Source organism: Anastrepha ludens, chromosome 2 (assembly GCF_028408465.1).
Source record: "Anastrepha ludens isolate Willacy chromosome 2, idAnaLude1.1, whole genome shotgun sequence".
NCBI lineage: Eukaryota > Metazoa > Arthropoda > Insecta > Diptera > Tephritidae > Anastrepha > Anastrepha ludens.
The window spans coordinates 45407295-45526816 of NC_071498.1; the positions used below are offsets into that span (position 1 = coordinate 45407295).

A 119522-nucleotide genomic window follows, 5' to 3' on the forward strand; every position below is an offset into this window, starting at 1 on the left:
CTTCTATTTCCTGGCGAGGTGAATTTTTACCATGTTTTCCGATAAGTCAATGCATCTGTAAAGAGTAACACTTTGGTGCGGATTTTCAAATATGTACTGTCAATAATAACCCTTAAAAAGCCATATTGCCAATTTTTGTAGTCGTAATTGGATGATTTGAACTTGGACGATTTTTCGTCTTAGCGAGATGACGCACTACGCCACATATTCCATCACACAATCGATCTTTTAGGGGTGATAAACTAGTGATAAACTGTTCACTAGACAGAGCTAGTTAACTGGGGTGGCAGCCCTTGGTCGGAAAAAACCCGGGAGATTCGGGTAACGTAGAACCGGCTGCCATGGGATTGCGATCTTTTAGGCGCTAAGTTCTGTAATTTGCCACCACAGAACTTCGAATTGACTCCATCACACTTTTTTTGTAAGTTATCTTTAAAAATCGATGACTTTAAACGATATTCATCTAGAGTCAATAACCTCGTACATGAGCTCTCGTCCCTTAAATGCTATTATCGGAAACCAATAACCACACATAACAGACGCAGAGCTGGCGTGAAATCCGCGTTACGCTGGCATAATTACGTCCTGCTTAAACTCCTTCTTATCCAGAATTAACCCCGACATACTCAACATATGTCCGGCGAAGGAGTCCGTATAGCACCAACCACCTCTTCACATGCCCGTTTAATACATATCATCTATGGTGGGCCTACCGTTAAGATGAGATTGACGACGATGACGATTGATGGTTTCACCGCTCTAAGTAAGGATATGTAAGCTGCTACAGCAACAATAATTATACGATAAAAACACCGAATCTTGGATACTTAAATGCATAGTTAGATTTATTATTTGAATAAAAATAAATTTTACAAATATTAAATATATATATATATTAATATAGTAATATATATATGGAAATGTTTAAAATTAAATAAAGCATTTTACGACGCGAAGTACTCGTGCAAGTTTGCATATGGAGTGTACATATGCGTACATATAATAATAATACAACTTCAAGCGTACACCTTAAATAACACCCCTCGATTAAAAAATTAAAAGAAAGAAGGAGTATAAAAGCGCAATAATTACATACATTTGTAGGAGGTTTATCAAAATATAAACTGCTGCTGTAAATATGTGTACATTTTCGAACATTCATGCTAATTAATATGATGTTATGTTGTAGGTATATAATTAATGCTTATATAAATATTTTTAATTGATCATTGTGGCTGATCATAACATTTATACGAGTACAGTAAATACAATTTTGGAATATGCACTTGAACACACAATTTATAGGTTAGATAATTCTATATATACGATTTTAGATTAATATAATACTTTGTGTTACTCTACGAGCGAGCTCCAATAATGCAGCGGCATTACATATAGTCGGCAAAAGCCGATAGCCGTTTTTTTTTACTTTCGTTCTAGCGCAAAAACCATATTGAAGTCACATAACACTTAAATTCGTCACACTTTACTCATTCAAACATGTGTATATTCTTACTTGTATATAGTATGTATGTAAATATTTTTCTTCATTTATATAACTGGTTTTATGAGATTCTTTCGTAGTACTTTTTTAAATAGGACATTTTTATAAATGTGCGGCCGCAACAATTCTATGCATATTTTAATTTTAATTAATTGGTATAATCTCAATAGGCCATTTCTGAAAACGAGTTAAGTCATTTACAATGCAGCGCATACTACAAAAATGTCAATCACCTACCAAACTCGCTGCTAATTTTTATACATCCCATATATATGTACATAGTGCGTGGTAGAAAGAACTACGTACTATTTACCAATAATTATTTTCGCTTTTGTATTTCGCGACTTTAGCCTTTCAACATGCAACGCGTGTAAAATTCGCGATCGATAGCATCGTTTGCTATGAAGTTAGACCACTTGAAAATCATTGCGAAAATTTCCTGTGCCTGCATATATTCTAATGCTATACTTAGAAAACAGTTCCATGTATAGAAAAAATGCTGATTGACATTGTCCACTGTTGTCACACATTCACAATTTACACAACATAAACGCCCCTGTTGCAAGTCCACAAATTGTTCGAAACAACGCGCCCATGCCGCTAAGCTTAGACTCTTGCCAATCTCTATTAACAACTCTGGTTGCCGATAGCTTAGGATGATCGGCACGACTTTTTCAACATTATTCTCAGCCATGTAAAATTTTGCTAATACATCCAATAATGCTGGCACCTGCATTAAAACATCAAAGCATTTAACCTGCTCATTACGCGACCAATAATAACGTAACAACACTGCACCCAATTCGTGAAAGGCACAAGTATTGTCAAATCGCAGTGGGAAGGCACAATTATCACACCGTACAATATCCACTGAGGTGTTGAGTAGAACAAAACCCTCCGCTATAAAGTCACGCGTATAATCGTCCATTTCCCAAATAAGCTCTGTGTTCAGGTAATTAAAGTACATCTCGTAGCAGTTTTTGCGTGATTGTTCAACACTGTCACCATGCTCTTGCATTACCTTTTCCAATTTACCTAGCAGATCAATCAGTTCACGTGCCGAGTATTCATCGAATAGTGTACGATAACGTTCTACAAAATTAATATTACTTATCTTTGCACTTTTGCAAATTAAATATAAATTATATATAGTCTTCTCTTCTGCACTTATGTGCTGTACGGTAGAATGAGCATTGTGCTTAGCTTCTACGATGTGGGTCTTTTTTGTACGGCACACAATCTCCTCATCCTTCTCATACATCGCTTTAATATCATTAAATGGTATGGAACGTTCATTAGATGGTATAAGTTCTCGTACTAATTTCTTTTGCTCCTCAGCGAATATGTTAAACTTGTATTTAATAATATTTTTACCAAATTTGCCGGTAACAGTTAAGAGCGCATCCTTAAAATGTTTTTCGCTGCCTTTAGTGGATTTGATATTTTCGCAAAAGGCATTTTCCAGAACGTACACCTCTTTGGATGGTTGCGTATGATTATTATTGGGCACAAACTGAAAACCAATGGCGCCAACACTTCCACTGCGCTCTGTTGTACCTGAACTACTGCCCGAGCTGTTGTTGTCACCCACGGCTGAGGAAAGAAATAAGCTTATTACAAAGTTGCTGTATATTATTGTCACGAGTAGAATATAATTATAATAATTTAATTATATTTAATTCAATTAAAAAACTGATATCTTTTCTTATAAGTAGATAGACAAAATTGTCTGCCTTAACCAAAATATTACACTTGCAAGCTTTTTCAATCAAGCGTTTGCTAAATGAAAAATGCACGAATACACGAAAGTCTCCGATGCTAGCGCTGCACTACTTTCAGTTTGTATAATAATTTTATTGTTATATAAACCTTTATAAAATATAAAATAAATAAATAATATCGTTTACCTAAGTTTTTCCCAGAATATTATTTTTGTCTAAACTGTAAAAGTTGTATAAATGTTACTGTTCTTGTAATATAATTTAAAGTTTAAATAAGTCTTTAATGCAAAAAACATCGTTTTACTACTCTAGGGGTAATATTTATTTGTCCGACTTAGATTGAAAAGTCCACACATTTTAGAAAACAATTTAATTTTATTTTCTACACGCAGGTATGAAAAATACCTTACCGAAACGACCCGGATTTATATTCAGTCAAGAAATGTCACTACAGTCACAATTCCTATACATTTGAAACCAAATCGGAAAGCATTCGGGTTTGTATTTCACATTAATCATATATACATATCATTACAAACACCAACCATACCTTCATTTGTACTTTTTAACTCACCTTCACATTGCATAATAGCATCAAAAATTACGGAGAGATCATTCAACAATTCAAATTCCTGACGTTTAATCAAAAATTTCTTGATTTGATTAAGTATATTCAAGTCATAGTCTTCGCGTGCCTTATCAGCAAAATATTTAACATTTTTGCGCATCAGACACGCACATTCTAACAGCTTTTCCTGCCTCACCAGTGTGCATGCATGTGCCTACAATAACACAAAAATACATATCGTATACCATTGGAAACACATATCTAATATGAATATGGGTTACTTACTTTCAATGGATTCAATTGCACACTATACAACGAACCAGTTTGAGTAAAGACCACAATTTCCTTTCCAACTACACGACAATCGACTATTCGCTCGAACTGATTGCACCACAAAACGACGGTGGAACTGCGTATATCAAATATATACAAGCCAAACTCGGTAAATGCCAGCAGAAAGTCCTTGTTTAGCATTTGAACTTTAGCGAATTGCAAATTTTGAGGCTGATAATCGAGCATTTCATCATTTTCCTCATATTTAGCAATTGTCTCTTCTTCGATGCCATGAAATTTATGTATTTTTACTGGTGGAATTGCTAGTGCAGTCTTGAATTGATGTGTCTGTAACACTTCGCCTTCGAAGTCGACCTCCCAAATTCGTGAGCCTGGGCGAGCGCAGTAAATGCGCGAAGGCTGGATGGCTTCGTTAGTGGAAATGGCAAAGCAAGCACCAAAAGCTCCATCTCTCGGACGATTGCCAATCTAAGAAAAGATTTGTAATAGCTTTTGTTAATGTCTCCTTATAAAAAGCCACATAAAATACCTGTTTGTACTCCTCGTAGTCAGTGTTACACAAAATGCATTTACTGCAGTTGGATACAAGCAAAAGTGACTCAAAGTCATCAATTTGCACAATTGGGGATTCAAGGAACAAAATAGGATGTACACCCATATTAAGTAGGCTTTTCCCCTAATTATGGTATTCGAAAAGTAATACAAAATTATTATACAACCCTCATAATAAACAACTTACAATAAATGATGAAAGCAACACCAAGTTCACTTGACCTCGTGTATCACCATAGTAAAACTGTTTTTCATCCTGCGTCCAATGTATGCATGTCACTTGCAACAACTGGTCACTGCTTAGGTTCGTATAGATGACTTGAGGAGATGTGTGTGCAGAAAGATTTACTGCATACACACATATCATGGATCGTATCGTAGAAAATGCGACATATTTTTCATTTGCGGATATTTCCAAGTGTGTCACCGGCCCATGTTTATTGGGTACAAGATGCAAAAACTTGCCGGAACAACGATTGAAGAGATACAACGAGCCCGAAGAAGCTCCGAAAATTACATAGTTTGTAGAAATATCGAAGCAGGTGTACTAAAATTCATAAGCAAAAGAACCATGTTGCTTTCTTATGATCAATCTAATTGTCCTCACCTTTATTCGATTGCTGTGCTTCAGCGGTTCATGGAGCGCTTGAGAAAAATCAATAAAGTTGGAAAGGCAATATAGCTCCGTCATTTTGTCCTCATACCACAGAAGACTCAAATAGGCAGAGATTTATTAAATGTCAAGTTATTTATACAATTTAAGAAATATTTTCTTAATTACAAACACAACATTCACCCACAATTATTTTATTCACCTTCACAAGCAGAAGAAAGTGATTACTCCAACAATGAAGAAAGGCGAAAGGTGGCGTGATGATGCCAGCTGACTATAAAACCTATTCAGATTTGGATAATTAATCTACTCGTTTACAAAATCAGTTCATTAAATGATCTGTCAAGCATGTGTACTAGAGCTGGGCGGAATATCGATGTTATATCGATGTATCGATGTTTCAATTTGAAAATGAAACATCGATGTTCGTAAACCGATGTTCGATGTTTTCGCAAATTTTGTACCATCACTTAGTAATTGCACGTGGAACGAAAGTGGTAAGTAAGAAACTTTTATGCATTAAAAAACTTTTCTACATTAAAAAAACTGATTAAGTATACCATTTTAATATGAAAATTATTAAATTTTAGGCTTTTGGTGTTGGCAGGCAGTGATTGAAATGGAGCGGTTTGTAGAAAGTTCTAGTGGCAAAGGTAAGATTATCGTTTTATGTATGTAGCTGAGTGCGTATTGTTAATACAAAATATCTACACCTAGACTCGCTTTGAGTCGTACTTTTTGGGAACGTATACCCAACGCAAAGTGATGACTAGGTGTATAAGAGTACTTGTACATACATACATATATATAATACTACAAATTATTTTTTGTTTTTTTTTTTTGCAGTTTCAAAGACGAGCTCAAAGGAGGTGGAAGAAGAAAACCCAGCAAAAAGAACAAGGTACGGTCAGTCAGCTGTATGGCAATTTTTTAACAAATCAAAGGATGGCAGTTCAGCTAAATGCATTCAGTGTGGAAAAACATATATAACATGTGGCAATACCACTAATTTGGCTGGACACCTGAAACGGATGCATGCAGGATTAACTGTTAGCGAGCTTCCGAAATCTTCAGGGTCTATTTTGTCCTTCATTGAAAAAAAATACGAAGCATCTTCCGCTAGGAAAAAGAGTCTTGATAGCTCACTAATGCACTATATATGCTCCGACATGCGACCGTTCTCAGTTGTTGAAAACAAAGGATTTCGTAATTTTGTCAGTACATTGGATCCTCGCTACGAGCTGCCTTCTCGTAACAAATTGAGAAACACATGCATGCAAGACTTTTACACAAATATGAAAGACAAATTACACTGTATTCTGGACCGAGTGGACTATTGCGCTATAACAACAGATTGCTGGACGTCACGGGCTAACGAAAGTTATATGACAGTCACTTGCCATTTCATCAATGACAACTTTGAGCTAAAAGCAGCTGTTTTGTCAACCAAAAATCTCATTGACGAAACCAACCACACGTCGCAAAATATTGCAAATTCTTTGCGCGAAGTCCTTGTGGAATGGCAAGTTATTGACAAAGTCAGCGCAATTGTTACAGACAACGCGAGGAACGTTGTAAAAGCATGTGAGATTCTACAAAAGCGAAACGTGCCTTGCTTTGCTCATTGCATTAATTTAATTGTCCAAAGCTGTTTTTCCCTTGAAAATATTAAGACAATTATGGGAAAGTGCAAAAGCATAGTTTCGTTTTTCAAGAGCAGCTCAATAGCGTATGCAAAATTTAAGCAAGCCCAGGAACCAATGAAGCCATATAGTCTAAAACAGGAGTGCCCTACAAGGTGGAATAGTGCTTTCTACATGATTGAGCGCATTTTGGCCACAAAGTCAGCTATTGCTAAAGTCCTGTTAGATACTCCGAAAGCAATACTACCTCTATCAGTTGATGAGCTATCTGTTCTGGAAGATTTAAAGCAGGTTCTTTCACTATTCGAGGATGCGACGGTACAAACATCATCCAGCTCTAATGTAACAGTTTCGCTAATTATACCATTGGTTAGCGGACTTTTGCATAATTTGAGTGAAATCAAAGATCGACTAGAAACTGATGATGGCCGTAACGTATGCAACTTGCTAATGGAAGGCATACGGCAAAGACTACTGCCATATGAAAAAAGAACTGTGACTCGTTTGTCGACATTACTGGATCCGCGTTTTAAAAAGGAGGGTTTTTTTTCAAATACAAACTCTATAGAAGCCGAAAATTTTTTAGAAAATGAACTTTCGCCACTTTACAAAGAAAATCACCCTCCAAATATATCTAGCCTGCCAACACCACTATGCGATAAAACTCCACTTCTTAATTTTTTGGAAAAAAACAAAACTCAAAAAATTCGTAATTCCCGAGTTGATTCGATTTTGACCCTTCGTCAATACTTCAACATGGAAAATATAAACTCTAGTTTAAACCCTTTAGACTACTGGAAGGTAATTCATGCTATATAAAATCTAGCATTATAATTAATACTAAACTTTTTTCAGATCTCGACTGATGAGCCATTGAAGATGAGCTCAAAAAAATATCTCTGCGTACCGGCTACGTCAACTGAAAGTGAGCGTATGTTCAGCAAAGCAGGTTTAATAGTGAGTGAAAAACGAAGTTCACTAAAGCCAAAAAATGTGGATATGCTGGTTTTCCTAAATAAAAATGAATGGATCTCTAACAACTGATAAGTTGAGTCATTATATTTTCATAATTTAATTTGTTTGAAAAACTCACAAAACTGTTATGTTAAGTTATATTATATTTTGGATATTTCATTTGTTTTTAAAAGCTTTAAATAGTGTTAAGTTAAGTAATAATATTTTCGTAATCTAATTTGTTTTGAAAAAATCAAAATACTGTTAATTTAAGTTTGTTTGAAAAACATTATTTTGTTATTTTTTTATAATATATAATATATATGTTGAATAATGAAGTCAATATTAAATAAATGAAAAAAAAAAAAATTCTTTTACTAACTTCGATGTTTAATCGATTAATCGATGTTTTCAAATAAAAAACATCGAAACATCGATGTGGACAAACATCGATCTTTTGCCAGCTCTAATGTGTACGTTTATTTGGAGTTGGCTAATATTGGTTAATTCGTATTGGACGTATGTAAACGGTATTATAATTAATAATATGAAAGAGAGGTAAGAAAATTCTGCAACTTTTTTACGAACAGTTTTTTATTGCTAATTTAACTGTGGTGAATCTTTAAACTGAGGACATGATGCCAGTATATAAACAAAACAAACGAATAGAGAAGAGAGAGTAAGCGAAATCACGAAAAAAACTGCATTTGGAAGCTTTATTGTGATTAATTTAAAAGACTAGGGAATTAATTTTTACTATTTCGTTTAGTTTAAAACTCAAAAATGACTCAATGATTCGTAAACAAGTAACTTTTTACACGAAGGTTAGCTTTTTTTCTATACTGACGTCACTAAAAATAGCCAATTCTGGCAAATCCAGCAAGAATAAAGTAGTGATGCGGTTTTTTTATATTCTACATTGTGAGTAGTTCGAAAAACTAGAAAATTTAAACTTGAACAAAATAACACTGCACTTGCATATGTAACTATCTACTTACTTCACTAATTATTCTATAAAGTTGCGCGGTGATCACAATTTCGTAATAATCATTTATGGGTTTGTAACATGGCGTTAACTTTTCTTCCTTTCTTCTACTTTTATCGCCAATTTTTTGTTTTGCTTTTATCTTCTTTTCTTTGTATGCATTTTCATTCAATGCTTTGTTACTTAGTTTCCGTGCTTCTTGTGTGCAATTTAGTTCATGTTTGAAAATTTTTGCAATTTTTATACAGCAAACCAATTTCAAGAGGAAAGCCCGCTTTGATATCATTAAAACAAGCATTAAGTGCAAATGTTTAACAGCTGCAGTTACATATCTGTAATTCGCCGATCCTTTGGCCACTAGCTACTCGTGTACTTTACAAAAACTTAAATTAATTAACAAAGTAACTCTGTTTGGAGACCATGTCCTTCCATTTGAGCACGAAGGAGCGTTTACTGCTGTTGTTAGATGACATCGAGTTGGTGGCAAAGTAAGTTTCATAATATTTTAAAGTTTGGAATTGAGTTTTTAATTTTACTTTTTACTACCAGAGAACTTATTGAAAACACCGTCGCCCCTAAACATCAAAAAATTTCTACAGCTGAACATACCGCGCTTGTGGACTTATTGGTGTCCAAAGATGAGGAATTCCGAAAAATGTTGGAGCTAGCCGATGAGCAGGCTAAAATCGAACAAAAAATGGATGAATTACGTGCAAAAGTCGAAGTTCATGTGAGTAGTTTTCGCTTAGTCAGCGAACAAATTGTAATTATAACAATACCCCGCAGGATAGAGAAATACAAAAGCTGCAAAAGTCACTAAAAGAGGCCGAACTTTTACTTTCCACTGCAATTTTTCAAGCACGTCAAAAGTTGTCTAGTATTCATCAGGCAAAAAAGCGTCCTGTATCCTCAGAAGAACTGATTAAATATGCTCATCGCATTAGTGCCGCAAACGCAGTGAGTGCACCACTAACTTGGTGCATCGGCGATGTGCGTCGCCCATATCCCACCGATATAGAAATGCGTAATGGGTTTCTGGGAAAATCTGATTTAAACATTAATGGTGGCGGGGTGTCACATCAAAATAATGTACCCGATGCACAGCGTAGCATGGCTGAAGTGCCAAATGCGTTTCAAAATCAATTCAATTGGAATAATCTCGGCGAACTGCATATGTCCATGGGATCTACTGGCAATTCCGTGGCCCTGGAAACACGCGCACATAAAGAGGCATCTCAGGATGATGTTGAAGTCATGTCAACGGACAGTTCTAGCTCTAGCTCGAGTGATTCACAGTAAAGGCTAATTAAGACAAACAAAGCACTTATTAACTTAAAATGTAACACGGGAAAAATCATGATTTTTTTTTTATTAAAAAATACTTTTTTATTGAAACTAAAAAATACCATGTTTGTGTATATATTCTATCGCATAGAAGTTTTGTACGTAGGCAGTATCAACTTATCTAATTTGATTTTGGCATTGGCATTAACTCGAAGGCACCACTCGAACTGGATTTTTTGCACAACCAGGCATTGTTTTTGCCTTTGCTGTCACCTCCTCTGCCTCTGCCTCTGCTACTGGAGTTAGCGACAGCTTTGCGCCGTGGGACCCTTGGTGAGCTAGTGCTGCCTCCTCTCGCTTTTGACGATGCGCGTTTAACTGGGCTTTTACCGCTCGATGCCCAACCTGTTGCCTTTTTTGCACGCTTTGAACCACCACCGCGAAAGGTGCGTTTACGTTTACGACCACCGCCACTTTGCGAAGTACCTTGAGAAGCTGCCGCCGCTGCCCAACTGCTCCCGTCATCCTCTTCCGAATCGTAAGAAATTAACGAATTTGTAGGTTGCGCACGCTCTGTTCCTTTAACTGTACTGATAGATATTTGTTGTTGTTGGTGCGCATCTTCAAGGTCCATCAGTAAGCAGAGCTTTTCAGCAGCATAATTTCGAGTAATTTCCAACATTTTATTACCATATTTGTCAAAATTCGCTTTAGTCACATGGGGTATGCTCAGCATATCGCTCTCGGACTCTGGCAGTGCTTCCGACATTGCCTTTAATGCTTGCATATTCATTATACTAGCCATGGTGACGCTACGCGCTGCAGCTATTGTTCGACAAATATCTAAAAGATCTGCATAACAACGTTCATATATTGAACGTAGTTTTGTTGCGCCAGTTGCAGCAGCTGTACTCTGGTTTGAGACACCACCACTGTTAAATCCAGGTAAGGCTCCTTTCGCACTACCCTTACGCGAAACCGCAAAAGTCAACGAGATACTTTCTTGCATTAACGACTGTACTTTCGGACCCAAATAAATATATGCTTGAGGAATATCATTGGAGAATATCAAGTCTTCACGTAGGAATCCCTCCAAAACCATTTTTCGCAATAAACGCTGAATGTCCGACTTGTCCCAGTCTTTAAAAATGCCATGATGCGCCGTTTTGTCATGACCGAATTCTACGATGCGTTTAATTAGGGAACCTTTAAGCACATCAGCTAATCAAGAGAACGAAAATAAAAATTATTCGGATATTACCATTGCAGAATTCAAAACCACACCGATGAAAGCATACCAATGTATAGCAGTGTGAAGCGTGAACGGCCACCGCAAATTTCTTTAACAGCACGCGCCACCTTACGACACTGTTCCAAAACATCTATTTTCTGCAGAAACGATTGGAAACAAATAATGGATCATTGTTACGTAAAGGTAAAATAGGCTGTGGCGAATAATTAGCCACCAATTATGTATGTTTGTAAAAAAGGATTAAAGTTATTTACATGTGTTAAAGTTAGTAAAAGTAATAAATCAAATTTCAGACAGTAAAGTTAAAACAAGTTACACTCGGAAAAGAACTGCTGATCGCTCATTTTGTTCATTAACAATGTTTATGGTTTCATAACTTCGAAATTTTACCTGAAAGCTTCGTTTTTTAAGGCAGTTATCACAGGCTGTATCGCGTCGCTCAAGACATTGTTCACTGGTGAAATGCTCTCCAAAGTAGTCAAGCTGTTGAGAACGCCGACAGTCTGTAACGTTTTCACAGTATCCCACAATGCGATTCAAATTATCTAAATGTATCTTCTTAACTTCCATGCCCACCGTGTTATCCACTGAAAATATTAAAATAAATGCGTAGTCATATTGTAATTCAATTTGCGTTCTATATCTAATTACAGTCCAACAGCTTTTTCATTCTCATCATATCCGAGTAATTGTAATAGAGAATACAGTGCGCTACATCACCATCACGTCCTGCACGTCCCGCCTCCTGGTAATATCCTTCAATAGATTTCGGCAGGGAGAAATGCAGCACAAAACGCACGTCTGGTTTATCAATACCCATACCAAAGGCGATTGTTGCGCATATCACTCGAACTTTACCGGTCAGCCAATCTTTTTGACGCGTCTCACGCATCGGATCCGTCAAACCAGCATGATAGGCGAGTGATTTTATAGCAACAGAGTTCAATTTATTAGCCAAATCCTCACATTCCTTTCGTGACAGACAATAAATTATGCCACACCAATTAGATGGATGTGAATGTATAAATGCTTTAATATCATCCAAAGTGCTAGCGCCGCGCTTGGGCAGTACCGAATACTTTAGATTAGAACGGTTAAAACTAGATAAAAACCATTTAGTGTGTGTTAACTGTAATTGGCGAAGTATATCTATTCGCACACGTGGCGTAGCTGTGGCGGTTAACGCCATGGTAGGCACATTGGCGAAGCGTTTGCGTAATATGCCAAGTCTCTTGTAATCTGGTCGAAAATCATGGCCCCACTGCGAAACACAATGCGCCTCGTCAATTATAAATCGGCTGATGTAATTTTTTGCGTACAACTCATCAAGCATGTCCTGGAATTGAGGTGAGCTGGAAATTTTCTCGGGCGTCACGTAAAGTATTTTTATGCGTGGCGGGCTGGTTTTTAAATCACAAAATATGGCACGCACCTCCTGCAGGGTCTGTGTACCAGACAAACTTTTCGCGTATATCTAATTAAAATCATTAAGTTTGAATTGATTATCAATTTTATAATAGTTCACAATCACTCACATCCAGAGATTCCAATTTATTAACTTGATCTAGAATTAGGGATTTTAATGGACTAATGACAAGTGTCACACCTTCAGTAAGCAACGCTGGTAGCTGATAACAAAGAGACTTTCCGCCACCGGTGGGCATCAGCACAAAACAATCATGTCCTAGCAAGGCAGCGTTGATCACCTGCAATTGATTGGGTCGAAAACTTTTCAAACCGAAATTACTACTCAATGCATCTTTGACTCTTTGCGAGTGTGGGTAATTAGAACCATCGAATTCGCCAGTTATACCATCATTATGTGTATCCGCATGGAAATTCCCAGGGACCTTTTGTGCAACTTTTACAGGTGATGGACTTAATGATATAACTGACTTTCGTGTTTGTATACTACCGGCACTCGTCGAAGGTTTGTTGTCATCTTCGTCCTCGCTAAGCGTAATATTAATTGTCGGTACGATAGCATTTGTATTTGGAACGGATGATTTGGAGACTGGTGAATCCAACAATATAGCCTGCGAAGCAGCTATTTCAAATTTGTCTGGGTCGTAAACTTGCCAGCCGTCGTCATCCGTTTGAGTTGACCATTGGTGCAGATCATCTGGTGTCACCGTTGCTGCAACAGAAACTGCATTTTTAGAGTTTGACTGTTGCTTAGATGTACTTTGGTCTTCAAAATCTTTGTATGAGTAATTATTATATTCTGATTTACGACCACGAAGTAAGTCAGCTTGATCATGTATATCTGCTAGTAAAGCCTCCAAATCATCTTCATCTTCTTCCGTGGGTTTAGCAGAGTTTGATCTCGATTTTTCCGTTTGACCAGCACTCAGGTCTTCATTATCTAAAATGATAGCCTGTGTTAAATAGGCTTGTTGCTCTTCTTCGTCAGCTGTGTCATCCGCAGCCTCATTATTGCCGAAAATCTCGTGCAAGTCAGGTGTCTGAGGTATAGTCTGTTCCCGTTCGCTCGAGGAAACTGGTGTTCTTTGCGTATTACTAAAAATACTTGCTGGCGTACTTGTAGTCGACTTAGCCTCAGCTGACCATTTACATTCTTCACGCATTTGCATTTCTTCCTCCTCCAATGCATCGTAGTCCAAATCACATGCAGCTTCTTGCTGAATTCGAGTCTTTATTTCTCGCTTTTCCAACTCCGTATCAACAAGTTTCGTACGTGCTTTTATCTTATTCCGAATAGTTTTTAAGCGCAGAAAAATATTAATATCGAAACCATCAATCTCAGTGAAATAGTTTGCAGGGATCTGGTCAATAATCTGGGCATATTTTTCCAATATATCGAAGTAGGTTGATTTGAAGAACGCTCTGTTTGAGTTAAGCTCCCAATCCGTGGCCTATAATAAGATATAGAAAACAATTTTAACACACACACATGTAATTGATCAGCATCGCTTGTTTTAACTTACATCCTTTGTATTTCTTTTGAATGCCGAATCCTGTTCGACCTTGTTTAAGTAGTTAGGCAGCTGGGCATCAATTACAATTTTTAGTTTTTTCCCAGCATTTTCATTTTCCCTAGCTTGGCCAAAGCTACCATTTATTTCTTGTTCATATTTTAGAGGTGATGTCTTAAAGTCCCTTCCGCAGGAGTTTCTGTTATTCGTTTTTCCATCGTCGCCTTTTTCTATAGGAGTCTTCTGACTCAACTCTTTTGATTTTACTTTCGACAAAGATTTGATTTCATCAAATTTTGGAATACAATCGTCAAATTCTTCGTCCATATGTTCATTAATAAACTTCTCCTGAGCATCTGTTTTAAAATTTTTTACATGCTTATATTCATTTCTATCATTTTGCACATCCATATTTGTTGAACGTTTACACATGTCCTTTGAACTAGTGCCGGTTACATTGAAGCTTGGGCATACTGTAATTTTTGATTTCAAAGGAGCTAGAGGCGATTGGCTGCAGTCATCAAATGTGTAACGTTGGATAATTGCGTTTGTTGTTCTATTGGTATTGCTTTTGTGATACGTCGGTTGTTTCTCTTCATCTGTCTCATCATCAGTTGACGAGTCCAAAAATATGGGATTCATCATTTTTCTCGATTGTTGCTTCTGTACAGGAGCGTAAGCAATGCTTTTGCCACTTCTTTGGATTCTATCAGCCGTGTGGTCTTTTCCGACATTTGAAACTTTATATATGGATGCCTTCTCTCCATCATTGATTTTCAATAAATCATTGCACGATGATTTCCCCTCAAGGAAGGAACTCAGCGATAATTGTTTTTTAAAAGTCCCACTTTTATTGGCTTTTAATTGGCTCATCTTGCGGATTTTTCCAAACAAGCAACATGATAAACAAACGTTTCGTGCTATCTTCAAAGCGGGGTAATTTTTTGTTTCTATTTTGATTCCTTTTTCTTCGACTTGTCAGCCAGAAAACGTTGCCAGTCGTATTGCCAGATTTATTTTTTGTTTAAATATTCGACAAGAGGTTATTATTTAATTATTTAATACACAAACGCCAATCGGCAATATACAACTTGGTAACAATTAATGAAAAGAGAAAAAATGAATTTTGAGGGGAAAAGTTTAAACAAAATTGTAGTATTTTTAACAATTAATTGATTAAAAAAAATGTTCGTAATGTTGTTTATCTGGTACGGAGGTATTGAGTGATCCGCTGTAAAAGTCCACTTCGTTGTGCAGAGAGTTGACGATCCCAGCTATTCGGTTACGTGGACCGTTAAAAACATAGCTTTTAGTTGTACTTGTGGTTTTTAGAAGGCGATTGCGTTTCAGTGGAAGTCCAACAGGTGCGAATTCAAAGCAACTATTATGGACGAGGTTTTCAAAAGCTGGCTGCATCCGCTACCCCTTTTCGAGGCTTACTTCAGGCCGGGTATTCTACTCGTGGTCTGTAAAGACGAGAAGTCCGCGGAGTGGCTCTAATTGATTGCTGAGATTGCTGCACTTAACACAGGAGAAACCCGTTTGGTAGTTAATGATTTTAATGCGCAACGATAACTCTACTTCCACGATTGTGAAGACACTTATGGCTCTGTTACTGCAGTTCTTTAGCAAACATCTGATGGCAGCTACACATCAGGATGGTTTCCAAAAAGTGCGGAGCACCTCCACAGCAGTCACCGCCATAAACAGAAATCGCGGGCTTAACAAAAACGCCCCTGCGGGTGGACTATCTTAGAAGCGCTTTGGAACTATCGAAGGCATTCGATGCAATTAGTCACTCCACACTACTAGATCATATTCCGCCGGGACTGAAGATGTGGTTCGCGAACTACCTGTGTGGTTAGCACTCATCAGCCGTATTTCGAGACCACAGCTCAAAATAGGGGAGGATAAAGCAAGGAGTGCCGTAGGGTGAATAAGACATTTCACCCCTGTTTTTCAACTTCAATATCTCGATAGTTTTTGGCTTCCATAAGGTATTCAAGTTACCGGCGGCTTTTTTCAATGAAAATATAGCTTTTCTGGTTTGTATACAAGTTTTGAACTTAAAATAAATAAAAGAAAAATTACAAAAAACTTGGATACTCCTTATATTTATCTTATAGCACGAAAGTACATATTCTTACATTATATATTTGGAGCGTGCGTATTGATGTTGTTCCACAAATGGAGGAACTGACAGTTTTAATCCGACTCCGAACGACGGATATTTTCTATGAAGAGCTTTTTCATGGCAGAAATACACTCGGAGGTTCGCTAATATTTACGAAGGCCACCGTATTCTTATATTAACGTAGATATATTTGATTAGTAACGAAATCTATGCATAAAATCTGTCAGGCAAACGCATAAAATCAAGCACGCTGTGGAATATGGGGTTTTCAATGTGTTTGGGCTATATTTATATGAGATTTGACAAGTGTTTTTGACCAGTATTTGTCACTAGGAACAGACTGGAAGTTCTTGAAGTGACCCTCCCCACCGATCTGGTCTGTCCCAATCTGCATAGGTACAGTTTTCTATGGTGATCTAGAATATTGGGGATGTTGGGTCTCCTCCTCGGTACCAAGGGAGCAAGGGAGCATTATATCCTGAGTTAGAGCAAAGAAGCATGCAAAGACCTATAATCAAATGAAAAGATAGGCTAGGCAATAGTGGCCAACCTATTATAATTAGAAACTGAAAAAGAGTACAAGGAAAAGCGTTGACCATTTACTTTGCCTGCTGACTGACAATAGCATTCGCTTACAATGATAAAATTGCGATGTTGTTATACCAAGAGGTACATTTGAGAATACCCCTTCCTATTTAGTACAAAGAGGTTTGAAACGTGTCAAAATTATTATTTGCGTGGTTGCAATTGAAACGGTCAACGAACCTAAATACCTAGGCCGTATATTGTATGACAAACGCTATTAGAAAAAACACTATGGCTAAACTTCAGCGCTAAGCAAGTGGGGACATTATTTATTTAGAATTTGTGTATGAACTGACAATAATAAGTTCACATAATATATAAGTAGATGATCTACTTTTTCGTGCTTAACTCCCAATCCATAATTAAAAAGTGAGATTTCCCATACAAAATTTCTCTCCCAAAATCTGAGATTATAAAATAATCCTAGATAATAACCACACTTTATGACATACAACTCTCGTTCCCATGGCAGCCGGTTCTACGTTACCGGAATGACTCGGGTTTTCTTTCCCGACCAAGGGCTGCCGCCCCAGTATACTAGCCCTGTCTAGTGTACCGTACTTTACCTTAAATCTCACGTCACAGGAGCAACTCTTAGCAGCCAGTTTGCTCCAAATACTTCTCTTCCGGGCTGGCGTCGAACCCAACCCCGGACCTGAAGTATTCTACTGCTGCATTTGCCACAAACGGCTCCACCCGAACTCCACCTCGGTTAGGTGTAACCAGTGCAACGGGTGGTGCCATCTTAAGACCTGCTCAGGCCTTAAGACACACAGGGAGTGGTCCACAAGGTATGTGGCCACGTGTTGCTCCCTCTCACAGGCGGCCCCCGCCTCTACGGCTACACTGCCCTCAGTGCCGGCACTTCACACCGCCGCCACTAATAACACCTCCACGGTAAGGAGCCCCCAAGAGCAACACAACTCCCCTTCAAACCCACAACCCTCCTGCTCCTACCCCAGTGCGGGGACAAACCAGCAGCTCTTGGTCCCCCGCACAGTCTGCTCCGTGTGTCAGACCGTAGTGCCTCGGAACTTGTCAACAGTTCAATGCAATTCTTGCAGTGGCTGGTGCCATTTTCGGAGGTGCTCCGGCCTGCACACCACCCGTGAGTGGACACGTGACTACGTTGCCCCCTGCTGCAGAGCTCTGCACCCGCAACCGCCCCCAGAGGCGCGGCCACCAGACAACATCAGGCCATCACCTATTTTGCGGAATGCACAGCAGGACCAACGCAGACAACATCACGCATCCCTCACCCCCCGAATTACGACGACGCTCCCGCGAAGCTTCAAGCTTTTGCAACTGAACTGTAACGGACTAACGAGTAAGATTGACGAGATAGTCGACTTCATGAGTCGGTTCGGAATTAAGATAGCTGCGGTCCAGGAGACAAAACTGCACGCTAGCTCTCCCCTGATTACCAGGGACGGCTATAACGTGCACCGAAAGGACCGCGAGCGAGACAACGGTGGTGGCCTAGCGTTCATAGTACACCATTCAGTGCAGTATCGTCTTATTGATGAAGGCATCGACCGCAGGGACAGCACCTTAGAACGTCAAGGTATAGCTGTCCGGTCAGGCGATGCTGAGCTCGAAATATATAATATTTACATACCCCCTGTCACCTGCTGCCCGGCAGGATATCTCCCCGATATTGGTGCGCTCATCAGGGGAGAAAACCGATTGGTAGTAGGTGACTTTAACGCGCATCACGATCTTTGGCATTCAAGCCTGCCAAATGATCGAAGGGGACAGCTATTGGCAGAGCAGATAGACGATTCGACGTTCAGCACTGTAAACGACGACGCCCCCACTAGGGTAGTGGGCAATTGCAGCAGCTCGCCGGACATAACAATTGCTAGCGCAGGTCTGATAAATAGCATAACCTGGCGATCGAGAGACCTGCCGACTTTGTTTCCGCGGATCACCGGTCATACATCAACTTTAACAAAGCTGATTGGACCAGATTCGCGGAATTTACCGAGAACATCTTCGCAGCCCTACCCACTCCCACCGATGTGCGCGCAGGCGAACGCGCACTCCGCAAGGCGATCACAGCCGCCGTGGCTCGCTTCATACCCGCTGGACGGCTCCGGGAGTTACGTCCCAATTTCCCAGCCGAAGCAGCCGTCATGGCAAACGAGCGTGACCGTCTACGCCAGGCCGATCCCGGGGATCCTCGAATAAAGGATCTCAATTCGGAGATCCGGCAACTGGTCACCCAACATAAGCGGACCAAATGGGTAGAGCATCTGAAGTCCTGTAACTTCACCTCTGGTGTGAGCAAGCTCTGGTCCACCGTAAGGTCCCTGTCGAACCCGACGAAGCACAATGACAAGGTGGATATCACTTTCAACGGTCGTACTTCGTCGGACCCGAAGAGATGCGCGAGTTATTTTAGCCGGCAATTTATACTGCATCCTCCGGTCGACAGATCCAAACGTTGTGCCACCAGACGGTTGCACAAACTACCCTACAACAGTGCACCGCTTGCTTTCACCAGCGACGAGATTCAGGGGGCCATCATACGAATGAAACCATCAAAAGCCATTGGCCCCGACGGACTAAACATGCTGATGCTGAAAAAACTGGGTCCATTGGGAGTAGAATACCTCACAAAGGTCTTCAATCTGTCCATGGCCACTCTCATTATTCCTGATAAGTGGAAATTGGGGAGAGTGGTCCCACTACTGAAGCCTGGGAAACCCGCCAACCAAGGGGAGTCTTATCGTCCGATAACTCTCCTTTCCCCAGTAGTGAAGACACTTGAAGCCCTTCTACTCCCACTCCTCACACAACACCTGACTCCAGCCCCACACCAGCATGGTTTCCGTAGAGTGCACAGCACCACCACGGCACTCACCGTCATAAACACCCAGGTAAACCGCGGACTTAACCAAAACCGCTCCTGCGAGAGGACTGTCCTAGTAGCGTTGGACTTACAAAAGGCTTTCGATACAGTCAGCCACGCCACGCTACTAGATGACATTTTACAGTCGACACTCCCGCCAGGGCTGAAGAGGTGGACCGCGAACTATCTGAGTGGTCGTCACTCGTCGGTGATATTTCGAGACCAAACCTCTAAACAGAGAAAAATAAAGCAAGGAGTACCGCAGGGTGGTGTCCTTTCACCCTTGCTTTTTAATTTCTACATTTCGAAACTCCCCCAGCCACCAGAGGGAGTCTCACTGGTCTCATACGCCGACGACTGCTCGATAATGGCGTTGGGCAATGACATTGATGGCCTATGCTCTAAGATAAACGACTACCTCGCCCGCCTTTCTCGCTTCTTCACTGCGAGAAACTTAAAACTTTCTCCCACTAAATCCACGGCGACCCTTTTTACAACCTGGACAAAGGAGGTCAAGCTGCCACTTCAGGTGCACGTCGACGACACACCAATACCGACGGTTAATAACCCCAGAATTCTGGGAGTCACCTTCGACAGCTTGCTCTCCTTCTCTGCGCACACAACCGCTATTGCAACGAAAGTACAGAATCGCAACAAGGTCCTCAAGTCGCTTGCCGGCAGCACTTGGGGCAAAGACAAATAAATGTTGCTGTCGACTTTCAAAGCAATAGGCCGACCGGTTCTCAACTATGCCGCGCCTGTCTGGTCGCCTGGAACGAGTGATACGCAGTGGACGAAGCTACAGACCTGCCAGAATACTGCCATTAGGACCGCGACAGGATGTCTCCTGATGTCCCCAATACAACACCTACACGATGAGGCTAACATGCTCCCGGTTAAGGAGCACATCAAAATGCTCGGCAAGCAGTTTCTGCTAGGGTGTCACCGCCGGCCTCACCCATGCAGACACCTGCTCGAGCCCGAGCCTCCTCCTAGGCACATCAGGAGACACTTCCTCAACTACGTGGACGAGATCCTGGACAAAACAGATAGACCACTCCAGGATCAGACAGTATACAGACAGACCATTAACGCCATCCATCGGGAGACCCTTACCACCTTCCTAAACTCCCGACCCCCGAATGCCGTTATCGGAGTCCAACCGCCACCTATCGCAGATGAAGAGCTCCAGCTTCCCCGAGAGTCCCGCGTAATCCTGGCACAATTACGTTCTGGATACTGTAGCAGGTTAAACTCCTACCTATCCAGAATCGACCCCGACATACTAAACATATGTCCAGCATGTGAAGGCACCCCGAACGACACTAACCACCTTTTCACATGCCCCAACAAACCCACTCATCTAACACCCCTCTCCCTCTGGACCCAACCCGTCGAAACAGCCAGTTTCCTGGGCCTACCGTTAGATGAGCTAGACGAAGACGACCGGTAATTTACATAACACTGACAGGGCAAAGATACTGCTACAACAACAACAACATACAACCCTATGTAATAGATTTTTACGCGTGTAAAGAAAAACGTCAAAGTAAAAACTAAATAAAATGGATTCTTTCAAAGAAATCAGGTTTGTGGGCATAATTGTAATAGAATTTTTGCTAAATATTATTAATTAGGGTTTCGTTTTACAGAAAAAAGCGTGTTTCCATAAACGATTTGTTCTCTTATTACTTATTTTAAAATGTAATATAGAATATCACATGCGCACTGCTGCCATACTTTTTTGAAACCTCAGCAAACGTCATTTATAGATTTCTTCCAACTGTTTATTATTAGCAACCAATTGCGAATTTAAATCAGCTATTCCTTTCCTTGTATTATCTTCATATCATTAATATTAATTGAAGAAACCAAAAACACTGAAATATTCCACCAAAATAATTTCTATGAGGAAAAATCTCTCAAAGCAGTATTGACATCTGATTATAATCTGCCATATTCGAACGGGTAGATTAATTTGGTGGATTCATAGGTGATTAATGCATATGTGAACGTATTATTACCCTTATATAATTGGAGACAAAACTCCATACATAAATTAGGGCAAATACCACCTTGTAAAACTTTCTTATCGACACCTCATGCTATGAAAATCTTTTACTTTGTGTAGTTGGTCTTTATACATGGTTTATTAAATATTTTGTTTGGAATACTCAACTAGTTATCTGGAATTGAGGTACGATAATCTCATTCTTTAAAGACTCGAGTCCTATTCCTCGTTTAAGCATTCAAGTTACATTCTTACGTAAACAAAGCTATAAAAATGAAGATGTAAGTATAGCTTTCACCAGTCCTTTAGAGTTAACTTGATTGATTTGTGTTCTCTATAGGCGGGAAATTTTCAAAACTCCTGGGGAAGTATCTGAATCTGATGAGCTAGAAGAACTAGCTGATGCGGAGGAAGATGAAGATGTGTTGGTATTTGTAGGACTTGAGGAACCCTTTGAATCGGAAGATTCTGAAGTAGAATACGGTGTACCGTATGGAAGTGTCAGGGAACCCCAACATGAGTCTGATGGGGAAGACTCAGACTTTGATCCAGATGGGGATGAGAGCGAAGATAGTTCAGACTTCCAACCTGATGACTCAGACGATTCCATGTCTGACACGAATAATAAAGCAGTAATCACAAAAAATGGCAAAGCGCCAAATATATTAAAACAAGATAAGTTTAACGTAAATACGGATGCAAACGGTGATCCAGGTCCAAGTTCAAGCGGTGGTGGAAAAAGTAGTCACGAAGATTATAGTAATGTGTTAGAGCTTAATGAAGATGATGAGGATGATGAGACGGTGCGTGCTATTATTGCAGCAATTAAGAAACCACGCACCGCGCCACCAGAAATTAAATTGGACGATTTTATTACCGACATTTGTTTTCATCCCGAACGTGATATCATAGCACTAGCGACAATAACCGGAGATGTATGCCTTTATGAGTATGCAAATGACGGCAATACATTACTACGTAATATTGAAATACATGCTAAATCGTGTCGCGACGTTGAATTCACTGAAGATGGTCGTGATTTACTTACCTGTTCAAAAGACAAATCGATTATGATTACTGATATGGAGACCGAGAAACTAAAGAAATTTTACGAAAGCGCACACGATGAAGCCATAAATAAGTTGCACGTTATTGACGAACACCTCTTCGCCACTGGAGACGATGGAGGTACAGTCAAACTTTGGGATTTGCGTACCAAAGATTCTATATTTGCCCTAAAAGAAGTAGAAGACTTTATTTCGGGAATGCTAACAAACGAATCTAAAAAATTATTGTTGACTACTAGTGGTGATGGCTACCTGACAACGATAAACATAGCTGCGCGCAAACTTTACGTACAATCAGAACCGTATGAAGAGGAGCTGCATTGTATGGGTACATTTCGTGGTAATTCAAAACTAGTAATAGGCACGTCCAAAGGTCGTCTTTATACATTTAACTGGGGCCAATTTGGTTATCACTGTGACATGTATCCTGGTATTAAAACGCCTATCAGTGAAATGATACCCATCACGGATCGTATTTGCTGTGTGGCAGGCGAAGAGGGTATCATACGTGCATGCCATATTGCGCCGTACCGTAATTTGGGTATTGTAGGACAGCATAACATGCCAATTGAAAATCTGGATGTGAGTAATTCTGGTGAATTGATTGCTTCTTCTTCACACAACAACGATGTACGCTTTTGGAATGTAAAATATTTTGAAGACTTCGGTGACATTAAGTACAATGAAAAACATAACACATTTAAAGACAAGCGCCACAATTTGCCGTCATCCAAATTCACAAATGCCGGAGACTTTTTTGCCGACCTGGCAAAATCACCCAGTGATAACGAATGAAAATGCGGTTTTAAAAGAGTGTAGATGTAAAAAACTTGTGTGTATGTATTGTAATTTTTTTAAGAAAACCATGTTGAAATAATAATTAAAACAAATGAATTTTTGTTCTTTGTGTATTGGGGACCGTTGTAAGTGATCAATCGGAGAATTTTATTTCAACGTTACAACTTAGCCTGAGTGGATGACTTCGAATCGCCTCTTGTATTAGGTATTAATGGGTTGTTGAATTTGTAAAAGCTTAAACATTTTAAATAAATGTTGGTCGGACAGTCCTTGGCCGAATATTAATCCGGCTCGGCCCGGTAATGTAGCAGCGCCTGGGTGTGAAGGGTTTGGATACGTATTAAGATATACTTATTATCGGTTCATATTCGTATAAAGTTTGCCTTCTTGTTATATAGCCCTTCAGTTCAATTCAATTAATGCCTGGGGTGTTTGCCATTCGAATGTCACTTTAGTTAGCTTTATAACCTAGAGTATTAACGTAGCGTTACACTATTGGGCAAAAATCGTTACAACTAGATGTTTGTATAGGTTAATAATGTGTTTGAGGAGCAGCAATTTATTGGAAAGTGATAGCAGCGACATTTTGCATTTTCCTGTTACAACACCACTGCCGATTTTACAAACTTTACTTGTCTTAACCGTGCCATGTGTTGCCAGCTTGAGTTTCGTTCTGTGAAATTGTCCTTCATAAAGTTTATTATTATTATTATTTATAGGGGATATATACAATACATATATGTATGTATATATAATTGGTGGGAGCGTGCCATTATTCTGTATTACAAAATTCTGTAAATTGCAAAAAAATTCTGCTTTTTAAAATTCTGCTTTTTTAAAATTCTGCTTTCTAAAATTCTGCTTTTACAAAATTCTGCATGTTTAATGCGAAAAATTCTGCTTTATTCAAGTTTTGTGATTTTCGTCATACAAGAAGTAACAAAATAAACATTTATTCCATAAATATACATATGTATATGTTTAAGCGATAACAATATTTTAGTTTAGCCAATTACAATATTTTTTGGAATTCTTTTTTAATATGTAGTGTGACTTAATTCATTTCTTTTCTTAATAATTCTTCGCAGCTGTTCGTTTTTTTTAGAAGAGTTCTACGAAAAAATACTGTGGATTGCGTAGCCGAAGTTGGACTGATGAGGGTTATTTTTTTGAAGCGCGGCCGAAGGCCGCCAACGCGAAAAGGAGTTCTACGCAAAAATACTGTGGATTCTATCGAAACTGAAGAAAAAATTATTATTATTATTATTATTATTTTTTATTTAATATCTCGAATAATAATAAATTAAATAATTACATTCCCTCTTTAACATTGTTAACATTATATTTTAATACAGAATTTTGAAAGCAGAATTTTAGAAAGCAAAATTTTAAAAAAGCAGAATTTTAAAAAAGCAGAGTTTTAAAAAGCAGAATTTTGTTTTTAGAATTTTGTACATACAGAATTTCGACACCAACCCATAATTGGCGCGTACACCCTTTTTGGGTGTTTGGCCGAGCTCCTCCTCCTATTTGTGGTGTGCCTCTTGATGTTGTTCCACAAATGGAGGGGCCTACAGTTTCAAGCCGACTCCGAACGGCAGATATTTTTATGAGAAGCTTTTTCATGGCAGAGATACACTCGGAGGTTTGCCATTGCCTGTCGAGGGGCGACCACTATTAGAAAAATGTTTTTATTAATTTTGGGTACTAAGGCCTTCGGTGAGTATAAAATTTATATTATCAAATTTTCCTTGGAACTTTTAATTTTTCAATAAATTAGCAAACAAATTTTTTTGTGCATATGTATAGTATGTACATATGTTAAAAAACGTTTACTCTTTTATTTATAACTTCATGTTAATGTGCAATATCATATTTCATTCAAAATACTCGGTTACATGCGTTTCAATTTTATTTCACCAACATTTCCTAAATAAAAAATACGAAATGAGAAATTATACACGTTTCAATAAAAAGTATTGTATGCTTGTACACATTTGTAAATCAATTCAATTAATCTTTGTCTCAGTTTTTCGTTTTTATTTATTTCTAAACCCCCAGCTCATATAGTTTTAAAGTTAATGTGTATATTTTATAGTGGATGTGTTTAGAGGAGTGAACAACGGCGATCCAAACTACAATGGGTGAACGTTGTGTTCACTGTTGTGTTGTATGTGTTACATATCTATGCACATATATGCATACATAGGAGAAAAAAGAAAGCAAAAAGTGCATACAATTCACAATTTTCATAAAATTCTTGTTTTTGTAAAAACTAACATTCTACAGAATTAGTTATAACTTGTAAGTATGTAGATTGTATTGTAAGTTTTTATTTTTCCGTTTGCCACCACAAATGAATATTAACAAGTTATATTTTTATTATTTACTTGATTTTTCCTTTGTGTCTGTTGTAAGGAGATTTGGAAGCACTTGAAATAAATATATACCATATTTAAAATAAATAAAGTTTTAGCACTGCCTTATTAAATTATATTTTTATAAGTTTATAATCTATTTAAACGATGTGTTCTTAAATTTGCTTTTTTCAGCTAAATTAAATATGCAAACATATAAATTTGAGTATATGTATGTAGTACACCTGTTTGCTTTGATTATTTATTTATTTACAATATGTATTTTATTTTTTTATAAAAAATATAGTTGATATCGCAAAACAAAATCATATTGCACAAAGTTTCAAACTTTGCACAAATTAAAAATAAAATCAACAAATGTTCATCAAAATTTAATAACATCATATCAGAACGACGCGGATTTATAACCGGCCAATGTGTCACTCCAGCAGCATCCCCCGTAATTATATGGGGAATGTTTATGCTGCTAAAACAAGAGTTTTTAGTCAGACTTTTTAAAAAAAATTTGGTTGTTGTTGTTGGTCATGCAAAATTTGTAATTCAAAATGAATGCTAGAAGTTTTTTCAATGGGCTATAAAACTGCATACTCGAAATATATTTAAAAATTCTGATTATGGTGGAGTTTGAAATTTCAACGAAAATTTGTTAAATTTTTCAAAATGTTATACAGAGATGAAAATTTATAAGTTTAAGTTTTATAGCTCTTGCTGCGGCAGGTTAAACTATATTTATATAAAACAATAAAAGATATTAAATAGAGATAAATAAATAAATAGTTAAAACATTGTAATATGTCACGCTACTATTATTGTGAACACAGGTGTAGGTATGATACATATGTATGCATTAGGTCGGGTCGATTTGTGGGGAGGCAAAAAAATCGCCCATTGCTCTGTGAAAATCATATTCTAGGGATCAAAATAAGAAACTTTGCCGAAGGAACCATACCTCTAGAACGAATTCTGATATCCCCCAATTTGGGTCGAACTTTTAGTTTCTTTTGTGGGGAGGCAAAAAAATCGCCCATTGCTCTGTGAAAATCATATTCTAGGGATCAAAATAAGAAACTTTGCCGGAGGAACCATACCTCTAAAACGAATTCTAATGTCCCCCAATTTGGGTCGAACTTTTGCCCAGACTTGAAAGTAAAAAAGACTTCAAACAATAATTTTTTTTAGTTTCTTCTCTATAACTCACTTAAACTAATTTTTTCATTTACATACGTTCTGACTAAATAAATTTCTTAACAGAAAAAATAGATATTATTATAAATAAATAATAAAGTTAGTGGGGGTTGGTCATACATTTGGATTCGATTGAAGCACTCTAAATGGATCAAAGTGGGATCAAAAGTTCGACCCAAATTGGGGGACATCAGAATTCGTTTTAGAGGCATGGTTCCTTCGGCAAAGTTTCTTATTTTGATCCCTAGAATACGATTTTCACAGAGCAATGAGCGATTTTTACATCGACCCGCCCTAGTATGCATATATTTGTGTGCATATTTATTTTTAAAATACGTTGTGAAACTAGACAATTTTTAATGATACGTTTCAATTCTCACTAGGTTTTTAAACATTATAGTTCCATTAAGCTACGGCTATGAACTTGTCCGCACATTTTTTATATTTTTCCATTTATTTTGTTAGCAAAAAATCATAAATTAAATCGCATCGTCTTTTTACATAATATATTTTACATTAACTTTGTTAGCAAAAAATCATAAATTAGCTCGCATTGCCTAAATGTATGGAGCGGCTAAAAAAAAAAAACAGAAGTTCAAAATAAAATTATGTGCAAGTCGAAGTTCTAAATTTATAAAAATAATAATTAGTGTTAAAACAAAAATATGTATACATTTGATACTAAGAATTTTCGAAAAAATTTAACAAGTCTCATGGCAAACCTACATGTGTATACAACCGCATAAAAATGTCGAGTTTTCAAAGTGCTTTGCATACATTTAGGCATTAAGTGAGAATGGCGAGAATTTAGCAATTGTAAAAACCAATTATATTTTTGTTCCCATGGTAGTTGGGTATAAACAGATTTGACTGCAACTATAACAACAAAGCCAGAACAACCGGGATCTACATCCCGCCAAGACCTACTACTCCCGCAACATTTTCCAAAAGATGAGGAATAATTTAAAACACTGCTATCTTAACAACAACGGCAAATTTTGTTTGAATTTAATGATTTTCCAAATACTTGAAAGTGTTTTTCTAATACACATTTTGAGACCAAAACAATTGCAACTTTAACTTTAATTCATTTATTATTGAATTATGTATGTGAGTATATGTATTTTTTTTTTATGAATGTCTTTCACTAGCAGGTTTTTATTAAAGTTTTTATATTTGCTTTAATCACATTAAGAAATTGATTAGTCACACAACGGTCATAGAAATAACATAAATTAAATTGTTATAAATACTCAATATATAATAATTAATTGGTAGCCCTTTGGAAGGTAAAAAAACAAATTGCACGAATTTCATATTTTTAAATTATATGTATAAGTAGCTGCATACTGAAATAATTAAATATTTATAGAAATACTTTTACAATTTACATAAACGTTAATAGTATGCAAATATGCGTATTTAAATACATACATATACATTAACGGTTAAAAAATATTCATAAGCTTAATATTCTCTCGGAATGAACAAAGTCGTTATTTTCAATTCAGGGTACATTCGATTTGCACCTACAAATTTAGCAAAATATGAAAATAAAAGATAAAGATTAGTAAACACAGCATGTATTTATATGTATATATTGAAATAATACTAATTGCGAGTGTACAAAAAGAAAAGTAATTATGGCATTATTATTGTAAAATGTTATAAAGTTTAGCGTATATAGCTTTTAGCGTATTTATAATTGTTAGCATTGTTACTGTCCAACGAGCATCACTGAAATCAAGTGTCAGCTCATATTCATCCATTGATATGTACTCTTTGATTTCACCATTTTTTGCGTTTTGCACCGCCGTGTACCATAAGTGTCGATGTTGATTGAATTTTCCTAATTGACTATCATTTACTACAAAATAAAATATTATACATTACATACATACATACATATACTTTGTGCATTTTGTGTAAAAATATTTGATTTTTCAAAAATGGAAAAAGAAAATGATATATGTTATAGAAATTTAGTTGTAGATGAAAGGTTTATGTATATATTTATCAGTGGATGTCTACATGCCTGTTAGTCTTCTTCTGCAACTCGCAATTCCTCTATACTGTGCGTTTACTTTAAAACTTATTGATTAGTCGTTTGATTGCTTTTACATATCATATATTATTTCCTATTTCTATATCTGTTTGATTTGTATTCATGTTTACTGTTACATACTATTACCAATAAAAAAAACAACTTTGAGTGAATGCTTAGCACCCTAGAAAAATTGCTATCAAAAAGTGATAAAACATGCCCACAACCGAGTAAAGGACGGAAAACTTAAGTAAACCTACACCTTCGTAAAGTTTAACCCAAAAATTAGCCCCCACTACACTCGGCAACGGGCTTTTCTCTCTCCTTTTTCGACAATTAATTTTGCACTTTCACCGCCGGCTGTAGGCGCTTTGTGCTAACATTACAGCCTATAGCCATTGCTACCACCTCCGCCACCTAAAGTGCTATTGCTGCTCACGGCGCTGCCATGTGATGTTGATGCCGTCGCTATCCCCGCTGCTGCTGCCTCTTGCATGGCTTTCTGTTTGGCCCGTCGCGCTTTTTGTCGCGTATGCTCGATTTGAAAGTCTTCGACACGTAAATTTAACCTTTGTATGTTGTTGATAATGAACTCCTCTTCGATAACATGTTCGGGTGGTGAGCGTAGCACCTCTAAGGTTTCACAAAGTCCATTACATTGTTTACGAACCTTATGTGAATTCAGCGAAGCACCAATTATTACCAGCGCTACCTTGAAGACGACACGTATACCTTCAGCGAGAAAGCAATCCCAGACGCGTAACAATGTCTCCCATGGTAATGTTCGTGTCATAGCGCATAGAAACCAGTCGGTCATATAGAGTAACGGTTCGACTTTATGTTTTTGCAGGTGACGGTATGCGGGCGGACAGGTTTTTTTGAGGAGCCCTTCCAGTATGCCAGCATCATTTTGGAGCACCTCAAGACCACTAATAAAATAATCCTCTAAGTAGCTGTAAGGAAAAATTTAAACGGAAATTTATGAATCAATTTAAAATTTGATTGCAATTGTGGCAGCAATAAGATTTTTTAGCAAAAGACTATTGACATGCTAGTTCCAAAATACGAGTTAGATGACTTTTACTTTGCAATTACCAAGTATTGTTGATGTTGTTTTAAAATAAAAAAATATAAAAATTTAAATTCTTTCTTTTTATTCAAAATACGGTTAGGCTAGTAAGATAGCTGTATTTAATAAAGGAATTTGAAATGGATTGAAGGGTTTAATTCCTGCTGGAGGTCAGGAAGCTCCTTATTCAATTGTTGGAGATAATCTTCTGTGAAAAAAAGCTCAAAGAATGATACGAAAAAGCTTTAAACAATTTAAATCACCAGGTCTTGACAACATCATTCCAGCAGAACTTCAAGAAGGACTGGAAATTCTACTGCCTTGGTTAACAAGGATCTTTAACAAGTGTTTAAATTTCTCTTACCTTCGGACAATTTGGAAGAAATCGAAGGTAGTATTCATTCCGAAAACGGGGAAACCTTCACACTGCAAACCAAACGACTTCAGGCCCATTAGCCTAACCTCTTTTTGCTTAAAGGCTTTTGAAAAAGTCTTAGATGAGAAAATCAAAACCCATCTTGATACTAAGTTGATCTCTGAGGCACAACATGCCTACACTAAAGGGAAATCGACTGAAACGGCACTTCATTCACTGGTGCAAACAGTGGAAACTTCCCTTCACAATAAGGAGTACTCTCTTGTCGCATTTATGGACATAGAAGGTGCTTTTAATAATATTGAACCCAACGCTATTTTGTCTGAAATTGCCAAATTGGGTATTAATTACTACTCCGTCAAAGGCACTCCTCAAGGCGGAGTACTTTCACCCCTTCTCTGGAATCTCGCTGTAAACAGTTTGCTTCGAAATCTCAAAAAAGCAGGCTGCAAGGTTGTAGCCTATGCAGATGATATTGCTCTCTGCGTGTCAGGCAAACACCTGAATACCCTCACTGAGCTCGTGCAACGCTCAATCAATATTCTGTCAAAATGGTGCACCGAATGCGGACTAAATGCGAATCCAGCAAAGACAGATCTTGTTCTCTTCAATAGGAAACAACAATCTCCTCCACTGCAAACAATAACCTTAAAAGGGGAATCATTACTCCTATCTGATTCAGCTAAATATCTAGGAGTTATTCTAGATAGGAAGTTGAGTTGGAAATTGAACATCGAAAACAGATGTAAAAAAGCTTTCATAGCTCTTTATACTTGTAAGAAAGCTATAGGCAAAACCTGGGGTTTTTCACCTCGGATCATTTATTGGATATATACCTCGATCATCAAACCGATACTCTTCTACGGTGTGGTTGTATGGTGGGCAGCACTCGAAAAACGGTGTAGAGTAGCCACAATTGATCGAGTTCAAAGAACAGCCTGCCTCCTGATAACAGGATGCTTAAGTACAACACCTACTAAGGCTCTAAATACGTTGCTTCACTTGTTCCCTATCGATCTGGCTGGCAAAGCGACTGCAGCGAAAGCAGCGACACGCATGAATGCTATATCGAAATGGAATAAGTATCTTGGCCATTCGGCCATACTGAACAGGAACACTGTTATCTCTTCCGACATAGACTATCATGTAAGTCTTCCATCACCACCCTTGCTATTCTCCTGTTCACTCCCAACTAGGGAAGAATGGAAGACAAATCTAACCGAAATCAATGGTCCTCTGAATATATATACAGATGGTTCAAAACAAGACGGCAAAGTGGGATTTGGAATATTTTCCAATTCCCCTCACATCAATCTATCATTTAGATTACCCGACTACTGTAGCGTATTCCAAGCGGAAGTATGCGCTATCTGGTATGCTGCGAAAACTCTCTTAGAAAATAGAATATCACTAGAGGATATCCGCTTTTTCACCGACAGTCAAGCGGCCGTTCGAGCACTCAGCTCCTCTTATACCCACTCAGATGTGGTTCGATCCTGTCTCTTATCTCTTAACGAGATAAGTGTTCAGAATTCTGTCCAAGTTATCTGGATACCGGGTCACAGTGGATTCGAAGGTAACTGCAAAGCTGATGAGCTCGCAAGAGCTGGAGCTGCGCAATCAAATGTTAGTAACTTACCCACAATCCACATTCCGCTCTCAACATGTAAATTACTCATTGATCGAGAATTTCACAGCATTGCTGATCAGAGGTGGCGAGTGGAAACTACTTGCGTTACGACCAGACAAATCTGGCCATCCTACAATCTGAAACAGACAAAAACCCTTATAAGTCTTTCGAAACACGAACTAAGGCATATAATATCTCTTATCACCGGCCACTGCCTGTTGGGCACTCACGCACGTCGGCTCGGGGTTCCTCAAAACGACCTGTGCAGATACTGCGAGGACGAAGATGAGGAAGTATCGAGCAGACATTTGCTGTGCAGTTGTCCCGGTCTAGCCAGAAGTCGACTCGCTCTTCTTGGCTCTCCAACAATTGACAATCTTTCAGTACTCTCGAACCTGAAAATCGAATCTCTCATCAAATTCTCGAAACGAATTAATATCTTTGACCAAAATCCACAATAAAAATCTCGGTTAGGTCGGGAAATCATATAACATAATGAGCTCTAGGGCAACACAACGGACCCAACTTGCGGTCTATGTGGCACTCCGATACGGGGTCACCCTTAAACCAACCAACCAACCATGATACGAAAAATAAAACTTCTGATAAAATAAATAAATTTTTAAAACATTTCATCCACCATGAGCATGTCTATAGATATAGTCGATGCATGAATGCCTAATTGTTGGGAACGTCGAGAAGCCGATTTTGAAGGTTTGTTCAGCAAGACTTTCCAATATTCGCAACAGAACGTCATGTTTTTGTCCTACCAGTCCATTTTCTATGTTCGACGAAGTCAGTTTCTGAAAATCTTTACACCAATCTTTGAATTGTCGACTCAGACGGACGATTATTTCCACCAAAAAATAACGATTTTTGTGGCATTTTTATAATAAGTTTCAATAATTTTAATGCGTTGTTCTATAATGTAAAATTTTACATCTGTCTATTTGACAAATGTCAAAGATGACATAAAAAAATTTATGAATTATTCATTACTGACATCTAGGGGGCACATTTGAAATACCCTTTATATGACCGATAGGCATATCAATCTAAACGCGTCGCATTTCCTCACTAATTGGAGCTACATCAGCGGAAATACACCGATTTAAACTTGGCTATCGACTAACATGCAGGAGCATTCCACAGATGTAACAATTTGTGCTGAAAAGCATTTTGCTGCTACAAATAATTCAATAGCTCAAAAAAGCTTAACTTACACATCACAAACACTAACAAACACCCAAAACGCATCTTCGGCTGGTAGGTGCATAAGTAGAAACGCAGCAATCGGCGCTTGCGCCTGACAGAACCCCACTTTCGGATTATATATGGAATACGCTTTTAGCACATTAAACAGTTCGATTTGACCTACTTTATCCTCATCTAGAAACATTTCATGAAACGGAAATTGACGATGCTTATCCTTTTTGATTTCTTCGATTACATGCGGATTGCCAGGTTGTTCGAGTAATTCTTTGTAGACCGTTGGATTTTTCTTTTTTAGCAAATAAGCGCCAGATAGATAGAACCATGCACGTGGACGTACCGATTTTGGTATGCCTTTGCGACATCGATCACGAATCTGTAAGAAGCATATATGTACATATATTGAATTTGGAGTAAAAGTGATTTTACAAAAATAAACAAGGTGGCACAAAATTAATCAGAAGAGCTATAGTTTACAATACATAATAACACTTATGTACTAGGCAGCTGCAGTACACAAGCAGGCAAGCAAAGGAGCGCGTAAAGGTCAAAATAAAGATTTCCTTTACTAAAAAAAATATTTTTTATAATTTTTTTTTTATAAAATAGTTACTCAAAAACAAAATTGGAGCATTATTTTTGCGTCATCGTGTATGTGCATATGGATGTAAATATTTGTATTCTGTATAAGTTACCTTTTTGTAGTTTTTGGACATATATAGCGACCAATTATCGATCATGTATAACCATTTCTTCTCTCGCGCTATAATTTGCGCCTTAGAGAGCGGTTCTTTGGGTTTTTCTGTGCGTTGAAATCCACCGTAAAAGCCATTGCGGTCCGGGCAACTGGAAACGGTGGAGCAAAGTGATATCGTGTCGAAGGATCGGGGTGATGTGGCCATTACAAACTGAAAGTAGACAAAATGTTTAAAATTTACGATTTTATGAGTATATATATGAAAAGCATTGATTTTACGGGATATCTAGGTAAAAAAACCTTCAAAAGATAAATACATATACATATACATATATACTTCATGAAATTAACACATAATTTTTTCAGTAAAGATGCATATGAGAAATGCTTCTAGAAATTTCCATGTCCCACCGTCAAGAGCCGTTTTTAATTATAGCAATTGCTACATGCAACATAGTCGCAAATTCATATGTATCTACATACATATGTACATAAGTTCAAGTGCTTATAGAAATAAATCAAAACAGTCCACCAAAATTGGAATAAATTGTGTATAAGTATGTAGGTATATATATACATACATACTCGTATATGTATATGAATGCATATCCAAATGTATATGTAACATAGTTACCTCCCACTGCTAATGTTGCACTTCGATTGCAGCAATAGATTCATTTAATTGCGACGCAAAATATTCACAGAGAGCGACAGAGCCAGAGAAAAGGAATTTCTGAATTTTTAATTATTAATTTTCGAATTTATTTTGTAACCCTTTACGAGAATGTTGAGTTTCTATATTTTCTTCAAAGCTTATTGCAGTAATTTTTTTGTATTTTTTATTTCCACATTAAATAAATATTTTACAAATACAGTTAAAAAAATATTCCAAAATTATTCCAATTTTTTTGTTTATCGTAAGCTCGTTAGTTTTAAAAGAAGGTACAATATGGCAAGACCAATGCGAACTCTTATCAAGCTTTATGGTCGTATTGCAACAGACACCACACATTGAGTATTCCAATATGCAATATATGTACTACAATATCTGCAATAGCATGTGCAGTAGTTCGGTGAGACGGGTGCCTCCTCCTTATTTGATCGTCAATTTGGAGACATAAAAGGAAACTTGTTACTTTAATTGTTTATACCGCATGGGCGTGTTGAATTTTAATAACTTATTATTATTTTGGCTTTGATTTTATATTGCTGTTAGCGCAATTTTGCGAAAGCCGGAAGCCTGGGAGAATAAGTAACGTAATATAATAATAACACGAGCAATTGTACAAGATTTGGAGAGTTTCACTTTCTTAGCAAATGATTTTTTAAATTAATCAAGTAGGGTTGATTTTTATAGGCAAGTTATGTTGTTGTTGTTGCAGCGGATATAAATCCGGGTCGTTCCGGTAACGTTGAACCGACTGCCGGGGAACGACACGTGATGCTTAAGTTTACTTCTACTTCAAGCCGCCTTTAAAGCGCAGAACTACGCTATTTATGCGTTACCGATTAATTTGGTTCCTCGAAAGTAGGTCAGTCAAGATTTCGGTTGCGAAAGTTAGTATAAACGATATAACAGGAAGGTCAACTCTAACGAAGGTGTTTACCTATATATGAAACTGTGGCATATTCAAGCTCATGGTTGAAATCTACTTTTTTGTTGTACCAAAAAATACTAAAATACTAATGCAAAACAATGCTAACTATGGGCTAATAAGTCTTATGAGCCATATACTCAAAAATTTCATAAAAATCATCCATAAGAGAATATAAAAAAAATAGAAGTCACCATGAGAACAACACAATTTGATTTTAGACACCGGAGAAGATATATATATCCTTCAAATGCTTACATAAAAATTACCGGGTGCCAATCAAGATATGTGTATGTGATTGCAGCAATTAGAGTCGCGGACATTATCACAAGAGATACAAATATTCACAGAGGAGTGAGACATAGCTGCATACTATTACATATACATATTATTATTAACGTGTACGCAGAAAAAATCTTTGAAGAATGATGTACGAAAAAAAGGTAATTGTCTTATATATAACTAAATATTGTAACATTAACTACACAGACGACAACAAAAAGTAAAGACTTCGCCTTTGAAATGTGGTGCTTCAATTGAGAAAGTTTCAATTAGCATTGCTAAATAGCATGCAAACTTCATGGAACATGCTAGCGGACATAAAACGAAGAAATATCACTTATTCCACGAGCCAAATTTAATACCATCATTAATAATATGACCTGACAACTGTATTAGTAAGAGCAAAATAACATTTATATATAAAAGCAAACATCCTGCGTGGTTACGCCCACCTAGGTAAACGTTATTTTTTACTGGAGAGTTAGCGTGTAAATTAAACTAAATTTTGGATAGATTTTGCATTACCATTTTAAATTAATTATCAAATCTTTTGTGCAAACACCGTTAAAAGCACGTGAATTGCATGTTTTACATAGATTGTAACAGTGAATTTACTTCAAGGTCTCCGTTGACACTACTACGATCATACAAGTGTCTTTTTTTTTTTGCTATAGAAAATACTATTCAGCATAATTAGGTGTTGCTTATCTTATTTTACAGAGCATAAACAATGAGTAAGTGACATATTAATAATGTTATCTACATATATTAGTAATGCTTCTTCCATTGCCGCCTACAATCATTGGCAAACGCACCACATAAATTAAAAGCTAAAAACATTTAAACCGTTGGTATACTTTTCCGAATAGATACTTTATTATGATTTCTTTCATTTGCACTAGTTAGCACTAAACCCTGCCGTTGTTGCAGCGTCGTTATTGGTACAATAATCGAATGTTGCTAATATTTATTTACATTTTCATTAGCCAAAAGCATCACTACTATTTCTTCTGGCGCCCCCACCAACAACATCAAATAAACACCAACAAAAATATGGGTACCAACATATACATATATAATCACCTACATACCTGCGCTGTGACACGGCTGCTTGAAGCACTCTTCACTTTTTATATTTCCCAAAACGTTGTTTTTATATTCGTTACAAATTTTTATTTTATTCTAAAACCGTCACTTGTGTATATTTGATGCAAATCTATGTGAATGTTACACCGCACCACTTTACCATTGTGATTATTGGAATTTCTTTTCAGACCTACCAAAAGACGAAGACAAAAATTTATGAAAGCTACAAGCACAGTACTTATTTTACTAATTTACACAGACAATTCAATTTTCCCAGTATACTATTTGCGTGAAAACAATATGCCGGATTCCTTTGTATGAAACATTCACTTGATATCCTATTTTCACGTATTTTGCATTAATTGAAGTTTTGAATAATTGCACAAATTCAACAATTTTTCACTCCCGATTTTTCTTTCATTTTATTTTGTGGCAATGACAAAATTGACAATTGACACAGGGTTGCTAGGCGGTTCAAAATTAATTACTCGGTATCTACGGCTTGCTGCCTTGGTGGTAGATTTAAAATTATTTTTATAATTATCGATTAGTTTGTGTCATTTTACCATCAGTACAGTGTTCACAAATAGCTTTTCACCTTAGTACTTATAAAAGTTGCGAACCTTTTTTTCGAGAAAGATATATATATTTTATTGTGTATTGATTAATTCTTCAAAAGAGTATAGTTGGGTTATTTAATAAAATTAGCCATCAAGCAAAGGAAATGCAAAAAAGTTGCCATCATTTCCAAAAACCGGTAGAAGACATTTCAGATGAATTTGTGAAAAAAAAAATACCGTAAATGTACTTTATATATTCATATTTTTTGTTGTTAAATTTTCCATTTTATCGTTTCTGACTATAAACACCAAATTAGAAACCAGCTTCAGTAACATGGCACGACTCAAGGTACAAGGCACAAAAACCGATTCCACAACAAATAAATAATTTTGTTTATAAAACGATCAATCACATGCTTTCAAATTATATGTCTTTGGGATAGATAATTTTTGCTGATGACATTTTTCCAGCGGAAAGTAAAAAAGCAGTCCCAATTATTGAATGATAGATAGTTTTATATCGATGTACATACATTTTTTTTATCGATATTTTTAGGTTTGGTTTTAGTGTTTATCAATTGATTGGCAACGTTGATTGTGTCAATTTGATATTTGACATCTTAGGTAGCGTTTAATTGAGACGCTTTATAATTTCGTGGTTTTCTGATAAATCACTTGAAAACTATTAAACTCCTTCATCCACTACTTGTAAAATTTTTATATTTACTTTTTCGTGTTGCGGAAATGGCAATGGACATTGAGAAGATCTGCCGCACTTGCCTGGGTCTTAGTGGTCCATTACTCTCTATATATGATGGTGGTGGTAGTGGAGGAGGATGTATTGCAGATATGCTACGCGACTTCACAAAATCCAAGGTGAGTTGGAACTCAATATAGGTGTCTTAATCTCTAAATTTTATTCTTTGGTTTGTGTAGCCAAGACGAGAAGATAAACTCCCGGAAAAGGTTTGCTTATCCTGCATAAGCGAAATTAATCGTTGCTACTCATTTAAACTGAAATGCGAGAACTCGAACCGAACACTACGTCAGGTGGTGCCTGATGCTCCTCCTGAAGAAATAACTGTGCCGGAATCAAAAGTAAAATTGGTTCAGATTGATAAAAGTGTGCAAACTAAGCCGGAAGCCGTGAAGAGTTTTGTCACGGTGTATACTCAAACGAAAGAAAATGTTGAGGTGGAAAAAACTCACCAACATGTGCAAACAACGCCAATGTGTGACATAATGCACGAAAAGTCAACATCGCCAATATTGATAGAACACAATAAAACGTACAGATATGATGAAGGAATGCTCGAAAAAGTTTTCAACGCAGAAATAGGAGGGGAAATTGAAATTGTTGAAAACAGCAACGTTCAGCGTAAAAAAAATCTGCGACAGTTTGAAAAAGTTTTCAACGCAGAAATAGGTGGGGAAATTGAAATTGTTGAAAACAGCAACGTTCAGCGTAAAAATAATCTTCGACAGGCATTATCTCTAAAACGAAGACGAATAGAAGATTTTGAACAAACCGACATAGATGGAACCGAAATCATTATGGAAGTGCACACAGAACAACCAGAAGAAAATGTTGAAGGAGTGACTTTGTTTTCAACTTTACATGAAGATCCAGAAGAAGCAAACGAAAACACTACTACCTACTATCAGCTTTGCAATTCTCAATCAGAAAATGAAAATGAAAACATTGCCACAAATAATGGCAACAATTTGGAGGAATTAAATCGAGCAAAGAATAACGACGATGAATTAGAAGAAGGAGTTTATGCTCAATTTGTATTGGACGATGAAACCGAGATATACAATGCACAAACAGAAGATTACAATTTCATGATTTACAAAAATGATAGCGGTGATCCGGAAATCATAGCTAAAAGACAACTAATGGAAACACGATCAGTAGCAACAAGAGGAGAAAAACAGCGTACGACCAAAGAAGAGATGAAATGTGCTTACTGTTCGATGACATTTGTAAGTGCGAAGCGTTTAGCTCGCCACGAGTTGAAGCGACATGCAGAAGACACTCGAAAAGAAAGTGAAGAGGTCAAGCTACCGATACCAACTATGACAAAGGTAAGATAACAAAATGTTATTGTTACTCTTAAATTTGTGATTTGCATTTACATTTGTAAAGGAAAACTCCAAGGAAAAGAACTCAGAAAAAGGTAATTTGAAAGACGACAACTCTACAAATGTCGTAACTGCCGAACCTACCGCAACCACTGTCACTTCTTCCATCACACCTCAGCCGATTGTACAGAAAACAGAACCATCAAAATTGACCTATTTTTGCGATACTTGTGGTGCAGGATTTGCTCTGCGAAGGTCTCTGATCCATCATAGAAAACAAAATTTTTGCAATAAAGTTACTTATAATTGTGATATATGCGATCGAGTCTTCATCTCTGTCGAAACTTTGAAAGAACACAAGGCTACGCATTTGCAAGATCATGAATGCACCGAATGTGACAATTTTTTTGCAACGAATGACGAGCTTAGCGAGCATATGGTAGTTGTGCATAAGCGAAATTTACGCAACCAATGCCCTCTTTGTAAGAAAGGTAAGTGCAATAAGTGGGACTGTAGTTTAAAAAGCTTTTAAATCATGCACGGTAAAAATTGCCTATTGAATCAGTACTACATAGCTTCTTTCTTCTGTTTCAAGGATCGTTTGTTGTTTTATTATTCTATGATATATTTTATTCCCCAGTGTTCACCATACTGTCAGCGCTAAAAGACCATTTACGTGTTCACAGCGGTGAAAAGCCATTTGTGTGTGATATATGCAGCAAAGGTTTTAGTCAGAAGGCGAATTTAAAACAGCATATAATGCGTCATTCAAAAGAAAAAAAATTCAAATGCGATGAATGTTCAATGAGTTTTGTCACCAAAGGCGAACTTAGTTCTCATAAGCGCACACACACCGGTGAGCATCCATACCGCTGTGATGAATGTCAGGCAACATTTACAATATCAAGTTCCTTAGTAAAGCATAAACGTATACACACTGGCGAACGACCGTACGCGTGCGAACTTTGTCCAAAGCGTTTTACATCGTCCTTCGCGCTGAAAAATCATCGGCGCATGCATACTGGTGAAAAGCCGTATAAATGCCGCTGGTGCAACAAAACTTTTACTCAAAAACAGGACTGTGTTATACATCATCGTACTCACACGGGTGAGCGAAATCATGCCTGCTTTTGCGGTGAAAAGTTCACGCATCTGGGTACATTACGAACACACATGAAAACACACGACGCGAACGATGCAGAGAAAGGTAAAGGACTTTCCGTTCAAACGAGAAACTGTCGTGCTAAGAGTAGTAGGGGAAGTGTGGACACACGTGCATATAATATCACCATACTAGATGTGGACGAAGACGACGATGATGCCGACGCCAATGATGAAAAGGCCACAGTTGTTACTGTTGCACGTGAGGATATGGAGCGGGTACTGGCTAGCGATAAGTTGCGTAACAGTGAAGAAGTTGACACAGTTACTGTCAGTGAGGAAAAGCTAATGCAGATGACGATTGAAGTAGTTTAACATACAATCTGAGTGATATACACAAACGGCAAACGAAAACAAAAAAATAATAACACACAGAACCAGGATGAATAGGTCAAAACTTATTAAAATTTAATACATTTATTTTACGTAAACAAAATAAAATAATGTATATGTAATTAAGAATTTAATTTGAAAGTGTGCATAACGCTTGTTGTTGCTGCTTTTAATCTTGTATCAATTATTACAGCTTTATTAGTATTGCAGGTGAATGGAATTCATTTGCTGGCCACATCAATATATCGTGTTCTTTGTGTATGAGTGCTCGTCTAGCTAATTGAATGTGATGTAAATTTTACGTAATATGTCTCATTAGCGACATTTGTCCACCACCGCCAGCATCGTCGGAGCTGCTCGCACTGGTTGTGGGTGGCTCAGAGTTGAACCAATTTATTAACGAATGGTGCACACTCTGGACACATTTTCGCTGATCAGCTATCAAATTTTCAGAGTATTTTACATGATTGGCAAAGGCCTCCTTTTCGTGCAGCACATCCTTAGACATGCGATGAAGATCTTTGAGTATAGCCGAACCCCACAATTGTACATGAATATCGGGTATTTTGGAAGCCAACTGCATGGCCGGTGTTACCATATTCATGCTCTCCTTTGAATTACCAATGCTAAGGAAGACATGTGACAGTAACACTAATGAGCAAGAGGTTAGACGATTTAGATCCTCAGCATTTGCCATTTTCAATGTTTCGCGCAGAAATCGTCTTAAAAGAATGCAAATAAAAAAAATTGTATTAGTATAAATTATAAATAGTTTTAAGTACTATTAGAAATTACCAACACAAATTGTTCTAGGAATAGATCATATATACACAAATTATCTTATGAGACTTAAGAAAATTAAAAAATTAAAATATAAACATTTAATTATTTCCTACTTTAAAGTTATCACACATTTTTTATTTGTCAAAAATACAATCTTTACTCAACTTTTTCTATAGAACTTACTTGGCTTCGTGAAAGCTGCTTTTATGGAACGCATGAAGTCCCTGCACGTAATAGAAACCTCCCATTAGCGCTTGACTGCTATGTGTGTGCGTATTTTCCGTAGACACGGTGTCCAATATTTGTTTTAGATCCTGTTCCCGCTTTGTGCGTAGAAATATAATTGCCAAATTTAAATTGGCAAACAATTTCAAGTCGCGTTCCGATGTTTCCATGACACAGGCAATGAATTGCCGTTCTGCGTGCTCATAAAAACTAGTTGACATTGAGTACAAGCCAAGCAAGCAATGTAATTGTGCAGAATGTCGTCGGAGCAGACCGCGATTGGGCGTTGCGAGGCAAACATCCCGTGCAGCAGCGATTTCGGTGATAGCCAGAATACGATTCCCCATCACCATACGGCACATGACGATGTGCTCTATTAATATCACTTTAAACACCGACAATATAGGTTTGTCGTCTTGCGCTTTTAATTTTTCAATTTGTGTGAGCGCTTTTTCGGTGTACTTTTGTGCTTTGTCCATATATCCGGCCATCATTGAGTGTGATACGGTCACTAGATATACCAAAACATAAAGCTGTTCTTTAGGTAACCACACAAACATTTCCAATGCGTTTTGTCCAAATATCGCTAAAATAATAGAAAGATTTGTAAGTATTTCAGTCTTAAAAGTAAATAAAATAACGATATGACAATAAAGTGTACCTTCATCCGACGGCCAGTTGGGCGCCATTATGGTTTGTATGGAAGTTTGTAGCTGCTTTAAACTCGGTTTTACGGTCTTCACTTGACCCAGGGCAAGGTAATAGCATACCTGAAGTACAAGGAAAAAAACTTTGAGGTATTCCTTTTGATGGCAATTAGTTATGTTGTTGTCGATGATAGCTCCCGCCGTGTTTAACAATGCTAACACATCGTTTGTTTTGCGTTCAATCATCAGGATCATTGCGCGTGACAACAAAAACAACACTTTGAGATACGTAGCTCCCGTCTCCTCTGCAGACTCCACACCCACGGCTAGCAATTCTGAGGCCAACGAATACTCCCGATCCGAAGCATGTATTTGCGCAAGTTGTAAGAGTAGTTTGCAATGCCAAAACACATTGTGCTGCGATAATTCGACTGCCCGACGGAGCATTGCCTTTGCCTGTGAATTTTGTTCCAACTGAACGTGTAGCTGTGCCAACAACGAGGCGGTGTCAAACTTCACATCATCAAAATGTACCAATGTTTCGGAAAGTTTCCAAGCAGTTTCTAAATGATTGCGAGCCAAGTCGGTGTTTAATGTATATGCCATCAATATTTGGCCCATTTGTAGATGTGTGCGTGCCTCCACCTTGGTTGGTGGCTGGAAAGTGAACAACGCTTGTAAGCACTGTATACATTTCTTAATGTTCGGCGGCTTGGATGTGCGGAAGTACTCGGCCAAGCCAAGCAAGGAAATATAGCACGCATCCTGGGACGGCGCTGTTGCAGTGCTAGTTGATGCCATTTCAATGAATCTACCACACCAACACCAAAAACAATAAAAGTTATTATTTCAGCTCGTTGGCGCAGGATTCATAAATCGAGGTCGCGGCGTAGTACTGGTGGTAATTTTATTCTTATTACTTTTGTCAAATACGAATGTCACTAATACTATAAAAAAGAGCAATAAAAACCGTCTCTTCTTTTACCAAAATATTGCAAACTACAATGGCAGTCTTCAAGTGGTGGATATAATTTTTGACAGCTATATGCATGGTGAAATAAAATTTAGAAGGTATGGCCAATATCAGACTATAAAACGATTTATGACGTAACCGGGGTCATGATAGAATTCAAGAAGGAAGGAGAGTTACATGGATGCGAAAAGGAATAGGAACTACCAAACTCAAGAAATTATACACACTGACACACACATTCTTGCCACGACATCATTCATATAAAAACGCAAAAACCGCATTTTGAGACTTTATATTCATTTATGCTTTCACAATTTAACACGCGTAACTGTTTAGGGAAGATGCATCCTATAATACTCAATACGCCTTGGTTCAGACGGCAAAGAGTAGCATGAACGGGGATTGGTTAATTTTTTTCGTATCGCACCAACATAATCTCAATTTTTTCGCAAACGAACCGTTGACAAGATCTCGGTTAAGACAGCCAATCAGCGGATTCTTTAAAATTCGCTGAGAGCTGGTTCACGGTCTAATCTTTTTTCATAGTGGATAGCTACATGCGAAACTCTTTCTCGTGAGGGTACTGTCAAGATGTGCATCTTTTTTATAACTTTGATCAGTGATGCCACACCGGGGGAAAACATTAATTGGTTCTTTTTTAAACAAGAATTGGAAGTTTCTAATGTAGCTGTGAAAAATCTAGAAATTTTTTAAAATAACTTAAGAAGTTGACAGCAACTCAGAATAAGTTGAAAATAAAATAAAAATACCAGTCTAACGGATAGACGCGATAGAAGTGAAACCTTCCGTAAAACAAACTGAGAGAGAATGAGACGAAAGCAGCATTAGGAGCGGGATAATTATAGGTACATTATAATATTGCTATAAAGTTCATATTTTATTTTCTTCATTTTATTATTATTCATCCTCAGTGTTTTCAATTTCAACAAATGATACGAGTGGCTTATGATAGCTAAAATATGATACAAATGCTTTGGTTTCGATGTTGTCAACATATCTTTGAAATACCGCGTCAATTGTTGTTTTTGATCGTGTTGTCGATTCAGTGCGATTGTTACACATTTTTAAATAGAATGTTGTATTGAGAAAGTCAATTAAAGGAACCGCTGTGTCCAATGCAAAATTTACGTTAAAATCGCCACTTAAAATCATTGGAACTTTATCGTAATCTTTTCTAAGTATCCGCGATACTTCTGGTGTATACTTTATTAAATTTTCGTGAATGAATTCCGTGATGCTATTTATTGATTGATTCGGTGAAATATAAATTGCCACAATTAAAACTGTTTTTCCATTGCTCAATCTGGTTTTGCATGCACATATTTCTCCCACAGTTTAAAGAGCTGAACATACAGTGATTCTAGTTGCTGTGCATTCAGATCTATCTGTGGAGTTACAATACGAGCACCGTCATTTTGATTGTGGTATATTGCAACACCGCCTACAATTGTGGTAAATATTTAAAAATGAAAATATTTACGAATATAAAAATACGAACGCAATACAGCACACGCGGTTGCTATTATGAGCGTCGTAACGCGTATATTACACAGACGTACTAACATACACACAAACATTCGTAGGACGCTTGGTCTAAGCAAGTATTAGGTAGTGTAGTATAGGTATACATAATGCCTTCTCGCTCACCGTGGCTCCGTAATACGCAGGCGCGCACACATACGTACTAGCATACATACAAACATACATACGTATGACGCTCGAACTAAACACCAAAGCAAGTAATAGGCAGTGTAGTATACATACTACAATACTCACTATACTAGCGTGGCTCAGCAGTACGCAGCCACACACATATACGTATATCAACATATAACGCTTCGTAGTGTAGCTTTTTCGTTTCATCGATTCTCAAATCACTCCCAACGATTCTAAAGAAGTTTTCACTTCAATAAGAACAACTTTTAACAAAGAAAACATCGCATATTTTATAACTTAAAAAATAGTTAACATAAAATAGTTTTGTAATTTTTACTACTGCAATGGGTGTAATTAATAAATCATTTAAAAAAATAGTAAATAAAGTGTACAGGGAGTTGTATAATTTATTGAGATTTCAATAATTTTTTTTTTTTTCAGTAAATAAATTTATATTACAGATGATTTGGATTTAAAATATTGCAAACTAAAGAGGCCACAAATAACGCCTAAAGTCAATTATGCGGCACCGAAATCACCCGAAGTTATATTCCTTCCACGACTGTCGACCTACCAGCGTTCCCAAAAATTTATATTTCCTCCTCTGGATATGCTTTACTAAAGTTAATGCATGTAAAATTTCTATTGAAGTTCCTTTAGTTTTTGCAACGTCGCAATTTCAACTGTTTGAATCATTGCCGTTACGGGTGAGTCGGGCATATTTGTGTACAGAAATTTGGTCATGTCCATAGCTTCGTTTATCTTCATCTAAGATTCAATTTTCAGGCATCTAGCTATTGGTTAACATTTATAATCAACTTTATACAAAGTATTCTTATTTGAAAACTGTTATACATAAATAAATACACAATAAATATTATTTAAACAAAACACTTTTTATTAAATAAATAATTTAATTCAATTCAAATAAATAGGTTTGCATGTACAAGAAAAAAGGCGCATAAAAATATAAGTATGTATACATATATATATGTATATGAACGCATGCATTTTATATATTTTCATTTATATTTGAATATGCAGGAAGAAGCTATGTAGGATGCAAAAATTCTTCAACATTCTATTGTGTTTCACATGTTTGCTGTCGCTCGATGTTTAGCATTGTTTTTACAGTTACTTCTTGGCTAAGAATTTCAATAAAATCGTGAGCAATACAAATTTTTTATTAGTTCAACTGCATGCAGCGTTTATTTTTTCTCATAGAAATAAATATATATATGTTGCAAGTGTGTAAGTAGGTAGTTGCATCAAACATTTTACTGATACAATTAGGAATATCAGTATAGCATTTCGTTTTAATTATATTTTCTTTTAGCAGTATATTTGCAATATATGTACAGTATTGGCCAAAACTTAAGCATTCGATTAGTACACTTTTTCGAACAGGTATTTTTCTATGAAAAGTAGTAGGTACTTAGTTGTACAATCATATTTCGTATGTACATACGCTTTTTTTTTTGTATACCTTTAGAGGGAATCTTCAAACGAAAATTTAAAAGTTTAAATATATTTACAAATATCATAAATATTTTAAGCAAGAAAATTTAAGATGCAAATCTTATGCGCCTATTTTAATAAAAAAAAAATACTTCGGATTCAGTGCTTAATAGCGTACTTTGCTAGTACTAAATTGTGAACGATATCCTGCGATAAATTTCTCATGGTATTTTCATGAGTTTAAACAAATCTTTCTTGGTCCTGCCATTTACTCAATTGCATTTTTTGCTAATGATTTCTCACAAGTTCTCAATACGATTAAGACCGAAGAATTGAGTAGGTAAATCAAGAATTCCTATCCTATGCGAAGCTAGTTTTAACACTCTTGAGAAATGTGTGCTCAGGTCGTTGTTTGGTTAGTACCTCCAATTATGTAATAAGCATCCGCCTTCGGTGTGTGGCTGGATCACTACTCTAAATATACCAATATGTAGGAAACAATCGGAAATTCTTTGAACCCAATGAGTTAACGCAGTCCTTTGCCCAGTTGAATCAATTCCAGGCCATTACAATACTTGTTTTGCAATACGTAGGCTTCGGAACTCAAGCTAACAATAAACTGTGGAGCTACGCCAAGCAAAGGGTGCAATCTTAAATTAACCAAACATCGCCTCAGTAGTTCTAAGAATATACTGAGAATGTTTACAGGCATAATGCGGCCTGCTTTCAAAAATTTAACAAAAATAACTGTTTTTGGAATATTTTGCTCTCAATTGATGATCTTTCATTCCCTGGTAATTTTTTTTTTATTATCTTGAAAATTTTAAAATAGACAATAGCATTTGCACATAAAACTCAGTATCATATCACTGAAAAAATGGGACGCTTAACGCTCGAGCGTTTCGTAAAAAAAATGATCCATCCAAGACATGTATTTTTTTTTGTTGGTTTTTTGTGTTTTGCGATTTGACGGTTTGAATGTGAAAATCAAATAAATTTATATTAATACTTAGTTCTATATGTTTTTTTCGACAATGCATATAATTCAATAACTTCGATTTCCTTAGAAAAATGTACAACGTACTGCCTAAATTTTGGACAGTACTGTATGTGACTATGATTATACAGCACATTTACAACGCGTTACATATGTACTCGTGTAGGTCAGATAATTTTTTTTTACCAATGTGTACACAAGATTGCAAGCACAAATTTACGTACATATATAAAACATGTATTAATAAAGTTTCTAATTTCTTTCATATACATACATATTTTTTGTATATTTTTTAAATGTACGTTCAAACTTACAAATATGTATAATAATTACGTTTATTTAATCATTATCCGGTATACATAGAAGTCAATTCCACAAGACGTTGCCGTCAGTCATTATTTCTATAACTTTAGTTATTTCACCCAGTCTCACTTTTGATTTCTTCACTTAAAGTTCAAAGTTAAATTTTCGTATTACAACCGATCTTTATATGCATATATATACTCTATATATAGCTACATAAATTATTTTACTTAATTAATGAGTGTGAATAAAAAAATTCAATACACGTAACATATAAATTTTATACCAGTAGAATAGTTTAGGCGTGTTTTTCGAATGCTGAATCTCTCACAAACTGTAATTCCAAAGAAATACGGGTATTGGCATTGGCCTGAGCAAATTCAAAAGAAACTAAAGCTTACACGATAGCGTGAAAGTATATTCATTCGTTACTTCGTACCAGAATGTGGTGAATTTATATCCGGCCAAGCGCTGTCACCTCAACAGCATGCCCCCAACCCTTATTGAATTTTTCATGTTGTTGCAACAACAACGATAGACAAATTAAGGTGACAGATACCTGTAAAATTTCGAAAAAAAATATGCCAACAAATTTTTAGAACGTAAATCTAAGTATTTCTTATATTATAGATCGTCAACCATGACGACTCTATTCTTTGCGTTCGAGCGCTGGGAGAGGTAAAATTCAGTTGTATTCAAACTTAAGACGCGTTTTTCTCAAAACTATATTTTCCGAATTGGCGTACAGGATAACTCGAAAAGTTATTGACCGATCTCCCTGAAATTTTGCACACATCTTTTTTATGATATTACTTTCTATGTGTTTTAAGTTTTCGAAAATTGTTCGAAAAAATTATTTTTTCGAAGCGAAAATAGTAGGAAAATTCCCCCCAAAACTCATTTTTTTAAGCATTTTATGCCGCGAATTTTTTTTCTCCATTTATTGTGAATTCATATAGAAATTATGACATTAATAAACAAAAAAATGTTTGGGTTTTTGTACTCAAGTCACTGACGCCGATGCCACAATGCCCGCCGATTGAGAAGCCCCGCTGCGACCTTCCTGGAAGAATTGAGTGTACATCCGCCATTTTAAATGATTATAATAAATTGTATATTACTTTAATGTATAAATAAACTATATGCCGATTTTGAAAAAAATATATTCACTTCTTCATGTTAAATAAATTAAATGAAAATCATGGAAATTATGGCCGTTTACAGGTATCTATCCCCTTAACGCAGTCGTCACTAAAGAACTTATAACCGACGAAAACAGCCACCCCAAAGGAGTTTTTAAAGATATCTTAGAAAGTGTTTTATGTTGCAAGTGAACTAAAGTTCCAATTACGTTATTGACACTATTCTACATTTTTTAGAAAATTATTTGTTATTGTTATTTGTTATATGACTAAATTGACACTGTCCGACTGTCGTCCATCTTTTCAAAATTTTAAAGAGGAAACAATGTAATACGACGCATCATTTTTTTATTCGAACGAAAAGAAATATTTTCTTCGAACGAAAAGTAATCTTACTGCACTGGAGCTTTAATTCAATAATTTTCACGTTATTTATTTCTTTTTCTTTCATAACCAATTTGTGTATCTGTATAAAATTCCATTATCCATGGAAATTACAGTTAATTTAAGAGTGGAGTACCGTACAATATCATAAGTACGGTATATACAATTTATGCAAAGATACATGCCAAGTTTCAGTTTCCTACCTTAATGGGTTAGCATATTTTGGCCTCTGTGTCAGATGCCTCGCGCCCTATACATTTCTACACTAAAGGAGTTTATTTCCTACAAATTCGTGGTTATTTCATTTTAATCGGGCGAACGGTTCATAAAAAAAAGGGTTGTAAATATTTTAGTGTCAAATTTATAAAATGATAATAATTGACTAAAACCTACGCCACTCATAAATAAATGATACAGAAAGCAAGAATACTAAAATATCCGCAAATGATACTGAATAAATTTCGAAATTTTTTAAACTCGCATAGTAAGGTAGAATTGGTGTTGCTGTAGTATCACTTTGCCATCAAACTGTTTATTCATAATTCCCATCTAACAGCTCTAGCCCTTTTCCAAGAAAATCTCGGTCTCCTTTGGTTGATTCCGACGCGCTTTTCTCGGTGGTGCATTTAAGAGTTCTGTTTAGAAGACTACACCATCAGGATCTAGAACGTTCTGCAGGAATTTAATTGAGTTAGCTTTTAGTGTCATGTCCTGAATCAGTTTTTCTTAACCTAATTTTAAACTGGCGTCAAGTACCTTCAATAGTTTTTAAATACCATCAGAAATTATTTCCACTAGCTAATTTTTTCTCTGCTTAATAGTTCGTTGCATACACAAGTGATTTTTTCTATAACTGTTGTTTTTCATGTTGCAAAAATGATTGGGTTCAGTTAGGACTGGTTCGATGGCATATTGTGGACATAAAATTTCAAATGGTGAAACAAATGTTTTCTACCAGCAGTCGCCAATTCGGCTGACAATTGCAACTCTTGTCCAAAAAAAAAAAAGGATCTTATAAAGATTTTCCGCAGTTCGGAGGCAGCTGTTTGTGGAATAACACCAAGATGTACATACGTCATAAATTGCATGTGAAGTTCAACCAAAAACCTAATAAGGGATATATGAGCCTATAATCAATATAAAACATGGTTTAAGTACAAAGTTTTGATGTAGGCAAATTTAATTAGAAAGTGATTAGAAATTTTTGTAAAATTTTCTCCAAGCCCATCATATACAATAAATGAAATGCATAAGGAAAATCGTTTGATGTTCGCACCGGAGAGGCGTACCTAAATTCACCATTAATTTCTGTCTTCTGTTGAAAATCTATATTAAAACAAAGAAAAATATAGAAAAAAAACCCTAATTTTATGTGATCTCTGTAAAAGATATAAACTGACGGTTTTATCTACTGGTTTAGCGGCTTAATTTCACATATAACTTTTTTTCAGAAGCATTTGTTCCAAATTTTTCGTTAGTTCCTTATAACACTATTAAATTCAAATTATCAAAAGTAACGGACTTTTAATAAAACTCAAATTTCACAAAAATAATGTTTGAAGTTTGTTTATTGGACATACCAATAATTTTGCGTTTTTGTATAATTACAGTTATATATCTTTTTAGTTTTTTTACGCAATTTAGGTAATGCCGCTTTAAGCCAGTTTATTACTTCTTTTAACAAATAAAAGTAACGTTACTTCGCAAAATCAGCATCTTTATATAATCTTAATCTATGTCTGAAAGGAAATTATAAAAAACTACAAACATTTGTTTTAATATTGTGTGAACTTTTCAAAGTAATTTGTTTTTTAATCCATTAATCGCACAGTCATACTTATTTTAACTAAATAGCTTACAATATAATTTACTTTTCTGTCTTAAAGTATAGAAAAACATTTCTATACTTTAAGGCTCACATGCATAATAAAGAAAAAATGTGTTCACATATATTTGTATGTTTGTACAAATAGTAAATTATTATACATGCATTTTTCACTAAGATATTGAACACATCGTAACATTACAAATAAAATATCATTATTATTGAAAAGAAAAGCATGACACAAAATGCCAAATCAAGAAACACTTGTGCGAAAAGCAATGGCAAACATATATGTATGTAAGTATGCTTATGTGTGTACCTATGTATATGTATATTTAAGAACAATTATGTATTAGCTGCTTTAAGCTTACAGCCACTTATGTATGCGTATATACATATGTATGTACTTATATGTAAATCTAGTTTTCAGTAGTTCTCGGCTTGGCCCAGTAAAACCTAATTCGTAGCGCAATTGAGTTACACAAAACTGTATTGGTTGTCAACGGCGCGTGCGCCCATTTCGTTAGCGTTGAGGTCGCTAAGGCTTGCAACGCCGGTACCGCTGTAGTGTAGGTTCTGAAAAATAAATACATTTTTTTTTTTTTTTTTTAGATATTTTATAAGAAAATTTTATTAATATTCTGGTGCTTCCAGCACGATTTTTATGTGCTCTGGCATTAAATTACAAAAATGTTAAAGCCTTCCTTCTGTAATTTCATTATACCACACTTCTACGGGCTTAGAGCCAACGATATTAGTTCTCACTACGCAATCGGAACGAGGCAGATCCTATTCCATTTATTCCAACGTGGTATCATTTATCATTAGCTACCCAAGTCCGTAAGAAGATGGCGAAAATTTTCTGAATACTTAAAAATATGGATAGGGAGGGACATGTGGAGGCGGACTATATTTCTTCTCTGCATGCTTTGATATTTAAGCATCTTAGCAATATCGATGGAGAGAAAAGTGGAGCGGAAATTCATTATTTTCTGCAAACTTTGCAATATCGAGGATCTTAGCAATATCGAGGGAAAGAGAATCTAGCTCGTCCCTTCTCAACACATCCAACCCAAAAATTTTTGAACTAACAACGGCAGGGAAAATGCTCTGTACGACTCGGATTTATATCCGGCCAATGACTGTCACTCCAGCAACATTCCCCATCCATGCATGGGGAATGTTTATGCTGCTACAACAACAACAACAATTTAGAAGTGAAGTGTCTAGGTATTAAATTTTATTATTACAAGTAATATAAAATATTATTCTCTTAAATGGGAGCAGACAGCAATATCGTACGATAAATGACCGCGGCGAAATGCAAATATAAATAGTCGTTGTGATCACAGTGACCGCTGTCAGGTGGTTAAGGGTCAAATGAAGCTTAGTAACTGTTCGGATTTAATGTCCGGATTTCTTGGTGAAAATCTGAGTTATGTACTATTATGGTCAAAATATTCATGTACAAAGTTCGAAATTTTAAGTAGTCAAAACTGGTCAAAATATCGCAATCCCATTATTGTATCTACGAGGATCGTTTGGAAAGTTCGTGCAGAAATAAAAACTACTTAATTATTTGGATAAGCTTTTTTTCCTCCTCCCCCTTTTAGGCTTATATGTTTTGTGAAATGCTGTTCTAGTTTATTGATTCCTCCCGAATAATATTATTTGTTCAAATCTGAAATATAGCCATTCGTTTCTGCAATCACCTCCTCGTTTGAATAAAATCTTTTTCCCACCCGCCATTTCTTCAAATTGGCGCCTTAAATCCAAACGAATGCCAAACACAAAGAAATATACCGATTTGGCTGAAACTTGGTTTGTGTTCTTCAAAGAGATGCTACTAACTAAAAATGGCCTCGATACGCGCCAGTAGTGCCATCTTGCTGACTATGTACGGCCATTTTCAAACGACCCTCGTATTAGTCAGGCAATTTAATTTAAAATTCAAATTAAGTAAAAAACTTCACTTTCAGCGAAATGCTGGCGAGATAGAATCACGAACAATAATTATTAAATACATATGCATATTTATTAAATTCTTTCTTAAGGCTTAAATTTTTTTTCCTTTTTTATATGACAATACTAACTTGTTATAATTAAAGAAATTCCATATAAATGTTTGGGAAATACTACCGTAATGGGCTGGATATAAAAAACTTTGTCTAAAATTAATTTCAAGATACCCACACTCATTTCCTACATTTTTAAATAATCGTTTTTATTTTATTTATTTTTTTCTTTTTTTGAGGTGATCTTTTACTTAAGATTTTAACTATTCATTCCATTTTCGAATGTTATCGCTAAATGGAGATGGAGTTAGTAACCGATTTTGCTAGTTTAAATAGCAAAAAAAACATTATGTGAACAAAGTTTATCACAATGGGGCATCATTTATAAAAACTTTTAGTTTTTAGTCGAAAAATTACGTTCACCAGCACATTTAAGTACATGTTAATGAGTTAAAAATTATTGTTCTCGATTGAAAAACGTTTTCGATTTCGTATCCGCATAAAATTGAATTGAATTTAATACGTACCTGTGATTGTAGTGAAATTGTTGACGCACGCAGTTGTTGGGTGCTTTGTTGTGGTTGTGGTTGTTGCAGCTGCTGCTGTTGATAATGATGTTGATGTGTCTGTGGCTGATGATGTGATAGTTGTTGTAGGAACGGTAACTCAATTTCGCACGTTTTTAGACGTACACTCAAGTTCATTGTGATTACTTGCTGCGGCTGCACTCCGCCCATAAGCAAATGCAATGTGGCATGGAAGAATAGGAAAAAAAAGAAAAGACATGGCACTTTGATTTTGAATACGTGACACGAACACATTGCGTGCGACTGGTGTTAGTATTGTTTGGTTTTGTTGTGGAAAGCTGATGTCTCAGACCCATGCAACTAAACGTAAAAAGGATTTCGAATACAAACATATGTAATTATATACTATACTTGGATATGAAAAACAGTATGAAAAAGGTGCCAATTGTGATATAACTTAGACAAATAAAATTCAAAATTGGGGAACGCTACTAAACTTAAAATCAAAACTACCATCAAATTTGTATGTTTTTTTGTATTGTAGGTACACTTTAACGCTACATGTTTACTATACCCCTAGTCTCTATTCAATTAGTTGCAAATTTAATGGCGTTGCGTTGAAATCGTTCAACACTAAAAACAAAAAAATATACAAACGCAAATGCAAAAAAAACATCAAATAAAAATCATCACTGACACTGAATGGACTCCAAAACTTAGGCTATCTCACATGTCTCGGCGATGGATGTTGTTGCTGTTGTTGTTGTTGATGATGAGGATGATGCCCACCGTTTGTTTCTGCGCTGATAGCGTTATTTGTTCCGGTACATGGTATGCCGTGATTGTGCACCCACTTGTCTAGAGTCACATCAGAGGTGCCACCCGATTCCAATGGTATTGGATTATGCTGGAAGTGTTCAAGCATCTCCTGTATGGATGGGAACCATAAATGTTGCACACGACATTGGCCCTTCTCCGACAAAGTCATGCGTAAGTGTTTGGCGCGTCCTTGAAAATTAAATGTCAGCACAAATTCGCCCATACGCGTTTCACTTTGGCGCACCAAAAATATGCCATGACCCGCCACTTCAGAATGCAATACCATACGCGCCGCTTCCGAACGTGGCAATGTACCATGAAACCATGGATACTGTTGCATTTCGGCTGTTAAGTCTGCTATATTTATAGCTGATTCAGCCTCAATTTCCGCTTCAAAATTACTCGATGCAGAAAGACGCTGTTCGCCCCGTCGCGGCGGTATATCGGGTATACCTTCCAAAACATTCGAATCGGTGCCTGCGGCCGTATTCGCAGAGGCAAGTGCATTGTCTGATAGTGAACTGCTCGGACCGACGTTGCCGTTTGAGCCAAGACCGCTTGTTTGATGATATTGCGGGTTAGGCACGGCATTGATTATATCACCACCACGAGGTGCAAGGCCATCTGACGAAGTCAAATTGCCACTTGGACTCATAGCCATTGATGTGGTTGCAGAAATTCCACCCATTATGCCGCCAACACCACCACCGCCAGTAACTAATGCATCTGCCGATTCTAAGGGCAATTGCTGTGTCGGAGGCGTGCGCATGCAATAACGTATAGTAGCCAACCAGCTGCGCATTTCTTCAGGACTCTCAGCCTCGATAACGTATTCCATATTATTATCGGCCTTTAGTACAAATGTGTTTGCACGCTCGTTCAACTCAAGTGCTCTAGTTTCTCGTGCTTCCGATATTAAAAAACAAAATACGCCGCTTCGTGGCTAAAGGGGAAAAATCGATTATATGAAAAAGCTTTACTGTCATTACCAAACCTTTGTAGCTTTTGGCGGTGTATAGAACTCCAACATGTAGCCGCCTACGGCTTTTACTAAAGCCAAACGACACTTTTCCCACTCTTGTGTCGGCTGATCCAGACTTTCGGGTATTAACTTATTCACGTAACCCTCCTTACGACATTCCACAATAATTTTCGAGATCTTCGTCTTACTATGCTTGCTGCCATCTAAATCTTCGGAATTTTTATGAAACAGCGTCTGTAAGAACAGGAAATTCTAATATTAAATCACTTAACATGAACTGTTCTAATGTATGGCGTAATTTTTTTTTAATTTTTGTTAGTTTCGGGACAACTGTTGCTCACCTTGCCCTTGCGAAGCCCCTTGAATGAAAGTCGTCGAAAAAATGCTTTGTGAAATATTTTAGACGAATCATCAGCTGCACTACCACTTTCTTCCAGTGAGTTACAATTTCCAGTCTGTATTTAAAAAAAAAATTAATTTTAATTCAAAAATATAAACACAGTACGCCAAGTAATTACCTTAAGATTGTTGCGTCTCAGGCAGAATTCGGTGTCGAAATGATCCACAAACGCCTCCGCGAATTTTTGTCCAAAACTACGATATGAAATATTCCGGGCCTCCTCAGGTGGCAAATTCCCATTAATATAACTGATGCAAGCTTTGGCAAAATCTGCAGCAGCCACACGCGAATGTCGTTCGCAAAATTCTTCCCAGCTAGTGCCGTAAGCATATGAAGTGCCACTAGCCGCACTCAAGTTTGGTATAAGATCTCCGCCTACTGCACCACCACTGCTACCTGCAGCGCTACTTCCGCTAGCGGGACCAATGTAACCACCAGCGGTAAATGTGTTTGTTGTACTATTGCCACCCATTTATTTTCTGAATTAATTTTTTGCTATATATTTGACGTCAGGTAGCACAATAGTTATTTTTATTTATCAATTTTGCTGATGTTCAATTTTAAGCCCTACCGTTGCTGCCGTAAGTATTATATAATATAGTTAAGTCAGATGTATTCCCTATAAACACAAAGGCTGTATGTATATAAATATTTATTTATTTTCTATTTTATTTTTTATTTTATTTTATTTGACTTCGACGTAATGTGGGATTGCTGCAGAAGTAATAGGCCTTAGCCTGGTATAAATTCGTGTCGTTCCGGTAACGTAGAACCGACGGGTGTTGGAACAGTAGCGGTTACGAAGCTCACATGTTGAGCACAAGTGACAACAGAGATACTAAATCTGTTAGCCAAGGTAAGGGTAGTACCAGTGCGTTACGCTCATTAGTTGCTCCTTTACAACCAGGGGTCAGAAAAGCTTTTAAAAGGAGTTTGGTTAAACGCTTCTAAGAAAATATGGGCATGTTGAAATATAGTTAAACCTGTCAAAATAGAACACTGGTAGTGCCGAATATTCTCTAAAATTTATGCGAGTGTTTTTGGTAAAAAAAATTTAGTTTATAAAAATTAACACATTTGAGAACATTACGCTTTGGTAAATATAGTATATCCAATTATGTTTGTTGTGATTTTTGTAGGTATACATCTGCTCTAATTCAGAGATGAGATACCACTGCCCCGCTCTGACAAAAATTTTACAATTCCATCTTAGTAATATGGTATATCTTTGAATGCCTTGGAGTCAATAGACATTCGGAATCTCTAGTGCGTTTTAAAGAAATTGCATAGATCATGCCACTATTGGCTACTAGGAAAACAATAAACAATAAGTTTATTTAATAAACAAATGATATATAAATGAATAATTAGACCGACATGGACCTACGGACTAGAAATTTGGGGAACTGCTAGTAAATCAAACCTTAAATATCGTAAATCAAATTATACAGAGAAGTCAATCTAAGACGCTAAGGACAATCAAAAACGCAAATTGGCACATAAGAAATGACAATGGTGACTACTGGAGCACAAAAACTATGAAATGAGACTGATACCGAAAAATGGAACTTCCACCAAGAAGACTAAAGCGCAAAACACCCGCAGATCTTGCTCGTACTGTAATATAAATAAAATTATATACATGTTATCTTTCAAAGGGAAGGGACATTTTAATAATATTTATTAATTATTTATTATTAATATCAACAGATTGTAATTTATAATGGAAATAAAAAAAGTCTCATTGTGCTTCTCTGCAGTCACCATGTAGCCACATTTCTATGGAGACAGGTTTATATAATATTTTTGTTTTATAGAAGTATCATATCGCTATTAATTAAAATAAACCTTCCAACTAACAGCGACCAGGCATCTTCATACCTACAAACATCGCTCATCTGTACTATTTTAACTGAAACTAACAAAAAATCATAAGGCCTCTTCTATTCGCCATTTCCCCGCTCGATATCTATATGCTCAATTGACGAACAATTTTCATGCGAAAGCAACAACAAAGTTATCGAGTAAGATCCGCTGCTAGCGAGTATGGCTATAGCTCATTAGACCGCTCTGCCTTACCAGCACATGTAATTTAAGACAGTTCTCTTCCCGCGTTGCCGACATATGTTCATTTGTTTTTTCTGTTCGCCACTTGCTAAGTCTTGGCGAAAAACAGAGGCCTATAATAAGTTTTTGTCTTAAGAATTGTTTACAAAGTTATTTTTAATATAAGGTTGTCAAAAATGTCTTGCGGTATTTTTATTGAATTTTCAATTGTTCATAAAATTGGTTATAATAATGTGATTTAAGTCAAATATGCGCCGTTTTGTTCGATGACGAGTTCCCAACGAGATGCCAACTTCATAATGCCCCTCTTATAGAAGCTCGCTTCCCTATTGTCAAAAAACTCGGAGAGCCAATTTTCACAGGACTCTCTTGTGGACAACTTCCGACTACCAAGCTCGTTCGCCATGGACAGAAATAGGTGGTAATCACTTGGTGCGAGATCCGGACTATACGGTGGATGCAAAAGAACCTCCCATCCGAGCTCCCGGAGCTTCTGGCGCGTCACCAAAGATGTGTGTGGCCTGGCGTTGTCCTGATGGAAGACAATTCGGCCTCTGTTGATCAAAGATGGCCTCTTCTGCATGAGTGCTGCATTCAAGCGGTCCAGTTGTTGGCAGTACAGGTCCGAATTGAGCGTTTGGCCATAGGGGAGCAGCTCATAGTGGATGATTCCCTGCCAATCCCACCAAACACACAGAAGAACCTTCCTGGTCGTCAATCCAGGCTTAGACTCCGCAATACCGCAAGACTTTTTTGACAACCTTATATATGTGTACACTGTACAGGCTCTGATTTTTTTAATATGAACATTTTTTTGATAATATTTAATTATTAATGGTAAATTAAATTTTGTAAATGTCCTCCGCGTGTTCATTTTTTGGTGAAGTTTTCGACGCAATTAGACAAAATTTAAGCTCCATCTCGGGGATTTCGTACCAAATATTATCTTTAAAAGCGTCCATTGCCTGGCTTATTCACATAAACTTTTATCTCTGGCGATGGTCTCACAGAAAATAGTTCGGATATAATAACATCGGGCGGTCATGGTGATCAAATTGCTGACCGATTGCTCTGTTCCCACGGCAGTCAATTCTACATTACCGGAACGACACAGATTTATATCCGACCAAGCACTGTCTCTCTAGCAGCATTCTCCGTACATGTATGGCATGCACTTTATTGTGCGAAAATTTAACGGGCTATAAAACTGCATACCCATTATTTTTAGTTCTGATTAAAAACGTTGATGTATATTATGTGATAGCCCTGGTAGCTAGAGCTTTTATATTAGATTAATCTATTATTTTAGATTAATCTACAATTTTAATAAAAAATAATAATAATATGTGATATTTATTGTAGAATATACTGTATTTATTTTGAAAACATCACATGAATAACCGACACAACTTAATCCTAGACCAATAAGCTTAAATCAGAGTAACTTCTGTCACTACCATTTGTCTCACAGACTACAAATTAAAAACAAGTATATTTACATGTTTCCTTTTTTTATTTAAAACAAATGAATGTGTAAATTGAGAGATGTATTATATTATTTCGGCCGCCGTAGCAGAATGTATGGTGCGTGACTACCATTCTGAAAAATGGAGATCGTAGGTTCGGATCTCGGTGAAACAACAAAATTAAGAAAACGTTTTTTCTAATAGCGGTCGCCACTCGGCAGGCAATGGCAAACATCCGAGTGTATTTCGGCTATGAAAAAGTCCTCATAAAAAATATCTGCCGTTCGAAATCGACTTAAAACTGTAGGGTTCAACAACGTCAAGACACACGCCACAAATAGGAGGGGGAGCTCAGCCAAACACCCAAAACAGATGTAAGCCAGTTATATATATATATATATATTTATATTATATAATTTCTATTTAACTATTTATGAAAGCTCTGTTAGTGAGATGGTGTGATAGGAATATGCCGGATTCGCAAAACTGGAGGAGTGCGTAATCTATTAGAGGATTGTTTAGTGATCCAGGGTTAAAAAGGGTGTTACAAGAGAAGTGGGTGAAAACAACACCCGAATATGTCAAAAAGTTTAGGCTCTACTCAGTCTCGGCTAAAATCGGTTTTAAAACAAAAAGGCTTGTAGGGTATTAATTAATAAATAAAAAAATTTACATACCATTTTTATAAATTTTTTAATTTACCTAAACACTGTTGGAGAAAAGCAGCTGTAAGATCTTTAGTAACGAGACAGAAAAATGCTGTTAATAGTTAATATTAACCCGTAAATCACGGGTATGTATTTGCGTTGTTCCGCTTAAAAAAGGCTGAAAGCAGAAATATGAGGGCTGCCTTTTACAGTAGATGTAGTAAGCTGTAATTCGATATTTTTATCGAGAAGTTTGGTATTTTTTAGCACAAACTTACTTATTCACTTACGAGCTTTAATTGTTCTTTTTCAGAGGGTTTGATAAATTCATCTCGCCCAAAAGATGAAATTTAATCGTGAAAATTACTGTGCGATTATTTATTATGATTTTCGACATGGATTATCGAGACAGGAGTGCACTGATCAACTTACTTCGACTTTTGATATTGAAGCGCAACACTTAACCACTGTGAAACGCTGGTACAATTTCCAAAGTGGCCGTCGATCCTTACAGGATGAATTTCGTGAAGGCTTTCCAAAAAGGCGTCAAATGATAACGCAACAACATCATGTGCCATATAGCGAGATAGAGGCTTCCTGGGCATTAGTGGGGACCAGCATACACTCAATCTCATATTTATGAAAATTTGGTCGTCAGAAAGTGTTGTTCTTGCGCATAATATGACAATTATCCAAAAAAGAACTAGTGTCCATTGGGTCACGAAATGTTGCAGAAATTCAGTGGTCCAAAGCACGTCCATGACGCCGAAACAGGGAACAAAACAGCAATCGACAGTATAGTTGTTCCAAGACGAGCTTAATAAGTGGTCGCTTGTTTTAAAAACAATGTCATAAAATGAAAAATTTATAATTGTGATTTTTCGTCCCGAAAATTTCTAAGATTATTTATGTTTATATAAAATGTTATGTTAAGAGGAGAACTGTGAGTTAAAACACAAGTGTAAATTTGTTTAAATGTTATGGCCTCTTACTACCGAGATACAGCGAATCTAATGCGGGAGATCTCCGCAGACTGTTAGGGCGTCCATTCCAGATTAAAAACATTTGACCCCGAGAGCAGTGAAGTTCGCATAAAACATATTGCCTGGTTATTGTGGACGACTTTCCAAAATAGCGATGCTAAATGTTTAAGGAGTTATCCAACGTAAATCCTCATGTCGTCCCACAGAACAATCTATAACAATCATTCAACGGCCTCTTTTTCATTGACTTTATGAGAAAACCTTATATTTATTTAAATTAAAATTTATTTATTTACATTTTAACATAAAAATAAACCCACATTTTTTTTGCAATTCAATTTTCGAGTTACACATGTTGTTGTAGCAGCATAAAAAATGTCCTACATATTTTTGGGGAAGTGACAGTGCTAAGCCGGATATAACCAAGTCCGTTCTAGTGGCGTAGAACTGTCGTGGGAACGTATGCATATATGTGTAGTAAGTAAGTATGCCAGAGAAATGCAATATGCTTATCAGTGAAATGCAAAAATATTTTGCTATATTCGTATGTACATACATATAGTATATATGCACAACCATTGTACATATTTATAACCGTAAGTAGAATGCAAGGAATTAGCTTGTAAAACCTAAAGCAAATAGTAAATTTTTCTTCATCTAGTAAGTTACACAGAGACTAAATTCCGATTTATATTTTTAGAAACAGCCCATCTAACCTCCTCTGCCAGGGTACAATATCCGGCTCACCCAAGCACAGTCGATGCAATGCAGTTTCCATTCGCATAATTTATGTTACTTCATAATATTGTCATGGAAAACATATTGCAATCCATTCGACCTATATTAGGTATGTATAGGATATTCAAGCAATTTTTAACCACCAATATTTATTAAAATATTAGTACACATATGTGTACTTAAAAACTTTTGTTATGTGATTTGCATTATTTTACCAGTTTAATGTAACTTTTTTGTTTATTGCAGTTCTTGCACATTCATTGAAATTCTTATTTTTTCTATTTTTGGGCAGAAAACATTTCACTTATAAGTTGCGCATTTTCTTAGCTGCCTCACGCCTCTTATTGTACACATGGATTTTTTCGTCCTCTCGACAACGGGAAGCAGCACTGATGCTTCATTATGTTTATTTAAGCAATTGCATTGTATTTTTGGCAAATATTCACTCAGTTTTAACATATATTTTATTATTAATATGTAAAAATCATTTCCACGATTGTTTTCAAATACATTAAAACATAAATAATACAGGAAAAAGTTTGAAAACGCACTAAAGGGAAGAAAAAATTTTCACTTGTCCAATGCAACGCGAATTGCCAACCACTCTTTCCGCACTTATTCTGTATTGCCAACAGAGGGAAAAAGTAGCATAAGGCTGGGAACATTAATATATTTCATATTAGACGAATACAGTTGTTATGTTAAGTGATCATAAAAAGAATTAGAAAAACATAATACTTCCTATTTCATTATGTGACTTTGCTTGTATTGAGAAGCATTGTGTGTTTAACTTTTACAGCACAATAATAATTAATATATGAACAAATTTTAATGTTATGTATTTGCTATTATATAATGTAACATAATGCACACGAATTGAAGAAAAAACTAAAAAAGGTCTACGAAAATGTATCATCTTTTTAATATCTGTAATTATCTAATCGGCCGCCATAGGTGAATGGATTAGTGTGCGACTATCATTCGAGATTTCGGGCATGAAACAACATTTGATAGACCGACAGAGTGGTCGCCAATAGCAATGTAAAACCTCCTAGTGTATTTCTGCTATGAAAAAGTTGCTCATAGAAACCCAGTTGTGGTTCGGAGGCAGCATAAAATGGTAGCTCCTTCGATTTGTGGAAAAACTTCAAGCTCACACCACAGATGGGAGGAGGAGTTTGACCAAACACCCAAAAAAAGGTTCAAGCGCCAATTATATCTATATAATATATATGGATATATAATTACCTGACCAAAGAATATAACTACCTAAAGAGTGAGGTTAAGTTATTAAAATTTAAAGTTCATTGTTCTCTCGGGTTGCCGAGTATTATTAAAATAGTTATAGATTAATAATTTGGATTCTGCAATTGGAATGCACACTATTTTAATGTGATTCAAGAAAACCAACATTTTTCAGTTATAATTTTATTGACTGTCAAATGAACCCTTTTTTATGATTAGCAACATAAAACACCTGATGCAATAACGAGTTGCTTTTCCACTTTTTTGTGCTACATCAGTAACTCGGCACTAGTTTGTTTATTATTTGGACAATTTTACAAAACTTGATTGCTTGGAGAGTATTTCTAAATTCCCCCCTCAGTCTGAAGACTAATAACGGGTGATTTTTTAGCTATTATATTTTTAAACAGTTGGTTTAAACAGCTGATGCACGATTCATGTTTTGTTTCACTGTCAAACATCTTCAGTTTGATCTATAATTTAACCATGAATCGTTTTACAAACGAACAACGCTTGCAAATCATTGAATTTTATTATAAAAATGCGTGTACTGTTAAGAAAGTTTAAAATCCACTTTTTTATCGAAAAATTGTGTTCAGCGACGAAGCTCATTTTTGGATCAATATATATATATGTATATATTATATAATTGGCGCGTACACCCTTTTTGGGTGTTTGGCCGAGCTCCTCCTCCTATTTGTGGAGGGATGTTGTTCCACAAATGGAGGGACCTACAGTTTCAAGTCGACTCCGAACGGCAGATATTTTTATGAGGAGCTTTTTTTTGGATCAATGGGCACATAAATAAGCAGAATTGTCGATTTTGGACTGAAGATCAGCCAGAAGAATTGCAAGAGCTACCAATGTATCCAGAAAAGGACACAGTTTGGTGCGGTTTATGGGCTGGAGGTATCATTGCACCGAACTTCTTCAAAGATGTTGCGAATCGTAACGTAACTGTGAATGGTAAGCGCTACCGTGAAATGATATCCAACTTGTTCAGAGGCGAGTTCGGTGAACATTTTATTTCACTTTCGGGACCTGTCAATTGGCCACCCAGATCGTGCGATATAACGCCTATAGATTATTTTTTGTGGGCAAGCCTGCTTCAATTAACGCATTAGAAGACAACATTAAAGCATTTATATGTGAGATATCGGCCGAAACATTGGAAAGAGTATGACAAAATTGGACTAAGCGGATGGACCATTTGAAGCGCAGTTGCGGTCAACATTTGCATGAAATAATCTTCAAAGATTAAATTATATGGACTGTACTATCGGTTTAAATAAAAATTTCATGCAGTTTTCTGAATTTTACGTGTTTTTTTGAAAAAGTTTCCTATGGCTCTTAAAAAATCGCCCTTTACTTATAACATTAATTTTCTAGTCAGGAAGGTTTCGCTCAGTTCAACTACAAATTTGGTTACTTTTAAAAATGCTAAAAGCATTGCACATTACCTACACTGTTGGAAAATATAATAGAAACACAAATTTTCATGTAATTTTTCACAATTTTGTTAAAAACTCCGAATACTTTGCACCTACAAGTTCAAATATTCTATATCATCTATAAAATTTCATCGAGTTTAAGAAACGTACCCTGGAAAAAATACTAGGAAAGAAATGTTTTACTACAAAAAATTATTCCTTTTTTTAATATTTACATATGGAGAATCATTTTAGCATTTCGTAACACCTCCTGCTTGTTTTATGTCATCTTTACATCTTCTATGCATTGAATTTACTAAATTTGCACATTTATCTGGAGAAATAGAGTACCAGGGCTTTTGAATTTTGTTCGATTTCTCAAACATTCGTGTTAGGTTCTTCAACATTTGTATGGGAACATTTCTCTCTTATTTGTGGGTTTGAAAGGCCCGATTATCTTTTTCAATTCGGCCCAAAGATAATCAATTGAATTTAAGTCAGGAGACTCCGGCGGTAATTCTAAAACATTCACTTTTTCTTTTTTAAACCACTCCTTTGCTAATTTTGATGAATGCTTAGGATCAATATTCTGCGTAAACTCCCGTTTTAAGGGCATTTCTTCTCTTGCATAGGGAAGCATAACCGTACTCAATATTCTCACGTAGTCTACCGCACACATTATATCTTTTATCAAAAATATTGAACCTACTCTTTCCTCCGAAAAGCATTCCCACATCATGTACTAATGGATTGTCGAACATATCGTGTTCCGTCAGATCCAGATATACTTATTTTTGTTTCATCCGTCCATAGCACATTTTTCCAGTTTCGACGGAACAGATTTTTTTCTTGCAAATTGAATCCTTTTTGTTTTGTTCTGTAAATTCAATAACGGTACTCTTCTGGGTGTTCTTGCTATTAATCCCGCTTCTACTAACCTGTATCGAACTGTCCAACTTGTAACTTTTCAATTTAGCTCAGCTTTAAGATCGTTTGATGGCAACAAAGGTTTCATTTTGCTATAACTTATGAGTTGTTTGCTTATTTTATTCAATACCAAGTAACCTGCATTTAAAATGTAGTTAAGTTAGAGAGACTGAGCAAAATTTATAATGTTGAAAATTTGTTGCTATCACCAAACAGTCACCGCTTCTATTATTTCTTCCAAGCGCAAAACTCATTTTTTTACTCATGTGTGTACAAAATGAGAATGAGTCAAAATAGAAAATGAAATGCAATACAGAACAAATAACCGTTAACCATCGAATGCTGTAAACAATCATAAAAAAACAATGTGCAAATAAGTAATGTTTCTATTATATTGTCCAACTTTGTATTTCATGCAACCAAATTGAACTGTATGAACTACTTACTCCCATCAATTGGCGCGTACACCCTTTTTTGGTGTTTGGCCGAGCTCCTCCTCCTATTTGTGGTGTGCGTCTTGATGTTGTTCCACAAATGGAGGGACCTACAGTTTCAAGCCGACTCCGAACGGCAGATATTTTATGAGGAGCTTTCTCATGGCAGAAATACACTCGAAGGTTTGCCATTACCTGCCGAGGGGCGGCCGCTATTAAAAAAATGTTTTTCTTAATTTTCGTGTTTCACTGAGATTCGAACTTACGTTCTCTCGAATTCTGAATGATAGTCACGCACCAATCATTCGGCTACGGTGGCCAATTTAGCAGACTTCAATTGAGCTTAAAAATTTCACCACAGTTAAACTACCACTGAAAAACCGGCTTTAAGGTTTATATTTCTGTTCTGAAACAGCCGTCCATTCTCATAACACAAATGTGATTGCAGAGAACGTAATTTACGTTCTCTGGTGATTGTTTTGTTTTAGACAGTATCGCAAATCAATGAAATACAGCAAAATACATATTTTTATAGTTTTTATTGTTAAACAATTTACTTACAATTATTTTAAAATTATCTCAAATAGTTTAACATAAAAAATCTGCCTTTACATCATATATTAAATTTTCTTATGCCAGTTTTTTTCTAACCCTTACAAAATTTACTTTTAAAAAGTAAATTAATAATACAATAGCAATAATAATAAAAAACGTAATTAAAAATTCAACGCATTATCTGTAAGGATATTCAAAAACTGCCTTTACTGAATAGTTACCGTTGTTTCTTAATTAATTTTATATGTAATGTAAAGTATTTATGAAATTTTAAGTGGATATTTCATCTGAAAAATGATACAACATGTCTGTAAATTTATTCGAATTACTATGATATATATTTATAAGCAACATAAAAAAATTTAATAGCCGACCAATTTCGCACTTAAAGTGCTTTGCTTGAAAATTATTTCTTTTTAAATTTTAAAACAACTCAGTTCTGTAATAACTGTATCAACAAAAAGTAGACAATGAAATTCCTTGTGCTGTGAGAATGAAAATTTCGATGGGTTCATTAGTAGACGTTGAAATATCGGGTTGGAATAAAGTAAACATATTAATGCAATATTTGTATGTTGTGTTGTAAACGGTTTCGCTTATTGTTTTTAAGAAATGCATCTGTTTTTAATTTAATTATGTTTTTGGTTACTATTTGCCATTCAATATTTGTTGTGTTGATTTATATATAATTTTTTCTATAATGTGAGACATAAAAAACACAAACTGAACACAAATGAAAGTGCTTTCATAAAAATGAAGTACCTATCAAATAAACGAACTTTTTCTTGTATGCGCCATCTAATTAACATAACAAAAATAATTAAAAGTGCTTGTGGACGTGTAAATATTTATTATGTAGTTAATTCAGTGTGAACCTGTTCGATAGTGGGGGAAAGTTTACTCCGATTCAAATTTTTCGGATGCATTTGTAAAATATACAAATTACATTTTAACCTACTCACAATGGCGTCTTTGTTTCTGTTCCACCGTGGAGCCTTCACTTTGTCTTAAATTTTACTGATTTTGACAGCCCGACAATCGCCGCTTAGAAATTGTTCTAATATTTTCAAAACAAATCACAGCTTTTGTAAGTTTGGTGCTGTTTCCGTAAAGATATCGGGCAACGTGTTGACTACAGCTGAATGATGTAGAGTCAATGCGCGCTCAGCTTCGATTAAAGATCATCAAAAAATGATTCGGGCATACAGCAAAACTAAGGAAGACTGTTTTCTTGCCTGCGACAGTTGGGTTTACTCGCCGTAACGAATGGACCTTATGTCAGGCCAAGGTCTACCACTATATTCATAGTCAACAACAAGGACCGATGACATTATAATTACGAAGGAATAATGGTGAAGTCGCAAAAGCATTCCCAATTAGTAACAAAACTATTGACGTACATAGTATATATTATATATATTCGACATATTCGACTTTTAGCATATATGTACGTATGTTACGTTGGTTGGTAAAATTTTTGTTTGGATTGTTTATGATAATATAAATAAAATAAATTCATAAAATTAACTCATTCCTAAAAATATATTGTACATTTTAATGATTCCAAAGTAAAATGTGGTCGCTTTTGTGATTAGCTGTAAAAACAAGAATTTGAGCACTAAAGAAAGCGTTATTTTAATAATAATAGATAGTTGATATGTAGATTTTAAAAATTACATATTTTTGTATGGGAAAATAGTAAAACTGTAAAACTTGTGCCACATCTGAATACAGTTAGAATGATAAGTTTAGATTAATAACACGGTGTGACAAAAAAAAAAAATTAAATATACTTTTATGGAGACCTAGTACAACTTGTAGGTATAGTAAAACTAAGAAACATGGTATAGGAGAAATTTCCAATACACCCCCAAAATCTCATTTTATGGCCATAAAACCGTTTTTCAGTAGGTTGATGTGAACAATCACTCCTAACTTCGCCAATTTCCATCCGATTTCGAATTTGTTTTTTTAGTTCGAAAGAACAAAAACAAGTCTTTTTGACAGTGTGTTGACATTTTTTCTGTAATGACAACTGACGAGACTGTAGACGGAAGTATTTGGATTTTTTTTATTTTTTCTCTATTTTTTCAACTTTGACATAATTTTTACTATATTATCCGATATTGCGGATTTTTTTTAGTACCCTACTGTTATAGTAAATTTAATTTTGCGTCAAATGAGCTATATTTGACTGTAATTGAAATAAAATTAAAAGAGTTGTGTGAGTTATAAGATTTTTTTTTTTTTTTACTAATTTGGTATGTAGGTATAGCTTACGCTAAATGGGAATAAGGACGTGTTTTGATGCGTTATTATAGATACGTAATATTTATTGGAGTGTATATGTATACATAAGAGTACACTGTACTGCATACAACAGAACTGGTTAGAACTTACGAAAATATCTGACATATTATAGCACATTTTTTTTCAATAGCAATATGAAAAAGCTCCCAAGTGTACCAAAGTTCACACTGTAGATTGATTAACAAAAGAAGTTTGTTATTATAATTTAACCTTATTAAAACGTCAAAGTTTTATTGTTTGTTTCATTGAAATTCAAGAAATATAAGTCAAAACGTTGCCAGAAAAGTCGAATTTCTCAATATTCTCGGATGATGTGGCATCATCAGCCTTATCATAAACCAGATGATTGTTATTTTTGTAAAACGGACGTAAACGGTCATCATTATAAAACTCGAAAGCACATAAAGTATGCTGATGTTGCAACTGTTAAGAACCCCGTAGTCTTGGACGATATGATTGACTCAACTGCAAGTCATGAACTGAAGGAAGTTCAACTCATTGCTGATGATGATCAAACTGATAACAATAAACCTGATGATGAAGAGTACTTTCCGTCTGGATCTAAGTCTTCAGAACGACACATTGTATAAAATTCAGATTTTCAGGATCTTTCTCGTGATTTACTTCTATCGGGAAGACAATCTGAAACGCTCGCTTCTCGATTTAAACAATGGAATTTAGTTGATGACGACTTAAGATGAATGATGATGATCGAATTTCTTACAGAGAAGTATTCAAAACTAATGAAGAGAATGACAAATGTACCGTACCATACTAAACTCCAAAGGGCCGTTTCCAATGCATTTTTAAGTTTGGAACCAGTTCCGTTGTGTACTGCACCGTACTATACCGTACAGTGCTGCACTGCACAATACTCCAATAAATATTATGTATTTATAATGACACTTGTTATTATTTTCATGCTTCGGAACGCATACCAAATCTCGTAGTAAAAAAAAAGAAAAAATCTTAAAACCCACACAACTCTATTAATTTTAATTCAATTACAGTCAAATATAGCTCATTCGACGCAAAATTAAATTTACTATAACAGCAGTGTACTAAAAAAAATCCTCAATATCGGATAATATAGTAAAAATTATGTCAAAGTTGAAAAAATAGAGAGAAAATAAAAAAAATCCAAATACTTCCGTCTACAGTCTCGTCAGTTGTCATTGCAGAAAAAATGTCAACACACTGTCAAAAAGGCTTGTTTTTGTTCTTTCGAACTAAAAAAACAAATTCGAAATCGGATGGAAATTGGCGAAGTTAGGAATGATTGTTCACATCAACCTACTGAAAAACGGTTTTATGGCCATAAAATGAGATTTTGGGGGTGTATTGGAAATTTCTCCTATACCATGTTTCTTAGTTTTACTATACCTACAAGTTGTACTAGGTCTCTATAAAAGTATATTTTCACTGTCGCACAGTGTAATTAAACAATTATTCGCATATTTTTAAATGTGAATAAAAACATAGTAATAGTAATAATTTCAAATTGAAGTGAAAAATCACAACTGAGCGAAAGAGCTCGACACAGCAACACTTACGCAGCATTTGACATTAACGTGCGTGGTACGAAAAGGAAACTTGTAACAGAGAAGGTGCAATTCATGCACTAAAACTCGCAAACCAAATTCACCATGGCAATTTGAATCATTTTTGAACCAATTAGATAGACTCATCGATTTTAACTTTCAAATTAATTTGTACTTTATTAAAATTTTTCATCTTATATAATATATTGTATAAAATGAAGTCAACTTTTTGTGTGTGTTCGCTAACCGGCCGTGTCTTTGCACCGAATTAAACCAAACTTACACACATTGTTAAGAAGGTATTGAAGATGGTTTCCGTATAGTTTGGATACCTATTGGTGGATAGGGTTCGAGATATAGGTCAAAACGTGGACCCGGGTAACCTTCGGATGTGTATGTGCAATATGGGTATCAAATGGAAGCTGTTGGTGAATGTTTTAGTTCAGAGTATTTTTCATGCCGCTCCGTGACTAGGGTCTCGAGATAGAGATTAAAACGTGGACCCTAGAATGTGTTTGTACAATATGGATATCAAATGGAAGCTGTTGGTGAATACTTTAGTTCAGAGTATTTTTCGGCCGCTCCGTGACTAGGGTCTCGAGATAGAGACCAAAACGTGGACCCTAGAATGTGTTTGTACAATATGGATATCAAATTGAAGCTGTTGGTGAATGCTTTAGTACAGAGTTTTTTTCATGCCGCTCCGTGACTGGGGTCTCGAGATAGAGGTCAAAACGTGGACCCGGGTAACCTTTGGTTGTGTATGTACAATATGGGTATCAAATGAAAGCTGTTGATAAGTGCTTTAATACGGGGTAATTTTCATACCTATTGATGACTAGGGTCTCGAAATATATGTCAAAACGTGGACCCGCCGTGTCTTTGCTCCGAATGAAACCAAACTTACACACATTGTTAAGTAAGTATTGAAAATGGGTTTCGTAAAGTTTGGTTGTAATTCGGAACACTGGTAACGCGTACAGCGTTCTTTTAAAACCAGCCATAATGTCGTCTACTTTTTTAACGCTTGGGGCGGAACTGAACTGTCAAATTGACAGTGTGAGTTACAATGTGTCAATATTTATTTCTGATTTGGATGTCATAAGGAGAAGACGTAAGTGTAAAGTGTAAAAACTTTTTGTGAATTTTTTTGGAGTGGATTTTGGAACAGTGAATAATTTCTTACGAAATTTGAGAATTTAATGTGAAATCAGAATGTTCAAATGAAATTATGTGTTCGTGGAAAAAACAATTTTTTTCGTTTTTGTTTTTTGAAAAATATAATGGATAATGGTTAAAAAAGCTCCAATGCTTAATAAAACATATAAATTGAAACGAAAAAAGACGATTGTTTCTTAGTTATTCATTTGCGTTGATTTGAAATTTAAAAACAATCTTCTTTTTTCCTGATTTTCAATTTATATTTTATATTTATTCAAAAACAAATAGAAAAAAAAATATTGTTTATGCCAAAGCGCTTGAATAAAGAATAAAGAAATAAATAATATGAAAACCATATATTTTCTGTTCTAAACCATATCTATACTATTTTAGTGTTCCCAGCGAAGCGGGCCGGGTTTGCTAGTTTTTATATAAATTTTTCTTTATCTACAATTTTTTAGTTAATATGAAGAAAAAATAAAAATTGTTTGACTCTAACAAACGTGAAAAGTTTCTGATGTAAGCCTTTATTTTTTGTTACAAATCTAGAATTCAATAGTTTTATACCACATATTTTATGACAAAAACACTCTCCGATTTTGTAACCTTCATCATTTTACACCTTGGCTTATATTTCGCAACTTAACTGGTTATGTTGCGCACGTTTTTCTTTATTTACTTAACTATTGCTACTAATTGACAACAATACGATTGAAGTAAAATATGTGTCCACTATTTTGTGTAAAATAAATCGAATAAAAAGTAAAAAATATCTGCTCTAATGCGATCTTCATTGCCGTTAGTCTTTATTGCTGCGACGAGCGCTTTGTTTATCTTTGACTTTCCAACGAACAAATAAGAAAAAAAAAAAACGATGACTCCTTCTTTCCAAATCGTTTATTGTTGTTCATACATTGGTAATTGCTTTTTATTTTGCTTAAAGCAAGCTATAAGAAAATTCAGTTCTATTCAACTTAACGAAACTTATTCCATTAAATGACAGTTATGTCTAGTGAGAAGGCTAATGAATAGTATTTGATGTATGGATGTTTGTGTATGTGTGAGTGTACGCGTTCATAAATTTTTCATAAATAATTCATGTACATAGGTATGTATGTAAAATGATGTATGAGCTTATGTAAATATGTATGTATTTATGCGTGCACATTACTGTAACATGTATTTGCCACGTGCGCTAAATTTTGGCTTGCTTCCTATTTAGTACAGTATGTATGTATGTATGTGGGTTACATACTTATCAATACATTATTGTTATTCAATCTCATTTGATATCTGAGCGTGTTACGGTTTAACGTTAATATTTCTAAGTCGAATGAAAAATTAAAACAAACGTTTCAAATCTCACCCTTGTAAAGCATACCAGAAAATGAGTAACGATTCTATCTTGACTACATTTTTTGCAAGCCCCAATTCCCCTCCCCTAAGCCCGCAATAAACACTTTACTCTAGCATATTGTATATATGTATGTATGTGTTATTCATAACCCCCACCTTCATGCACACATCAAGTCGGTCGATGTATACCAGTCTACTTAAAATTACGAAACTTAAATAATGAATTCCCAGTACTAACGTCGGTCGTTAAACGCAGTCCAAGGTAAGAAGAGGGTAAGCACTCAGACTTCCAGTTGCTTTGATGGTTGCTGTGTGATAAACGGCTCACTCCACATGCGCCGTAAGTCGCCCTATAAAAGAAAAATATTTTTGTGTGTATACGTGAGTTTGGAAACTTTTTTTAATGTACAAAATCTTATCCTAAATTTAATAGGAGTAAAAAAAATAATATGTTATTTTAGGTATGAATAAAATAAATAACAAAGCAAGTATACACTTTTTAACAGTATTAGAAATATTACAACAGATATATACCCTCATAAGAAATAAAAAAGTGTATCTCCAAAGGTTGAACGTTTTAGCGAAGAGCGGAAGTGTATAGGGTGGGCCACCTAACATATTAAACTTGAAATATTATAAAGTAAGAAACGAATAATTTTTTTTTGTGTTCTTTCTTTTTTAGAATTCTTACGGTTAATTATGGAAAACTATTTAGTTCAAATTACTTCCGCGGCTGCCCTTGCAGTAGCAGATGCGATGAACCACATTTTCGACTGTAAGATGCTGTATTTAGTAGATGGCTGGACAAATTTCGATAATGGGAGCGTCAATCGTTGCTCTATGATTCGCGTAAGATGTATCTTTAATGGCTCCATACAATTAATAATATAGCGTCAAATCCCTGCTGCGCGACGGCCAATGCCACAAAATGCAGAGCAGGTGCACCTTTTCTACCGAATTTAAAACGTAATTTTCTGGCAGTTCCGGCGACCCCCATTTTAAAATTAAATGTTTAATGTTTATCAACGTTGTTGAAGCTTGAATCGACCCTATTTATTTTAGTTCACATATTAGAAACAATCAGTATTTCAAGTTTCAAACGTTATATGACCCTCCCTTTATGTGCATAAAAGTAGGAGCGTACTTAAACGCAAATCGCGATGAACATAAGATTCACCCCTCTTCAATCTAAACTTCGCCTTAAGACTCTGTGAATGCATTTATTCTACTGGACGCACTCAAATACAGTTCATCTTATGGAAGCGTGACCGGCAAAATTCAAGCTTAGAATTCCGTTATAAAAAAATTAACTGCTGCTCAATACGCGTACCTCTTTTGCAATACGCGTTGTGCAATTTGTTAGTTTTGTGAGAAATTCAAAAAGCGTATGTGGTCTTTACAAAATTAGTCCCGTGTATGAAAAACGATTTGAAGCAGTATGCCTATGGACAGATCCTAAAGGTTTAAAAATGTCTCGTGCGTGCATCTGCAGCGAAATATTTGCAGCAGTTTTAAGGAGAAATGGACAAAGACACAATTCGAGGATCTCAAATTCTGGAGCGTATTGAAAGAAAAAAACGCCCCTCTCATTATCACACATTGAAAAAAGATTTGCACGGGCTAAGCCAAATTCAGAACGGAAATGCACAAACGCAATATTCACGGATGAATCATCCTTTTGGGCGAATAGTTGCAAACGTCGGTCCTGGTGTACTACTTGAAATCGACAACTTCAACGAACTGTTAAGCATCCAGTTAAGGGCAATGCTTGGGGCTAATTCTTCGTAAAAGGATTTGGCCCTTTATTTGTGTTTACCGCCAAATTTAATGCAGTTTTATGAATAAAATGTATCAAAAAGCATTATTACCGTCAGCTGGGAAGATAGATTTCGAGCCAGTTCCACAACTTACGCAGAAATGACTCCAAGATGTGAACCCATTACAGCTAATGGTGGTGACTACAATTTATTGAATATATAGCGCAAAATAAATATTATAAGCCCATATAATGCAGTTTGTCAGAATCGAATTGGTCAAATAGTTTCCAATTTGTGGTGGCCACACTTTATGCAAAACTTTCCTTCGAAATGTGCTTACTAACGAACTTCGGTCTAAATGTGTGAAGGTCGTATGCGACACACTAATATAATTACTATTTTATTGATGAAGCTCAGTCTCCGCCAGGCCCAGAAGGTTTGTAAAAAAATGTTGGAAAAATACGAGGCACACCTCCACCGGTGGACGATGTTGAATTGTGTATATCTCGCATTTGTCTACAGATTGTCAAAAACCAAAATATAAAAAAAAAAAAAAAACAGATTGTAAAGATTTCAATGTCCTATAGCTCCTTAAGGAAAAATAAATTTTTTTTCTAGCCAAATACTGTTAGTAGGCACTACTAAGCATATATTTAAAGGATAGGTAAAACTTGCTAAGTTGTAACTTATTATTTTCTTGTTTAATAATACAAATTTATTACCTTGAGATAAGCCATGGTCAACAGCGGCAGTAACGTGAACGGCACCAGGTATAACAATGCCGGTTGTGCTGCTTTGAAAATTTCTGAGCTTACGGTAGCGGTGAGTAGACCAAGAAAATAGCTATAATTAAAAAAACAAACATTTTGTAAATATTATCAAGCATTAACTTACATTTCTAATTTATCTATTATAGAAAACTTAAAATGTTTTGGCATTTTACATATTCCTTAATAGACTCTTTCCACTGGGACTTAACGGCAGACTCCTGTTTACGCTTAATTACTGGTTAAACGCCGCATTTAAATTCTAATCTTGTAGACTCTATATTAGATAGAAAGATTGAGTTATATATTTTTTTATTCTGTAAATACTCAATTTTCTTGGCAACAGCAAATGCTAAAAAAACAAATAACATGCAACAATTGCTTCTTTTTGGCGCTTTTTGCATAAAATCCGAGACAACTCTGGTAGTCATTTTTTGTTAGCAAACCCGCTTATAAAGAATAATTAGCTGTTTGAGCTTAGGCATAGTCACATGAAATAACTGCTAAATCCATATAAAATTCTTCGACGTGAAATATTGGTTAGATTTAACTCAAATGAGAGGAAGGTGATTTTCATGGCATCAAATAACAATAACCCACTATGCAAGCAGCTTCTTCCAATATCGACATTTTTTTTAATTTTCAATTTCCTGTTTTGATGCTTTTTATTTATTTGTTTGTTGATTTTTTTAACAAGGCTCTTTACTGCAACTAAGTTCTTGGTGGAAATAGTCTATGAGACTATGAAATGCATTTGTAAATTATACTTTTGAATTGTTACTGCTTTAGAAAAAATGTTGCTGATGCACACACTCACCCCAACAAGGAACAGTGAAAGTACGTGAGCCTCGAGCCGACTCCTTTCGGTGGCTGTAACGTCGGATCTGTGGTAACACCCTGCGATTTCTTGTATGCATCATATCGCAACACAAAACACAACAGCAAACCCGGCATTACAATATCACCCAGACCCAGCATGGAAAAATGCCCACTATTATGTATGCTTGGAAAAACCAGTTTTCCTGGCAAGTTAAGTTTCGGTGGTTCCTTAACAATGCTGCCTAAATTCAGTTTTCGCGCCACTATTCCCACCGGATTGTCGGCGGGCCTGGTCGCCACCTTGACCATAACGTTCGTACTAAAAATATACGACGAAAAGAAGACCCAGAATACATCGTAGATCAGCAGGCCGGTTAGCAAGAGAGTAGACACCTTCAGGCTTGGCAAGCGTACAAAAGCGATGAATGCCACACACAAACCCATACCCATCGCTGAAAAGGACATACAAATCGGATCATAAATATAATGTATAATATGTATTAAAAAAAAAAACAATAACATGTCTTACCATCCATTAGCAGCCAATGGCCGGTGAGTACCCAAATGCATACAATTGACACAGAGAGTGCAAAACTGAAGAGCTCACCTGCGGTAAAACGTCCACATATACCGAACGATATGCGATTACCGTCAGTGCATGGCCGTATGATGTACTGGCACATGGGCAACAGCAGGAAGGCCAAAGCTACCGTAGCAATAACTGCAAAATAAAAGAAAGCATTCAAGAATTATTTATGCATGGAAAATAAATACGAACATTACGTACTCGCTGTACAAACGGCGAAAAGCAATTGCATTGAATCGAAGAAAAAAAACATAACCAACAACGAAACGGAAGCGCCCAGTGGTAAGCACAATGCATGCATTGTGTCCAACGTCGCAAACTTGTCTAAAATAAAGAATATCAAGACATACATCTTAATAAATTTAATCATGATTTATAAATAATAAATAAGATGCCTACTTGTCTCCTGCTCCACTGGTTCTCCAGTTATCAAATTCATCATCGATTCGCTACGTTTCTTTTGCTCGCGTTCACGCGCCTCCTGTTCAATATTCAGACTACGGAAGCTGCCATATACGATCAGCAGCATCGAAATGAGACATGTGGAGACCCGTGACGAGTCCATGACATTCGACGTCCAGTGTACTTCGCGGTATTCTGTGGTGGCGGACTGTGAGTTTAGGCTGCTGCTATCGACGACTGCTGCTGCTGCTGCTGCTCCTGCTCCACCACTCACTATGCCGTGCGACATTGCACACCGTAATTGATAACAGATTGTACGTAGTCGTTTGTTAAGGTGGGTGTTGCGCTTGCGCGCCAGTGTCTCACTATGAAACACGCCACATGCACACTAACACGCCGTCTACAACGGTAACCTGCTAACTTTACTTCCCCACTCCAGACACCAAACTCCAATATCAGTATTAAAGCACTACTTTTCCTTCCTTATGCAACTCGTGTCATATAGTCATATAGATATGTTTGGCAATATTTCATTCGTGTTTGCTTTTGTCAGAGGGTTTGCTTCGCTTGTTGTTTGTATGGGTCTACTGCCTGCCGTCAGCGCTCCATGTAGTCCAGCCAGCCGTCTTTTTGGTGCGTATGTCTGCTGATAACGTAGTTTTAAATGTGTACCTGCTAAGTAAACAAAGCTGCGGCTCAATGTGGTGGTAATACTGCGATCGGAAAAGATGACCACGACCGCGAACTGCACATAGCAAACAGCAATGACAAAGACAACAGCGCAATAGCACTAACTGTCTTATCAGCACGGCAGGCAGTGACACAGCTAATAGTTTTCAGCTGAGAAACCTACGACAATATTGAATGCAGCGGTTATTGCGATAACTTCAAGAATAATTAAAAGCGGAGTATAACAATCTTGTTGACCAATTATCTATTAAACGTTTACTGGAAAAAGAAAAAAAAAAAAGTCTAGTGTTAATATGATTTTGAACACATGTATAGTGCATACTAGTGAAAAGTTCGAGGCCTAACTGGACTTAATGTTTTGTTTGGTTATAAATTTTTTGTTAAATTTCAAACGTAGGCCGCCGTAGCCGAATGGGTTGGTGCGTGACTACCATTCGGAATTCAGTGAGAGAACGTAGGTTCAAATCTCGGTGAAACACCAAAATTAAGAAAACAATTTTCTAATAGCGGTCGCCCCTCGGCAGGCAATGGCAAACTTCCGAGTGTATTTCTGCCATGAAAAAGCTCCTTATAAAAATATTTGCTGTTCGGAGTCGGCTTGAAACTTTAGGTCCCTCCATTTGTGGAACAACATTAAGACGCACACCACAAATAGGAGGAGGAGCTCGGCCAAACACCCAAAAAGGGTGTACGCACGAATTATATATACATATAATACAATATATATAATTTTCAATATAGTTTCAGTCAAGCGAGGTACATTTTTCACATTGGGTACAAGGAGAGGTCGAAAAGTTCGAGGAGTAAAGAAGTTGGAGAGTTCAAGGGGCAGCATATTAACTCAATACTAATGGCTTTTTCTTTTCTCGAAAAAAAGATAGAAAATGCTGTACTTTTGACTAATCGAAGAAAAGAACACGCAACCCTGTAAATATGCTGAAAAAAGAACACGCAAATTTTAAAGCCCTAGCGCAGGTCAGAATAAATACAACATTATTATGAGAAAAGAAAACACCTCAAGATTCAGTCAAATAGTTTTCATAAGAATGTTAGGCAATAATGCATACGAAATAGAAATAAGGGCTACTGTTTCTTGGCAATCAGAAGTCATATTTTTGTTGTTTTTATAACCATATCTACGTGCCAGATTGCCGTTATTTAAAAAAAAATTTAAAGAAACCCAGGGCCAAAAAAACGTACTGATATTAATGCTGATTGGGCTACAGTGCGCACGAGAAAATCAGACAAAGCAAATAACGCTCGAAATAATTAAAAATTTGGTCTGGATGTTTGCAGATGACGACTTACATGGCAGCCAGTTCTACGTATCGAAATGACTCAGGCTTTTCTGTTGTTGCTGTTGTTGTTGTTGTAGCAGCAATACTAAATCCTGTCATTGTAGTGTAAATCAAAAATCGTCTTCGTCTAACTTATCTAAAGGTAAGCCCAGGAAACTTGCTGTTTCGACAGGTTGGTCCAAAGGGAGAGGGATGTTAGATGAGTGGGTTTGTTGGGGCATGTGAGAAGGTGGTTAATGTTGTTGTTGTTGTTGTTGTAGCATCAATACTAAATCCTGTAATTGTAGTGAAAATCACCGGTCGTCTTCGTTTAACTCATCTAAAGGTAGGCCCAGGAATTTCTTTTTAAAAAGGTTGGGTCCAAAGGGGGAGGGGTGTTAGATGAGTGGGTTTGGTGGGGAATGTGAAAAGGTGGTTAGTGTCCTGCGGGGTCGGGGCCGATTCAGGATAATTAGGAGTTTAACCTGCTACAATATCCAGAACGTAATTGTGCCAATGTTACGGTCTCTCGGGAAAGCTGGAGCTCTTTATATGCTGTAGGTGGTGGTTGGATTCCGATTACGGCATTCGGGGGTTGGGAGCTTAAGAATGGTCTCCCGATGAGTGTCGTTTAGTGTCTATCTAAACACACGGCTAAAGAACAATAAAGCCTCGGGCGCCGACGGACTGCTGGCTGAGCTATTCAAACGTGGCGGCGAGGAGCTGGTAAGGTACATTCCTCAGCTTCTATGCAAAATATGGTCGGATGAAAGCATGCCTGCCGATTGGAATTAACGTGTGCTCTGCTCGACCTATAAGGTTCTATCAAGCGTATTGTCTGAAAGTCTGAAGCCCACCATCAACCAACTGATTGGACCTTGTGAATTGACACACAACCCTTTTCGTCGACTTCAAAGCTGCATTCGACAGTACGAAAAGGAGTTACCTATATGCAGCAATGTCTGAATTTAGTGTGGAAGATGACGCTGCTCAACACCAGCAGCACCTCTCGACGAACAAAACTAACATTCTACAAGGCTCTCATCATGCCCGTCCCAACGTATGGCGCAGAAGCGTGGACGATGACAACATCCGATGAGGCGACGCTTGGAGTGTTTGAGGGAAAGATTCTGCGCAAGGTTTTTGGACCTTTGTACATTGACAACGGCGAATATCGTAGGCCATGGAACGGTGAGCTGTATGGGCTTTACGATGACATAGACATAGCGCAGCGAATTAAGATCCATTGGCTGGGTCACGTCGTCGGAATAGATACAAACGCTCCGGCTGTGAAAGTATTCGATGCGGTACCAGCTGGTGGTAACAGCTCCGTTGAAAAGATCAGGTGGAGAAGGACTTGGCTTCAGTTGGTGTGTCCAACTGGCGCCGGTTAGCACGAGAAAGAAACGACTGGCGCGCTTTGTTAAATTCGGCCAAAATCGCGTAAGCGGTTATTGCCCAATTAAGAAGAAGCCTCCTGACGTGCCTGGGAGGCGGCTCTGGCTCAAGCAGTTGTCTACATGGGTGAAACCTGAGGTAGCATCCTTACATTCCCGTGGCAGCCGGTTCTACGTTACCGGAATGACTCAGGTTTCCCCGACCAAGGGCTGCGCCTGCCAAAGACGACTCCACCCAAATTTCCAATCGATTAGATGTAATTAGTGCAACAGGTGGTGGTCAAACCTTATGGTCTGAGCATGACACATAAGGCGTGGTGCAACCACCTAGCACCACCCGAACAACATCACTGCAAACTGTCTTAATTCAAAATGCATCTCTCTTTTATAAAATAATTCCTTTTCAAGCGAGTATTAGTATTTTTTTTTTTAATCTAACTTTCAGTTTTAATGAGAAAATAGCTTCCGGAGGAGAGCTTTTTAATCAGAACTTCAAGAAAACTTTAATATTATAAAGTATTATATAAGTTTAAAGTTGCTCAAAAATCTCGTTGATTTTTTGAAATTTTTTTTTGGCACACGATGTTGAGTTTCTCCTTCCCTATAGAAGATTGCATATAAAACAGCAAATAAACCACGTATTTAAAACAACCACCAAATATAGTAATAGTTTTAAAAAATCTTGCGCTCAGAAGTAGCAACCGTAGCAACAGAAGTTGCATTCCCTCATTGTTAAAATCGGTAAAAATTTTCAAACGTAAATAAAATGGCTAAACATTTAACAACGTGCGTTAAATTTCCCTTTTGAATTATACAATACAACGAGTTCAAGACATGCTTGCAAACAACCCTTCAAGGAAACAAGGTACCGAGGGCAACATGCTTTATACCCACAGGTTGGGCAAATATCCAAGTACTTGGGTAAAACCTGGTAATTTATTTTATCATTTCATTATTTGTATGATCACACTTTAAAGCACTTCCATACCGATAATATTTTTAGTAAAAGGCAAAAATAGATAGCCTTTAATACATATTTAAGTACTCTCAATACCACCCGTTCTACCGATGTAGTAATAAATCAACAACCACTTTTGCTTAACTAACACTACGGCTTAGAGGGATTTTTTCAAACTTGTATTTATCAAATAAATTTTAGTACAATATCGAGAAATACATCAAGGCTCTTGCTAAGCCTTTAGTTAACTGGATGAAATGATTTTACAATAATGTCTACTTGTATACATATGTACATATGTATCAACTTGATTCGTAAGTAAATATCGTAAGTATAAGTACATATGTATTAGGGCGGGTCGATTTAAAAATCGCTCATTGTTGGTATTCTAGGGATCAAAATAAGAAACTTTGCCGAAGGAACCATACCTCTAAAACGAATTCTGATGTCCCCCAATTTGGGTCGAACTTTTGGATAGGGGCAAATTTTGAAAAATCCCACTTTGACCCATTTATAGTGCTCCAATCGAGTCCAAATGTATGACCGACCCCCACTAACTTTGGACGGCCGATCCACCCATGCCAGTGGCACACCCCCTGGAGCTCCCCTGGGGGGTTCCCCATGCAATCATTTCAAAATATCACCATTTTTGGCCTTTACATGAAAAAATCAGCTAAATGGCTATGCTTTTTCTTTATTTTTATTTATTTATAATAATATTTATTATTTATTTATAATAATAATATCTATTTTTTCTCTTAAGAAATTTATTTAGTCAGAACATATGTAAATGAAAAAATTAATTTAAGTGAGTTATAGAAAAGAACTAAAAAGTTCGACCCAAATTGGGGGACATCAGAATTCGTTTTAGAGGTATGGTTCCTCCGGCAAAGTTTCTTATTTTGATCCCTAGAATATGATTTTCACAGAGCAATGGGCGATTTTTTTGCCTCCCCACAAAAGAAACTAAAAGTTCGATCCAAATTGGGGGATATCAGAATTCGTTTTAGAAGTATGGTTCCTTCGGCAAAGTTGCTTATTTTGATCCCGAGAATATGATTTTCACAGAGCAATGGGCGATTTTTTTGCCTCCCCACAAATCGACCCGGCCTAATATGTATGTATGTATATACATAACTGAGGTAACTGAACATATTGTAAAAGACACAGTATAAGGGTCGTTTACTCGAATATCAGAATACATGCTTTCGTATTGATTGCACAGATGCAATCATATCGTGTTAATTACATTTAAAACTTCCTATCAAATATTGGTTTAAAGAATGTAAATACGAATGGTATGCAGACTTATTTTACAGTCCGGTTCACTTGATTAGAGGCAATAATTTTTATGGAAGAAAATGGTTATTAAAGCAATCGTATTTGATCTAGTAATCTCAGGTTTTCTTATAATTCAATTGAAGACTGTTCTTTACTCGAAAATAAGCATGCATCAAAATATTATTCCATCTAACGGTATTTCGCAGCAGCAAAACTTCAGCGACTGTAATACTGTGGGACGAACCAAATAAGTAAAATAATAACAAATGTAGAATTTTTTTTTCTACATTTATTTTTAAAATCTTACTAGTTTGTACTGCCACCTTGTTTATAAATTACTTCGTACATACGTTGATGAATGGAATGATTCGTATTAATGCTATTATTTCTTGAAATTGTTGCCATTTCTCATAAACTTTAACCATAAACCATCCCCATAAATATTCAATAATGTTCAAATCAGCTAAAATTTCAACGTTGTGGGACGCAATCGAAGTTTTGACCACACTTGAAATGTGTACAGGTGCATTATCTTGTTGAAAAATCCAATTAATAGGTCCAAATGTTTCACGAATCTCGGAAAAGATGATTCCAACAGAGCTTCATAGCTGTTTCCCCGTCATTTTGTAGTATACAATTTTCAATTCGAACGCGCCATAAAACAATATTGTTCTCCATACCACAACACCCACCACCTTTACCTTCTGTGAAATCATGGAAATAGTAATTATATCTGTCCGGCCCATCCAGATTGAACTTCTTTTCGTTACTTAATTTCTTTTTACCATTAACCGGGATTTTTATTTGGAACAGAACTCCCAGCCATGTGGTTCCTTTCAAAATCGAGGCGGCGTTCTTTGCGAAATTTATTCAAAGTTGTTTTTTTTTTTGTAATTTTTTATGCTTCAGATGTGTAGCTTTCAGAATAGCTCTTCGGACGGTGGATTTACTGGCAGAAGCAATTCCCTTTTTTTTAATTTTGCTGTTGAAAGGCCGGAATTTGATGGCATCCTAAGAATTTTCCTTCGGTGTCAAAGCCATCGCAGTTTTGCCTTTGTAGTTCTTACCATAGGAGGCACCTTATTTCAGGTAAAGATCCACAACGTTTGGACATCCGCCAATCTTTTTGAAGTTTGGCGATTTAAAAGTCCCTCTGAGGAACAAGATATAGATTTGTCCTAATTTGCGATATGTTTCTCATTTTATTAGAATTAAGAAGTTTTTACCCAAAAACAATGAATGCTTAAAAAAACGATTCCCTAAAGTTTTTAATGCGTAAATAATGTAGACAAATATAGTACCTCTATTCAAGTGAACCAATAAATCAATCAATATTATAGCTACTGAAGTTTTATTGCCACGAAATACTGTTAGATCGAATAATATTTTGTTGCATATTTACATATTTTCTGGTGTTACTAGATCAAATAACCATTTTCTTCCATAAACATTATTGCCTCTAATCAAGTGAACCGGACTGTATTTTCCATGTGTATGTATTTTTTCAAGGTGATAGATTTGAACAAGAAAACATTTGTTGAATTTTTCAAATCAATTACTCATGCTTGGTTTTACCAATCAATTTTAATATTTATCAGGATGATCAAATTTAAAGTGGTTTAACTGTAATATGAAATTTTTCTATTTTGAATTTTAACAGTCCGATGCCCTGTTTCACCAATCAAATTTAAATTCATCAGACAAATCTGCAAAAGAGTGACCATGATAAATTTCTAAAAGACCTTCTACTAGTCATTTTTACCGAACAAAATTGTAGCTTTCGGTGTTAAAAGGTTGATAATAAACCTTCTTACCGAGAGTGCAAATTCTTGTAAAGTTAGGGAATTGATTTTTATGGAAAAAATATTTAATAATGTGACAAACGAGTTAATTAAATTTCTTTAGCGCAAACAAACACCATCATATATTTAAAAAAAATTTCTTCTTTCCATGATCTCGCTTCAGTTTCAGGGAAAAAATAAGTAGGTGAAATTAAGGTCACCACAAAACAGCTACAGCTGGTAATGTGACAAATGAGTTAATTAAATTTTTTAAAAGCAAACTAACACCAACATATGTATATTTTTAAATTATTTGTATATTTATTCTTTCTATGATCTCGCTTCACTTTCAGGAATAAAATAAATAGGTGAAATTAATGTCAACACAAAACAGCTACAGCAATATCGAATTAGTCCAAGGCGAATTGAGTAGGGGAGAATGGGGAGTTGTGAGACATTGTTACCGTTCGGCATTATTCATTTGTTTACATTCGATTTTAAGTGTCAACAAGTGTTCTCGATGCGATCTCACTTTTCAGCTAGCATTGGTCGTATTTACACGCATTCGACGCGTCGCTCCAGTTACTGTGTTTTGGAATTTCTCGGTAAGTTTTTTTCATCATTTGTTTTGCGATACATTCGATCAGTTGTTGAAGCAAATTGCAAATGTTAATATATACAAGTTATTAGCTTGTTATTAGCTTTGAATTTACACATTCACTTGGGCATGAACGTTCTAGACGGAGAGCTCATGACCAAAAAACCCAACATATTTTATACTTCTTGAAATTTTGTGTGTGATTAGTTTTTTAATACTAGAATCGATATCCGGCGGGCTGGCTGCTCAATACCGGTCTTAATTATGCGTTTTTATTTTTTAAAATTGTTAATAAAAAACATTTACTCAACATATTTTATACCACTTGAAATTTTAACAGAATTTCATTTACGGTCTGTATAAAATGAAACGATGGTTGCCAGCCCATTCTCATGGTCCCAAAGTACTGCCAGCCCATGTTGAAAGTGCGTTGATGGAAGCACAAGTCAACATATTTTATACCGGCTGTCTTTTTTACACGACATTGGCAATACAATAAATTGACGAAATGTGTAGAGCCAGCCCATTCTGATGGTCCCATCACATGGAAACTTTGGAAAATTTCATTCCTGTGAGTGCGAGCGAGACCGACTTACGTGAATGTGGGTGCGCGAGGGAGAGCGTATATTGTTCATATTCTGTCTCTCCGTACAGTCTTGCAAAAATGGGAAGGATGAAAGGTTTGTTCATCAAAAAATTAGAAAATGGGATTTTTTTTTTCTTTTTCTTAAAAAAGTTTTTATTTCTAATTTATTATTTCCTTTATTTAATTTATTAAATGAATAGAAAAATAAAAACAAAATTAAATTTTTAATTTTCTATGTCAGAAATAGATTCCGAGTCTGAACTGAAATAGTCATTTTCTATTTCTTCAGCTTCAGTCGAAGTATTAGGACTGGACACTTTATACTTTTCAAATACATATTACCGAAAATAGGAAGCATTTTCTTTGTATCCAACCAGCCGAATTATGCACGTTGGCTTGTCAGATATATCGACAATTTGAACAAGATTGAGGAAACGCACCCATCGTTACATGTTGCCATAAAAGAAGGCTTCTTTGGCGTAAAACGAACCGACAAAGTTTTTTCAAGACAACCGATTGATATAACCTTAGAACAAACAATTAATGCCGATGCAGCAAAACAATTGACGGGAATAATCCATTTCACAAATTCCATTTCTGCCCGGCAAAGTTGGGCAAAAATTCATGCTATTCGTGCTGCCATCATTTTCCATGTATATGAAACTGCTGGTTTGAAGAAACGTCCCGATATCTCAACGCAACTGGAACCGCATATCATCAAAAGAGATTCTAATCAACTCCGAAATTTCATAAAAACTTTTGATAAATTTATGAACCCCTTCGATGACAGATTGACAGGGGTTTTCTCTTCAACATCGCTACGGGAAAGGTTGCATCATTGCAGGTTGAACATTATTTATTGACATTTGAACAATCAGGGAGCCAGTTTAGGGAAGAATTCATTACTCAGTGCTCCATAGACCCACAGCGAAAGTCATCACAAGGGTTAAAATTTGTAATTTTTCAGCCAATGCAGTAAATAATAAAGCAAAAGTTGCTAACCAGGTCTACGAAATACGCTTACAACGGGATCTATTTGCACGAATTGTGGCATTATCGATGGATTACAATATCGAAGTCGAAAAAATATTGTCTTATCCAATAACACCAATTCCGTTATCTCTATGTCATTCTGATGGAACAATTTGTAAGACTGAAAAATCTGCAATCACTCAGGTTTTACAAATAAATACAACTGCTAACATACCGCAAATATTCGACATAGTCATAATCGATGGATTTTTCCTGCTCCAATTAATGAAAGAAATTCCAAACACTTTTGGAAACTTATCAAAAAAAATTATCTCATTCATGCAGAAGACACCGGCCAAACGATTCGACATCATATGATGATCAGTATGTCAGTATCGGAACATTTTATTAAAATATTCTCGCAGACCGCTTTACATAATAGGACTATGAATAAGTTCGTGCGGTTTTTTTTCGAAATTTGAAACTTTATTGACGTAAAATGGTTACAAATTTAATATTCAAAATATTGTCCATCGCTTACTACTACTTTTTCCCATCTTTCTGGCAATTCACGGATTCCCTTTGTGAAAAATTCGGTCGCTTTGGCCGCAATCCACGAATCGATCCATTTTTTGACTTCATCGTAATTACGGAAGTGCTGGTCAGCCAGGCCATGTTGCATCGATCGGAAGAGATAGTAATCGGATGGCGCAAGGTCTGGACTATACGGCGGGTGGGGTAGGACATCCCATTTGAGCGTTTCTAAGTATGTTTTGACCACTTGTGCAACATGTGGCCGAGCATTGTCATGTTGCAAAATAACTTTGTCGTGTCTATCGGCGTATTGCGGCCGTTTTTCTCGCAGTGCTCGGCTCAAACGCATCAATTGTCGTCGGTAGACATCCCCCGTAATCGTTTCATTCGGTTTCAGTAGCTCATAATACACAACACCCAGCTGGTCCCACCAGATACACAGCATAACCTTCAGGCCATGAATATTCTGCGCCGACGTCGATGTTGAAGCATGGCCAGGGTATCCATACGTTGCCCGACGTTTTGGATTGTCGTAATGGACCCACTTTTCATCGCCAGTCACAATTCGATGCAAAAAACCCTTTCTTTTGTGCCGTTGAAGCAGTTGTTCGCATGCCATAAAACGGCGTTCAACGTCTCTTGGCTTCAATTCATACGGCACCCAATGGCCTACCTTTCGGATCATTCCCATGGCTTTTAAACGTTTGGAAATGGTTGATTGATCAACTCCCAAAGTTTTTGCAACCTCTTCTTGCGTTTGAGCCGGATCTTGATCGAGCAATTCCTCCAATTCGGTATCCATGAACTTTGGCGGCGCACCCTCGCGTTCTTCGTCTTCCAAGCCAAAATCACCACTTTTAAAGCGTGCAAACCACTTCTGGCACGTTCGCTCAGATAGAGCATGCTCACCATAAACTTCCACCAAGATACGATGACTTTCGGCTGCTTTTTTCTTCATATTAAAATAATGAAGAAGAATTCCCCGCAAAAACACATTATTTGGCACGAAATTCGACATTTTCAAGTGTGGTAAAAATATTGTTGTTTACGCTTCAAATAAAAAACTTATACTGACGTTTGTGCCTTACGACAGTAGCTCTCCAATGAATGTTTGGAAATGTGGATCGATGGAATAATAATCAAGTTACGCCATCTGTTGTAAAACCGGACGAACTTATTCATAGTCCTATTACATGATACACAATTTTTGTATCTGCTTCCTCCTGAAGTTCCCATGACATTTCCTCATCGACGATTTTCGATACAGAGGCGCCGTCACTTGTAAATGTATCGCACGCATCGTAATTCAATTTTATGGTTGAATTGCCAATAAATGACGCCATTTCCACTGTTCCCCAATGTTCTATGAGAAATCTGACCAGTGCGTCCTTGAATTTGCTATTTCTTAATTCTTTATTGAAATCTTTAGGTCGAGTTTGTTCGGGTCCTGTGATGTTATAATCGATACTGCTGACATTTCCTCTTTGTATTCGTTCATAATCTTTAATGGATGGAGTAAAATATTGGTCGAATACGATGTCGAATCGTTTGGCCGGTGTCTTCTGCATGAATGAGATAATTTTTTTTGATAAGTTTCCAAAAGTGTTTGGAATTTCTTTCATTAAGTGGAGCAGGAAAAATCCATCGATTATGACTATGTCGAATATTTGCGGTATGTTAGCAGTTGTATTTATTTGTAAAACCTGAGTGATTGCAGATTTTTCGGTCTTACAAATTGTTCCATCAGAATGACATAGAGATAACGGAATTGGTGTTATTGGATAAGACAATATTTTTTCGACTTCGATATTGTAATCCATCGATAATGCCACAATTCGTGCAAATAGATCCCGTTGTAAGCGTATTTCGTAGACCTGGTTAGCAACTTTTGCTTTATTATTTACTGCATTGGCTGAAAAATTACAAATTTTAACCCTTGTGATGACTTTCGCTGTGGGTCTATGGAGCACTGAGTAATGAATTCTTCCCTAAACTGGCTCCCTGATTGTTCAAATGTCAATAAATAATGTTCAACCTGCAATGATGCAACCTTTCCCGTAGCGATGTTGAAGAGAAAACCCCTGTCAATCTGTCATCGAAGGGGTTCATAAATTTATCAAAAGTTTTTATGAAATTTCGGAGTTGATTAGAATCTCTTTTGATGATATGCGGTTCCAGTTGCGTTGAGATATCGGGACGTTTCTTCAAACCAGCAGTTTCATATACATGGAAAATGATGGCAGCACGAATAGCATGAATTTTTGCCCAACTTTGCCGGGCAGAAATGGAATTTGTGAAATGGATTATTCCCGTCAATTGTTTTGCTGCATCGGCATTAATTGTTTGTTCTAAGGTTATATCAATCGGTTGTCTTGAAAAAACTTTGTCGGTTCGTTTTACGCCAAAGAAGCCTTCTTTTATGGCAACATGTAACGATGGGTGCGTTTCCTCAATCTTGTTCAAATTGTCGATATATCTGACAAGCCAACGTGCATAATTCGGCTGGTTGGATACAAAGAAAATGCTTCCTATTTTCGGTAATATGTATTTGAAAAGTATAAAGTGTCCAGTCCTAATACTTCGACTGAAGCTGAAGAAATAGAAAATGACTATTTCAGTTCAGACTCGGAATCTATTTCTGACATAGAAAATTAAAAATTTAATTTTGTTTTTATTTTTCTATTCATTTAATAAATTAAATAAAGGAAATAATAAATTAGAAATAAAAACTTTTTTAAGAAAAAGAAAAAAAAAAATCCCATTTTCTAATTTTTTGATGAACAAACCTTTCATCCTTCCCATTTTTGCAAGACTGTACGGAGAGACAGAATATGAACAATATACGCTCTCCCTCGCGCACCCACATTCACGTAAGTCGGTCTCGCTCGCACTCACAGGAATGAAATTTTCCAAAGTTTCCATGTGATGGGACCATCAGAATGGGCTGGCTCTACACATTTCGTCAATTTATTGTATTGCCAATGTCGTGTAAAAAAGACAGCCGGTATAAAATATGTTGACTTGTGCTTCCATCAACGCACTTTCAACATGGGCTGGCAGTACTTTGGGACCATGAGAATGGGCTGGCAACCATCGTTTCATTTTATACAGACCGTAAATGAAATTCTGTTAAAATTTCAAGTGGTATAAAATATGTTGAGTAAATGTTTTTTATTAACAATTTTAAAAAATAAAAACGCATAATTAAGACCGGTATTGAGCAGCCAGCCCGCCGGATATCGATTCTAGTATTAAAAAACTAATCACACACAAAATTTCAAGAAGTATAAAATATGTTGGGTTTTTTGGTCATGAGCTCTTAGACTATTCGATGTGTTTATGACTACGCGGCCATTTATAAAAAAACGATTTGGGGAGTTGTAAGACAACAAATGTGGGGAGTTGTGAGACACCGTTTTTTTCGACGTTTTAACGCATCTTTCATAAGTACCTCGCAATATTCATGCATTGTTTGTATATATGTCATGAATTTGAAGAAGAAGAAGATTTTTGCATCATCTGGAAAGGTGCAATGCCGAAAAAGTTAAGCAGAAACAACTCCATTCATTGCAATGTATGCGATCGAGCTGTGCACCTAAAGTGTGCCAATTTACGAACTGGTTATTATACATGTTCTCACTGCGAATCATCAGATTGATGGCATTGAATTTTTTAAACACTTTTTTATAAGAATTGTATTTTCTTTTTTATTTTTCATCTTAATAAAGAACTAACAACTAAAATAAGTCATTTTTATTGATTTAAACCATGGTGTCTCACTACTCCCCACATTTTTGTATTTCGTATTATATTTTATATTATTATATACAATTTTAATTTTAAGGAAAATTGTAGTTTTGTTAAATAGGCCATACCAATAGCTTCCAGTATTCATTGACTAAAGATTCCATCGTTGACATATGCAGAATATTAAGATTTTGAGTAATACGGGTCCAAAAACAAAACCCGTCTCACAACTCCCCATTCTCCCTTACAATACTCTATCAATCTTGGAATTATTTGTATATATACATATATAATTGCCGCGTACACCCTTTTTGGGTGTTTGGCCGAGCTCCTCCTATTTGTGGTGTGCGTCTTGATGTTGGTCCACAAATGGAGGGACCTACAGTTTCAAGCCGACTCCGAACGGCAGATATTTTATGAGGAACTTTTTCATGGCAGAAATACACTCGGCGGTTTGCCATTGCCTGCCGAGGGGCAACCGCTATTAGAAAAATGTTTTTCTCAATTTTTGTGTTTCACCGAGATTCGAACTAACGTTCTCTCTCTGAATTCCGAATGGTAATCACGCACCAACCCATTCGGCTACGGCGGCCGATTCTTGGAATTAGTCTGCAATTTTAACAGACTTGCCACCTCGGTATTAGCTAATTTGGAGTACGGTAAAATTTACAAAGACAAAATGCATGGAAAAAAAGAAGGAATTCAGAATGGTAACTTTACCGAGCTCAGTCTAAGGACACTAAATTTTTGATGCTATCGATAAAAATATCCCTTATCAAAAAACAAAACTTCCGTAAAACTGTCATTTAAAACATATGTATATTTGCTATAATTGGCGCTTACACCCTTTTTGGGAGTCTGGCCGAGCTCCTCCTCCTATTCGTAAGGCGCGTCTTGATAAAGTGTGCCAGGTAGGAATTACACAATTTTTCAGTACGCAGATTTGGTTATTATATGAAATTTTTTAATCTGTCTTAAAAGATAATTTTATTTTGAAATTTAAAATTATATAAATAAAAAAGAAAAACATTTCGTATAAATTTTAAAACTAAGCATTTGAACTAAATATTTAAGCGAAATTAGTTACGCCAAAAAATAAAACAAAATTAAAAAAATGGTCAAAACTCTTTTTATATGCACTGTCTTATGCACATATACTGTTTTCTTTTGTTTTACTAATAATACTTTTTTATTGCGTAAATGGCGTATTGGTAGGTGATATCTACAACGACCGATGCTTTTCATCAAAGCAGAGTTTTGTAAAATGCTAAAACTACAATCACAGCACAGTTATATTCTGTGCATCATTCCATCACACATTTCATAAACCTCCTTATAACATACTGAGAATGCTCACTGGCATTCTCACAGATCACTGCAGACTACGCAGCCACCAACTCTGTCGCGATCAATCCCCCGAAACCCCAACACTCCTTCTTCTCGCGATGATATAACGAGAAGGAATAGACATCTCTACCTGCTAATAGATGTCACGTTCAATACTTTTCAACCGCGCTGTAAAATCGTTGTCAGGGTTGAATTTAGCGAAAGCTATCAACAGAAGTAATTAAGTTTCTTTGCTACAAAATTTTAAATATTTGAAGCCTTGTCTACTAGATCTGCAAAAACCTCAAATTGTTGTAGAAATTCGAACCGCAGGTTCAACGAGAGAACGTATTTAACCACAATCATAAAAAACTAAATACCAATTTTATTTAAAGTAGAGCAAAAATAATTTGATATACACACTGTACAAATTTGTGATCTTCATTTTTATTAACCTTGGACACCTTTTTTAAAACCTTCGGTTGGGCACCCGAGTCTGACTTTTTTCTCATCCTATTTGAGGATCCTTTTTAAAAGTTTATATCCATCAATCGATAGAAAATTAAATTTTATGAAGCTACCTGGAGGCTCATGTCATTAGTCTTCGTATTAAAAAAAAGTATTACCACACAGGGACACCGTTCCATTCTCGACGAACTTACATTAACTTTTAACTTATTTTACGTTAGAAATCTATCCCATCTTGACTTCCGTAACCCTTTTCCATTAGGTACTTTTTAATTAGAATAGTATTTATACCCTTTAATCCAAAATAACCCAGAATTGTCGCTGATAATAGTAGTGAAAATCACACTGGAAAAATAGCAGCCTTATAATTTTTAAGCACATGTTTAACTAATTTTATTTCCACTTTCCAAAATATATTATTAAAATTGTTTGGTCAGTACTAGAAATATCCAAGTTTCATGGAAGACAGTTTCATCGAAATACTCACTGGCTAATAGTAGGAGTCAAAAGATCAATGGCCTTATAATTTTGCGATTGATTGTGTAAGATGTCAATTTTTATACGATGTTGTTTTATATTTTTTTACAAGTTTATTGAATCTCAAAGTTGTGAGAGAAATATTTACATTTCACTACACGCTTAATTACTTCTATTAAATATATGTATGCACATAAAAACTAAAAACAAACTGTAAAAAAAAGTAAATAGTTATTTAACGTATAAATAAATACGGACCCCATACATTATTTGCACATATAGGTGACCCAAATATGGATGTATTTTTGAATTATACATTATTTGGCACATGTAAAACATTGTAGTGGAAACTGTGTGATATTGAAAAGAAATTTTAAAGGCGGCGTAATTTTAATTCGTCGTCGTGTCATTAACAAACAATGACATAATTGCATTAAGAGGGCCTGGTGGGGATACGGTACACTAGACAGGGATACGGTACACGGGGGCGACAGCCCTTGGTCGGGAAAAACCCAAGTCATTCCGGTAACGTAGAACCGGCTACCATGGGAATGAAGTTGAACAGTTTAGTGTACTGCCAGGCAAAAGATGAAAGTTATTAAGTTTAAAATTTGAAAATGTTTTTTTTTTACGTAACACAACTTATTCCCTCTCTGAAACGGATCTCTTTCTGTTTCTTCAATCTTACTGACCGTAAACTACCCGCTTTACTCGGGTGCTTTGGGTCATTGATGTGTTAGAAAACTCAAGAAGACCCAGTGGCATTTGCTATGATTCAATCATAGATTTGTAAGTAAATGTGAGTTGTTAGCAAATGTTAAATGGGTTCAACTACCTAAATTGAATAGCGTTTAAATAAATTCTATTGGAAATTTTGCGATGAGTTCCGAGTTAAGTACTTATTAAAAGAGGCGAAAATTATGACTTATTGCAACTGTAGCAATATTTTCATTCATTTTGTGCTCAAGGCGAATTTATAATATTCTGCTCAAAACAGAAGAGGATATTTCCGCCTCCAGAATGCCGTCATCGGAGTCCAACCATCCCCATTACAGACGAACAGCTTCAGCTGCCTCTTGACACCCACGTTATCTTGGCACAATTGCGTTCAGGATATTATAGTTGGTTGAACACCTATGTATCTATTCAGAATTGACTCTGACATATTCAACATTTGTCCGTCATACAAAAGTCCCTCGCACGACACTAATCACCTAAACATGCCCACCATACACATGCCCCCTTAAACCCACTCACATAACACCCCTCTCCCTTTTGACGAGATGAGATGAGTTAGTCGTGGACGACCGGTGACTATACCGTACTGACAGGGCTAGATGAAATGACCCAACAACAACAACAAGATGGTGGCACTAGAATAACAACAACATTTACATGCATTTGGTTTTTGCAATTTGGTATTTTGAATGTTAACAACATTAGGTCTTTTGATATTTAAAGTACCAAATCGCAAGCAAAAACAAATCAGCTGCTCTAATAATAAATAACATCTTGTATGAATTCGCCTTGGTGAATACATCCAGAAGTGTTGGTAGTAGCGCTCTTTTTAATATCTTTACAGGCACTGCTAAAATTAACACAGTAGAAATTAGAACATATAGTAATAGCAAACTTTTATTTGCGTTGAAAATGCGTCAGTTGATACCTGGCGTGTGTTTAAAACTATTTAAGTAATTTTTTCAAATAATTATTCAAACACAACATTTTTCGAAAAACCTGACCCATTTTCATAGGTTTATGGCTATTACATTAAACCCACAAAATTGAAATTAACACATTAGGCCAATATTTGGATTTAATAAAATAGAAAAAGTGGAAAAGATTTTAAAATATATTTCGCTTAGATACTTAATGTGCAATATAATGCAATGCAAACTCATGCAGTCATCTAGTTAATTGGTTAAACATTTTATATTGAAAATAACTTAACTATCTTTCTTAAATATTAGCCGATTTTTTTTTTATTTTTAGGCTCATATGTATTAAGCTTACAACAATAAAAAATTGAACTCGACAGTTGTCTATAATTGGTAAACAATTTTGGTATTACTCTTCAACAAATATCAAATCAATATTTATTGACATAAATTATAAACAGAAAATGCAAGCGGAAAGAAAAGTTAACATCTTAAAAGCTTTCGGAATTGCAGATTGCAAAACGCCGATAAAAACTACATACATAAGATCATGTTCAAACAGGGAAACTTTTGTCGCTTCAACTTTGCGAATTCTCTTTTGGTGTTGTTCGTGTCGTTCACGTTGTTGTTTGCAATTGTTATGGTCTCTGATGACGCTCCAGCATGCTTGTCCAGCAGGCTTATATGTGTGCGTGTCGGGTGACACTCGTACTTGCTTCGTGTCACACATACTTGTTGTCGGCTTTTGAATGATGAAAATCAAAAATTTTAGATATTAGCGTCAAGCCCCCGACACGCACACATATAAGCCTGCTGGACAAGCATGCTGGAGCGTCACCAGAGGCCATTATAGTTTTTAACCTACTGCCAACAATATTGAGAATAATGAAAACGCAAAACGAGTTGCGCCTCTCGTCCCCCTCTTCAACAAATTAAAATTTGCTTTAACAAAAGTTGCCCTGTACGAACGCGGTGTAATAAAACTTGGAAGCACCGATTTAATCCTCAAATATTTGAAAAGCCCATATAAAACTGTGTGCTTATTGCTTTATACAAATTTTAAGCGCAGACACATATGCGCGCAAAACATACCGACATTTTTGACCTAATTTTCTACTAATAATTATAATTCATTATCAATTCGCTCGAACGGAAAAATATATAAAATGGTTCGCTCTTATAATTAGCTGATGCTCTATTAGTTGTTTGATCAGCTGGGTTTTGTTTGCTGGATTTTCCAACGGGAATTTGCAGCTTTCTCTAATAATAAAATATTCAGAGACATGACAGTTACACACTTTATGGCGAAATCTCCATAATATTATAGATATACGTAGATGAATATTTTTTTATTTAGCCGATAAGAGCTATAACTAATAAGCAGGAGTTTTCTAAATAACAATTATCAATAATATGAAATGTAAACTTTACATCACCCCATGCCACTATAACACAGATATTTATCAATTACATATGTATTACATAATTTTGCATATTTAACTCTCTTATTTCGTCTGATTTAGTCTCATTTATAAATTCAAACCTTATTTTTTCCATTAAATAATATAAATACATACATATATAATTAGCTATAATTTTCAAAAAACTAACTTTAATCGCAACAAAAACCTGGAAACAGCCATTTACTTGGACGAATGGAAGTTTGCTTTAATTTCACCTATTTGCACATTAGGTTTAAGAAATCGAGTAGTTAAATACAGCCCAAAACATTCTGTTCGATTGGAGTGGGTTCACCTGACCTATTACATATACTTTCTTTCTCTCAAACCTCTAAGCGATAAATTCATATTTTACATAACTGATGAAGTGATTCAACGTCGGTGTTTACTGATATTTCGACATATATTAATACTTCAACAATTAAATTCTAATATATGAAACGATATACATATAAGCATTTAGTATATAAGCAGTTCTTAACTTTAGTCGATTTTACTTGAATCTGTGATGGTTAAATCCGGTAGATTAACTTAAGAAAACTAAAATAAATAATTATAATATAGTAAATAAATAATTTGATCATGCGATACGGATGAGACCTTTAAAATGTTAAAAAATTTCCCTTAATCCAAGTTGTAAACTTGGCGTTGAGCCTCAATATGTGAGCCAAGGCCTCCCATTCAAATATTGTATGTCACGTAACATCCAAAGAATGTTGTTGTTGTCGCAGCATAAACATTCCCTATACAATGATAGGGAATACTGCTGGAGTGGCAGTCCTTGGTCGGATATAAATGTGGGTCGTTCCGGTAAGGTAGAACCGACTGCCGTGGGACCGAGATCCAAAGAATCAAATGAGTTAGCTGAATGAGCGGACTCCTTCAATTGAATTGGAAGTTATTGCGTCAACTCAATAAAATTTATGGAGTAATCAATCTCTCCACTTCTATGTTTATAGTTTTCTCAAAAAAATATTGCCAATTATGGTTTCGGACTTTCAGTAGTTGACATTTCTCCAGTGGATTGGTTCTAAGAAGGAATCATTCCTTTCGCATCTCCGCTTAAAGCAGGGGTACCTAACTTAAGCCATCTATTTAAAAATATGGTAAAAACTATTTTTATTTATTTTGCATACTTATTTACCACGAAGTCTAATACAACACTTAATTTTATAAACTCTATATATAAAATATAATACATAAAAGATATAATAATAAACAATATAATATGCAAAATCTTAGTGAATATTCCTTTTTGCCAATTTCTTCAATAAATTATTACAGAATAACACTTCAGTTTCTATTGTAATTTCTCAATTTACACTTTGTATTCATAACATGAAACTTGTTTCTTGTTTTATAAAATGGGTTTCATGTATCACTTAATTTTCTTCCGTCCTAGGTGCAACAACCGCAAATGCAGTTGCCTCGATTTCTATCAGTTACGCTTACCGAATTCGTTGTAGTTAAATTTTTAATCCTATTCCAGAGCCGAGTTGGGGATTCTTTGAAAATGTATGCTGGCCTACTGGTGAAGTAAGCGAAGTAGCTAAATATGCTTGTAATAGCAAAACAAAGAAAAATATTTATACGGTGTCGAAGACCAAATAAGCACACGAAGAAATTCGCACACCAAAGGAGCAACAAAAATTACTGTTGTAAGTTATACTGATTTGGCTACTTTCTTCATAATTGCAAAATGGTAATTAACGCGAAAATACCATAAAAAGCCACCAGTAAGGGAAACATAAACCCCACATTTTTTAACCTGAACACACAAGCATCCCAGAAAAACATATTTAATTCGTAATGCTTGTGAGCTACACACAAGTTTCTTTGAAGTCTACATAATCTAAATAAAGTAATAGTCGGCACTTAATCCATTGTATATCACATCTCTTGCACTTTTCAAATAACACTTCATAGCTGAAGTTCACATTTCGGGAGAAAACTCACCTACTATTCTGAAGAAAAACAAACGTTTTACATAAATGGCAAGACTTTCTTCTTTCACACCAAAATTGAAAATCGTTCACGATTCATTCATTTTAATTCAGCTCCAGGCCAATTTAATTGTTTAGTAAATATTTTCAAATTTTCATCAACAAATTATGGATACTAACGTGATGAAAATACTCGTAGGAGTACGGCATACAAGTGCATGTCTCTTGATTTACTTTTTAATTTCTTTAGTAATTTTTTATTGGCTTACTTCGCCCTTCCATCTTTAAATTAACACACATTCCACTGTTTTATTCACTTCGTTTACACTTCAACGCACTGCCGCACTGTGTACATAAAACTATTCGTAGTTTTTCATTTTCATATTTAATCTATTGCTTTGCTTACCTTTTCCTCAAATATGTCTTTTTACGTTCGCTTTTCTACTACTTTATTTTATTACATTTCTAGTTAGCAGCGTTTACGAATAGAGTTACCAGATGTATTTTAAATTTGGCCAAAAATCACCTTTTTCATACCTATTTTCCTACAGCTTAACCTCATTATAAACTTATAAATGTGTTTTAAATTTTGAGGTGAAACAGCAGCCCAAAACCATATTAGCTCAGTAAATTCAGCTTGGAGAAGTCGAAACAATACTCCACGAAGATGAAAACATATCAGGTTTCAGTAGATAATTTTAGCATTTTAATTATTTTCCATATGATAAAATTTCTCGAGAGATTTGATGTTTTTCTTATATCAGCATACAATTTCCTCCTAATGGTTCGGTTGTTGTGCAGTGATTGTAATTGGGTGGTATAATAAGATTGGTAACAAAATGCCAATATATCGAATTATACTTAAATATAACGTGAAAAATCGAATTTGGCAACACTCCAATGCATTTACAGGGTTATATTTGATAGATCGTATCGTACCGATATTAAAGGTTATTTTTTGTACGATCATTCTATTTAATAGTCACTAAATCTAAAACCAACCCCTTTAAATTGGCGCGTGGAGTTTTTAATATGGTGATGGTTATTGGATATTGCAGAAAAATGCGCTAAACGACCACTAGCCCTGCATTTACAACCTGGCAATGCTGTTTTAAAAATAAAAAATATGTATTAGTTGTCAAAAACTGCCTAGATTATATTCGTGGGGTTGATGTATTGACAATAAATATTCATTTTACGTAAAATGCAGCAAAAAGCAATTTGGCGTAAGCTTAAAAATAGAACAAATAAAGAAATTACAGTAACCAATACTAAATCAAATTCTTTTCCATTATTATAGATAATTTGTTTTGAAGCTTTCTTATTTTTTGACCAGACGTCAAATTGCTCAAATCACTGTCATAAAAAATAAAATTATTCAAAACAATATATAATATTATATTTAGATAATCGAAGTCGTGCTAAACTCCAACACACCCAAGTTTTGGACATTGGTAAAATAAGTTTGGCAACCACATGATTTTCTTTTCGTTTCGCTTTCGCAATTTCTTCTTAAACACCGCTTTCGTAATTCAATTTATGAAAACATTTTCTCAACCCCTTATTTTGTCATTAATGAAGCACTTTTACACTATATTTCAAAAATACTATAAAATACGGTTTATCTGCGCACGAGGAGTCACCTTTTTATTTATTTTTGCACGATTATTTTATATAAAAACACGACGATCCTTAACTATTCCATTTTGTCTTCAACTCCAATTTACTTCAATATCTAATGCATTGGGGTTGGCGTTGCATTGTACACAGTGTTGCTTAAGTGCTATAAAATTATTTTCTCTTACATTAAGAAAAGGTATCAAATCCGTTGTCGCCTAGTCTATCAAAGAGTATTAGTGATTTTAGACATCGATCAAAGGACTATCAAAAAATTATTCGAAAAAAATAATAAATATTTTTAATAATATGTTTTTAATACATATGTGTTTAAATACACATTTTCTACTATCTTTGCCACTTAATATACTAATGAGATAAAATCAAGATCATGCAAGATATTCTTTTAGTACTTGTCCTGCAATCACAAGACGCTGTATTTCAGAGGTGCCCTCGTATATTTCTGTAATGCGTGCATCCCGGTAGTAACGTTCTGCTGCCATATCGCTAACGTATCCCATGCCGCCTAGCACTTGAATGCATTGATGCGAACAGAAAGTAGCTGCTTCGGACGCTGCTAACTTGGCCATTGCAGCTTCCTTCGTATATGATTTTCCATTATCTTTCAGCCAAGAAGCACGCCATGTAAGTAAGCGAGACGATTCTACGCTTAATGCCATGTCTGCAAGTTTTTGCTGTATAATTTGTAATTTAGCAATGGGTTTGCCAAATGATTTACGTTTTTGCGCATAGTCGATTGCCAATTCAAGTGAAGCTTGCGCTATGCCCAATGCTTGACTGGCAATACCAATGCGTCCTGCATCCAATGTTTGCATAGCAATTTTAAAACCGTTACCTGGTTTACCCAATATGTTTTCTTTAGGAATTTCGCAATCTTCAAATATTAGCTGACACGTAGAACTAGCTCTAATTCCTAATTTATCCTCCTTCTTGCCTACTGAAAAACCCTTGATACTTTTGGGTATGAGAAAAGCGGATATCCCTTTGTGTTTTAATGATTTGTCAGTGGTTGCAAAAACTAATGCAGCACTAGCTTCAAAACCGTTAGTAATCCACATTTTAGTGCCATTTAATACATAACGATCGCTCTTTTCTACCGCGATTGCAGAAGCAGCCCCTGCATCAGAGCCATTGTCAGGTTCTGATAATGCGAAACAGCCGATCTTTTCACCATTGGTATAATGTGGAATCCAAATTTCCTTCTGTTTCTGTGTGCCATATGAATTCAAAGGGCCTAAATAGAGTGAATTGTTCACAGACATTATCACGCTAGAAGAAGCACATCCTCGTGATATTTCCTCCATCGCAATACTGTATGCCAGATAATCCAAGCCAGAACCCCCTAATTTGGAAAAAAGGTTTATTTATTTTTGGTTTATATTGCCATTGAAATTTGAAAATTATAACAAAGTTAATACTAACCAAATTCTTCAGGAATCGCTACAGCCATTAATCCAAGTTTACCCATTTCTCTAATTTGCTTCTCTGGGTATAAGTGTTCACGGTCATGTTTTGCTGCTTGTGGTATTAATTCGGAGTTAGCAAAATCTCGGCATGCTTTCTGCAACATTTGATGAGTTTCAGGCAGTGAGGCTAAACAGGCGATTTGCCGAAAACCATGATTTTTTATGGTGACCGAACGCCCTTTGAGTATCAAAATAGTATACATATGAGATATTAAAAAACCAAAGTTCAAATCATACAAAAAAAGTACATAAGAAATTCAAGTTATTTTTTTTTTTAATTTTTGAATACTTACTTAAAAGTTTAGCTGTGTTAAGGACTGACTGCATAGTTGAACTGGCGATTAGAATATCAAAAAGTGAATGGACTCTTACAGCTAATAAACTTAAATATAAATATGCACATATAAAAACAAAGCAAATAATAGCAACAAATAGATATGACAAAAGAAACAGATCACTCGGTCGATAGATGTTATCGAAAGTTTAGGACGAAACGAAACAAAGCAGTACTGGTCGGGCAAAGTGGGCACATTATCTTTAGCGGGCAAATGATTAGAATATCTGATTAATATATAAAAAGCTAAACTTATTACTGAATAAAGCACTCTTAGCCACAGCATATGAAACGTTAATATGCGGCAATAATTCGCTCAGATAAAAAAGATTTTGGGTTGTCTTTCCATTATGGAAACGAAAGTTTTACTTGCAATGTCTAAGTGTGTGGCCCTGATTTAAACATATTGCACAAAAATGTAATCAATGATCAGCCTTTTGATTTATAAATAGTAGAACTGCCAAACATAAGAAAAGAATAAAAAAAAAAACAAGAAAAAACCCAGTCAGCCAAAGGGAAAAATATTTTCTATACTATTAATTTTAGAAAGTATTAAAACCAAATGCGTTACCACAGCGGCACGGAATATCAGTACATTATAGGACTGTTACTCCAGCAGCAATCCCCGTATGTAAGTATGGAGAATGTTTATTCTGCTACAACAACAACCGTTTCCACGACAGTCGGTTCTACGTTACCGAAACGACCCGGATTTATATCCGGCCAAGGACTGTCACTCCAGTAGCATTCCCCGTATGTAAGTATTGGGAATGTTTATGCTGCTACAACAACAATCAGTACATTATACTGCAGTAAAGGAAAGGAGAACTCTATTGTTTTAGGGTCATGATCCTCGGGAAACAGCAGCTATATTCGTATATTTCAATTTCAGGATTTACATATATGTACATATATATGAGAATATCTTAATAATAAGTTTCGTATATATGTGGGCATGTTTTTATAAGATATACATATGCATAAAAGTTTTACGATAAAATCATATTTAAAAAAATAGTAGATTATTGGTAACACAAACCAGGAATTTATCTTGATAAAAAGTGATTTTAATCATCGTCAAGACAATTTTATCCTGCTCGTTTACGCAAAATTAAATTTTTATGCAGACCCGAATTTTCCAGAGGAATCCAGCTAATAAAGAAACTCCTTGAACAATTTTCCAATAGTTTAATAATTTATTTTCAATATATTATTTTTGCTCTAAACAAGTTGCCTTTGAACAAGGTCTCTTAAATATGTAAGTCTTTAAAAATTCGGAGTGTTAAAGTACTGTCTAACTTTTTGTTGCAACTCATCCCTGATACTGTCTTTAACAAATGCATGTTCTGCAGCATTCAAAGTAAGTTGCATCAAATCATCGGTATTTAAATTGAAATTCCTCTTGGCTAACTCAAATTCGCTTGATAACGTCGTGTCAAACACACCACAATCATCTGTGCATAGCACTACTGATGTTTTTTTAAATCGGAAAATGTGCTTAAAATGGTGATCATCATAGCTTTTTACGGTAGCGCATTTGACATTACTCGTCAAACAACACTCGATAGCGATATTTTTCCTTCCTAACTCATTCAATTGCAACTGACTCAGAAACGTCCCATGTCCGCAACGATCCATACCGAATTGTATCATTTTCTCAATTTCCAAGGGGTTATCAATCTCTGCACAATGTAGTGCCAGCTTTAAATTATTTTGTCGTGCTTTTTCCAAAACTGGCATGAATTTTTCAAATTCGCCAAGTTTTGGGTTACCGCTGAAGTCAATGCCGGTAATGATGTCTTTATGAGTATTTTGCAATTGTAGTGCAATGTTAACCGTATCGTCCGCTTCAGCTACGCTTAGTCCTCTATCAATAGATGGCAGCAGACATACATGAATATTTTCAGTTTTCTTAGATAGGTCTATAGCGTCCAGAACACATTCCATATACTCCAGTTTGGACATTTCAATATTAGTTTTAGGGGTTGTACGTAATTCCAAATAAATTACATTATCTTTGGCAAAATCCCGTATAGCTAACTCAGTAGCTAATTGTAGACCCTTCTTTGTTGAAGTTAATTCGTGCATGAAACGGAATTTTTTAAAGCATCCATCCAGGTCAACATTGTCAAAGTTAATGAATTCCTCACTGAGAGTGAGAAATTCTTTAGAATTAGCACCGTAACATAGTTCACCCAATTCTTTGATTGAATTTGCACACAATGAACCATTGAGATGAGCGTGTAATTCAATCTTTGGCATTTTTCGAATGAGAGGAAAGGTATTCATTACTAGATGTTTTATGCTGGTTACGATGAAACTTTTAGATTGTTGATTGATAGTTACAAGCAGAGGTACACTATGAATATAAACAATTATGAGCAGATTGCATTAACGTTTTAAACATATTTTCAAACATTTACTATAATAAACGAATACTTTATTGCTGTTATAATTCGCAAAAACGTTTAATTTCTCTCTTTGCCTATGAATATACTAAATTAAAATATTATAATATATTTAATTTTTCAATTGAAAAATATTGCAAAAATTAATTATTTACTTTTTGTGCAAAGCTGTACGGTTTGTTTAGTATAGCAATTGATTCGATACTTTGTCGAAAATAAATACACGAAAAAGCTGAAGACCTCCGTTGCTAGCGCTGCGTTGTCTTTTTGTTTATTTAACAATTCTATTGTTATTTAAGCTTAAAAAAAAAGATAGATAGATATATAACAATAAAAAAAATAAATAAAAATGCATGAAACCTGTTATTGGCTTAAGCTTACCAGTATTAAATATCCTCTTATTCACAATCATTTGTCAATATAAGTTTGCCAAATATCACTTTTTTCTATTATTTTCAATTAGTGTGAGGGCCTTCCTGCAATATGTAAACAGGTGTTATTTATTAACGATGGATAAAGGAAGGAGAAAAGGGAGGAGGGTACGTTTGTACCGGTATCATATTTATACAGCACTTTAGTAGGACTTTTACTGGGAGGCAATTTGACTTATTATCTTACTAACAACAGCGCCATCTTATGATATACAGTAAATAAGCAGCTGTGTATTTAGTACTGTTGTACAGTTTGCGTGAAAATTATCAAAAAATACGAAATTGGTAAAATATTTGCATTTACACAATTTTTGAATTTGTTCAAATTAGGATGGTAGGTTTATGTCGGTTATGCGCCGCTGTGCGTAAAAGGGATATGTTAATTCCCATGGCCGTTGATGTGCATCAGAAATTAAGGGAATGCTTTGCGCTGGAAATGTGTCAACCTGGGGATAAATTGCCAAAACGTGCCTGTGCTATTTGTTTAGATACATTGCAAAATGCATATAATTTCTTTAAGAAAGTACAGGAGTCCCAAGAATTGTTAACGGTATTGTTCGATGAATTAAAGGAGGAATCAAATAAAAATAGCGAAGTATGTATGAGATTAAATGAGGAAATCGATGCAAAATTTCATTCCACTGATGTAGTTAAAGAGGATTCAGTGAAGAACACTGACATAAATGGTAAGCGAATAATAGTATCGGACTCGATCCAGTTAAATGTTGAATTGGTGAAAGGAAATCACGAAAGAGATGAATTTGAAGAATATCATGTAATGGAAAGCGAAGAGCTTATGAGAGTTGAGACTCTGTCAATAAATAGCGAACGCAGTGGAGCAAAAAGCCCTAACCAGCTTTCGGATAGTAGTACAGAAGTTGAAACCTACATTTTGGAGGAAGAGGAAGATCTGGAACAAGAGCAGGAACAAATATATGAGCTTGAACCCGAGAGACTATTAAAAAAAGACGATAAGGTAACCGATAGTAATTGCAAGTCTACAATAATTGAAATCATACCTTCGACTAATGATGACAGCAGATATTCGAAGGTTTGTACTTATTATAATATACATATCATATTCTGTTATAGTGAAATAGTAATAAAAACTACAAATGTAGAAGATTTGGGAAAATATTTAGTAGTTTATAACACTACGTTCTTGGCAGACTGAAATAGAATCATTTAAAGTAAGCATTCACGTCTTCAGCATTCACCAAAATTTTATGGGGAATGTTTACGCTGGTACAACAACGATAGCTATATTTTCAATCCAGAATTACGACTATCATACATACATACCTATATATGTTGGTTAACTATTTCAGTGTTTACAAGCAGAAGACAACGACAAAATCCAAGTAGCAGAATGGAGCGCTTACTCTTGGGTTTGCTATTCCTGCTCGGAGACCTGCGAGAATTTCTTTGCGTTGCTTTTACATTGCAAAGAAAATCATAACATCATTGACGCCAATTATATGAAATATAAATGTGCTGATTGCCACAAAATATGCACCCACTATAATAAATTCCTTAATCATATACGATTCCGTCACAACCCAGAATTAAGTTTACGATGCGACGTTTGCGATGCTCAACACGAAAGTTATTCACAATTAGCTCTTCACAGAGAGACGACTTGTGCGGCAGCTCAGTCATATCCTTCGATCGATTTGTGTAGTAAATGTGGCAAAAGTTTTCACAATCGAAATGGCACAATGGTACATGCGCGTGCCCAACACACTGAAGGGAATAGTGACGAAATCAAGTGGCTATCATGTGCTCAATGCGATAGGAAGTTCAAACGGGTTGCCAATCTACGAGCACATGAGCATATTCATTCTGGTAAGACATTTGATTTCCTTAATACTTTACATGCTCTGTTTTAATTACATATGGATGGATACATTTGCAGGTTTGAAAGAATATATGTGTGAAATTTGCGATCGCAAATTTCGTCAAAAGCACAACTTAGAAATTCATTTGTATACACATATAAATGATAAAGTTTTCGAGTGCAAAATTTGCAAGAAAAGGTATTTTTTTACTTTACATGTATAAAAAGAGTTAAATATTTTTCCCTATACCATTTTTATACCTATTTTACTTATTATAGTTTAAAAACGTCAGCAAGTTTGGAAAAACACCAGCAAATTCATAAAGATATCAAGAAGTTCGTCTGTGATTATTGCGACAAGGAGTTTCGCACAAAAGATGCAAAGCTGTCCCACGAACGTATACACACTGGTGAAAAACCATTCAAATGTATATATTGTGATCGGTGTTTCCGGTTTCGTAGCGGCTTGATGGTTTGAATGTCACCAAACAATTTAAAAGCACTTTGTAAGCAGTTTTTGTTTGATATTTAGGGTCATATTAATATACATACGGGGGAGCGCCCATATTCGTGTCAAGATTGCAGTCGTCAATTTACCAATTGGGGTAACATGAACAAACACATGAAACGTTGTCACAAGCGCGATAGTGGTGAGAAAAGCAAATAGGTGTGTTTAATACTTAGTAAAATACTTAATACCTTACTAAGATATTTATTTCTAGTACTATAATAGTAGTAGTTTGTAGCAACACAAACAAAACTACTAATCGGGACCGTTTCTGTGTACCCGTGTGCATGTGAACGCGGCGAAGACAATGAAGACTAAAAGCGAATAGTGTGAGTCGTCGATTAAGATAGATTTGAAATCAGAAACCTATGGAATGGTCACCATCACCTAAAAAACAAGTATTAGTAATATAAAGTTCGATATAGAGCTCCTGCTAAAAGATTTTTATACTAGCATTTAAGAATAAAGGCTTTCAAAATTTAGTATCTTTGAACTTTCATGACAAGAAACCTTGAATATTGGAAAAGTATGAAGTAAAAGCGGCGGCCGCCGTAGCCGAATGGGACTTCAGAGAGAGAACGTTGGTTCGAATCTCGGTGAAAGACCAAAATGCAGGAAAAGTTTTTTCTAATAGCGGTCGTCCCTCGGCAGGCAATGGCAAACCTACGAGTGTTTTTCTGTCATGAAAGAAGCCCTCATAAAAAATATCTGCCGCTCGGAGTCGGCTTGAAACTGTAGGTCTCTCGATTTGTGGAACAACATCAAGACGCACGCCACAAATAGGAGGAAGAGTTCGGCCAAACACACAAAAAGGGTATACGCGTCAATTATATATATTATATATATATATACTATATACATATCTGTTATACGACGTTTGCCTGATAATGCCTGAAAAATATGCATTGCTTTTTCGAATTGTAGAAGATTTGAAAGCTAAGGCGTTTCATAACATTTTGAGCTATGATGCGTATTATAAGCCATCCATGCTGAACGCTAAATGTGCGTTTGCTTAGATGTTAATGTAACTCTAAATGTATATTTATACCATACCTATATGCAATTTAATGTCAAATATTTTTGCATTACGAATTTTAATGCTGAAAACAACAACGTAATCTTCAAAAAACTGGTTAATTCGAACAACATTTAGGATGCTTTTGTAACAATCCACGGTTTCTAAATTTGCTACACGAATTTGACTGAACGTCAATACTTTGTGTTCTCTGTCCGTCTTTGGAATACCTGGCTAGAATTTAGTATAATGTCTATCGCTTTGGAAAAAACGGTAAAAAGGGGGTGATAGAGGGGTGTATCCCCATCTTAAAACTGAAAACAGAACCTGCCGGAGGCTTATAGTTTTTAAGTAATTTAATGTTAAAGTTCTATAATTTAGCGAAAAGTTGGTGTTGCCATACACCTGAAATGAAAACGAAGTTCGCACGCAGGGATGTTCAGTGGAAGGTTCATTGTAAAACTGCAGTATTTTTTGCTGTAATTTAAAGTTGAGAAATAATTTTGAAAATAAAAACATACAACTCATTTAAACTTAAAAACAATGATATTAAGCGTATCACAAAAAATAATAAAGTAATTAAAATTAAATTAAATTAATTAACACAGTATTTTTGCGTGGAACTCCTTATCGCGTAGGCGGCCTTCGGCCGCGCTTCAAAAAAATAACCCTCATGAGTCCAACTCCGGCTACGCAATCCACCGTATTTTTGCGTAGAACTCCTTTTCGCGTGGGCGGCCTTCGGCCGCGCTTCAAAAAAATAACCCTCATCGGTCCAACTCCGGCTACGCAATGCACCGTATTTTTGCGTAGAACTCCTTTTCGCGTGGGCGGCCTTCGGTCGCGCTTTAAAAAAATTACCCTCATCAGTCCAACTCCGGCTACGCAATGCACAGTATTTTTGCGTAGAACTCCTTTTCGCGTGGGCGGCCTTCGGTCGCGCTTTAAAAAAATTACCCTCATCAGTCCAACTCCGGCTACGCAATGCTCAGTATTTTTGCGGAAAACTCCTTTCCGTGTTAGAACCATTGAACCCAAAATTAAAACGTCATATGCGTGTATGTAGTAAGCAGGCACAATAACCCCCATTCCCATCATTAACACTAAACTCAAGTACTTAATTTTTGTTTTCATTTGCAGGCATCCGGCAACACCATACTGTTGTAATTCCAATCTTCTTCTTGTTCGCGCTTAAAATTGGAATGTGATTGCATAGGCAAATGAATTTGCATTTAATTTTAATAGATATAATTAGAATATTAGCATAAAAATCGGTAAAAACACGCGTGGGAGTGTATATTTGGTGAATTTTAGTGAAATGTTAAAAAATATAGAGTGTAATGTGGCAAATTATAGTGAAGTTCCCGAGGGCATTTTGAATGTAAATAATTAAAAAATTATTATTTCCCGATTAATTTAAAGTTATAAAGAGTGTTCCTTAACACCTCACTAACATCTCCACCAAGTTTCATTAAAAAAAACATTATAGTTTGCCAGAAATTCCAAAATAGACATTGTTCTAAATTCCAGCCGGTATTTCTTTTATTTATATACATATGTAATTTTATTTGTATTTACATCTAATTTTATTAATATAATATTAAGCTGGCCAAATAAGTCTTCAATCTTTCCTCAGGAATACTGAATCAACTCGTTGCGGATAGTATAACAGGTATTTCTTTTATTTATATATGTAATTTTATTTGTATTTACATCTAATTGTATAATGTTAATTTCTATTTATATATGTAGGCATGCCTGATTCGGTTGCTTCGCCAGCTCCATCAAATTCGCCGATATCACCTTCATGCTCCTCATTTTCAGCTGCTCCGTCTGCTTCGTTTTCATTTTCGCCACCATCGTCTCCAGCACTGAACGAAGCTTCCGCGCCTGCAGCAAAAACAAAAAATGCGAAAGTAAGTGAATTAAACGAAACTATTAAATCTTGTATGACGGAAAACAATAAATTAACTGCTGAGTTAATTGAAATCGAGAAAAAAAAGGTTGCTGCTATTGAGTTATTGACAAAAAGTGTGGTTAGTTTCTTGGAGAGAAATTAATTAACTAAAACTTATAATTATAAATCCTTTGAAATATTGTTTGTGAAAGTGCTTAAAAATTAATATGTGAAATGATATTTAAGTTTTAATGAATTGTGCCTTTTAAAGTTGCACTATGTGCCTACTACTATCTTTTTTCAAAAATGAATAAAATGTTATTTTATAAAATTATGTATTAGAAATTTTATTGTTCTGGTGAAAAGTTGTTTTTCAAATTCAATCAATTTGACTCTTTGTGGCTTTGTAGGTCGAAATATTTAAATAAATATTTGGTTTGAAGATAAAATTGTTTAAACCAAATAACCTTTTGGTAACCTATGGTTAATTTAATAAAACATACGGGAGAATCTAGATGAAAAAAGTTATATTACTCACTGAAATATTCCTTTAACGCATTTCTTATCGATTCTCCTTCAGATCGGTCAACTGCATTGGTGCCGTATTGAATATTGCGCCTGGAATCGCGATGCATTTCCACTAGCCAATTTTCCAAAATTAAATCCTTCTCAGCAATCAAAAAATTATGTAAAACACATGCACATGAAATAACTGTGTTCACATTTTTGATGTGGTTATCCACGCCTTTTCCAATTCTCCTAAATCTAAAATAGAACCTGTATTACCAATTTTTAAAAATATTAGAATCTCTAAGTTGTATTTACCGGGCTTTTAAATGGCCAAAAGCATTTTCCACAACACGCCGGCACTTAGACAATCTATAGTTGAATTTTTTTTGTTCGGGTGTATTGGTCACACTATGCGGATATGGCTTCATTAAATGCTGAGAGAGACGAAAAGCAGAGTCCCCTATAATATGGACTGGTATTTTTGTGGATCCATACAGCAAGCTCAATTCATCAAGAAGTGCACAACTTTGCAACTCGCGCTTTAGCGATGATTTTTCAAAAATTCCGGAGTCGTTGCATCTTCCAGGACTGCCGCAATGTATATAAACAAATCTATATTTTGCGTCTACCAAAGCCAATAGTACTACGGAATACCACCCTTTGTAGTTGTAGTAATCAATGGCTTCTTCCTTTCTTGGATGAATTTCAATATGACATCCATCTGTATAATAAAGATGCTTTTGATTAAACGTTATTTTTATCGCATTAGTTATAAACCTACCTATTGCTCCAATACATTGTGGATAGCCCATTGCATTAAAATCTGCGACTCCATTCTCAATTTGCGCCCTTGTCAGTGGAAAATTTTTCAAATATATTGGAGCCAAAGATGTCCAAACTTCATTGCAAAACTCGATGAGTATTTTGCAAACAGTTGCTTTGCCTACTCCAAACAAATGTCCAATTGATCTGTATTCACTAGAAGATCCTAGTGCATACAGAGCAATTGCCACGCGCTTTTTTAGTGAAATCGGGTTTCGATAGGTCGTTTTCCTTTTGGCTATTTTTTCAAGTTTGCTGCACAATTTTTCAAAGCAGGATCTTTCCATTCGGAAATTATCTTTGAAAAACTTGTCCCCATTACTCTGGCAGTCTACTTCCCAAAAGGTACTGGAATGTTCCTAAAATATACATGTACTTTATACACAAATAATGTATCATAAATCTGTTTACCATACCGAAGACCATACACTTTGCGAACGCATTAAATTGGCAGCAACGCTTAAAATTATTTTATTTTCCCTTAACCTTTTTTTTAAATAATATGTGACCAACTCACTATCAATTATTTTAAAATAAAATGATAAAATCAACATAACAATTTGAATTTTATGCACCATTTTATAATTTTATCAATTTTTATAATTTTTATTTCACAATGTCAACAAAAGACAGTTCAAACACAATTTCTCCCAAACTTCTGGTGGAAACAGTTGACAGTTCTCCCAAACACAACTCCTGCAAACACGGTGTCAAAGCTCAAAATGCCTTGGTCTTTTGTTGTTGTCTTGTTTGTTTGTTTACATTCTCATTAAAACCACCAGATTGCAAAAACAAAATAAGTACATGAAATTTCTTGTTGCTCTACCGAACTCAACCCAGTGATGAAAGTGACTTTTTATCTCATAGTAAAAGAAGACTTTGACTATAAGTGACAGAGACAGCAATGAAGTAATCTCTAATTGTTTTCTATTACTTTGCGCTTACACGGGTGATTTTTGCAAAGACAATAGCAACACACTCACACTTTTTACTAATCGTAATCACAATTGTCTTAATGTCTTCGTCATAAAAAATTATTATAATCTACGTTTCACTCAAATGTAAGTCCAAATAAATCGAAGTCAGTGCGAATAGTTTGTACGAAACGACACTAACGGCGGCTGTTTGTATTTAAAACTGCCTGGATTCATGGTCTCGATAATCTCACAAAAGCTTTCTTGGGCCAGATGAATTTTTCAACCCACTGAAAAAAGATGTAAGTTTATACTAAAAATATGTCAAACTTTCCAATGAATATAACAAGGCGCAAAATATAAAAGGTAACTCTCGGAAGTATTAAAATTTTTCTATAAAAAAAGAAAGTATCCCAAAACAGTTCGCTCTTAAATATACCACTTTGTCTCCTTGGCATCCCTGCTTCTGACGTTTCTGACGCAAAATTATGATTCGCTTTGAAGTCAATAATGAGTTAATAGGCGATAAAATTATTTAGTCAGCGGATAAAAAATAGTGCGAAACATTAATAAGTAAAGTTGGATGTCTTAACGATGGAGGACAAGGTGGAAGCCACACCCGGACAGACAGTACGTTATGTTAGAACAGCAATCAGAAACTATAGTAAATTATTTTGTTTATTTTCCCCTCTGCGCAATCTAGAGAAATCCCATTGAGGCCTTGAGTAAGGAAGATCTGTTACAAAAATACAAGGGACTACTTGGTATTGCAAAGAAGGCTAAACAAGCCAAAGATGGTTAGTATATAGTAGGTTAGTTTAGTTTGGTTAGTATTTACATCATTGTAATCTAAGCTTCTATTTTATTTTCATGCATATATATGATGTGGCGTTATGCTACTCATATCGCGTTAATATTGTACAAATAACAACGTCATCGCTTGAACGGTACAGAGTTTGCAGAAGAAAATCGTAAACTAAAAGAAGTTCTTAAGCAAAATGAAACACAAAAAGATGCCGACAAGAAAGCGCTTCTGACCATGAAGGAGACACTTGAGCAATTCACTGAACAAAAACTTAAACTTATTAACGAATTCAGTGACCTACAACGAAAAAGTAAAACAGACGAGGAGGTTCTAACAAAATTGCGCATTGAGAATGAATCATTAAAACGTCAACTGGACCGACTTAATGAGGACAACGAAGCTCTTCTAAAAGATATCGACCGCATGGAAGATCAGCTTAAGAAGGTTAGTTAAAGCGCTTGGTACATTTTAAAAATGTAAATTAAAATTTTTACCAAAGGTAAATATTTTGGGAATGGAACAAAAAAAACACTTGGGATTGCTTGAACTTGAAGTAAACAAACTGAAGGAAGCAGAAAGTTTAAATATTCTAATACAGAATAGGATAACAGTCACGGAAGAGGAAAATAAGGTGCTAAAAGAGCGAGAAAACGGTGTAAAACAAGCCATGGAGGAACTTGCAAGAAAATATAGTAAAGTAAAAGAAATTAACACCGAACAGCGGCATAAATTCAATACATTAAAAGATCGTTTTGTAGAAGTTCATCGTAAGCTTAAAAACCTTAAGGAATGCAAGCGTGTTCTTTTGGAAACGCAGCACGAATACGCTGATGCTGTATCAAAGTGGCAAAAGGAAATAGTGAGAGCCTCGAAACTGCTATGCGCACAAATGAGTGCACTACAAATAGAAAACGAAGAGCTACGACAAAAGACAAAAAAACACGAAGAAAGAGAAGACTCAGAGGAGTTCACACAATCATTAGTGATAAATGTCAATGTGGAAATGCTCCTTGACAAGTTGCAAGAATTGGAAAGACTCTCCGCGCGTGTGCGGGCCGATTCACTTGAGAAAGATACACTTTTGGTGGCATCAAAGCAGAAAAACGAAGAGTTACAAAGACGAATTGCAACGTTAAATGATCGCAAAGATGAGCTAGAGTCGACAGAAAATTCAAAGGATTGTAAGCAGCTCGAAACGGAAGTTAAACGTTTAACTCAGGAGTTGTCCGACTTAAAAGTATTGTTTAACACAAGTGATTCGCGTTTACAGGGCGGGGAAGTAGACATGCTTATGGAGCATAATGAATTATTGCAACGTTTAGATGCTTTAGAGGCAGAACGAATTACTTTAAAGCTGGATTGCAATAAAGTAGAAAATCTACAAAAGGATAATCAACGCTTAAAGCATGAATTTGAACATTTAGTATCCAAACTGAAAGAAAGCGCGCAAGTACATGAGGATTTACAGCAATTACGCCATGATTTGAAAGCACTTGAACAAGAAAAGATTGCACTCTTAGAACGATTGCAGCAACAAGAAAGAGAGCAACGACAGCAGCGTTCTGAAGAAAGCGTAAAATCATTAGAGGAAAACTATACAGAGCTGAAGACACGTTATTCACAAATGGAGCGAGAGCATGCAGATTTACTCTGCGAAATGCGTGAGCTTAACGAAGCGTTGAAGTCACGCGGTGATGTAATTTCGAGACAACAGGAAAAGCAACAGGAACTTATGAATGAGTTACGAAAAACCAACGCGAAGTTGAAGCAAATTGATGAAGTCTTACTGCAGAAAGATGAAGCAATCGCAGAGAAGGAAGCGAAAGTGCGCGAAATAACGCAAGAAATTGATTTAACGCGCCAACAGGCACATGAACTTGAGGCCGCTAGCACTCGCAGCCAGGAGCAATTACGTATGCTCAATGAAGAACTGCAATCGTTACGCAGTAACGCCGATGCTCAAAGCGAGGTACTGTCCACTTCTACAATATCGCGTGCTGAAGAAATGATGCGCATGCGTGAAGTCGACGATAGTTTCGAGGAGAAGTACAACAAAATGCGTGGCCTTGCTGTCAAGCTAAAGAAAAAGCTACAAGAGCAAACTGGGCAACTAGCGGAAATGGAGCAGCAACAAAAAGAGAATATGACAATGAAAGCGGAGTTAGTAGAGCTGCAGAACCAGCTGAATGACTTGCAACAAGCAAATGACAAGCACCAAAAACTCGCTGAATCTCTAAAATCTGAGAACCAGAAGCTGAAGTCATCACGTAAGCAAGCAAATGTACTTAACTTAGAAATTGAAGCAGCAGAGAAATCACTTATTGAAGCAACTACTAAACTTGCATCAAAAACTAGCGAATTGGAAGCGGTGCACGAACTCTTATTCAACAAGGATCATACGATTACTCAACTTCGCAAAGAGATCACAATAGTCGAGTCAGCAAAAGAAGCCGAAACAACACACGCGAAGGAACTAAAAGAACAAGTAGATCTTTTGCAGGAGAAATTGAAGGATGCTTTATATGCCAAGCAGTTGGCGAATCAGGCCAACAAGGAGCTAGAACAGGCACAAGACCAACTCAAGCAAGAACTAGAACAGATTCGTTTAGAGGTTGCGCAGTGCGCAGCCACAAGCTCCGCCGCTTTGCTTGCAGCACAACATGAAAAGAAAACAACTGAAGAGCGATTGCAACAAACAAAAGCAGACCTTAGCGAAACACAAACCAAGCTGCACAACGTTGTACACGCCTTAGACGAGTTGCGCGCCGAACACACCGAATACAAACAAAAGGCACAAGCTGTGTTGCGCAAACATCAGAGTGTCGATACCACGCGTGAGCGCGAGTTGGCAGAGGAACTAGCGCATATACGCGCCGCCGAAGAACAACATCGTCAAACGTTAGCTGCGCAAACTAAAAAACTAGGCGAAATAGAGCAACATACTGCCGACTTATATTTGGACAATGAGAATCTGCAGCGGCGTACACAAGTGTTAGATGCTTTGGTGAATAATTTACACGAACAAAACGACCGATTGGTAGAAGAGCACCGCGCTCAATTACAAGTACAACAGGAGAGCCTGCGTATACAGCGGCAGCAACTGGAAGCTGCACAAGAGTGTCACAAGCAGCAATTGGTGGAACTTGAAACAAAGTATCAACGACAAATCGAGCAATTGCGTGCCGAACAGATACAGGCAGTGCGCGTGCCGCCTATAATCGGAGCAGCATTAGGCGTATCATCCAGTTCATCTTTAGTTCACGTGCCCTCCTTCAGTGAGCACAGCCCAAATGAGCTGTTAATGCTGACTGAACGCGAGGACGCCGAGGGTTCAGAGGAGGCCACTTTGGCAACTAACAACTCAGCCGCCGTTACTACCACTAGTAATTCGCAAGCATTGCGTAAAATTTCCAGCAGCTCACGACGTTCACAACACGACTTTATGCCACTGGAAGAACTGCTGAATACGCCAATGCATGCGTTCCAAACTGACACTGTGACCACGATTAGCAGCAGTAGTCTTGGGCGTAATGAAAGCGTCAACTTCGAATCAAATGCCGACAATGCTAGTACAGAGAGCTTACATGTAGAATTGCATATGACACGAGAATTGTTGGCAAAGCAAGAGAGCCGAGTACGACATCTAACTGCGCTTTTAGCCGAAAACGAACAGGATTTAGCGAAATTGACGCAGATGAATGATATGTTAAAGGAGGAACTGCGACGACAAGAACGTGCTGTTGAACGTGAGAAACATATGCATAATGCAGAGTACTTGAAGAATGTTGTACTAAAGGTATGTACAAATTCAAGGGTTTGGGTTGTGTCCTAAGTTGTGCATAATGTATTCTTATTAGTTACAGAAACACAAAAGTGGGCGTATTTGCTGTAGAATTTTATTCATATTTAGATGACGCTAAGACACAACACGATACGATAATTGGTTTTAGTTATTTAGTTAAAAATATACTTGCCTATACATACATAAAGTAGCCCGGCCACGCAATTTTTTAACCATCTCTTTAAATACTTGTTTTTAATTCTTTGAGGGCATCTCTCACAAAACTTTTCTTCATTAACCTACAAGTCTCTAGCCATGGCTATGCCTGACAGTTGACCGACCTGTTAGTAGTTGTAGCACTACGCAGGAGCTAAGGATCGACCATAAAACAGTTTTAAACTATCTGCGCAAAAAAAATGGATTTGTTTTTCCCCAAACTAATATTACGGTAACTATATTTCTATCTTTATTTTCTAGTTCTTGACGCTTACCAGTGGTGATGAACGTGTACGTCTAATTCCAGTTCTCAATACTATACTCAAATTGAGTCGCAGTGAAACAGAAATTTTGAACTGCGTAGCCAAAGGACAGAAATGTTAGTAATTTATCAGCACATTGTCAATTTATTTTTTATTTATTTAAGTAATTTTCTTTCATAGTGCCCACGGAATCACAGGGACGCAGTTGGGGCAGTTTTCTACCACTTTTCGGTAGCGGCGGCGGCGGTGGTGGCAATAATAATTAAAATCCAAAATAATGTAGTATTACTTGTGACATCCATTCCTTCAGTTATTGACATCGGAAAATTAAATTTGGAACAAATGGCCAAATAAGAAATGTTTACACATCGCATTGACTTGCATAGCTGAATGAAACACACAGTCAAGAAATATAAATAATATTTTGTATTTTTGCAAATATTTCAATAATTAAAATCCAAAATTATGTAGTATTACGTGGGACAACCAGTCCTTCAGTTATTGACATCGGAAAATTAAATTTTGAATCAAATGACCAAATAAGAAATATTTACCATCGCATTGACTTGCATAACTGAATGAAACTCTCAGTCAAGAAATATAAATAATATTTTGTATTTTTGCAAATATTTCAGCGTTGACTAATTCTCAAAAGTTTGGATTTTTTGCCTACTTTTTAAATATCGGCACTTTATAGTACGTCATTACGTTTCCAGTTATCTGCGTCAGTATGTATTATATTATATATTGTGTGTATATATTTTAATTATTGTATTCAAAATTACAACAAATTGGTTTGTTTATAAACAATTTATGTACCCCAAAAAATTCTCTTAAAAAGTGAGAAATACTGGCATCAATAATCGTATTATTTACATAGATACATAGCTACACATGTACATATTATAGTAGAAAATGCATTATAAATGATGGAATGTATCATACTCAAATAAATTTGTCCAAAATTAACAAATGTATAAACAGAAAAAACATTCTTACACAAAAAATATAATAAAAAACAAATTAATGCGATGCAAATGAAGTAGTTTTTGTTATTGTTGACGTGGAAACGTTCATTTATTCTTTGCCTCCAATTCAATGCCCACTGTAGTCACTGCTCGAGAGGAAAACCCTTACTATTTTTCTGTTTTTCATTAAGATTCGCTTAAAACTTTTTGCCATTCGGATGTACATATGTATCCTAGAACTGCATGTACCTCCACATGTAGGAAAATAAAAATATGCGCCACAAATTGGGAAGAAGTTTGACCAAAAACCTAATAAAGGATCTACAATGTACATCCGATGTAACACAGTCATCAGAACGAGTAAGGATCCACCATTCTAAGTATGAAAGTCTTAATCTAGGGTATTTATGTGGAGAGGAGCCACTCGCTTTGTATGTTCGTTCCTCTCAATGTTGTTGGGTGTAGACTGAAAACTAAAGTCGTTGCAGGCAACGGAGTTGTGCTGTGTAAACGACACGGACAACATCAACATAAAATTGCATTGCTTCCTGAATGAACCCTAGGAAGCCTCCAGGAGAAGCGTAAAAAAATACGTTTTTTCACCACCGTATTTGCTTAAAAATAATTGTGGTGTGCTCCTATTTGTGGAGGAACCTACAGTTTTAAGCCGACTCCGAAGGGCAAATGATTTTTTATGCGGAGCTTTTTCATGGCCGCAATACACTCGGAGATTTGCCACTGCCTGCCGAGATGCGTCCGC

At 36.0% G+C, this 119522-nt stretch overlaps 15 protein-coding genes across 34 annotated transcripts; 6 read left to right on the forward strand and 9 right to left on the reverse strand.

The window, feature by feature from the left end:
- Positions 1–819: 819 nt before the first annotated feature.
- On the reverse strand, positions 820–5511 carry LOC128870015 (BLOC-2 complex member HPS5 homolog). Its single transcript, XM_054112612.1, has 6 exons — positions 5247–5511; positions 4827–5186; positions 4617–4763; positions 4079–4555; positions 3800–4007; positions 820–3097 (listed from the first exon to the last, which is right to left on the reverse strand). Exons 1-6 carry the CDS (start codon positions 5328–5330, stop codon positions 1851–1853), a joined length of 2523 nt encoding a protein of 840 aa, XP_053968587.1. The 5' UTR covers positions 5331–5511; the 3' UTR covers positions 820–1850.
- Positions 5512–5638: 127 nt separating this feature from the next.
- LOC128870024 (E3 SUMO-protein ligase ZBED1-like) lies at positions 5639–7978 on the forward strand. Its single transcript, XM_054112622.1, has 4 exons — positions 5639–5749; positions 5843–5905; positions 6099–7696; positions 7751–7978. The coding sequence occupies exons 1-4, from the start codon at positions 5689–5691 to the stop codon at positions 7937–7939; spliced, it is 1911 nt and encodes a 636-aa protein (XP_053968597.1). The 5' UTR covers positions 5639–5688; the 3' UTR covers positions 7940–7978.
- Positions 7979–8331: 353 nt separating this feature from the next.
- On the forward strand, positions 8332–10216 carry LOC128870039 (mediator of RNA polymerase II transcription subunit 4). 2 transcript variants are annotated; one of them, XM_054112640.1, is made up of 4 exons: positions 8332–8407; positions 9083–9322; positions 9384–9564; positions 9621–10216. In XM_054112640.1, the coding sequence occupies exons 2-4, from the start codon at positions 9255–9257 to the stop codon at positions 10131–10133; spliced, it is 762 nt and encodes a 253-aa protein (XP_053968615.1). In that variant the 5' UTR covers positions 8332–8407; positions 9083–9254; the 3' UTR covers positions 10134–10216. The 2 variants fall into 2 exon arrangements, with proteins under 2 accessions (XP_053968615.1, XP_053968610.1); XM_054112635.1 differs by lacking the exon at positions 8332–8407 and having other exon boundaries at positions 8998–9322.
- LOC128870034 (recQ-like DNA helicase Blm) lies at positions 10214–15243 on the reverse strand. Its single transcript, XM_054112629.1, has 6 exons — positions 14319–15243; positions 12906–14246; positions 12022–12844; positions 11761–11957; positions 11417–11507; positions 10214–11339 (listed from the first exon to the last, which is right to left on the reverse strand). Exons 1-6 carry the CDS (start codon positions 15177–15179, stop codon positions 10300–10302), a joined length of 4353 nt encoding a protein of 1450 aa, XP_053968604.1. The 5' UTR covers positions 15180–15243; the 3' UTR covers positions 10214–10299.
- A 6741-nt stretch (positions 15244–21984) lies between these two features.
- Positions 21985–23851, forward strand: LOC128857454 (WD repeat-containing protein 55 homolog). Its single transcript, XM_054093213.1, has 2 exons — positions 21985–22171; positions 22231–23851. Exons 1-2 carry the CDS (start codon positions 22164–22166, stop codon positions 23750–23752), a joined length of 1530 nt encoding a protein of 509 aa, XP_053949188.1. The 5' UTR covers positions 21985–22163; the 3' UTR covers positions 23753–23851.
- Positions 23852–29002: 5151 nt separating this feature from the next.
- On the reverse strand, positions 29003–37758 carry LOC128870050 (TBC1 domain family member whacked). 4 transcript variants are annotated; one of them, XM_054112657.1, is made up of 5 exons: positions 37592–37758; positions 37315–37499; positions 34345–34557; positions 33661–34025; positions 29003–30315 (listed from the first exon to the last, which is right to left on the reverse strand). In XM_054112657.1, exons 3-5 carry the CDS (start codon positions 34549–34551, stop codon positions 29745–29747), a joined length of 1143 nt encoding a protein of 380 aa, XP_053968632.1. In that variant the 5' UTR covers positions 34552–34557; positions 37315–37499; positions 37592–37758; the 3' UTR covers positions 29003–29744. The 4 variants fall into 4 exon arrangements, with proteins under 4 accessions (XP_053968632.1, XP_053968623.1, XP_053968628.1 ...); XM_054112648.1 differs by having other exon boundaries at positions 37571–37758; XM_054112653.1 differs by having other exon boundaries at positions 37565–37758.
- Positions 37759–38474: 716 nt separating this feature from the next.
- LOC128870080 (zinc finger protein 182-like) lies at positions 38475–42354 on the forward strand. The gene is made up of 4 exons (XM_054112681.1): positions 38475–38745; positions 38806–39957; positions 40019–40445; positions 40595–42354. Exons 1-4 carry the CDS (start codon positions 38614–38616, stop codon positions 41428–41430), a joined length of 2547 nt encoding a protein of 848 aa, XP_053968656.1. The 5' UTR covers positions 38475–38613; the 3' UTR covers positions 41431–42354.
- Positions 41503–44120, reverse strand: LOC128870116 (MAU2 chromatid cohesion factor homolog). Its single transcript, XM_054112724.1, has 3 exons — positions 43118–44120; positions 42415–43042; positions 41503–42170 (listed from the first exon to the last, which is right to left on the reverse strand). Exons 1-3 carry the CDS (start codon positions 43902–43904, stop codon positions 41747–41749), a joined length of 1839 nt encoding a protein of 612 aa, XP_053968699.1. The 5' UTR covers positions 43905–44120; the 3' UTR covers positions 41503–41746.
- A 7467-nt stretch (positions 44121–51587) lies between these two features.
- Positions 51588–63102, reverse strand: LOC128870088 (SH2B adapter protein 1). Of its 8 annotated transcripts, none has more exons than XM_054112695.1 (7): positions 62722–63099; positions 56724–57100; positions 56547–56660; positions 56218–56457; positions 55135–56166; positions 54405–54599; positions 51588–52438 (listed from the first exon to the last, which is right to left on the reverse strand). In XM_054112695.1, exons 2-7 carry the CDS (start codon positions 57075–57077, stop codon positions 52340–52342), a joined length of 2034 nt encoding a protein of 677 aa, XP_053968670.1. In that variant the 5' UTR covers positions 57078–57100; positions 62722–63099; the 3' UTR covers positions 51588–52339. The 8 variants fall into 8 exon arrangements, with proteins under 8 accessions (XP_053968670.1, XP_053968667.1, XP_053968665.1 ...); XM_054112692.1 differs by having other exon boundaries at positions 56724–57181; XM_054112690.1 differs by having other exon boundaries at positions 56724–57224.
- Positions 63103–72991: 9889 nt separating this feature from the next.
- On the reverse strand, positions 72992–100736 carry LOC128870141 (signal peptide peptidase-like 3). 5 transcript variants are annotated; one of them, XM_054112745.1, is made up of 7 exons: positions 100593–100736; positions 77794–78744; positions 77596–77718; positions 77338–77529; positions 76807–77260; positions 75945–76065; positions 72992–73815 (listed from the first exon to the last, which is right to left on the reverse strand). In XM_054112745.1, exons 2-7 carry the CDS (start codon positions 78083–78085, stop codon positions 73747–73749), a joined length of 1251 nt encoding a protein of 416 aa, XP_053968720.1. In that variant the 5' UTR covers positions 78086–78744; positions 100593–100736; the 3' UTR covers positions 72992–73746. The 5 variants fall into 5 exon arrangements, with proteins under 5 accessions (XP_053968720.1, XP_053968722.1, XP_053968729.1 ...); XM_054112747.1 differs by having other exon boundaries at positions 100387–100736; XM_054112754.1 differs by lacking the exon at positions 100593–100736 and adding an exon at positions 99130–99316.
- Positions 100737–100841: 105 nt separating this feature from the next.
- LOC128870163 (short-chain specific acyl-CoA dehydrogenase, mitochondrial) lies at positions 100842–102491 on the reverse strand. Its single transcript, XM_054112758.1, has 3 exons — positions 102347–102491; positions 102010–102231; positions 100842–101929 (listed from the first exon to the last, which is right to left on the reverse strand). Exons 1-3 carry the CDS (start codon positions 102378–102380, stop codon positions 100956–100958), a joined length of 1230 nt encoding a protein of 409 aa, XP_053968733.1. The 5' UTR covers positions 102381–102491; the 3' UTR covers positions 100842–100955.
- A 1069-nt stretch (positions 102492–103560) lies between these two features.
- Positions 103561–105302, reverse strand: LOC128870168 (adenosine deaminase-like protein). Of its 3 annotated transcripts, none has more exons than XM_054112770.1 (3): positions 105177–105302; positions 105019–105094; positions 103561–104746 (listed from the first exon to the last, which is right to left on the reverse strand). In XM_054112770.1, the coding sequence occupies exon 3, from the start codon at positions 104674–104676 to the stop codon at positions 103654–103656; it is 1023 nt and encodes a 340-aa protein (XP_053968745.1). In that variant the 5' UTR covers positions 104677–104746; positions 105019–105094; positions 105177–105302; the 3' UTR covers positions 103561–103653. The 3 variants fall into 3 exon arrangements, with proteins under 3 accessions (XP_053968745.1, XP_053968740.1, XP_053968749.1); XM_054112765.1 differs by having other exon boundaries at positions 104951–105094; positions 105177–105301; XM_054112774.1 differs by lacking the exon at positions 105019–105094.
- Positions 105303–105416: 114 nt separating this feature from the next.
- LOC128870123 (zinc finger protein 267-like) lies at positions 105417–108053 on the forward strand. Of its 2 annotated transcripts, none has more exons than XM_054112730.1 (6): positions 105417–106277; positions 106555–107071; positions 107142–107262; positions 107343–107535; positions 107596–107730; positions 107786–108053. In XM_054112730.1, the coding sequence occupies exons 1-5, from the start codon at positions 105558–105560 to the stop codon at positions 107728–107730; spliced, it is 1686 nt and encodes a 561-aa protein (XP_053968705.1). In that variant the 5' UTR covers positions 105417–105557; the 3' UTR covers positions 107786–108053. The 2 variants fall into 2 exon arrangements, with proteins under 2 accessions (XP_053968705.1, XP_053968709.1); XM_054112734.1 differs by having other exon boundaries at positions 107797–108053.
- Positions 108054–110248: 2195 nt separating this feature from the next.
- LOC128870133 (uncharacterized) lies at positions 110249–112772 on the reverse strand. Its single transcript, XM_054112740.1, has 5 exons — positions 112232–112772; positions 111775–112174; positions 111309–111714; positions 111022–111248; positions 110249–110476 (listed from the first exon to the last, which is right to left on the reverse strand). The coding sequence occupies exons 1-5, from the start codon at positions 112391–112393 to the stop codon at positions 110316–110318; spliced, it is 1356 nt and encodes a 451-aa protein (XP_053968715.1). The 5' UTR covers positions 112394–112772; the 3' UTR covers positions 110249–110315.
- A 408-nt stretch (positions 112773–113180) lies between these two features.
- On the forward strand, positions 113181–118826 carry LOC128870071 (GRIP and coiled-coil domain-containing protein 2). 2 transcript variants are annotated; one of them, XM_054112670.1, is made up of 6 exons: positions 113186–113359; positions 113433–113526; positions 113683–113978; positions 114034–117330; positions 117793–117910; positions 117975–118826. In XM_054112670.1, exons 1-6 carry the CDS (start codon positions 113324–113326, stop codon positions 118058–118060), a joined length of 3927 nt encoding a protein of 1308 aa, XP_053968645.1. In that variant the 5' UTR covers positions 113186–113323; the 3' UTR covers positions 118061–118826. The 2 variants fall into 2 exon arrangements, with proteins under 2 accessions (XP_053968648.1, XP_053968645.1); XM_054112673.1 differs by lacking the exons at positions 117793–117910; positions 117975–118826 and adding an exon at positions 117392–117752 and having other exon boundaries at positions 113181–113359.
- The last annotated feature ends 696 nt before the right edge of the window (positions 118827–119522 follow it).

What these genes read in the sequence shown, in the direction of transcription:
- LOC128870050 (XM_054112657.1), bottom strand. Translation starts at nt 34,551, where the DNA reads ATGGCCACATCACCCCGATCCTTCGACACGATATCACTTTGCTCCACC. An exon ending in TGTCCAAAAACTACAAAAAG is followed by an intron (nt 34,026 to 34,344) that starts GTAACTTATACA and finishes TGCTTCTTACAG; the next exon opens with ATTCGTGATCGATGTCGCAA. An exon ending in TTTGTTAGTGTTTGTGATGT is followed by an intron (nt 30,316 to 33,660) that starts GTAAGTTAAGCT and finishes TTTTCCTTACAG; the next exon opens with CTACTTAGAGGATTATTTTA.
- LOC128870080 (XM_054112681.1), top strand. Translation starts at nt 38,614, where the DNA reads ATGGCAATGGACATTGAGAAGATCTGCCGCACTTGCCTGGGTCTTAGT. An exon ending in CGATACCAACTATGACAAAG is followed by an intron (nt 39,958 to 40,018) that starts GTAAGATAACAA and finishes ACATTTGTAAAG; the next exon opens with GAAAACTCCAAGGAAAAGAA. An exon ending in ATGCCCTCTTTGTAAGAAAG is followed by an intron (nt 40,446 to 40,594) that starts GTAAGTGCAATA and finishes TTTATTCCCCAG; the next exon opens with TGTTCACCATACTGTCAGCG.
- LOC128870039 (XM_054112640.1), top strand. Translation starts at nt 9,255, where the DNA reads ATGTCCTTCCATTTGAGCACGAAGGAGCGTTTACTGCTGTTGTTAGAT. An exon ending in GACATCGAGTTGGTGGCAAA is followed by an intron (nt 9,323 to 9,383) that starts GTAAGTTTCATA and finishes TTTTACTACCAG; the next exon opens with AGAACTTATTGAAAACACCG. An exon ending in GTGCAAAAGTCGAAGTTCAT is followed by an intron (nt 9,565 to 9,620) that starts GTGAGTAGTTTT and finishes AATACCCCGCAG; the next exon opens with GATAGAGAAATACAAAAGCT.
- LOC128870141 (XM_054112745.1), bottom strand. Translation starts at nt 78,085, where the DNA reads ATGTCGCACGGCATAGTGAGTGGTGGAGCAGGAGCAGCAGCAGCAGCA. An exon ending in CCATTGGCTGCTAATGGATG is followed by an intron (nt 77,261 to 77,337) that starts GTAAGACATGTT and finishes TGTCCTTTTCAG; the next exon opens with CGATGGGTATGGGTTTGTGT. An exon ending in TGACCATGGCTTATCTCAAG is followed by an intron (nt 73,816 to 75,944) that starts GTAATAAATTTG and finishes TTTCTTTTATAG; the next exon opens with GGCGACTTACGGCGCATGTG.
- LOC128870168 (XM_054112774.1), bottom strand. Translation starts at nt 104,676, where the DNA reads ATGAATACCTTTCCTCTCATTCGAAAAATGCCAAAGATTGAATTACAC.
- LOC128870015 (XM_054112612.1), bottom strand. Translation starts at nt 5,330, where the DNA reads ATGACGGAGCTATATTGCCTTTCCAACTTTATTGATTTTTCTCAAGCG. An exon ending in TGTTGCTTTCATCATTTATT is followed by an intron (nt 4,764 to 4,826) that starts GTAAGTTGTTTA and finishes TACCATAATTAG; the next exon opens with GGGAAAAGCCTACTTAATAT. An exon ending in TGCAATTGAATCCATTGAAA is followed by an intron (nt 4,008 to 4,078) that starts GTAAGTAACCCA and finishes GTGTTATTGTAG; the next exon opens with GCACATGCATGCACACTGGT.
- LOC128870163 (XM_054112758.1), bottom strand. Translation starts at nt 102,380, where the DNA reads ATGCAGTCAGTCCTTAACACAGCTAAACTTTTAA. An exon ending in TAACACAGCTAAACTTTTAA is followed by an intron (nt 102,232 to 102,346) that starts GTAAGTATTCAA and finishes TGATACTCAAAG; the next exon opens with GGCGTTCGGTCACCATAAAA. An exon ending in AGCGATTCCTGAAGAATTTG is followed by an intron (nt 101,930 to 102,009) that starts GTTAGTATTAAC and finishes TTTCCAAATTAG; the next exon opens with GGGGTTCTGGCTTGGATTAT.
- LOC128870034 (XM_054112629.1), bottom strand. Translation starts at nt 15,179, where the DNA reads ATGAGCCAATTAAAAGCCAATAAAAGTGGGACTTTTAAAAAACAATTA. An exon ending in TCAAAAGAAATACAAAGGAT is followed by an intron (nt 14,247 to 14,318) that starts GTAAGTTAAAAC and finishes ATCTTATTATAG; the next exon opens with GCCACGGATTGGGAGCTTAA. An exon ending in AATGAAAAAGCTGTTGGACT is followed by an intron (nt 11,958 to 12,021) that starts GTAATTAGATAT and finishes TAATATTTTCAG; the next exon opens with TGGATAACACGGTGGGCATG.
- LOC128870088 (XM_054112695.1), bottom strand. Translation starts at nt 57,077, where the DNA reads ATGGGTGGCAATAGTACAACAAACACATTTACCGCTGGTGGTTACATT. An exon ending in TGAGACGCAACAATCTTAAG is followed by an intron (nt 56,661 to 56,723) that starts GTAATTACTTGG and finishes TTTTAAATACAG; the next exon opens with ACTGGAAATTGTAACTCACT. An exon ending in AACATCCATCGCCGAGACAT is followed by an intron (nt 54,600 to 55,134) that starts GTGAGATAGCCT and finishes GGCGGAGTGCAG; the next exon opens with CCGCAGCAAGTAATCACAAT.
- LOC128870116 (XM_054112724.1), bottom strand. Translation starts at nt 43,904, where the DNA reads ATGGCATCAACTAGCACTGCAACAGCGCCGTCCCAGGATGCGTGCTAT. An exon ending in CAACTGGCCGTCGGATGAAG is followed by an intron (nt 43,043 to 43,117) that starts GTACACTTTATT and finishes CTATTATTTTAG; the next exon opens with CGATATTTGGACAAAACGCA. An exon ending in AGCAGCTTTCACGAAGCCAA is followed by an intron (nt 42,171 to 42,414) that starts GTAAGTTCTATA and finishes CATTCTTTTAAG; the next exon opens with ACGATTTCTGCGCGAAACAT.
- LOC128870123 (XM_054112730.1), top strand. Translation starts at nt 105,558, where the DNA reads ATGGTAGGTTTATGTCGGTTATGCGCCGCTGTGCGTAAAAGGGATATG. An exon ending in TGCAAAATTTGCAAGAAAAG is followed by an intron (nt 107,263 to 107,342) that starts GTATTTTTTTAC and finishes TACTTATTATAG; the next exon opens with TTTAAAAACGTCAGCAAGTT. An exon ending in GGTTTCGTAGCGGCTTGATG is followed by an intron (nt 107,536 to 107,595) that starts GTTTGAATGTCA and finishes TTTGATATTTAG; the next exon opens with GGTCATATTAATATACATAC.
- LOC128870133 (XM_054112740.1), bottom strand. Translation starts at nt 112,393, where the DNA reads ATGGTGCATAAAATTCAAATTGTTATGTTGATTTTATCATTTTATTTT. An exon ending in ACAATGTATTGGAGCAATAG is followed by an intron (nt 111,715 to 111,774) that starts GTAGGTTTATAA and finishes TTTATTATACAG; the next exon opens with ATGGATGTCATATTGAAATT. An exon ending in TTTGGCCATTTAAAAGCCCG is followed by an intron (nt 111,249 to 111,308) that starts GTAAATACAACT and finishes GTTCTATTTTAG; the next exon opens with ATTTAGGAGAATTGGAAAAG.
- LOC128870071 (XM_054112670.1), top strand. Translation starts at nt 113,324, where the DNA reads ATGGAGGACAAGGTGGAAGCCACACCCGGACAGACA. An exon ending in TGGAAGATCAGCTTAAGAAG is followed by an intron (nt 113,979 to 114,033) that starts GTTAGTTAAAGC and finishes TTTTTACCAAAG; the next exon opens with GTAAATATTTTGGGAATGGA. An exon ending in TGAAGAATGTTGTACTAAAG is followed by an intron (nt 117,331 to 117,792) that starts GTATGTACAAAT and finishes TTTATTTTCTAG; the next exon opens with TTCTTGACGCTTACCAGTGG.
- LOC128870024 (XM_054112622.1), top strand. Translation starts at nt 5,689, where the DNA reads ATGTTCGATGTTTTCGCAAATTTTGTACCATCACTTAGTAATTGCACG. An exon ending in TTGCACGTGGAACGAAAGTG is followed by an intron (nt 5,750 to 5,842) that starts GTAAGTAAGAAA and finishes ATTAAATTTTAG; the next exon opens with GCTTTTGGTGTTGGCAGGCA. An exon ending in AGAAAGTTCTAGTGGCAAAG is followed by an intron (nt 5,906 to 6,098) that starts GTAAGATTATCG and finishes TTTTTTTTGCAG; the next exon opens with TTTCAAAGACGAGCTCAAAG.